The sequence below is a fragment of the Gymnoscopelus microlampas genome (assembly GCF_963454915.1).
Source record: "Gymnoscopelus microlampas genome assembly, chromosome: 6".
In the NCBI taxonomy this organism is placed as follows: Eukaryota; Metazoa; Chordata; class Actinopteri; order Myctophiformes; family Myctophidae; genus Gymnoscopelus; species Gymnoscopelus microlampas.
Window position 1 is genome coordinate 29,394,044 of NC_139943.1, and position 128,687 is coordinate 29,522,730.

General features: G+C 41.9%; 2 protein-coding genes across 7 annotated transcripts; both read left to right on the top strand.

Annotated features, from left to right (window-relative positions):
- The first annotated feature begins 8,723 nt into the window (after positions 1-8,723).
- On the top strand, positions 8,724-78,891 carry LOC311046641 (kinesin-like protein KIF21A). Of its 4 annotated transcripts, XM_084059096.1 has the most exons (35): positions 8,724-9,134; positions 35,536-35,758; positions 40,263-40,445; positions 43,712-43,852; positions 44,950-45,081; positions 45,989-46,159; positions 47,573-47,688; positions 48,263-48,458; positions 49,192-49,381; positions 50,488-50,554; positions 51,115-51,312; positions 54,610-54,685; positions 55,283-55,397; positions 58,041-58,229; positions 58,825-59,024; positions 59,753-59,860; positions 60,169-60,237; positions 60,765-60,910; positions 61,088-61,232; positions 61,925-62,128; positions 62,623-62,724; positions 64,127-64,292; positions 65,197-65,217; positions 66,364-66,421; positions 66,663-66,717; positions 67,287-67,465; positions 68,184-68,324; positions 69,884-70,009; positions 71,800-71,936; positions 72,266-72,440; positions 72,545-72,709; positions 73,040-73,157; positions 74,875-75,045; positions 75,838-76,037; positions 76,758-78,891. In XM_084059096.1, exons 1-35 carry the CDS (start codon positions 9,094-9,096, stop codon positions 76,846-76,848), a joined length of 4,815 nt encoding a protein of 1,604 aa, XP_083915222.1. In that variant the 5' UTR covers positions 8,724-9,093; the 3' UTR covers positions 76,849-78,891. The 4 variants fall into 4 exon arrangements, with proteins under 4 accessions (XP_083915222.1, XP_083915224.1, XP_083915223.1 ...); XM_084059098.1 differs by lacking the exon at positions 69,884-70,009; XM_084059097.1 differs by lacking the exon at positions 65,197-65,217.
- Positions 78,892-82,150: 3,259 nt separating this feature from the next.
- Positions 82,151-121,234, top strand: cpt1ab (carnitine palmitoyltransferase 1Ab (liver)). 3 transcript variants are annotated; one of them, XM_084060132.1, is made up of 19 exons: positions 82,151-82,304; positions 90,677-90,841; positions 92,347-92,489; positions 94,095-94,266; positions 95,929-96,030; positions 97,230-97,367; positions 97,849-97,926; positions 99,753-99,860; positions 102,234-102,321; positions 106,352-106,547; positions 107,608-107,796; positions 108,256-108,361; positions 109,546-109,662; positions 110,692-110,856; positions 112,335-112,466; positions 113,366-113,518; positions 115,951-116,064; positions 116,766-116,858; positions 117,698-121,234. In XM_084060132.1, the coding sequence occupies exons 2-19, from the start codon at positions 90,701-90,703 to the stop codon at positions 117,782-117,784; spliced, it is 2,322 nt and encodes a 773-aa protein (XP_083916258.1). In that variant the 5' UTR covers positions 82,151-82,304; positions 90,677-90,700; the 3' UTR covers positions 117,785-121,234. The 3 variants fall into 3 exon arrangements, with proteins under 3 accessions (XP_083916258.1, XP_083916259.1, XP_083916260.1); XM_084060133.1 differs by lacking the exon at positions 102,234-102,321 and adding an exon at positions 102,882-102,966; XM_084060134.1 differs by lacking the exons at positions 82,151-82,304; positions 90,677-90,841 and adding an exon at positions 91,571-92,188.
- The last annotated feature ends 7,453 nt before the right edge of the window (positions 121,235-128,687 follow it).

A 128,687-nucleotide genomic window follows, 5' to 3' on the forward strand; every position in this document is an offset into this window, starting at 1 on the left:
CTTGCAATGAAATTGTTGTTATTTTGTACAGAACAGTCTGTATGGTCCAGGTCAGACTTTGCATTTTAATGCATCCTGGGTGTCTTGCGTCAGGCCTTGTTCACCATTTGCATCACAAGTGGACATGTCTTCATACAGGTGAAAATGCCCTCAAAGAGGACAATCACCTCCCCCTTTGGAGGGGAAACGAGGATGAACATGATGTCTGACACCTCTTTGTCTGAACTGATCAAAGCTGTGTGTATTGAATGATGAAGAGTCAGATTATTGTTGAGTATTGGCATACTCATTATGCAGAACTTTTCACACGTTTTTTAAGTTTTCAACATTTGTCCAAATCTTTCTTGTAGATCAGCTATTTTTTAATATACCAAGTATAAGATAAGGCTTAATTGGTTAATGCTTGTTGTACACTGATGTTAACAGTGCATATCATTATTCATGAGTGATTAGAAATGTTTTAATGTAAAAAGGGGTATCATGTAAAAAGTTTAATGTAAAAAGGGGTATCATGTCAGTGACTAGAAATTGCTTCTACATTTTTAAATGTGCATGCACGCACACACACACACACACACACACACACACACACACACACACACACACACACACACACACACACACACACACACACACACACACACACACACACACACACACACACACACACACACTCTAAATCGCTCTGGATTAAGTGCTAAATTGTAAATTGTAAATTGTAAATTGTTCATAAAGGAATGAATCATACGGAATATAACAATGCAAGAAAATGTGCTTTGTAAATCATAATTTTGAATACTTGCGTATACTTTAACTCAAGAGCTACTGAGTAATATTTGACCAGGAGTATATACTTTGACTCAAGTACTGGGTACTTTGGTATTTAAATCTGACCAGGATATGTTCTGGTCAGTTGATATGTTCAATTTTAGGCTAAATGCAGTGGGTCCTACAATGAAGTAACTCAGAATCACAAATTGCAGCATAATGAATGAATGTGTTGTTAAAAATTACAAATTAATCACTCACCAATTTAACCTGGTTGATACCTTCTTGTTCAATGCACTTCTGGTGGCAGTGTTTCAGATCACTGTCTGCATTCCAAGTGAGAGAGAAGAAATTATCCTCCATTTTCGTAATTATGCAGTAGTGAGTTGTAAGCATGCATGGTTGAAATAAAACACATTACCTTGAAATATAGGCTTCATTGGGTAATAACACCCTAATCACATTATGGTATGAATATTTTTGTTATAGACCTACTATGTCTGTGTTTCTTCCTGTGTTTGAAAACGTATTCGTCTGTAAACCAGAGGAATCATGCACCCAGTGGTTTACTTAAGTAAAAGTATCATACTGCAATGTAGAAACACAAGTACACAAGTTACAAGTAAAAGTCCGGAATTAAAAATGTACTTGAGTAAAAGTACAAAAGCATTCGCATTAAAATATACTTAAGTACTGAAAGTAAAAGTACTAATTTTGCCCATTTCACAAGTTTCCAAATGTATAAAAAATGCTTTGAAAAAGATCTACAAGCTCACAACAAGTCGCAAAGCGATGCCTTGTGAGCTTGTAGATTTTGTAATATATAAAAATCTACAAAGTAACTAGTGACTAAAGTTTTCAAATAATAGTAGTGGAGTAAAAAGTACGATATTTGCCTCTGAGATGTAGTGGAGTAGAAGTAAAAGTACAGAAAATTGGAAATACTCCAGTAAAGTAAAAAATACCTCAAATGTACTTAAGGAGCCTGCAGTACTATAAATGTACTTAGTTTACTTAACACCACTGCATGCACCAGAGCGAATTCATTTCTCAGTTGTGTTGTGTATTAGGCTAGTCTGGCCACGTCGTCAGGCCAGAAACTCTGCAGGCTGAAAGGTCTCCGCCCATCCATAATGTGATGGTCAAAATTGACACTTATTAGCCAGCGGACCCCTATTTGAAAAGATATGCCAAGGACCCCAATATTAGATGATTTTTACAGCTCTAGCAGTGATTCTCAAACATTTTAATTTCAAGGACCCCCAGTTTGACATGCATTCGGCTACGGACCCCCATTTAATGGCATTTCTACCTGGGACCCCAATTTATATAATATCAATGTTAAATTAACTCTGAGAGTGTACAAATGGACCCGGTGGTTCCATTTGCACACTCTCAGAGTTACAGACCCATAAGGGTCCATTTGGTTCCTAACTATCTATCATTTAGCTGGGGACCCCTGGAACTCCCTCAAGGACCCCAAGGGGTCCCCGGACCCCACTTTGAGAACCACTGATCCAGGCAAATTAACATTCTGGGCAACCATTAGCAACTTTGATCGCTGCATTTAAATTGTCTTGTCAATCATGAGACATCATCATTAGCCTAGGGCTAGACTATGTGCATTTCAACCAGGTGAAAGAATGCGGTGCCGTTTGCATTCAAATACATTGAAAGAAAGCACAATCACAACTAAACTCATTTCACACCTGAGCTCAGAGACCTGGTGTTCTGGAGGAACAACAGCACAGTACATTTACTTGAGTAGGCCTACTGTAGGCCTACTTATACAGGTTTGAGGTACAAATTTGGAAATACAGTAAAGACTGGAGTATTTCCAATTTTTTATACTTTTACTTTTACTACATCTCAGAGTCCAATATTGTAATTTTTAATGCACTACAATTATTAGAAACTTTAGTTACTTTGTAGAATTAACCACTTCAGCCCTATTTAAACTTTGTCTATTTTAAAATAGCCGATCTATGAGCTTGTGCTATTTTCAAAATATGTTTATACATGTGCAATGGGACATTTGCATAATGAGTACTTTTACTTTTGGTGCAATAAGTATATTTTGAAGTCAATACTTATGTACTTTTACTCAAGACATTTTTGAATTCAAAACTTTTACTTGTAACAGAGTATTTCTACATTGCAGTATTAATACTTTTATTTAAGTAGGCTACCTTTACCACCACTGAGACTGTTAGATTACTCATTGTTTGTCAAAAATGCAATCTAATTTAATTAACAATAATAAAAATATATTGCTCTAGTAGTCTATAGTTTTTTTTTTTTTTTTTTTTTTTTTTTTACATTTAATTGATTGATTTTAGTGTAATTCCTCACACGTGGAATAAATCTTCAAAGATGACATTTAGTAATATAAACTGTAGAATAAACCTGTCTATCTTCTTTTCGCAGATGAGTGAGGCTGGGACCGAGGTTAGTCTATCTGTGTGCAAAGGCGCCAGGTGTAATACAGATAATCAGTGTGTTGCCAGATTTTTCAAGAGAAACAAGCGGCCAGGTCTATGAAAACAAGCCCCCCCAAAACTAAGTTTTACCAGCTATTTGAAAATAGCAGATCTACAGGCTAACAACACGTCACATCGAGACATGTTGTGAGCTTGTAGATCTGCTATTTTCAAGAAAAATCTTGTATGGGGTCCCTGGCACAAAATATTTTCAGATGGGAGTCCGCGAACAAATACATATAAATCTGGGGGTCCTTGAAATGAAAAAAAATGTGGGAACCACTAGTTTAAAAAGACATTATAGGAAGCAAGCCAAAATAAGCAACTACAAGAATCAAGCCCAAAGCAGACATGGCAACAACCCCCCCCCCCCCCCCCTTATTTATGCCCCTATTCCCCTACCTACTTCCTGGGCGTGCCAGGAATAAGGTAAATAGCTGTGTGTCTAGAAGCTTGATGTGTAGCTTCTAGGCTGGCTACTTACCATAACAATAGACAATCACCAGCTTTGCACAAAGACCACTTGCGCCTCAAGAAGACACAGTAGGCCTATATAAACCCCAGAGAATAGAGCAGGTTACTACAGTAGGGCAGGCTACAGTCAGCTAACGAAAATGAGTGAGCCACCGACCAAAAAGAAGTTTGTCCAAAGCAGACTTATTAGTTTCGTGCTGGGGACGCCTAGACCTACACCAACATCCCAGCCAGTGGACGCTCTGTTTTCAGATGAGGAGGAGAAACCAACAGGCCTAACACCAACACTGAAAGAGAGAGATGAGTCCCACTCTCAGCAGCAGACCCCTGCTGCTCCTCCTGGGCGTCAGTTTGCACCCCCGGTGTGTGTGGATACCTGCTGCCGGGAAACTGGGGCCCGCGCCCCGGCTCAGCCAGTTGTTCTTAAGAAGGACACTGGCAGGACCTATGGAAGCAACACTGAGCGCTATTGTAACCCAGAGTGGTACACCACACGAGGCTGGCTTGTGCTGTGCAGCACTCGAAAGAGACTCATATGCCACATTTGCCGTTTTGCCGCATCCCGCAACCACATCTCAAACTGCGGAGAGGACTGCTTCTCAACTACGGGTGTTAACAACTGGAAAAAATGCCCCCAGATCCTGAACAACCACGAGAAAACTCAGAAACACCAGGACGCCGTGTTGAAGTGGCTTTCCTACCAACGGCAGCAGACATCCGCTGATGTCCAGCAGCTCCAGCTAGTAAATCATCAACACGCTGCTGACCAGAGCCAGAGGCGAGATGGCATCCTGCAGATACTCGGGATTCTGCGTTTTCTTGTGAGGCAGGGGCACGCTATCAGGGCAAACGAGGACAAGGAGTCAAACTTCCACCAGCTGGCTACCAGGATGGCAACAGAAGAAAACAAAGCGCTGAAAAGTTTCATGGACACGGGTAAATACTTCTCCCACGATATCCTGAACGAGCTGTTACAACACATGTATCGCATCTCGTTCAATGCTCTTCTGACCTATATCAGAGGTGCTAGACATTATGCCGTAATAGTGGATGAGATCCGGGACATAAGCGGCAAAGAGCAGCTGTCCATTTCCATTCGATGGGTGTCAAAAGACTATACCGTGCACGAGGACTTTATCGGGATACACGATTGTCCTGAAACTGACGGACAGTCCATAACGCGCACTGTCGAGGACATTCTGTGCCGGTGCGGTCTAGATATAATGGATATGCGGGGCCAGACATATGACGGTGCATGCGTGCTGCAGGGCAAAATGTCAGTCGTAGCCAAAGGAATTAAGGATAAAAATCCCAAAGCGCTTTCCAGTCACTGCATGAATCACAGCCTCAACCTGATTCTCCAAGAGGTCGCATCCAGGTGTCCATTCATTCAGGGGGCCCTACATCTCGTTGGCGAGATTCACGAGATGATCGCCTCCTCGCCAGAGAGGATGGATATCTTTGGGAAAATGCGCGCCTCTCTCTCTTCCAATCAGCCTGTCAACAGGGGAGGTTTGAAACCCACCTGCCCGACTCGTTGGGCCTGCAGAACGTCAACTGTGAAATTCCTTCTGGATAACTACGAGGCAGTGTACGATGATGTGGATGATCTAGCAAATGCACGCTGTTCCAGCAAGGCAGCCAGTAAAGCCATTGGGGTGGAGGCACTGATGACCCAGTTTGAATCTCACCTGGGCTTGAAGGTTTTCCTCCACCTGTTCTCAACTGTTGAGGAGGTAGCACGAGTCCTCCAGACTAAGGACATAAGCGCAGAAGCGGTGCATTCCAGTGTCAACATGCTCAATGCGCACTATCGGGGAATGAGATCGGAGGCATTCTTTCATGGAATATATGAAAGTGCAAAAAACGAACTGACCCAAGCTCCTGCTCTGCCTCGAACTCGACGATGCACTGGTGTGGCGCCACGTGCCTGGAGAAGCCCAGAAGAGTTCTACAGGAGCCAGTTCTTTGAGGTGCTTGACCTGCTGACGTCTGAGCTGACCAGTAGGTTTGACCAGCCCACCCTGGAGATCCTGTCTCACATCGAAAAGGTCCTGCTCGGTGCTGTCAACAGGTGTGTTATCTATTCATGACTTTGAGAGAAAATGAGTAAAAAAAAAATCAGTAGTGTATATAAAGTTAAGAAAGGCTTAGATCTTATTGTTTTATAACATTATTATTTGTTGTTATATATCATCGTAATAATAATGTATTATTCGTGTTTTAACAGGTCAGGTGGTCATGGGGCAATTGAAATCCCTCACGAATGGATGGCAGACGTGGACACGGACAGGCTCTCCACACAGCTGTCAATGCTCCCGTGTCTTTTCACAGTCCACAACGATAGCGCGAAGAACGCACGCGTCGCAAAGGTAACCAGCATAGCTACGCTGGTCGAGGTGCTGGCAGCAGCGGGACAGACAGCAAGAGCTTTTAGCGAGGTCGACAAGCTACTGCGGCTCTACCTAACTGTGCCTATGACCAGTCCTACTGCTGAGACGAGACCCTCGGGCCTCCGTCAACTGAAGACCTGCTCCTCGTCGATGACCGAAAAACGCCTCAACCACCTGCTTTTCATGAACGTCCACAAACAGCAGACCGATGAGTTGGACCTGAACGAGGTGTTGAGAGACTTTTGTTTTGGGAACGAAAGGCGAACGGAGTACTTTGGGAAATAAACCGCGGCAGCTGTCCATGGTGCTGACTGACTGGTTCTTGTTTATTGTTTTTTTGTGCTTTTTTTCCAGTGGTGGAAGAAGTAGGCCTACTCACATTTTTTACTACGATAAAAGTTTTAATAATACCACAATTACAAGTACAAGTCTGGTATTCAGAGTTTACTTTAGTAAAAGTACAAAAGTATTGGCGCCACATCAAAACATATTTAAAGTAGCCTACCAAAAGTAAAAGTAGCCTACTACTACTCATTATGCAGAATGTCCCATTTCAAGTTTTCAAAAATGTATACAAAATATTTTGAAAAATCTGCATATGTGGGCTTGTGCGCACAATGTGAGCTTGTACGAAATATAGAGCTTAAGTGGTTAATGTATATCTAGTCATACAAATCTAAATCTAAAAAGTAAGTAGGCCTAGTTACTGGCCTACTACAAATAATTGTAGTGGAGTAAAAGTACAATATTTTCCTCAGAGATGTAGGCCTAAGCCTATAGTGGAGTAGAAGTAAAAGTAGGCCTATTGGAAATACGCCACTAACATATAAAAAATACCTCCAAATTCAACTTTCAACTCAACTAGACACATACTATTTTAAAATTGTTGTTTTTCTGTATGGCTCGTTTTAACGCGAATACTGTTGTGTTCTGTCATTTCTTGAAAGCCAATAAAATTGTTCAAATTCACATCTCGTTGCACTATTTCTTAATCATGTCGTATTTATAAACATTCATAAGTGCATTATTTTAGCAGAAATATGTGAAGGGATAGATATGTCACCGTAGGCCATAGCAACAAGTTTGACAATGCAGTTGCATTAAACGGTCAAATAATGTTCAGCAATGCATGCGCTCTTTTATGTGATGCTGAAACATCAAGTTCAAAGCGGAGTAAATTTGTGTAATTCTTTATATTAGGCTACACTTTAAAAGTAGGCCTGCATTCAAAAGTTATATTGTGTCAGCAATATGGTAGTATGGCAGTATATCACAATGATCCATGGTCAGTGCTTAGATTGTTCCTTTTGTATTATACATTTATTATACCCATGTCTTTTTTTTGTCACGATTTATCGTATACCAATTAATTCCTCATATGGCTTTCCACTGCGGTTGTAACCTAGAACATATGAATTACCATGATGGGATTTCACAATCATCATGGTACACTGAGGTAATTAATATCGGTAGTACCATGATATCTAATGTAGGCTACCATGGTAATATAGTAGCCTACCTTGTAGCATATCATAGTGAGGCTACTATACCATGGTAATAGCATTATAGTCAGTACAAGAGTAGGCTATAGTTCATGTTAGCTTCTTCTTCCACATCTCCCTCACTTTTTTATCATTGAATGTGAAGCACATTGAGATACTAATTCGTTCCCTGTCTATTGATTTGATACAGTGCTGGGTATTTTTTAGACATTGTCAGAGCTCACATTAGGGTACATTACATAAAGTACTGCTGCTATATGATGTCCCTAAGGTGACAAGTGACCCACAAAACTTCTCAGTGCTTGTCAAGCTGTCCATAAATTGACGCTTCATAGACACCAGATGGCGCTAAAGGAATGTATGATTGTATAGCGTATGCATTTTTGTTCATTTTTGCATCAATCAAGCAATCAAAATCTGCAAACTTGCCATATTTTTTTTTTGTGGTTGACCCCCCTGCCCCTAAATAGTTGGCAACTTAACATTGGTACACTCTCAGAGTCAAGTGAATCCTCAGGACTTTACTGTGTAACATTCCTGTCTTTTGGTGTGGGAGGAAAATACTGTGTGTGTGTGTGTGTGTGTGTGTGTGTGTGTGTGTGTGTGTGTGTGTGTGTGTGTGTGTGTGTGTGTGTGCGTGCGTGCGTGCGTGCGTGCGTGCGTGCGTGCGTGCGTGAGTGAGTGAGTGAGTGTGTGTGTGTGTGTGTGTGTGTGTGTGTGTGTGTGTGTGTGTGTGTGTGTGTGTGTGTGTGTGTGTGTGTGTGTGTGGAGTTCATTCATGGGGGATATTATAGCATACTGTACAAGTGTACAGCACCATACAAAACAAATAATGTAGGCCATACAAAGACTGCAACAATTTATACATTTAATAAAATGGGTAACAATGTGTATAACAATGTTAGGTTATATTTTGGATCATGTGTGGAAAAGCCTTCATAATGACGTCAGCTCGCAGGGCGTGGTTTGATGACGCATTGCGGATCGAGAGAGAGAGAGAGAGAGAGAGAGAGAGAGAGAGAGAGAGAGAGAGAGAGAGAGAGAGAGAGAGAGAGAGAGAGAGAGAGAGAGAGAGAGAGAGAGAGAGAGAGAGAGAGAGAGAGAGACTCGTGCATGTGTCCCTGTGTGTGTGTGCTACTGTGTGAATGTACAGTGTTGTTTGTTAGAAAGCAAAGCGGGGGGACAGAATGCACGCAACATGAGGGCGCACATTGTTGCCTCTTCTGTTAGCCGGTTGTTATGGTGATTATTACAGCTTCTACAACTATTATTAATAGATATGGCGGTGTTGAAGTCGAGCTGAGGTGCTCCGCTGCACCACGTTCAACTCGCACAGCCAGTTTGTGGTTTGCGCTGTAGTTTTTCGCCACAAGTGAATCCAATGAAAATAATTTAACCTCCAACGCCACATTTGGGATTCATTTCGGCTTCCTTCCATTCCTCTCACGAAGAAAAAACAACATTAGTGGAGGAGCCATGACAACACAGGATGAGAGCTCTGTCCGAGTGGCTCTGAGGTAAGAGACTCACACTGACTGGCTGCACCTTGCATGCAAGTTCACTACACAATGTGTATTGTTGTTTTGAGTGCTGCGGTATGTTATTGATATTGATTGATATTATAGGTTAATTCATTGCACCTGTCACTCGATGATGCAGCATCTGTTGATGATGATGATGATGATAGGCCAGCAGATTAATACAGTCCCATCTAATGTTTTTAGGCTGCAGCACATTGACCCATTTCCAGTCAGCCGGCAATAATGAGGATTTATTATTTTCCTACCTATTCTTGTCATTCTGTGAGCCTCCATGACGCGTTTTGTCTTGAGGAACTGAACTGTGCTGCTGTTTATTTCTCATGACGCAGCAGTAGCATACAGTTACGGCCGCCCCGGTAGCGATGCAAGGTGCATAGGAGCCATCCATCTATCTATGGGCCGTTTGCCCGTTTTTTTACAGGACAGGATCAGGTCAGCCCTTGTTGACATAAAGACGATGATATCATCTTTTGTAACGGCTGAAGCTCTCGCCCAAAAAAATAACGGACCTACAAAGCTATCGCGACGCGTTTATAGCTTGTAGATCTGTTCTTTTTTTGTGGGGGGGGGGGGGGGGGGGGGGTGATAGCCTTGGATAGCCCAAGACTATCATAGATGTATTTTTTGTCATTTATTTTGACATTTTGCACAGATACGTAAGTTAAAAGTCAGACTCGATCAAATACATCTACGATTGTCTTTCTTGATCCAAGGCTATGGAAGTGACACCGTCATACGGTTTATAATATAAATGAGGTTTGGGAGTTTGTCAGAGGGAGGGGGAGGAGGGTTGTACAGTAGCCGTCCTCAAGGCCTCCTCACCGGCCTCTCTCCTCCGTGTGGGCAGCCATATCCATCCATCCAGCCATCCATCCATCCATGCGTCCGTCCTCTCAAAGACTCGACTGTCTGTTTGTTGAGCGACGGTTAATCGATGAAAGAAAGTGCTTCATAGACGGCTAACTGTCCAAAGGAAAGACAACCGTTGAGAGATTTGTTGCACTGTTAAATGTAGTTCTTTGTGTTTGCAAACGAGCTACTCAGTCGGTTACTCACTAATGCGAGGTTGTTGATTGAGTCTTTTTTTGTGTGACTTTGAGGTGCCCACAATGTTTAGATGCCCACTCTTCCTGTACCCCTCATTGTCAGCAAACTAACCAGAATAAGGTCCATCATCTCAGTTCATGTGTGTTATTGATATGCCACTGTATTGAAATGGGCCGCTCCCACCCAGCTGGTGATGTGGCACAGTGACAGGCAGGATGGGCAAGACAGCTGGCATCACCATGGTCTGTTTGTCTCTTTCTGTCTGTTCCTCTGTCACCCTTTCTGTGTCTCTGTCTGTCTTTTGACTGTCTCTTGCTCTCTCTTGTTTTATGCAAAATGCAAGCATGCACATCAGGTTTTACTCAAAGCACATGAGTTTTGCATCTATTGAAGATGATAATTGGTCATTATAATGTCGCAGGGTTTTGAATTCCCATTGTGTGGGTTTGGGTGTGTACTCTCTGCTTCCCATCCTGTGTGTTTTACCATAATCGTCATGAGCTCACGTGTTTCCAATGCTTACTGCCGAGTGCATTTCTATAAGTGGGTAATGTACACACACTTTCTACATGTGTATTTCGGAACCTGTCTGATTTGACATATTAATATAGACATTTCACAAATTTGCTTATCCAGTGTGACTGATAATAGATTAACTCTTAACACTAACTGTGCGTGTGTACTGCTAAAGGACACACTGGCTAGCTACTAATGAGGGGATTGAACCTACAACAGGGACTAGATTTCCAATCAGTAGTTAGTAGACAACCTCTCACCATGTCCTGTACATTTGCTATTGTTGCAGCAGTACCATTAGTAAATGGCCCTTAAGAGTCTAGAAGGTGTTCCTTGTGTACCCATCTGCTACATTCCTTCTTTATGTGACCCTACAATCTACCTGCACACCCAAAATGAGTGTGCTAAAAGCAACCAACACAAAAGAAGATTTCTGCACTCTTCCATCATTTTGCATAAAAGTATCTATTGGGCATTTGGTGGCCTTCATCAGCTCTGATGAAGGTCAACTGACTGAAATAGAAGACCACTAAGCCCAATTTCCGTGTGCAATTAATGAAAGCTAGTATGCAGGTAATTACTCTGCAATGTTTCAAGTTACAGAAAAGTATTCCCTACTAAAAATCAACTTTGTGATGATATTGAGTTCACGTTTTGTGTCAGTTGTTTGGTATATCAATCAACCACTATTGGTTCCAGACCCTGTCTACACCAGTGGTGTGTTCTACCGTCAGATGCTGTGTACGGCGTATACCTTGAGATTTTTTTTCGTCGTTACCGTATACCTTCAAAAACTGTCTCATCCATTGAAAACGCGAGAGCGTATACCCACGACCACGCGCATCGTATCGTAGCGTATACCTTCAGAAAAAAACTAGAACACAACACTGGTCTACACAGTAAAATCCTCAATGTTAATTTCACTCTGAGAGTATACAAATGTAACTACAAGGACCCTTATGGTCATTTCATTTGTGAACTCTCTGAGTTATTAATGGATAAACACAGAGGATTGTACTGTGTACTGCAGCTGCTCACAGATGATAATGTAGTCCTCTCCTCACTCCTTTAGGGTATTTTTTGTCACTCTACAATTTGCACATTCTTGAAATTTCTTAGAGGTTAAATGTCTTGCTCAGGGACACAGGCCAGGGCTGGTGGGTGAACCGGGGACCTTTCGATTCCCAGAAGGCATCATCTCGATCCATTCAGTTATGGCCGCCCTTGAACCTTGGCTAAACTGCTCAAGGTAGCCTAACAGTCATTTCCAATAATGTTAGGTTCATTGCTGAGGTTCTCACATAACTGTAAAACCTTAAACCTTATATACTTATAGTAGTTGACTGGGATGAGAGGGGAAAATGTAAAAATATATATATATTTTTTTTACTTTTTACAAAAAAATGCAGATACACAAGCTCACAACTTGTCACATCAGCTAATTAAAAATGATAATACAAATCTTAAAAACAAAACAAAAACAAAAACATTTTCAAAACAAATGTAAAATATGGCTCAAGGGCTCATTCTGGAGCAAGGCAGTGAATCCCTAGCAAACGAAGGGAGGTGTTCTGTTGCTTGGACCTAAACATGGAGGCTGGCAATGTTTCCCTTGAGGGAGGGATTCCATACCAAGTTTAAAAAGATTCAGAGCTGGATGGAAACGGTACTCTTCATGTTGCACCATGACAGCAAAAACACTAAACGACTCAGAAGAGGAAATGGGAAATTGAAACAACCTAAATGCCCCTGTTTATCTCAGAGACGTTTAGTCCTGAGGTTTAAAATACATGCTTTTATTATGGTTAAGTCAATTGGTTTGAGCAGCTCACCGAGAGCTGTCTCAGAACTGTAAAGGGACTAAATAAGGACAGATGTGGAGGAGGCCAAGTTAGAATTACAACCAAAGCACCACCAAGACACAAGATTACAGAGGAACCACTTAGGACTCAGGAGTCGGACAGAGCTAAGTGTTACATCCTCTAGCCAACACAAGGTCTGTGAGCAAGCAGCGCTGCAGTGTAAACAAGCATGATGCTGCGTCACAGTTGTTCCAGTGTTGACTACAATGACAGGGTTGAACAACAGATTAAATGGTGCTGTTGAAATTACCTCCGATGAATGAATTACAAAGAGAGATAGAATAGACGTTAATGGTAGCTTGAGGTTCAACTGGAATATCAAGTGTCCATTTGAAGTTTACGGCACATCCCAGCAATCGTAATTTTAGTTGTAGAATCAACCATGAGAGCAGGTACGCTGGGTAGTCAGTTTGTGCTGTTAGTGTCTGTGGGTCCGTGGCTGACTCCTGACCCAGGCTGCTTGGTTCGGCGGAGCTGAACAAAGCAGAGGTTCTGGGGAGGCTTTAGTCTCTGTCAGGCCTTTTGTGTTTGACCACTGCTGCCATGGGTGACAGGCACACATCTGAGCTCCTCCTCTCATCCATATTAAGTATGTATTACATTCAGAATCAGTGAGCACTGTTTGGTATTGAATCTAAAAATGTATAAGTCTTTGGCAAAGGGTCTAATGACAACATGATCAAACTATATAAATAATGTTCCATTTTCTAGATTGTCAACATTACAAGTAACCAGTATTATAGAGCCCAAGGGTCAGACAATAGATGTGACAAATAGTCCTGTATTTCTACCATGTACTACGCATGTTCTTTGAATAGTCTGCCTTGGTCTTTATATAGCTGCTTTTTCCAAAGTGCTTACTTTCCCCCACAAACCAATGACACAGATTGACAGCCAAGAGCCAAGGCCCAAACTTGCTGGTCGTTGGGTGCAAACAGGGGTTCAGTGTCTTCCTGAGCCCCAAAGTCAGATGCCTGGGCTAGGGCTCAGTGGTACTGTAGGTCAGCAAAGATACATTACATGACCACGCTGAAACAATCAACAGATGAACAGTATAGCGATGGATGGATGTGAAGAAACAAAGCAGACAAAAAACTATTGTTTCTTGTGAACTTATTATGGTCATTAATTAATCACAGGAATTTGGACTGTTTTATCTGAGAGTCTTATACTTCCACCAATTGAGGCTTAAGAACAGACTAGCTACATGCTTTAACCATTTTAACCCCATCAACCCCATTTTGGGAGGAACATTTGGCCAAAATAGCTGATCTAAAAGCTCACAACGTGTTGCGGCGCGTTGGGCTTGTAGATCGGCTATTTTTGGCGAAGAGATTTGGTGTAGCGTACCAAGTACAATTGCAACTCGGTTCCGTTTTAATAAGTATAGAGGGTTTACGTATGCATGCAAGTTAATACTTAACCACTTGAACCCTAGCGTCCCTATTCTGAAGGTGAACAACATTCGGTAGAAAAAGCTGATTTTCAAGCTCGGCTGCAATAGGTTGTGAACTTGGGCCTAGTATAGAGCCCTGGGGGACTCCAGTCAACTAAGTATAGGGTTTAACTTAAGCGGTTAAGTGATGTAGTGACTCATTTCTTTCCATTAGCATCAATATTATGCCCTTTAACTGTACAGAAACATCAGCGTGACATTATTAGTAAGCAGGAAGAACACACCACCTGCTTTGAAACAACTTGGATGTGGCCAACGTGTACCCTACAACTACAGGTTTTAATTTGAAGCTAAACAATCATGTCACTGGTAATTGCAAAATTACTTCCATGGAGTTGTGGCAGTTAGAAAATCACAGGATCTGACACGCCCTCTATATTTGATCCACACGGCTTGTCTGTCGTCAGCTCGTCACCTAGAACGTCAAGCAGAAGCGCTGGCATACAGTACAACTGGTCAGCCTTGTTGGCATTATAGAACAAGAGAGAGCAGACGAATACTCCTAGTTGGTAGTGTAGATATTCACAAACCATAATAATCCCCTCCCCTGCCGCTTTGATCCTTAAAGCTTGTCTGCCATCAACCAGAACATCAATTATACCTGCCTGAAATAATAACCTCATCAGGCTGGTTCAACCAGAACTGTTACAGAACCACCCTTCCCTTCAGTGTTGACCTAACCCTCAATAACAAACAATGGTGGCACATTGCACTACGCAAATAAAACGTCCCTCCAAAAACTACAATATATTGTAGTCAGGAATGTATCCATGCTGTGATGCTTTCAATGCAGTGTCTGTGCAGCTTGCACATTATGTAAACATAAACTATGGCCGGGCTAATGCACATGCAGGGAGCAAAATGTCCTGAGTGTTGTGTACCTTCTTTTGACAGAGTTTGGAAGAACAGGTCGACTTCTGTTGAACTAAGCTGGGGGAGGTTAAAGGGATTGCTCAATCCCCAGGCAAAAACCTCAAGCTCCTTAACCCAAACCTATTACACACAACAACATTGCAACTCAAGGTTGAATGAGAGAAATGCGTATATTAAAGGGAAATAATCAAGAAACAGTGGCATAACAAGACCGCCAAGGTGAATATTGTTGCTGTCGGGCAGAAACCTTGTATCTTGTATCGTAATTTTCGCAAAAAAATGCCCTACTTTGTCATACTACAGTGTCACTCAAAAGTAGGAAAATAAACATTTTTTAAGTGAAAGTGGTTAAATCTGTTTTATGAATATTGAACCAATTAAAAGTATTGTGACTTCACTTTGTGAGCCTAAACTTGTGAGCTTGTGACAATAATATAACTAGTTAACTACATGTATCCAATTTGGAACACAGTTTCTTTTTTCTATTTCCAGAAAAGTTACGCTTTTGGACATACAAGGCTTCCACCTGAGAGTGACGACATTGTTCATATTTTAGTTTGCTTACAGTACTGAGTGCAACATAAGAAGATATAGATAGACAAATACATTTGGGCCTATTGCTTCCAACTATTCAGCCCACTGTGGAGCTAGGAGGGCTCTGAACATGTCAACAGAATGCAGAGGGAGTGGGTAGGAACTGTCTCATCCAATTAGAACTCAGTGCACACACAGTGCTCATTTTCTATCTACTATCTGGTTAAACATTTTCATTGGAAGTGGTCATGTAATTGATGAAGACCAAAAACATGAACCCTAGTGTCCCTATTTGGCAAACATTCCACGAAAATAGTAGATCTACAAGCTCACAGTACTGGTTGGCTATTTTTGGCGAAGAGGTTTGGTGTAGAGGGAAAAAAGAGTGGGGTGCCAGGGGGTTAAAGTGGTTAAGCAGGAAATATGTGTGACATGAACTCTGGATCAACTAGGCCATAGGCTGTTGCTCTATAGTACTGAATATTGTAACTGGTCTTTGAGTAGGGTTAGAGAAATTCCTAGAGGAAAGAATTGTGTTTATTATGCCTTTTCTGCTCATATCAGGGCTGTTCAGAGTGATAAAGTGTTAGGTCTGTGGCGCCTTGGCCACAGACCCCCATGTGAAAAGATTTTGTGCAAGATTTGTGTTGTTAAAATTGTATTCCTTATTATGTATATTCCTCTTTTATTTTCTTAAAGATCTTTTGAAAATAGCGGATCTACAAGCTTGTACATTGGCTTGTAGATTGGTTACTTATGTATATAGGGTTAAAGTGGTTAAACGGATATTGTCTCATTTGGGTGGGGACCCCCTGGAACCCCCTCAAGTACCCCTGGGGGTCCCCAGACCCCACTTTGAGAACCAGTGAGCTACGTTATCCAGATGGACGCTATGAATATATTTACCTACTTTGCCTTGAGCGCTAAATAGAAGGATTGTGTGGATCTCAACCAATGGTCACCTTTGAATAGACTTGGCTCAAAGCTGATTAGACTTGAATAGCTCACAACATAACTGACCATACTTGGTGTTGTGATGGGTACTTGGCATTGGCACTACTTTACCTTGGTGTCATATCGACGGTTCAAATAATGGAAGCGTTTTTCCTGAATTCACGATTTTTTGGGCGCACCCCAAAGGAGGTTTTAGCTACAACCCTGAAGGAAAATTACCAGCACTGAAATGTTAAATGATAATAATTGAGAATAAAATATATGTATCCTTGGTGCTCAAGTAAGATGAGCTGTTACACATCAATCACTAGGGTTGTAGTCTATCACCTGCCACTTCAAATGGCTCATGGAATTCCACTCCCCTCAAACTCACTCCCCAACCCCCTTCCAGTGTTCTAATATAGTTATTGTTCTTTACACCATTTTGTTAATTGGGGTGGGAAGCAAAAATGGATGTTGATCATATGGTCAGAAATAGGAAATGCATAGATTTACTCAGGTAACAGACTCATTGCCTTTACTGCTGTGTGTAATTGTGACGCAGACAGATCATGCTTTACTGTCTAAGTCCCCAAAGGCCCACTTCTGCGCCAGGAAAAACCCTGAATGGTAAAGGCCTTTGTCAGAAGAACCCTGTAATGCAGTCGTCTAAAAGAGTGAGACGTGGTTCTCAAGAGCTTTCGCTCTTTAGCAGCCACACTCCTCTTCCTAGACTGATGAGTGTTGTGTTCCAAGACACCGCTAAGCATAGCCTACACTTAAACTGAACTCGCCACCGAAATAGACGCGGAGCGACCACAGCGTCACTGGAAGTCATCAGTTATCTATATATCATGACCTCTGTGTGAGGAGTCAGCAAATATCTGACAGACGCATCCGCACCAACGCAGAAGCCATGCACCCCCCCCACTGGCCACCACGTGTAGACATGTTTATGACATGGAATGGAGGCTATACGTCTCCTACCGTTGTGGGACGTTGTGTTTACTGTTTACAATTCGATCTGATATACTTCCTCAGTAGAAGACTGTGGCTTTACTGGACCTCCCGTAAGGCCTATGCATGTTTTAGAAAAAGATAAGATAATATGCATAACATACAGTGGTTTTCAAGCTTTCTGTGCCCATGGCACACCGAAGGGCAGGTCAAAATCTCAAGGCACACCTGTTGTATTTATATCAATGCTAAATAACCTCTATACACTCTTATCACTCTAAATGTTTATTTAATTTAGTATGCCAAATAAAAAGTTTAACCGCTTAAGCTCTATTTCATACTTTCACACATTTTGTGTTAGGACTAGGAGGATGCGTTGTGATATGCTATTACCGCTATTTCTGAAAACGGGCACGGGCACAGAAAGCAGGCAAGCTGACACGCAGGATAATTTGGTTGTAATTGCATAGTACAGTTACTACAGTAACTCACTTTCACTCCACGCGCATGAAAGCAAGTCACTCGTTCTGTTCTTGGCTTTGTCTTTTCATGCTGCACTGCACTTCCCCCCTCTCTCTTAATTGTTTTCTCTGTCTCTTATTTTCCTGTTCCCTCTGTTCCCTTTTATTTCAGTGCCGTACAATGTTCTTTATCTTTACGGTGTTACCCTTTTCCTCAAAATACCGATCAACTTGCCTGCTACGGGCCCTTCTGAAGTGGATGAGGTTTGCACCTCATCTATATGTGGTGGCCATACTACAAATAGGCTATGGATGTAACTTAACTTCCACCGTCATCAAACTGCCAAGAACAGCATCATAAATAGATGTCAGACAGTCACAAATAGCACGGTTTGCTTGTTTTAGTGAGCTGTCACCTTGTTATTTATTGCTCGCAGTCTATATCTGCTAATGACTAGCAAAGGATGTGTTTCCAAGAACAGTAAGGAAGCATGTTGCTGTGAACTACGGGTAACTTATTATTATTCAGTGCTGTTTAGCTTTCACACCATCGGGCAGGCTAGAACGTCTGAGGCTGTGCTGAGCCTGTGTCTCTTGACTAAAATGTAGGCTACGTTTAGACAGTGTAGAAAGCAGTGTATGCAAATGAACCCCCTTCCACCTGCTGTTATCGTGCCCACGGCTGTCTGGTTTTGCATATTCATGAAGTGTTAGCAGTTCGTGTATTTGCATCAGGTGTGAGGAAGGATCCACCAGACAGTGTTATTACCTCGCTCTGCCAACCAAGTAATGGGCTGTAGCTAGAGAGAGACAACTGCATCAGAACACTGTGGCAGGTACCCGACCATGAAACTGTGAAATTGTTTAGGTTAATCCCACAAGCACCTGAATTAATCACATCACTGTTACACAATGCTCACTGGCAAAAGATAGCAGTACAGTTCTAGGGCTGGAAAATTAAGTGAAAATATATTCAAAACCGACATTTAGAACCACTTACCGACTTAATCTTGCTCATACAGGTTAATTGAAAAATCTAGATGTAGCCGTTTTATGACATTTTTTATTTCGTATATATAAACAAGAAAAAAACTAAATATATTTTTATAATCGACTAAATCAACTAGTCTGATTAATCACTTAAGCCCTGTATTATACTTTGTACGTTGTACATTGGTGGCATACAAAAACAGTGAGCCTGTAATATCTACAGTGCAGACCTTGTGAGAACTATGAGGGTACTGAAAAACAAGTGTATTATACGGTAATTGTTCATTCATTGTAATCGAGGCAAAAGTGATCGTGATATTGATTTGAAGTCATATCTCCCAGCCCTAAGTTCTTCAGTAAATCCTCCCAACTGGACAGAAATGCAAAATGTTTAACCACAGACATGCGTTAACATTGTCGTGACCTCTACTACTGGCACATATAACCCGTGGTGGAAGAAGTAGTCTTTCTTTACTTACTTAGTACTACTTACAGTAAGTAAAAGTAGCAGTACCTCAATATAGACATGCTCTGTTACAAGTAAAAGGCCAACATTCAACATTTTACTTGAGTAAAAGTACAATAAAAGCTGCATCTATCCTAACCTAAATATCTCCCGTCCCATTATCTCTGTTATCTTGTTTCCTTAAAAGCTGTTAGCCAGCTATGTTTTCGGGGCTAGCCTTTGTGTCCCTCCGTCCCCGGACCACTGGCCCGTTGTTGACACAGACAGAGATGGTACCCTGTGTCAACAGGACATGGCTGAGAGCTGGTGGAAGAGAGAGAGCAAAAACACCATGCATGTGCATTTGTGCATGGATTAAAGTCGTCAGTCGCCACGACTGATTTTCATAAGTTTAAAGAGTATTAGAATGGGTCAGAGTAGCCATAGAATACATGTTCTGTTCTGTTGCTTAAAATTAAATTCATATTCAGAGGCATCTTCCATAAAACTGGTAAAAATGGTCTCGGATATTTCATAAGAGCAAAGGCTAATTCCTAAATCTGTGCTTTCTTTAACTGGGTGGCCGTATGTAGAACAGCAGGAACATAGGTTTTAGAATGTTTACAATCCTCCTATAATTCCCCAAACCTCTCACCAAAAGCTGTCACCAAAAGCTGTCTCCGAAACCTGTCACCAAAACCTGTCACTTTATGCCCAGTTCTCTTCAGTGGCTGGAGCAATTGATCTGCATTTGCACATGGCCATTGACCATTAGCATGTGCACGGAATAGTGGCGCCCGTTTTTCACTTTCCCAAAATGGAAGCTGTTTATTAGCGTTTTTATGTAACGGAATTCAGGCTATGGGAGCTATCGTCGCCATGGTCACAGCCATCGCCATGGTCACGGCCCCCAAGCTATGGGAGGAAGGGGTCCTCCTTGGGGCCAAAAAGGTTTGGGTCTATTACTGTACAGCACAGCACATAACCCAAAGTCTGTTAATACTTTAGCTGTACACATCCCCTGGTATGGACTACTACTAGTATTGTTTAGGAAACAAAGCACTAGTGTGGAGGACTGCTTTCACGCTGCTTCACAAATCACAGACTGGGAAAATGTTCAGTTGTGAGATTAGTTTTCGCTTTAATCCATGCATGTGACACTGTGTCTCACTTTGCTACTTTATTTCTTCTGTTGGATGCTTATTGCCACTTGCACTCCACACCTATTCTTTAGTTGTTGTTGTTGTGTGCTTTGTGGACACAACTGTGTGTGGAGACTAAATTGTGTAGACAGAGTAGCAGACTACATTTAGGGGCGCAAATGGCAATCAAGCCTATACCGAAATCTTCAAGGCTTTATGCTTTGTCTGTTTGTTTTGACTTTTTTTCTTTTTGATTCAGTACACTTCAATTATGTCATCTGGCATAATGACCAGGAAGCATTTTGAGTTGTTTTAGGAATGATCTCTGCCGTGTCATTACGTTGGCGCACACCTCTGGATAGCTGCCTACACTTTACAGTTGAGCATCCGGCCGCATGAATTTAATTGCGTGTCATTTTAACCTGTTTCACCCATGGGGAGCTGTAGGAAATACTGTAAACCTTGTGCATTGCCAGATGTTTTTCTGCATACAGTTGTCAAGTGAGGCTAAGTTGTACGGGTGTGTACATGTGTAGGTGTGTGAATGCGTGTGTCTGTGGTGTCAGCAATATGGATATGCGAGGAGGGAAGGGTCTTGTTTCTGTCCCCTCTCTATGTTGACAGCTAGAGATCATCCCTTCCTGACACATCCTGTCCTCCCCTCCAACACGCACGCGCACACACACACACACACACACACACACACACACACACACACACACACACACACACAGACACAGACACAGACACAGACAGACACGTTTTTATTACTATACTTCAGAGGACAACAATATTTTGGGACGGCATTGACATTGGTGCATTCATTTTCCTTAGATCAATTTCTTTTGTGTGTGACATCGCTGCATAACTATAGTATAAAATATGGCAAACTCTAACCCCAAACCCTAAACCTAACCTCTAAATATCTAAACTAACCCCATCCTGAATCTCTTCTTAATTGTAATTCTAACTTTAAAAAATCATATATAACCTTAAAACATAAAAAGACTTATCACATTAAACATATAATGACTTATCAAATTCTACTATACTTGTGGGGACATTTTGGCCCTCACAAGTATAGTAAAAGTGCGCACACACCCACACCTCTGATAATGAGGGGGGCGGTCTGCTTGGCGACCTCCTGACCCCACAGGAAGCAGTAAAGCCATTATCAACGTGCCACAGAGGGTTACACGGCCTTGTTTGTTTTGGTGTGTGTGTGTGTGTGTGTGTGTGTGTGTGTGTGTGTGTGTGTGTGTGTGTGTGTGTGTGTGTGTGTGTGTGTGTGTGTGTGTGTGTGTGTGTGTGTGTGTGTGTGTGTGTGTGTGTGTGTGTGTGTGTGTGTGTGTGTGTGTGTGTGTGTGTGTGTGTGTGTGCGTGCGTGCGTGCGTGCGTGCGTGCGTGCGTGCGTGCGCGTGCGTGCATCAGATCTCAAATCAGCTTCACTTCTGGACATAGCACAGCAGCCGTGATTGTCAAGTGGATGATATGCTGCTGTGCTCGGATCAGTGTTTTAGAAGAGTCCTTCTTTAGCCAGAGGAGGTATCTTTTTGTGTTGCAGGTAAAAAACACCCAGCACTGTGCAACCAAATACATACGTACAGTACTGTACACAATTTAGACAACATTCTGTGTCCAGAACAGGGATGCTTGGGTTCATTCATGTGGATAAACTGGACATCTAGACCAGTGGTTTTCAAACTTTTCATGTCAAGGACCCCCAGATAGATACATATTTGGCCGCGGAGTCGTGGACCCTATCTGAAAATGTTTTCTGAAAAAAAAAAAATCTAAATCTTCCAAACATTTTCATTATACAAAATAAAAAAATAAACAAATAGCAGATATATACAAACTCGCAGCACGGCACGAAGTGACGCACTGTGAGCTTGTACATCTGCTATTTTTGAATATCCAAAGTATAAAAGGTAAAAGTGGTTAAAATGATTGTGATGCTATATTTACTACTTTTGCTGGGGACCCCCCGGAACCCCCCCAAGGACACCTGGGGCTCCCCGGACCCCACTTTGAGAACCAATGATCTAGACGGTTACTAGACAGTTAATGTAATCGCAACAAGGCCACCCGGCTACTGACGTGCTTTATCTTTATTTGTAGTCAGGGCAACATTACGTCCTCACAGACATGTTCCATATCCAAGGTCTGGCTTCAATTTCAGGCTGTTAAGTCCAATAATAAGGTCTCAGATAAGGGTTAGGTGGGGCTGATGCATGCAGGCCTGTGGTTACAGTGTCTCTCTCCCTCCCTAGAGGTTGTTAAAATGTCAAAAGAAAACTTACATGTGGGTCCTCCTCGGTCCGCATCTATGGCAACTGAGCAAACGGCAACAGACCCCCATGAATTATCCAAGGGGAAGTAATGGGTTGTATGGCCTCTTGATATCAGACACACCATGCACCCATCTCATTTTTAGCACTTTTCCCTTGTGTGCTTTTCAGGAGCTGTCATTTGGGAGTCTGCTATTAATAGTGTTTCAGCCCAAGATCCAGTTCACCCTAATGCCATGTTTCTCTTTGGAAACTAGTTGTTTTTTTCTGCTCTGGTCTGTTTTTTTTTTTCAAAGGAAGGATTTTGTGGAACTGGAGGAGACAGGGGGTTTAGGTACTTTTTGAGGTACTAGCACTGGTTAAAACTCGTTATCCTAGGTAGAGTTGTACTGATAACAGTATTGGAAATCAATGCTCCAATATTGCCTATAATGATGATATTTGGGAGTACGTCTATACAGGATCCTATATTTGTTTGGTTTTTAAGTTGATGTTGTATTATGTTTTATACTGTACTGCACTTAAATGTCTTGTTTCACTAAATTATGGCTGCACAGTTTATTAAAGAAATGTATGCACTGTATCAGATCGGTATTTTATTTATTAAAGACAAAATACCGTCAATTTATTTATACAGGTGAAAATCTCATTGAGATCAAGATCTCTCTTTTTCAGGGTAGCAGCAGTACAAATTTGCAACGCACACAACATAAAACACAACCTGCAACATAAAACCCGATTCTTGCAAGTTCAAGTATCGGAAAAAATGGCATCAGCACATCTCTAATCCTAGACCTAGGTCTTACAATAGAACTCTTGAGTTATAGCTATATAATAAGCCAAGAAGTAATAAGCTGTCTACCTTTTCCTTTGTGTACTCCTGAGTTCAGTGCATATGGATGCCTGCTAATAACAGTATTTCTTCCAGGCTCTAATCCATCATTGTGACATTTTCTTGTGTAGAAACCAGTCCAATTAATTCCTACCCCTTTTTGTTTCTTTGCACAGGAAGATTTTAGGCAGCACGAGCAGAGGTTTGGGTTTGGTTTCCTGACACTGTTAGCGTCTCCCTGGAGAGGGACATGCTTTTACCTGTTAGACTAGGATTAGACTGAGCCTTCCCATTAGGTTTTTTTTTTTTTGCAATCAGTTGCCAAAACAGCTTTTGTTGATATTGGAACGGTTGAGATAAGGAGACAGATTTAGATGTGATTGGTTAGACCCTATGTGTACATGGGGTTTGGGGGAAACCCCCCTTTAAGCGTCATCATGTATATTTGGTCGTACAATGGTGTCGCGCATTGAAAGTATCTGATCTACATCTGACTGCGAACCTCCATCTGTCTGCGGACCCCCGTCTGGAAATATTCTGTGCCAGGGACTCCCATACACGTTTTGTTTAAAAAACTTTTCCGGCGCGGCTATTTTCAAATAGCTGATGTATATAGGGTTAAGGTAGTTGTGTTTTTTGATGGTATATTAACCAATTTGGCTGGGGACCCCCTGGAAATTCCACAAGGACCCCTGGGGGCCCCCGGACCCCACTTTGAGAACCACTGATATAGACAGTGTGGTGACATCTTACAAAGCTGGCAAGTTACACATTGTTTGGAGAAATCTTCAAAGGACACCAAACAATAAAGTGACTGGCTACATTTACCTCAGCGTAACCTTTGTGTCTGGACCCAGTTTTGTAAAAGTCACTATATATATATCCTCATTGTCAAATGCGGTTACATTACATCACTGGTAATCACATTCTGCTCTGACAAATGCTTTCCTCCCAAAGCAATGCCAAGAACAGGACCCAGTGTCTCAGAATACATGTTTCCAAAATGACTTGTGTTGATGTTAGGAGTGGTCGAGGTACAGGAGACAATGAAAGACTGTGAGTTGTGTTTTCTCTGGGACAGGGACCACTCCAAAGGAAGAGGGCACTTTTAAGTCATAGCGATGCATAGAAAAGGCATACATATTGTTTATCTCATACTGATTTGGCTGTTGCATGGCTTGCACTGCTAGAGATGTACTGTATTTATACATTCCACTATCATTATGCCCTGATGAAGACCAGCTGTGTGGTCAAAACATGTTGGCATCTTTTTTTTTAACTATACAATAAAAGCTTTTAAATTTATTTGTTTTTTTGGGTGTAATTGAGGTCATAAAACCCCCCAATTCTTTTTTTAAAGTGAAAATTAATGTCATAGAACCTTTAAAGTGGGCTAGCCTGTTGTACTTTAACCACTGGTATAGTTTGGCAGGGGGTATAGTTTGGGCTGTTACACAGGCCTTGTGCTTAACAAGAACAAGGCCAATATCTGTAATGTAAAAGACATTTGCCTGATGTGGAAGGGGTGGGAAGATAAAGAGACAAATAATTTTCTGACATAAATCTTAACAATTCTACTCTACTACACACTTAAAAATTGCATTTATTTATTTGTCCTTCACTTCCCCTAACCCTGCCTTGTTGGCATGGTTGGCATGGTTGGCATTCCTCAATGTAGCAAGGAGACTCAGGCTCAGGGGTAGGGCTGTCAAGATTACAAATTTAAGTTTATGATTAATTGTCATAGAAATAATTGCAATTAACGATTCAATTGTGTTTTTGGCATTTAACATTGGAACATGATACAATTTCTGTTAGTTTTTTAGGCTTCATAATCACAAATTGCACAGGGCAGATATATGACAAATAACTTAAACATTAAACTAAAAAACTAAAATAAAACAAATTACTGACACATTTATTATATTTTTATACAAAAAAAAACATATATAGCGGAAATAGCTGATCTACAAGCTTGTAGATCTGCTATTTCTGCTATTTTTGGAAAATCTTTACTACTGTACACTCACTGTATATAATTTGGTGACATTTAGATGGGTTATCAGCGGAGGATAGATTGGTAGGTAGATGCACATGGATGGACAGTAATTAGTCATTGTAATTAGCCTCCGGGCTAATGATATTACATACTTTGTTGTGCGTCACAACAGTGAATTATCCTCTTCATGGAGTCAGTGGGTTCCAGTCATGTCTGTCTCTTAATGTGGTTCACAGAAAGCCTCGTCACACTGATATCCTGCTGCCGAGATCGGATTATTAATTCCCTCTTCCATTACCGTCCCCATGGCAACCCTCTTTCCTCATTTCCTCATACCGTCATAAAGAGAGACCCTTTTATTTTCATTAAAGAACATGGTGAACATCCATGGATATGAATTTGTATATCGTTGCTGTCTGGCAGAAACCTCTTATCTCCATATTTTAAATGCCCTACTTGATCATACTACGGCGTCACACACAAATAGTAGCAGATCTACAAGCTGGTTTTGAGCTTGTAGATCTGCTACTTTTGATAATTTTTCATTTGAATCCTGAAAAGTAACAGTTTTGGATATACTGTATGAGGGTTCCACCCGACAGACGATATTCTTGTACAGATGCCATGTTTTACTGTCTGACTACTGTTAACAGTAGGTACTACTGAGGAGTTAGGAGCCTCACAATGCACATTCACCACAAGTCTTAACAGCTACTTTGCGCAAAACCCCAGATAGCATTTCAGTTTCCACAGAGTAAATTCTTCCACTTTAGGGTGATAAGCTCTCTCTACCACCTTCAACCACAATCCAATCTATAATCCCTGCAGTGCAGAGGCTGTAGCTCGCACACTACCGGTATATTATCCTGTAGCTGCAGTACTTGCACAGAGATGGCTTTTTGCTACGCTACAGGAGGTATAAATGTATATCAGTCTAGTAGTGAATGATTGTCTCAATGGTCACTATTCTCATATCATGGTCACTATTAGACTAGACTCTAGTCTAATAGTGACCCGTAAGTGTCCATTTGGTTCCATTTGTGCTCTCTCTGAGTTATAAAGTAGTATAGATCATGTGATGAATGTCGGTGACTGCCTCAACATGTTAGTGTTTGCACGTTACACGTCACTTTATTGTCTTTTTGCTTTTTTTGTAATGTTCTCCGTGCGTTCTGTAATGCTCATTTCCAGGGTGATCCTGGATGGGATGGGGATGTGTTTTTTCATCCAGCAAAATGAGATCTACAAGCTCAATACGCAACGTATCGTGACACGTTGTATGTTGGCAAATGTTGCCAATTCTACTCTTGGGGGTCCCAGGCACAAAATCTTTTCACATCTGGGTCCATGGCCTAATACATATCATTTTGGGGGTCCTTGATATGAAAATCAGATAATCAAGTATTCAGAAGTCAACCTAGTATACCTTTCTAAAAGTGTGGTTATGCTTAATTACTCCATCGTATGACCAGGCTGCTTGTCTAGCCATCTACAAGCTTACAACGCGTTGCATACAAGCCTGTAGATCGACCATTTTCTGCATGGAACACTGTTGTGTGATGAAATATACTAGTCATTGCACTGCATTAGCGCTCTCCCAGTTCTAAACTACACTGACAAACACGACAAACCCCCCTGACTGCTTCACAGAGCAGGTTAAAACAAATGCTAAAATGTATTTGCAGACACTTTTTTGCCCCAGGCCTAGACTCCTATAGTGTCTGTATAGTGAGCGAGGCTGATTGCCTCTAAGCACCAGTTCTTTATGCCCAGTGTGTCTCAGCCTCACTATGGCTACAGAAACACAAGCAATCATGCACACATGAATCCCAACCTGGCACTCAGCCAAGTACATGTGTGTTTATGTGTAAGCATGCACACACTTAAACTTCAAGTTTATTGTCACAAAAGAGTGCGTTAAATTCTATTTTGTACTAGCACGCACGCAGTCACGCACGCAGTCACGCACGCACACACGCACCTCTTTCTCTGTCTTTCTCTGCCTTTTTCAACCTCTTGTTCTCGATTTTCCATCTCTCTTTCTGTTTCTTTCCGTTTGTCTCTTTCACCTTCCTCTGCCCCCCTCCCTCTCCCCCCCTCTCCCTCTCTCTCCTCTATGAAGGACAGTCATTGTGCTTTAACTTCAGTAGAGAGCCCAGTGGCAGATGACATCATCAAAGGGAGCCACACTGCTTGTCTCAGCAAATCTAGACATGAGCACCTACTGTGTGTGTGTGTGTGTGTGTGTGTGTGTGTGTGTGTGCGCGTGTGCGTGTGCGCGTGCCCGTGCGACCACCACAATCTTGCATTTAGCTTTTTGCACGGCTTTGACTTTTAGAGATTGATTGTGCTGGACCCAACATTAATGTATTGTATAGTCTGTGTGTGTGTTTTTTTTTATGTCACGTGAACAGCAGCTAGCTTCCTCTGCAGTGGATTGGGTAAAAAAAAACAGTTGTCATGCACCATACAGTATGCATGCATGCACATACGCACAGAGGTGAATCAAGGGTATCACACACACACACACACACACACACACACACACACACACACACACACACACACACACACACACACACACACACACACACACACACACACACACACACAGAGTAGTCTACAAACATTTGTGTTTGTCTTATTAGGTGAACCAAGTACGCATTGTGTGCACTTGTGCATGCATGACTCTTTCATACACGCCCACACACCCACCCACACCCACTCACACCCACCCACACACACACACACGCACCCCTGTCCACCTCTGCCTTGTGGCCGTGTGTGCAGCTCCCTTAATGATTTATGGAGTGAGCGTGGCTAAAGGGAGCAGGCAGCACTAACAAAGTTATTATTACATTTTTCTTTTCGTTTTGACGTTTTTGTTTGCAATTTCAGTTTAGTTTGTATTGCTTTTTAAAACTAACTGTGTTTACGTAACAAAACAATACATTTATTTTTTACCCCTCATTTCCCCCTAGTTATCAGCCACTGGAGTAGTGTGGTGGTGAAACAAATTGGGCCCGATTCTCTAAGCTGTTTACGCCCATATTTTGATTGTAAAGGAATTTACGAAACTTCCCACATTCCGAGTGTGATTCATCAATGCATTTTTGTCAGTGATTTTTTACGGAGGCACACTCTTTCTCACGTCTGCTTGCAGGCAGACTTACATGGGGACCAAAGCTGTGTCCAGAACAGATCCATTCCCCATTCCAGTGATATATTAATCCAAAGACGAATTTCCCCTCAGTAATAATAAGCTCTGGTCCATAATCTATCGGATAGCAGCGTGCCAGTGTGCCCTGCTGGATTATGTACAGCATCATCTTTTTACTTCGGTAAAGGTGAGCATTGAGCAATGTTCAGTAGAAAAGGCTTATATAATATCCTTTCCCTGTTTATTAGCTTATTATTTGGTGGTGGGGTTAAACTGTGTAAACTTCTTATTCTCATTACACATGAGAGCATTACGTTCAGCTGTTTGTGCAATCGAGGGACTCGCTTCCAGACAGAACAGATGTAGGCTACAAGTTGTCAAGGCGATGCGACGCCGGCGAGATTTGTATTTTTTGACGAGAGACGAAGTTGAACATCTTCAGCACGGTGAAGTTGAAGTTGGATATTTCCTGTTGCCTTTTATGGTGTGAAATGGGGCATGGAACAATGCAAATGAACTTCTCGGGAACGCGCTTGTGATTTTACGATCAGCTGGCAGCCGTCCGGATTCATCAAGACACACACATGTGATCCGCACATTTCAGGGATTTACACACCCTTTCGTGAATTGGACGTCCGATTTTGCTCAGAGAAATTCCTCACGTCTTTATTCACTTTATTTACACATTATTTAGAACCAGCTTATTGAATCAGGCCCAATGACCTCTCGCTGTGTTTAGGTGTTTTCACTGTTTGTTTTGTTTGCCCAAAAACGTCCCCATTCACCACACTACTCTACTCTCAGTGGCTGATAACTGCTGGTATAGCGCCATTGTCATATATATACCCATCATATTTATATGATGGGTAAAAATATATATTTATTGTTTTGTTATGTAAACACAGGGAAAAGTTACATACTATGCCTTTAAAGTGGGTTTGCAAGTTTCGTGTTAGTTTTAGTTATTTTTATTTTTTGTAATATGGATTAGTCTGGGCTAGATTGAAAATGTGCAAAAATGGCAGATCTACAAGCTCACAACACCGTTGTGAGCTTGTACATCAGCTATTTTTTGATAGCTTTCAAGATGTTTTACAAAGACTAAAACAAAGGACATTTCCTCTGTGACTTTAGTTAGTGTTAGTTAGTTTTGTAAACACTTTATATTTATTTCAGGTAACTAAATTATAATTAAGTTATCAGTTTTTCAATTCTAGTTTTTGTTATTTGGTTAGTTTGAGTTAACTATAATAAGAGAGGGGCGGGGCAGCAGCAGAAGCGGTGGTGGTGGGCTGGGGTGCAGCAGTAACAGGTTTAGGCGTGTTTGATTCTCATATTGGCTCCATAGTGTGTTTGGTTTAGGAAAGAACCCCCCCCCCCCCCCCCCCCCCCACCCACCATCGTCTGCGGAGCTTAACACCCAAGGATCAGACACTAACACATAGGGGGATAAGTGTTAAATTGTGCAGATAAAACAGGGGTTTTTGCTCGCCGCAGGTTCTTTTGTTTTGGATCTTGTGGAAAATGCACGGAACAAATCATGGTTATTATCCACCGTGGCGGTAAGTCTTGGCAGCGTGACTGAACGATTAGTGATTTATTCACAAGCGATGAGGCATTGACTGCAAGTCATTCCGCAGGGGTCAGTCCCGAGTACATAAACGTATTGATTGACATGTAACAGCACTCTTTCTGTATCCAATACAACTATTCTACTACACTATGGGTTTTAGGGATAGAACTCACATTGTGTATTTGAAGTGGCTACAAACTCGTATGTTAAATGCACAGACTAATAGACTGGAATAAGTACTGTATGTCTAGCCACTGTAAAATAAAATGTTTTGTCTCAAATTGGCTTCATGGTGCTATTCAAAACCACTTTCATGAACAAAACAAGGAGCTGTTAAAGACCAACGTTACATTTGTTAATGTTTCGTGTGCAACATTGAATACCTGCTCATGCCATTTTGGATGTTGCACTTCCATTGAACATATCAAGTCCCAATGGGTAGATGACCACTAGATAATTCAATGGAAGTGCAATATCCAAAATAGAAGGTGGCATGAACATTTCTTATTGCAGGTCAGTTTGTGTCCGTGTGTCTAGAGCGGTCGGTGTCTAAATGTCAGGTTTTTTTCTTCCATGTTGGACCACACGTGTCAGTGTCTGGATGGGTCGGTGTCTAAGTGAAGGCGACAGCAGGCCTCTGCAGCACCTTTAACCCTTACCCTCCGCTCAACTCTTAACATGACCTTGGCTCCACTCTCCCCTTACACAAAATCAAGCACAACCACAGACTAATATGTTTCCTTATGGTGCTCGCCATTTGATAACATTAGATTTAGGTTCCATTTCACAGATTGGGTGAAATGTTACTGTCATTCAAGGATATTTTTATCAGAGTGTAAAAAACAAACAAAACAAAAATACGCTATTCAATCCTAAATTCACAGTCCATTGTAGCCTTCTATGCTAACTGAGAATGTCAGTATGTGCCTCTGTAGGCTACAGTTAATGGGAAAAGGGCTAATGCAGTGCGTTGTAGGAAAGAACATGAAACCCCCAAGACAGGATTACACAGCCCATTATAATAGACTAAAGACAAAGGAAAAGGATTAGTTCTGTTACAGTCTTACAATCACTGGATGTGCAAGTGGTGTAAAGGGGATTCTTGGATATTATGATTTTTACACAGCAGATAATAGATTTTTCCCCTCCTATTATTGTAGCCAATCATTTTTTACCCCTTTTTCTCTCCCAAAAGGGGGTTATGCCAATTCATTCCTCCCTACACACTACTGTGTGTTGTTACTGCTGTTGTATCCTACTGGCTCACCTACCAGTGAGGCGGAGCCCCCACTTAATCCTCCTCTTTGTCCTTCCTCTTTCAGCTGCATCTTCAGCATCTCCGTACATGTCCAAACTGTAAATAAGCACATTTTCATAATATCTCAAGACTGCTTTTGGGCCAGAAATTAATTTCATGGACCACTACTGTCGGTCTGCCGGCCGTCGGTTGCCAGCTTCTACCCTGGAGGCATTCTCTCAATAAAGTTTAAGTTTTGTATTGCTGTGCACACTCTCTGGTCATTTTGCTGATGCGCCGCTGGATTGACTTAAGAGCAGAAGCTGGCGAAGTAGCTGACAATGCAGTCAGTGCAAACAAGCAGCAGTAAGATGCACATGTAGCATATTCTAATTCTAAAAGCTACACGGAGGACTCGGGGGGGGGGGGCGGTGGTGATGGAGGGGATTTATGCATTGTTTGCATCAGGGGTTGGCTCACATTCATATACGAGATTGACATTTTACTGTCAACATGGCACTTTTCCATCTGATTTGATGTGTAGGTCAGTGGTTCTCAAACTGGAGTTCGGGGACCCTCCAGATGTCCTTGAGGTTTGGTTCCAGCCTGGGGGTCCCCAGCAAAGCTGGTTAATATAGCGTCAAAATCAGTTTAACCACTTTAACCCGTATATGCATCCTTTATTAAGACTGGGAAAGCATATACTGTACGTTGTTATACTTTTAAAACTGGGCTCATATCGCTCATATCTTTTTTATTTTTGTATTAACTACACACATCTGGTTATTTTGGGGGTCCTTGACGTTTGAGAACTGCTGTAGGGAACTGTAGGGAACTGCTGTAGGGAACCATGCATTGCTCCATCTTTACAACTAAATCCGATGTTTTTCACACAGAACAGCAGAGCCATGCTCAGCATTACTCCCACTTGAACTGTACAGCAATCTTCAGCTGCTTCTTACGACAAAGGCCAGAGGAAATGTGACACTGCAACAGTTTATGATGATCTTGAAGTTCATATATTTAAGCCTAGAACATCCACACACCTGGACGGCCGCTAGGCCTAGCCTGCTAGAACATCCACAAGCTGTACCACTAGCAACTGAGCAGCTGTACTGGAGCAGTTATTTCTGCTTTATACTTAGTTGTGTGCCGGTGTCTCGCACCAAGCTTTAGCTGTGAAGTGGCTTCTCAAGGTCACTTTGATAATAGTTAATGAGGGAGGAGTGCCACGGTTATTCCTCATTCACTTAACTTGTTGTCAGACTGTCTTGCATTGCCGTCCCTCGTGGCTAAAGCGCCGTTCAGACCAAGCACAATAATGATATACATATAAATATGTCGTTTTAAAAATCATTCTAACTCGTGTATGGCAGCCTGGGGTCCTTGAGGGGGTTCCAGGGGGTCTCAAGCAAATTTAGTTGATCGGCTATTTTCAAAAAATCTTGATCAAATGTGAAAACATGTTAAAAACACAAATATTGTATGGGGGGGTCCCTGGCACAATTATTTTCAGACGGGGGTCCGCGGCCAAATACATATTAATTTGGGGGTCCTTGATATGAAAAAGTTTTGAGAACCAATGGGTTAATGTACCAGTTCCCATCACATTAGCCGTCATCACGGACGTTGCTCTCCTCCCCTCCATCTTTCATCCTTCCATCCTTCATCCCTCCATCCCGGAGCGGGAGCCTATACAGTACAGTAGGTTGGTGGGATCCAGTGTCACACAGACAGACACAATGGCTGCACTGTACTCCCTCTCACAGCATTGTTCTGCCCCCTGCACCCCGACGCACAATACAGCCCTTATTATCCACTCTGGAAAAGACACACACACACACACACACACACACACACACACACACACACACACACACACACACACACACACACACACACACACACACACACACACACACACACACACACGCGCGCACACAGACAAACCTGCAGAAAGTAAGACGCACAGGCAAAGAGGCAGGGTCCTCCCGGTATGTAGTAGCAGGCAGACAGACAGGGAGGACGATATGCATCAGGCAGGCAGGCAGGCAGGCAGGCAGGCAGGCAGGCAGGCAGGCAGGCAGGAAGGATGGTATGCTGCATCAGACAGACAGGCAGGCAGGGAGGATGGTATGAATCAGACAGACAGGGAGGCAGGCAGGGAGGATGGTATGAATCAGCTGATTTTCAGCATTTCTAACGAGATTTCAACGTTCATCCGTTTTCTTTTTCATCAGCAAGACGGCTTGCTTCTAGGGATGGAACAATATTGTCGTTATGATGTTATCGACGAAAATTCTGTTGTTTTGCTTGAACACCTGCAGAGTAATGAGAGTGAAACCGCCTGTCTCTACTTTGTAGTGACTCGCTGATTGCTTGGTTATTAATATTTAGCTAAAATTCTAACCTGTTGTTGTTGGCTGAGCAACATAGCCTTGTCATTTAGCTTAGCAGCTAACTGAGCTTTAATCAAACAGTGCTGCCAGCTCTGTACCAACAGACTCAAAGTAAAGTGGCACAAAGCTTCAAACAAGCAGTGCATCACATTAATCACATGAACCATAGCATCCCTGTTCGGAGCATATCATGATAAGGAATATGGAGCATAATTGTATTTATTTTAAATATGGTGATAAATATCGTATTGTGGATTTGGTATCATGATATTACGTATCATGGGCTTTTGGTATCGTTGCATCCCTACTTGCTTCTCATTCATTTTTCCTTCTTTTCCGTCTCAGCTTACATACTCCATCATTTCATCCCAGTCATACAGTCTTTGTTTTCCTGTAACCACAGTGATTCTGGCACTCATATCCACATCGGATGTATTTCGGTGTATATGGTCAGATTTCATCTGGTCAGCAACACAGGACATTATAGACATATACAGCATCATGGCTCTGTCCCATTCTCTCTCACACACACACACACACACACACACACACACACACACACACACACACACACACACACACACACACACACACACACACACACACACACACACACACACACACACACACACACACACACAGAGAGAGAAATTCACAGATGCATTATACACATACAGAGATACAAACATTTAATCCTGCAGATTCTCTCTCACACACACACACACACACACACACACACACACACACACACACACACACACACACACACACACACACACACACACACACACACACACACACACACACACACAGACATTTACAGATGCAGTATACACAAGGGTACAAACATTTAATCCTGTAGATTCACACACACACACACACACACACACACACACACACACACACACACACACACACACACACACACACACACACACACACACACACACACACACACACACACATAGATACACGTGAACATAGACACAAATTCATAAATAACACACTTACATCATGCACATAGCCATTCTCAACTCCACACGTAAACTCACGCAGCAGAGGTTTTTAATAGGACACAGTATTAGGTCAGAGAGCCAGGGGAGGGAGAGCACTCCCACTGCCGGGCTTAAAGGGAAAAATCCACAATGAAGTTGAATTCACTAAAGATTCCAATGAGACAGTGCAGTTACCACTTTGGAGGGGGACTGATAGATTCATCTGCCCCAAGAGGAATTAGAATAGACTTGGTCTGTCTTTTGTGCTGGTAGTTTAAGTAATTCCAATCCTAACCCCTAAACCTAATCTCTAAATACCTAATCCTAACTAACTAGCTTACCCCAACCTAAATCCCCTCCTAGTTTTAAACCTAAAAACTCTCAATTTTAACCATTAAATAACTCTCTGGTGAGGACCAGGAAAATTGTCCTCCAAGTGGCTATTATTCAAATTCTACTATACTTGTGGGGACATTTGGCCCTCAGAAGTATAGTAATACACACACACACACACACGCACACGCACACGCACACGCACACACACGGATGCTAAGGGGAATTGAACCGGGGACCTTTAGATCACACACACGCTCCTGTACACCTCTGCCCCAAATACTGTGTGTGTATAGACACGGCCTCTAACCCTGCCATGTGTGTGTTTTTGAACCCATGCAGGATCCGTCCTCAGCTGGCCAGGGAGAAGATAGAGGGATGTCACATCTGTACGTATGTGATGCCCGGGGAGGCCCAGGTCGTCCTGGGGAAGGACAAGGCCTTCACCTACGACTATGTGTTCGACATGGACTCCCAGCAGGACGCCATCTACACCCACTGCACCGAGAAGCTGATCGACGGCTGCTTCGAGGGTTACAACGCCACCATATTCGCCTACGGACAGGCAAGATTATGTTGCTTTTTTCATTAAAGTGTTACATTCTGTTCTCAATGTCAAAAGTGGAATACTATCCAAGGTTAGATGTGTATGTGTGTGTGTGTGTAATTGTGCATGTGGATAAGCCTCTTTTATTTGGCCATCTGTGTGCACATCACACACATGCACGTCCACATACTCATAGCATCATACTACATGACATGCTCTGTGTGTGGATGTGTGTGGGTGTGTGTGTGACTGAGGTATAGAAAGTGGAGAGTGTTGACATTTGGGTAAGATGCCCAGTAGCAGAGATTTCAGTAGCGGAAACTCGACCCCTGTGACCTGTAGGGTTTATCCCGGAATAGATGTATTGCTGCACATGGTACTTATTCATGCACGGTGTATATGTTGTTGACGTGTCTCATGCTTTGACATACTGTCGTACTGGCGAGTGCAGCGGTGTTGTAGGTGCTAAAGCAATAAGTCCGATCATGAGTTTCACCACGGGTCTTGTTTTGCAGTAATCCCACGCAGTTCTTATGGGGCCCACAGAAAGTATTGTCCCAAGAACTTCACCACTTGTTTTGTCTTCATGGCAAAGAAATCATGGCAGTCGGGCAGAAACCATATATTGTTTTTGTACAATAATGCCCTACTTTGTCGTCCAACAGTGCCATGTGAAAATAGCCGATCTACAAGCTCACAATGTGTTGCGATGCGTTGTGAGCTTGTAGATCTGTTATTTTCGCTTTAAAAACTGAAAATGGTTAAGTCAAGTGTGTGTGCGGGTTTTATAAATATTATATAATGAAAAGCATTAACAAGAGCTTGTGGCTAAATAATAACTACATTGGATCCATTGGAATACAGGTTATTTTTTTTTCATTTCCTGAAAAATGTCTTGGACTACCCGACAGCGACGTCGCTCCCCTGCCTTTATAAAATGTTGAAGGATATTCCCAAGGTGTGAGTTTGTGGTCATTCTGCTCTTGAACTCAAGTATATATTTTGACAGAGCAACTTTCACTTGCAGTTCACTAATATTTGACCAGGAGTATCTAATACTTTGACTCAAGCACTGGGGTTGAGTACTTTGTTCACCACTTCTCTCTACCACGTGGGAATTACATTGAAGTTTGCCTCCCCCCCCCCCTCCAAAAAAAGAAAGAAAAACACACACATACACACATTGCCTTCTAGGTTTCCTTGACAACAGAGCTGCTTTCCGCCTGGCACTCACAGGAGGCACGGTTCATAGAACTCTCTGTGTAAAGAAAATAGAGGCTTTCTGGGGGGGAGACTTAAACACACACCACACTAACAAACTATTTAGATAGCTGTACATTTTTAATGCCACGTTGACCCATATCTCTTCAAAAACGTCGCGTATCAGCACTGGCCTCAACGCTGGCCTAGTCTGTAGGACGCACGCACTGGTAGTAGTTGGCTGGTTTGCCCCAGTCTGCTGAACCTTGGCCTGGATCAGACCTGTATACCTGTGTGGTTTACAGGCACTATTATAAATACAGTATACTGTAGACCCAAACATTTTTATGGGTTGCAGGTAAATATGCCTTTTTTCGTTCTGTCTTCATTCTTACTATTTTAGATGGATGGTTGCAGCCCTAACAGATAGAGCAGATGTGTTGTTGTTATAAAGAAGAGCAGGCAGTCTTCTTCCCCTGAGAGTCTTGTCTTTGTATTGGGATTGTGGAATAAACACAACTATTGATTATCTTTTTTGCGATTATTCTATCGATTACATTTGTGAACTAGAAAAAATGCTCCTAGGAGCACAGGTCTCCGCCAGGTCAGGTAGGTTATTGTGGGGTAGCAATGTTGATGGAATATGAAGAATCAGACAGATACGTCTTGAATGATCACATGCCTATAGAGATAATGTGTACCGATTGGCGTGATGTTTGGACAAAATCTGTAGGAGTAATATAAAATTTTTTTTTTTGCAAAAATCGGCCTCCTGGTGGCGCTATAAAAGACAGAAAAATGCAATTGAAAGGTTTTTCCTTGGCCTCTAGGGAGTGTGCATACAAAGTTTTATGCAGATCGGTGCAGTCATAGGTAAAAACGCGAATCGGCTTGTTATAGCGCCACCATGAGACTGATTTGAAAATGTCTTAGCTAATGAGGATGGAATATCAAAAATCTGTTTAATTTAATGACTTTAGAGATACTATGTACCAATTTGCATGATGCTTGGTCAAAATCTGTAGGAGTAATACGAAAAAATATTTGTGCAAAAATGTACCTCCTGGTGGCGCTATAACAGGCCGATGTGAAAAATTGGGGGCAAAGGTTCTGTTCTGGCATCCAGTGAGTGTGTGTGCACAGTGTCGCTGCGATCTGCCCAATGGTGCCGGAGATTAGCTGCTCACAGACAGACACACACACACACACACACACACACACACACACACACACACACACACACACACACACACACACACACACACACACACACACACACACACACACACACACACACACTCACAGACGTTCAGGGTGCAACGCATAGTCTCTGCCACGCCTTCGGCCTGGCGGAGACAATAATCGAGAGGCGTGGGTTTTTTTTATAATAAAAAAATATGGTAACACTTGCTATACATCCCTTATCTTATAATGCATTATAAACTTCTTATAACACTGTATAATTCATAAATACTCATAATGCTATAACAATAATCATTATAAAGCCTTGTAGATCTGCTATTTTTGTTATTTTGGAAAATCAGTAAAATTATTTATATGATGATTAAATCAATTAGTTTGATTAACTGTTGCACCCCTAGGAAAGAGAGACAGAACCTGTCAGGAAACGTTGTAGTGATTTTCCTTTCAAGTCCAGCAGGAGTTCATGTGCTTCGTTAACTTCACTGTCAAGGAACCAACACTTCTGTTCTACCATGGGCTCTTTCCTCTACATAGTCCTCCTTTGCTCCTTATCATCTTACATTTACAATTTAGGCATTTAGCAGACGCTCTTAATCCAGAGTGATTTACTGTCAGCAAGAACGACATGAGGTAATGCATCCAATGCATAGAAATAATAACCTGGGATAAGAACCTATCATCAGTCTAAACAGTATAATATAAAAATAAAAATAAATCTGTACATTGAAACTATGCAAACCCCTTGAGATGAACCATCACATTTTCAAGGGGGTCCACAAAATAATAATAATAAACCAGACAATTCAAACTACATCAACCAAGGGAGCAAAACAAAACATACAACAGTAACTCAACAACAACACACAGAGCACATATATGAATCATTGCGTCATAGATCTGTTATAATGATAATTAGTGAAAACATGAACAGGGAATCTCAAAGTGAGACTATAGGATGCCAGGCCTACAAATGACCTAGCATCTGTCTACATAACATGCTATCTAAATGACATTTTAGCCTTTGCATAAGCCTGCAAGGTCGTCAAGGCTCGGGCAAGTGCTACGGCAAGTGCTACAGGCTTATCATCTTGTCCTTGCCTTATCACACATTCTAGCTTCCTCTGTATTATCTTTGACCATTACCTTTATTTTTCCTTTCCCACCTACCTTATCTTAATGCATCCTAGTCCTCTCCTCCCTCCATCTGACACCACCTCTGTATCATCCCTCTTTCCATCTGTCCCCCCCCTGGCTTCAATGTCTGCAACCCCTCCCTCTCTCCTGTACATTGAGATTGGCCATCTGGTTCTATTTTGGTTTACTTTAAGCTGACTTCTGTAGATTGGATTCTGACAAAGCTATTGCTGTTTTTCACGGTTTATGGGCAAAAGTATCTAAATAATGACTGACACATTTTGTGTGTGTGTGTGTGTGTGTGTGTGTGTGTGTGTGTGTGTGTGTGTGTGTGTGTGTGTGTGTGTGTGTGTGTGTGTGTGTGTGTGTGTGTGTGTGTGTGTGTGTGTGTGTGTGTGTGTGTGTGTGAGACCTCTCCAGATATAGTCAAATAATTCTTAGGCACTCTGTCTTCTCTCAAGTCCTCCTAAACAGCATTTTGACTCATTGCAAACATAAAGGGAGCCGAGTCACAATGCGTGTGAGGACTGCGGATGAAAACTAGCATCTTTGCTAAATCCGGTGTATTTACGTCGTTGTGATGTCCATTAATAACGATTGTCCTGTCCAAATAAACAAATAAAGTAAAGTAAAGTTGTGTGATATTTAAATCCTTGTATAAACCAAGATTTTGTGCAATATTTATTCTATCAAGAAGTAATAGAGTTTTAGTGCAATCTGTTTATGTGCAATTAACTACAGTACATTGCATCATTCTGTAATTGCAACGTAATGGCTGAAATTATGTATTGTGCAGCCCTACACCGTATGAAGTAAAGCAGGGGTTCTCAACCTTTTGTGGATCAAGGCCCACTTGAACATTTTGAAAGCGTTCGTGGCCCACCCATTTGAGCACTATTGGCAGATGGGTGGGCGTATTTTCAGAACATGTTTATTTTATTAAAAATTTGACGTGCCAGTCTTCCCTCCCCCCCTCGGCATGCAGACGGGATCGGGGAAGACCTACACCATGGGAACGGGTTTCGACGTCAACAACGTAGAGGAGGAGCTGGGTATCATCCCCAGAGCCGTCCACCACCTCTACAAAGGCATCGAGGAGCGCCGGCAGGCCGCCCAGGAACAGGGACGCCCCGTACCAGAGTTCAAGATCAACGCCCAGTTCCTTGAGGTACCCAACCACCTAACCTACTCACCTACTGTAGTTACCTACCAGGGTGGGAGTCTAGCCAGAAGGCAAATGCATGCAGACATGCTGTGAGTTTTTTATATTGGCTATTTTCACTATTAATACAGGACAGGTGTATCTAAATTGTTTTTGTTATGCCAATTAATTCCTCCACACACATTTTTGGGTGTGTTGTCAGAACTGTCACTGCTGTTGTATCCGATTTCAAATTTCTTTCTATATCCGGTTGATATCCGGTCCGAAATGCAAACGGAAATGAATGCTATTGGCTGAAACCGCAGCAAGGGCGGGTCCTCACTCGGTAGAGCCAGTAGAAACCCTACTTTATAGTTAATTCTTAAATAAAAGGGACCATAATTTACCAAAACTCATATCATGGTGATTGAAAGAAGACTTTAAAGTAGCGACTGGAAGCATATAGTATTTATTACAATGTTTAATTAAGGTAATAAGATCAAGTGTAGAGGGGTAGCAGGGGTGAAACAGACTACAGGCCATTCATATGAAACTGTCATACTTCCTCAATTTACAAGCCGGATGCTAGCCCCTTGGTGCCGACCCAGCCCGTAGGAGTACATGCAGTGACAAATATCACCCTCCCCGCCCGCCTTTCCTCCCCCAAATACGGGCCAATAGTGTTCGTATACACTCGACAAAGCCGGATACACCACCGCGTTGTATTCGAACCCCCAGCTTTATCACTGCACCACCCGGTACCTTGACTTACCCAAAACTACTGCCTGTCTGCTGGTCATTTTGGCAGGTAGTCAGCCACTATTCAAATATCCAGTCCTGTTTTTAAAAGTTTTATTTAGCTTGTAAAATGTTTCTGAATCCATCAGTCAGTATGACCGAAAAGTAGGTTTCTTGCACTGTTCTAGGCACTGAGAAGTATACAGGAGGGGATAGGGGGGTGTTATGCTCTTCTTGAACTTCAAATGACAGCTCTGCTCTGCTCAAAGCATCGTTTTTTATATCGCCATCCGTAGGGACCACGGGCGTTTACAACCAGCGTGCAGGTCAGACTTGCGTGTCGTTGACACCGTTTATTTAACAAGCTTCTAACATTGGCTCTCCATCAAGCAGAACATGCCTCCACTGACAATTGAAGTGCAGCAGCTGTCATCGTCGGAGGGGGGGGGGGTTAGGAAGTGTCGAGTCAGGGTCTGGGAGTGGACGGGTTAAAGGGGATGGGATGCACACACAGACAGCTGCATGGCCTGGGGGCTGTCAATGCTGACAGCGGCGGAGCCATGAGACCCTCAATGAGAGGTGTGGGAATCGCACAGACCAAGGCTGTGTGCCCACCAAAGAGCTTCTTCCCGGCTGAAAACGGCAGGTGCTCGCCTAAAAAAACCTGCTTCCAAACGCCCAAGTTGACAATTTTTCAGCTCTGTAAGTATAAGCCTTGCCAAGCCATGTGGCCCATAGGGCAGGAGTCTATCTCCTGTTTCTGTAGCGTAAGGCGGCTTGATGTACATCCCCCAGCCATGATTGTTATAGCCTTTGGTATGACCTGGCCTGGGAATCGACCCCAACCTCCCAATCTCAGGGCAAGCAGATAAAAAAAGCTGACAGTGTACAAATGGAACCAAATGGACCTTTTATGGGTCCATTTGGTTCCATTTGTGCACTGTCAGAGTTGAATTAACACAGATGATTTTACTGTGTAACCGTTCAGATTAAACGGGTTGGATTATCACTTTTAATCCCATGCCATTTTTTGTTTCAAAATCCACGTAATGTTGAGTTTAACATCCTAATCTCAGTTGCTGTTTAAAATATTGGTTTTGCACATGGGAATTAAACTCTGCATCTCGTGACAACTGGTGATATGAGTGTGAAAGTAGATAAAGTCTTAAGTTATGTCACACTGATAGTATTATAAAGACTTTTCTTGGCCTATAGTTTAGACATTAAGGTTATGTATGCATGCAGACTTCCAATGTGTGAGCACTCAGGTAGGAGTTCAGTGTTCTCTTTCTGAATGACAGATTTTGACAGATACATGGGCTGTTGATCGACACATGGGCTAGGAATTGAACCTGTCAACTTTTAGATACAGGCTGATGAGGCCGTCCTGTCAGCCACAGAAACCTCTGGACATTTACACAATAAAAATGTTATACATATTCTTATGTAATATGTTTGTTTCAGTAGCCAAAGTAGATACAGCAGCCATATACTTGTTTCCAAATACAGTAAACATAAAGTAAACAAATCAATCTCATTTATCACGGAAGTATTTTGTACTTTCCATCAAATGACTTTTTTGTGTTATCCTTATAGCTTTAATGTCTTTCTGAGTAATAAAATATTCAAACTTGTATTCAGGCCTTGAAATGCAATAATGTAAAACACAAAATACTCTTAGCAGTAAAGATTATGGTGCATGAGAAGGCTTTGCATTTTTATCCATCTTCATGTTATTTACATGTTTTATTTCTCTAGCTCCTGTAGCTTAGAACAATAGAAATGGTCTACTCAGTTTGACAAATGACAACCGAATTTTTGTCATTTTAAAAGCACAGAGCTATTAGACCTTATTGCTATAGCATTAAAGGAGCACTTCAGCACTGGTGAAGTGACTGCCCAGTCATTGCTGGTGGTATATAGAAATAAACGTGAAAAAAGTACTTCTCATCCACAATGGCTTGTCATTTCTTACAATTGAATGTTCAGCTTACAAATTCAGCTTATTATGAATGATAACTAGGTCTGCAAGAGTTAATCAAACTAGTCAATGTAATCAATTCATTGATGTAAATTTGTATTTTATCAAAACAAATTAAGTATAACTGATAGAATAATTGCCAAGAAAGTAATTGATTGTAGCCCTTATGATTACAATAAAGATATCAGAAAGAATTAAGCACTGGAGCATCTCAGATGATTAATTGCCTTTTTAGTTACAAGGTGCTAATGTTTCAATGCCTTGTGCATCTTCATCAGTCAGAATCATGACTCTAATGAAGATGTACTAGGCATCGAAACGTTAGTCACTGTTCATACTTAGCAGTAAAAAGGCAATTAATCGTATTTCTGTCTGCTGTTGTGCCCCGTTTCTGTGATGCACCAGACCTCTCGTTAACCTCTAGACCTCTCGTTTTGATGGGCGTTGGTACTCCATTTCTTCTCAACAGTGTGTGTGTGTGTGTGTGTGTGTGTGTGTGTGTGTGTGTGTGTGTGTGTGTGTGTGTGTGTGTGTGTGTGTGTGTGTGTGTGTGTGTGTGTGTGTGTGTCTGTAGCTGTACAACGAGGAGGTGCTGGATCTATTTGACTCGACGAGAGATAAGGGGGAGAAATCTCACATCAAGATCCACGAGGATGCCTCTGGAGGCATCTACACTGTGGGTGTGACCACGCGCACCGTGTCCACCGAGGCAGAGGTAGGTGTGAGCATCTACACTGTGTGAGCATCTACACTGTGGGTGTGGCCAAACACACCGTGTTCTCCAAGGCAGAGGTAGGTGTGAGCATCTATTCCACACTATGGGTGTGTGTGTGACCACACGCACTGTGTCCTCCAAGGCAGAGATAGTAGGTGTGTCACGCATCTGTGTGTGTCACTGTGAAAACAAGAATGTACACAAAGAAACACAAAAAGCTGAATGTCCGGGTAGCGAAGGGGGAAAGTACCTGTTGGAAACCTCGGAAAATGTTGTGACTATTACAGGTTGTTCAGCAGGGATCGGAACTGGGAGGTATAGCTTGTTCCTCCTTCTGGGTGAAACTCCTTACTGTCAAGTGAAAAGAAGCGGCTGGTGACTAGTGATGTGTCGTTCATGATCTATTCGTTCAAAAGAACTAGTTCATTTGCCATGAACGTGAACAAGCTCGTTCACTTTCTGAAACTGTTACGTTCACTCGCGACGTAAAAAAACACTCCCGCGATGGTGTTTTACACACATTATAAAACATACATTAACCACTTTAGCCCTATACATAGGCTATTTGAAAATAGCAGATCTACAAGCTCATGACACGTTGTGAGCTTGTTGATCAGCTATTTTCAAATATGTTAGTACTTTTACTTTTGGTACTTTAAGTGTATATTTTGATGCCAATACTTTTGTTCTTTTACTCGAGTACATTTTGAACACTAGAAAATAGCGTTACTGAACGAGAACGTGAACGAATCATTTGAACAAATCATTGCCGTGAACGAAATCGTCCGTTCACTGAAATGAACCTTTTTTCCCACCACTACTGGTGGCTGCATGTGTATCAGAGGACACATGTGTTTGTCTACACCCTACCAAGACCAACAGTAGCGGTTGACAGTGACAGGGACTATGTACATGGGGGGGAATTGGCAAGGACAAAAATTGAGGAAAACAGCTACAACTAAAAAATATAGATACGTATGTGTGTGTGAGTAATTCAGTGAAACATTTCAGGAACAGAATGGACTGATAGTTACATAGATTCAGATTTACAGTACATTATGCTGTAGGTGACGGAGCACCTTGTGTTGACGTTTCAGATGATCCAGTGCCTGAAGCTGGGGGCTCTGTCCCGCACCACAGCCAGCACCCAGATGAATGTGCAGAGCTCTCGCTCCCACGCCATCTTCACCATCCACCTGTGCCAAGTCCGCGTCTGTGCCTCTGACAATGTACGTCTGTCCACCTGTGTGACCTGTCGTTTTGCCACGCTTTGTGGTCGACCGTTATAAAGCTAGGGCTGGGCGACGTGACTTCAAATCACTATCACGATTCAAACCTTTTCCTCGATCACGATTAATGAACGATTATGGGAAAATTGTGAAAATAGCAGATTCAAAACTCACTCGCTGTTTTTGTATGCCAACATTTTACAACGAAGTTGTGTTTATTCTTTGATATGAGAAAAACGTATTTTAAAAAAATCTTGCTTCTTGATTATTCGGTTTTAAGTCGGTCTAAATATCGGTTTCGATGTATTTTTGGTTAACTGCCCAGCCCTAGACAGAGCTATAAATTAATTGAAGTGTTCAGTTATGTAGCATGTACAGTATGGGATGTGTACCCATCCTGTGTGTCTATATACTGTTACTTTTAACTCTTGAGAGTGTGCAAATGGAACCAAATGGACCCTTACGGGACCAGTCTCGGAGTTACAAATGGATAAATGAACAATAAAGATGTTACTGTGTACATTTGTGAAAGTAGGATATTGATTATCTGAGAATATCTCACATAAAAAATATAGGTGATGGAATTGTTTGGTCTATTTAGGGTTAGCACTACCTTTTATACTCTCAGGATTCCAATTTCAAGTTTTCAATATTTGGCTACCAGTCCTTTTCTTGGACTATAGAGTAGGCCAAGGTGTCATATTTCATAAATGGAAGTTATCTCGTTTAATTAATTAATAAGCAAAAGAGAGAATATCTTAGTGTGTGATATATGTGCTGTAAAGGTGCAATTATGTTTAATGCTATGGCTACATCAATGTATTACAGTAGAATGAACAATGTTTAAATGCCTATAAATTACAGTATGCTTCTAAAAGACATTTGCCTTTGTCTTTCCCATACCCAGCAAGACGATGAGACTGTTGAGAAGGTGTCCAACGGAAACTCTGAAATGGACGAGTTTGAGACACTGACGGCTAAGTTCCACTTCGTGGACCTGGCCGGATCCGAGAGGTTGAAGAGGACGGGAGCGACGGGCGAACGAGCCAAAGAAGGCATCTCCATCAACTGTGGACTGGTGAGCTACTCTACTCTCCCTTTCAGCCTGAAGCTGCTTGTAGTCGAACTAACAAGCTCAGTGGTTCTCAAACTTAATTTCAACCAAAGTGCTATACAGATCTAAACAACAAGGCAATAGAATAGACAACCGAGTACAATACAAAACGAAAAGAGGGTAAGGGTGTAGTGTGCCAGGCTCAACTGTACCGGTAATCAAAGGTCAGAGAAAAGAAATCGTTTTTTAATAGAGATTTAAAAATGTCTATGACTGGGCAGCTCTGCTATGGCGTGGCAGGCTGCTCCAGAGCCTGGGGGGGGGCGGCCGCCGCAAACGCTCGTTCACCTCCAGTTTTTAACTTAGTCTTAAGCGCCATTCACACTGAGCACGATAAGTATAACGATAATTATGTGAGCATCCACACTGATGTACGACACCTTCCGTAAACAGTGGCACAAAACACACAATGTAAACACATCTCTTTGTTTACGTCTACCACAATGGTTAAGCCCTTTATACTTTGTCGTACAACGGCAATAGCTGTGAGCTTGTAGATTGCCTATTTCTTCTGTTTTTGACATTTCTGACGTTGTTTACGACAATATCATGACTATAAAATAGGGCTGCCAGGTTGAAAGTAATTCAACCGTGAGTGAAGTGAGTGAAGTAAGATCGACTGAAGTAAGTACAGTGTCAGTGAAGTAAAATCGACTCCTTACACAATCGGGCCATCTAGTGGCTGGCTAATGTACCTGCAATGACAATAGACTAATGGCACGAAAAGGTACACATTGTCAATTTTAGACATTAGAATTTGTTTATCCAATCTGTTTATCAGACTCTCTTGTTCTACGTGAAGTACAGAAAACATTAAAAAGCTTTTTCACATGCTATGTTCAACTCCACCTGACAAGTAAACAGATTCTTTTGTCCAGAATCGGTGAAGTGCTCTGCTATGTTCCTCTGGAGTGAGGGGCTGTCAAATTGACAGTCCCACTGATGACATCATTGGTGGATACGTTTTTGAGCTGTGCCTCTGAGACACAGCAAGTAGACAGAAATGGTACCATCCCATAATCAGCACTAGTGACGACCCAGATACATTATGGAGATTTGGTTTTAACCCATTAAGACCTGAGGCCGATTCCAAACAGTTTTCTGAAAAACTTATGTTGCTATCAGTGGTGCTCAAACCTTTTCATGTCACGAACCCCCAAAATGATATGAATGTGGCTGCCGACTCCATCTCAAAATATTTTGTTCCAGGGACCCCCAGAAGCAAAGATTTGATTTAAAAAAAATCTAAAATGACACAGATGCTTTCCCGGTTTTAATGCGTTAAAACGTCAAAGTGCTCCTTTAGTATGCAATGCCTCAATTTGTGTGTTTTTGCTGAAACCCATTTTCTTTCTCTCCTGCATCATGTGTGTGCAGCTTGCTCTGGGGAATGTAATCAGTGCGTTGGGTGACAGGAGCAAGCGATCCTCCCATGTGCCTTACAGAGATTCCAAACTCACCCGCCTGCTGCAGGACTCTTTGGGTGGAAACAGGTATGTGGACTGAGGTTCCTGCCCGACAGCAACAAAATACTTTTCCCCCCCCTAAGATATTACCCATTTTAGGGGCTGTCACGATTATGACATTTTACTTGACAATTAATTGTCACACAAATAATTTGCGATTGTGTTTTTTGTCATTGAACATGAAAAGAAATATTATATTTCTGTTTTGCTTTTAGGCTTCGTAGACAAACATTTCACAGGACAGATGTTAAAAGTCTCATTTCTTTGTATATTATAGTTATTTGTCATAATTTTAATACTTTCGGTTGTATCGGCTGTGTATCGGCTATTTCCGAAAAAAATATGTAACTTGATACTCCAGCATCCTGTAAGCAGTCTCTAGAGCGATGCCAGTGAAAGTCAATCAGGAAAGACTTAGGTTTTCAATCAATAGGCTTCTAGGAATCCATTTAACTATTTCAGTCTTTCCTAATTCTAGTTTCAGTATAGCAATTTTCAACCATATTTAAAATATTCGCAAAAAGCAGCAGTTAATGTCAAATATGTGTCTCTCTCTCCCGTCTCTTTCTCTGTCTCACTTCTCTTGCTTTCTTCCCGTCAGCCAAACCGTGATGATCGCCTGCATCAGCCCGTCGGACCGCGACTTCATGGAGACGCTGAACACGCTGAAGTACGCGAACCGGGCCAGGAACATCAAGAACAAGGTGGTGGTGAACCAGGACAAAGCCAGCCAGCAGATCAGCGTTCTCAGGACCGAGATTGCACGACTACAGATAGAACTGATGGAGTACAAGACGGTGAGAGAGAGACAGAGAAAGAGGGAGAGAGAGAGATGGAGAAATGGCAGGAGGAATGCTCCGACTTATGTATGTCTGAGTCATTTACAGACCAGATCCGACCTACAAGCTGGCTTGTTGAGAGCTTGTAGGTCGGATCTTGTCGACAAGTCATACATTTATGATGCGTTCACACTGGCAGCGACTGTACACGAGATACAAAGCGATGCAGAATATTTGTCCCTGAGCGATGCCAGTGTTGAAGTGTTGATCAACACACTCGGGGACATCAAGCATGCGTCCGATGAGCAAGAAAAGTATAAATGAAAATATAAAGCCTGGGGTTAAAAAGAACACAGAACTGGTTGACGGAAATTGTTAGTTTCCCACCATTATGAGCAGTAATTGTGTGAAGAGAGAAGTTTAGTGGAAATGGTTTAACAACACTTGGTCGTTTTGGAGCTACAGTTGAAGCCAGCTCAACTTGGATTTGTAGCTTTGTAGCAGCTATGAATGTTGTGTGTCGCTTTGTATCTTCTTGGAGCTGGCTTCCACTGAAAATGAATGGTAGACTGTAGCTTTGTGAAGAATAAAAGGGTCTCCGCACACTCGTAGCTGCCAATGCCAGTACTTTATTAAGGACACAGAGACTTTAAAAACACACCAATGTTTTGTACAGACGGAGCTGCCTTCTTCAGGGGGACTGTAGCTTTGTAGCTAGCAGCATTCAGAGTTGCCATCATTGTCCCTGCAGGGTAAACGCATGGTGGGAGAGGACGGCATGGAGAGCTTCAGTGACATGTTCCATGAGGTCTCCATGCTGCAGACAGAGAACAGCAACCTCAGGGTCCGGGTGAAGGCCATGCAGGAGACCATCGACCACCAGAGAGCCAGACTCACCCAGCTGCTCAGTGACCAGGCCAACCAGGCCCTGGCCAGGGCAGGTACAGTGGGGTGATAGGGGGAAATGGGGGTGTCCAGGGCAGGGGATTATAGTTAACTAGAACAAATGAAATAATGGAAAGTAAGTCCAGTGCAGGTACAGTAGGGTGTGGGAGGGAGGGATGGGATCCAAGGCAGGTAGGACAGCAGGGTGACGGTGGGACAGCATGTCTGCTGTACGTCCTGTAAGTCATACAAATCTTCAATTGTGTTGACATTCCTCATTGTTAATTTAACTGTGAGAAGAGTGTGCAAATGTGACCAAAGGACCTGTAAGGGCCCGAGCTACAAATGGATAGATATCATGAGTATATTACTGTGTAGGCAGGCCTTAAAGGCTTAAATTCCATTATACATCATATATCATACGTCTTGAATTCAGCCTGAGAGTTACAACAAAACCCAGCAGCTGTGTTTTTGTGCTCAAACTTGCAGTTGTGTTCAACCTTGCAGAAACTTGCAGTCCCCCTGTGAAATGAAAATTTGTTCAAATAAGATCAGAGAGAATATGATATGAGAGAAGGTAAAATGAGACTGGAAAAGATTAACTTTATTGATCCGCAAGGTGAAATATTGGGTTAGTGCTGCAGGGGATAATAAAGTGTGGATACAATTATGATGAGAGCCAATGAAAGAAAAATATATCATAAGATCAGATCATAGTCAATTCAAACTTTATTGAATTTAAAACTTTAAAAGTCTAACCCCAAAATGCCTTTATTCATCTCTGGTAGAGATGACATTGGGTCATCACTGCATACATTCATATTCATATTACCTATGCAATTTTAACTATGTTACCACAAAATTGATTGAAATAAACTAAACTAAACTAAACTGTGGATGAGTTGAGATGTGATAGGATAGAATCACATGAACTTTATTGATTTCATACATTTTCTTTTATTTTTTTGCTTTTCCGAAATAAAGAAAAGTTGAATAAATTGTATTGGAGCATATGAGTGTGCAGGTTCTATTCTTTTTTTTCTCCATGATTATTTTGAACCCAGTACCCCAAGAAGTGATGTGCGTATTTCATTATCTTTTGAATAACACGTTTGAAATCTAATCTAATCTTCTAATGAACTCTGATTGCTTCATCCCCCAGGTGAAGGAGGGAATGAGGAGATTGGCAACATGATACAGAGTTACATCAAAGAGATAGAAGAACTCAGGTAAATAACTAAGTACAGTACCTCTCTCTCTCTCTCCGTCTGTCAATCTGTTTAATTTCTATTTGGTGGGGGTAGGGTTGCCACGATCATGACATTTTAGTTGACTATTAATTGTCGTACAAATAATTCTGTTTAACGATTTAATTGTGTTTTGGGCATTGAACATTGGAACTGTTTGTCTTTTAGGCTTTGTAAACACAAATTGCAAAAGGGCAGATATGACAAATGACTCAAATTTACATCGAAATTACGGACAATGACCAGTCCCAATTAAATTCAAAGAAATAAATGTACTATTGCCCAAATAGGCCACGCATCTAAATATTTTATACTTTCTAAAAATCGGAAACAGCTGATCTAGAAGCTCACAGCACGTCGCATCATGATGCGTTGTGAGCTTGTAGATTGGTCATTTCCACAGATTAATTCCTACAGATGAATAGGAACAAGTCTGATGATTACGTAAAATTATTTAACAGTTATTTATTATTGTGATCGGGCGATTATATAATAATTGTGACCCATGTGGCACCTGTTTGTGTCCCCCTTCCCTCTTCCAGGGCCAAGCTCCTGGAGAGCGAGGCCATCAGCGAGAACCTGAGGAAGAACCTTTCCCGTGCCTCCAACCGACAGTCTTTCTACGGAGGGCCAGGCTCGTTCTCCACCATGGCCCCCGAGAAGGAGACCTCGGACATCATCGAACTGGCCAAAAAAGACCTGCTGAAGCTCAAAAAGAGGGAGAAGAAGAAGAAGAAAAGGTACGGTCGTTAGGGTCTGAAGCAACGTTTAATAATTCAATTCAATTCAAAGGGGCTTTACTGGCATGAGAAAACATACATCTGCATTGCCAAAGCAAAGATTAAACCAATCAAACCAAAATCAAGACTAAGAAATGTTTGTACAATTAAAAGGGAATAAAGAGATGTGTAGACAGAGACGTGTCACATTGCATTAGAAATAAACAAATCTTACACAACCAGAAGAATTGTGCATTTGCCGTTAGATGCTATTAGATAATAATAGATAATCTATGGTGAAAAACATGTAGGATAGCCAAGGGGTAAGTTATTGTATTGTAACATTTTATTTGGTAATCTGTTTATACAGCTCTGTTTATGTTAAGTTTGAGCTTCAAAGTGAATGACTATTTTACCATCCTTGCATGGTAATGTTTGCTGCTGGAAATATTTTTGCCTTTTCACACATTTGGTTAGATGGTATGGTGCATATAGACACGGACACTCAGTAGAGGTTCTGTCGATTGTCCTAGCTAAGGTTCAAATACGGTGAGAAGCAGTGTTGTTCCTACAGTATGTAGCTCATGAGCAGAGCCTGACCCCAACTGCGTCTAGGATTGTGACTCCCACTTGGGCCACTTACACTACAAATATACAGTAGTTAGTCGTGGTGCTTTGGTTAAGGCCCCCTTTGGATAAAAGCATCTATCAAATATCGTTGCTGTCGGGCAGAAACCTTGTACCTCCATATTTCAAGCCTTTATTTTTTGGGGGGGTAAATGAATGCTGACGAAGTAGGGCACAAAAAGTTGCAAAACTAGCAGAGCTTGTAGATCTGCTATCCATCAGAACACAGGTTATTTTCCCCCCGAATTTTCTGAAGTAACAGTTTTGGACATACAAGGTTTCCACCCGACCGCGGCCAAATTATCATAGATGCTATGGATTATGTCTGCATTTTACCCTCTGACCTTTCTTCCTTCCATTTCCCCATCCCTCCTTTCCACATCCCTTGTGTACCTTCAACCTCTCCCCCCATGAAGACTCCAGCAGCTGCTGGAAGAGAGACAGATGGAGGAGGGGGAGGTGGGGGAGGTGGAGGTTGAGGAGGAGGTTGAGGTCGCCAGGTTTGTCTTCGCCCCAAAACGCGCCCCCTTGTCTTCACCCAAAAACTTCCCCACATTCCTTTGCTTCTAACCTCCATGTGGAGTTTGTTTTTGTTTTGTTTTGTTTTGACAGGTAGTTGCCACACCTGGAGAAAAACCTGCTACTTTAGCAGCACATAATTTCCTCACCAAAGACTTTAACATTCACTAAGCCTTAATGTTTCCTGTAGATGCTCTGTAGTGGCTACCGAGGTCCCATCAACCACTGACTCATAATCCCCCTTCACACTATTTCCCTAATAATTAGTGCTTTCCTCATGGCCTGTCAAGACAAGCTTGGGACTGGAAAGATGTCCAGCCTGGGAGCACACTCGTCAACATTCCCGATTTTCCATCGAGAAATTCCACAATTCGCATGTTCCCCTCCAGGCATTCTCCTGGGATCGATCTCTTCCCGCTTTTCCCATATTTGGAGCAAACATGTCAGCTTGGACAGACACAAACTCTAAGATCTATGGTTCCTACCCCTGCTGTTTCTAGTTTCAGGTTATACACCAAACGTGATACAAAATAAAATAAAATATGGAAGTATTCCTTTTGAGAGTGGTGGTCACAATTCTGTCTCTTACCACACTCTTACCACTACTGTATGTGTCAAAGTGTAACTAACCAAGACACTTAACCCCTAACTGGTCCCCGGGTGCCGTATTAATATCACCCGGGTCCTAATAATTGATCCTAATAATAATTGGGATGGGTAACTGCAGAGGACAAATTTCATGTAATAGCAAAAGTGCTATGACAGACAATACAGTTTCCCAAATTAAGTATCTGTTACTACTATTGATTTGGCTGATTCACAGCTTTAATTCATGTACAGAAGTCATTTTAATTTCTCAGACAACTCCCCCACTGAAAGCCCAAACTGGATGAAGGAATAAATGGCCAGTGTCTCCGTTTTGGTTGATAGGACGACAGAATAATCCATATTTCCATTGTGGATGTTGGAATCTTTCCAAGTCTGAGTTGTTTTGAGAAGGTCTTTGAAGTTGATCGCATCGACCAAATGTGATATCTTACATTTTTATTTATATGTGTAACTTGACGTGGTATGGTAACTACCTATTTTTCCTTTCCCTGTGTTAATCTTTCTTTTTCCTCGTTTATTCAGCCTGTCTGGATGATGTTGTGCATACCACCACCTAAGGCCTGCTAACTCAAAGGATTGGATAAAGCATTATCCAACAGAACTGAGTTCTCAGATTTCTGTTGTGCTACTTATTCCTGTCATGCTTTTTTGGCTTTGGGTTTTTATGCAGAATCTTATGACATGTTTGAAAAGCATCCCATTTCTGTGTTAAAGGAATACTGTCACTTTTTGGCTGATAAGTTCGACATCAACGGAACTATTTGGGCCACAAGAAGATGTATTGTTTAATCTCTGTGCGTTAACACTTTAGCACTCTTCTATTTTTCTAGCTGGTGGTACAAGCTAGCTTTGCATTAGGGCTGCAACTGTTGATTATCTTCTTAGCGATTCTTCTATCGATTACTGTTTCAATTAATCGAATAATCAAAAAGCAAATTTTTTGAATATTTTAAACCAAAAAATATACATCAACAAATCAATGAGGGTTATTTTATACTTCATCGCATAACGGTGTCATGCAAAAATAGTGAAGACAGCCAGTCTACGAGCTTGTAGACTGGCTGTCGTCACTATTTATGTTTATGAAATTTGTAAAACATTTAACCTATCAATTATTTTTTATAATCGATTATTTCGATTAACTGTTGCACCCCAATTTGCATCATGTCAAAAGTCATAGTGGTGCACTAAACTGAACACAGAGGTAAATGCTAATGCATTTCTTGCACTGCAATGTTCAGCTTATCTCCAAAGTCTACTGTATTCCTTTGACTGCAACAGTGTGAGGCTGTTCTGTATTACACACACATGGATTGCTGTGAGCCACATACAGTGATGGACGTATTCATTGCTCATGTATGAATTATGAAGTCTTTGTACGCTTTTTGTGGTCATGTAACGGTACAGAGTGCCTTTGGAAGTACACTGCACATTGAAGCCCATTGAGATTGCCTTGTATTGAGATTGCCTTGTGTTGTGCTTGCAGAATATGAATGAGCGTCTGTATTGCATTGTAATGTGCACTGCAAGTTGATGGATAATGTTCTTGTTTAACTGTTTCAGTGCTGTCAAAGAGGAGGTCCCTGACAATGACCAGGAGAAGGAGATTATAGAGAGAGCGAGTGAGGAGGCTGAGATGGTAATTCATGTAATCAATTATAAGAAGTAATCCATTTTATTAAAATAATACTTTTTTAGGGGGGAAACAGACTTATATATTTTTCCTTGTCATTATATATATCAGAAACGGGGCTTAAGTGGTTAATGAGTAATTGATTGTCATTCATTGACATGCTCCTCGATTATTATATCAATAGAATAATCACTAAGAAATGTTTTGAATTTTTGTAGATTGTCCTCATAACCACAAGAGCCAGCAGAGTGAACTAAATGGTCAGACATCTATTCACTAGTTTCTTGTGGTTCTAATGTGTGGAAGGCAGTAATGTTGAAGTTGTTGAAGTTGCACTGTGTGTCGCTGCCTTTTAGATCTGTGGTTCTCAAAGTGGGGTTCGGGGACCCCCAGGGGTCCTTGAGGGTGTTCCAGAGGGTCCCCAGCTAAATTAGTTAATATGCTATAAAGATCAGTTTAACCCTATATACATCAGCTATATATAAAAATAAAGAAAATCTTGAACAAATGTGAACAATTTTAAATATTTGAAACACAACACAAATCTCGTTTTGTTGAGAAGTAGTAGTACTATTTAAGATGATTTGTCAATTTATGTGGCAGGAGGTCCAGGAAGGCAGCGACCACGAGGATGCAGATGAGGAAGAAGACGAGGATGAGGAGGAGATGGACGTTGAGGAGAGCTCTGATGATTCTGACTCTGAACAGGATGAGAAAGGTAACAAGTTCCTCCACTCAGCCTTAATGCAATAGGACACTTTGGTTTGGGTTGTGTACTTACCTTGTCATGATGTAACTAGTCCAGTTAGTGACATATATCGCAGTAGTTGACTTGAAATTACTTATCCAAAAATAGCTCCTCATTTACGTCCAATGTACTGTGAAACAACTCTCAAAGACTCTTTTATCACATAAATGAAAGCAAACAAAGCTGATTCTGACTATACATAACATCACAAAGCCCAGAATGAAGAGAAGAAGAAGAAGAATGTAAACTTCCATGTTGATTTAGCCCTTTTCTGTGGAAGAAGAGTTCACACACAACTATAACAAAGACACCGTGGAACGATATAGTTACAGTTATCGTTATAGTTTATAGTGCTTGGCTGTGAACGGCCCTCTAACCCATTTAATCCGGGAACGCATCTGCGTCATTGTAGATTTGAGCTGTAACCATTATTTTATACTTTGCCTATTCAAAAATAGCAGATATACAAGCTCATTGCGCGGCACCGAGTGCCGCGCTATGAGCTTGTAGATCTGCTATTTTTGGGGCGGTGTAGCCGCCCCCTATAAGTGAGTTTTGGACAACGACCAAAAAATCTGTGTACCCCCTAACCCATCCATTGTTAATGCAAATCGATACTTTTTTCATATCAGCCAATCACATTACAGCTAGTGTCATCACCACTAACTGTAATGTGATTGGCTGACTTTGCAAATTCAGGCCTCTGTCCTGGGCATAACTATCCGATGGCACAGGTGGGCCTTCCAGGCACCTGCAAGAAAATTCCCGGAGGCAGGAAGGCAGGCGCCCACCTCCTCGAGGGCCCTGGACTGAGAACCAGGATTTTGGGCCTCGCTGAACCATCGCTACCCCAGGACGAGGCCTCTTCCTGGGGTAGCGATGGGTTCAGCGAGGGCCAAAATCATGGTTCTCCCAAAAAAATCTAAAATGTTTCTAAGTGTCTGCATGGGCTCCAGAAGTGCCCGGGGACCCCCTGGAGGACCCCCGGCCGAAAATCTCAACTTTTTTGAGAACCATGATTTTGGGCCTCGCTGAACCCATCGCTACCCCAGGAAGAGGCCTCTGTCCTGGGCATAACTATCCGATGGCACAGGTGGGCCTTCCAGGCACCTGCAAGAAAATTCCCGGAGGCAGGAAGGCAGGCGCCCACCTCCTCGAGGGCCTTGGACACTTAGAAAATGTTTTGATTTTTTTTTGAGAACCAGGATTTTGGGCCTCGCTGAACCATCGCTACCCCAGGACAAGGCCTCTTCCTGGGGTAGCGATGGGTTCAGCGAGGGCCAAAATCATGGTTCTCCCAAAAAAATCTAAAATGTTTCTAAGTGTCTGCATGGGCTCCAGAGGTCCCCAGGGACGCCCTGGAGGACCCCCGACCAAAAACCTCAACTTTTTTGAGAACCAGGATTTTGGGCCTCGCTGAACCCATCGCTACCCCAGGAAGAGGCCTCTGTCCTGGGCATAACTATCCGATGGCACAGGTGGGCCTTCCAGGCACCTGCAAGAAAATTCCCGGAGGCAGGAAGGCAGGCGCCCACCTCCTCGAGGGCCTTGGACACTTAGAAATATTTTTGATTTTTTTTTTGAGAACCAGGATTTTGGGTCTCACTGAACCATCGCTACCCCAGGACGAGGCCTCTTCCTGGGGTAGCGATGGGTTCAGCGAGGGCCAAAATCATGGTTCTCCAAAAAAAATCTAAAATGTTTCTAAGTTTCTGCATGGGCTCCAGAGGTTCCCGGGGACCCCCTGGGGGACCCCAGGCCGAAAATCTCAACTTTTTTGAGAACCAGGATTTTGGGCCTTGCTGAACTCATCGCTACCCCAGGAAGAGGCCTCTGTCTTGGGCATAACTATCCGATGGCCCAGGTGGGCCTTCCAGGCACCTGCAAGAAAATTCCCGGAGGCAGGAAGGCAGGCGCCCACCTCCTCGAGGGCCCTGGACACTTAGAAAGATTTTTGGGCGGTGTAACCGCCCCCTATATGTGAGGTTGGGACATTGACATTTGCTGCACTGTGATTGGCCACCCATTGTACCCCCCTAACCCTGCACTGTGATTGGCCACCCATTGTACACCCCTAACCCCTACACATTCAATGCAAATCTATATTTTTCTTTAAATGAGCTTCCATCACTGTGATGACCACTTGCTGCACTGTGATTGGCTAGCGAGACACATGACACATGTGCATAGTCCTATACATTTTTATGCACTTAAAAAAAACACATTTATGTTTTTTTTAAGTGAGTCATGGGTCTGTGATGACCACACCACCCACTTCACACTGGGTGTGATTTTTTTTTAATCGTGAACATTTGTGCAAATCTTTGAATATATATATTTTTTGAAACAACATTTTTAACTCAAATCTTTGCTTCTGGAGTTCCCTGGAACAAAATAATGTACAAATGTTTGTTTAAAAAAATATATATTCAAAGATTTGCACACATCTTCACGATAAAAGAAATGTGCAGATCTACAAGCTCGTAGCGCGGCACTGGGAGCTTGTATATCTGCTATTTTTTGAATAGCCAAAGAAATAAAAAAATGACACGGATGCGTTCCCGGATTGAATGGGTTAAATCATGTGCGTTTCATCTCGTCTCCACTTTTAAGAGAACTTCCAGGCAGACCTGGCCAACATCACCTGTGAGATCGCCATCAAGCAGAAGCTGATCGACGAGCTGGAGAACAGCCAGCGGCGTCTCCACACCCTCAAGCAGCAGTACGAGCAGAAGCTCATGATGCTGCAGTGTAAGATCAGAGACACGCAGCTGGAGCGCGACCGTGTGCTGCAGAACATGGGTAAGAACCAGAGGCGGACACAGAGTAAACTCAACCCCTGTTACTTGAGTATTAGACACTTGTTGTGGCGAAATCCTATGTAAAACTAGAGGCCTTTCCAGGCCTCTAAAACCTATGTGTCTTTCTCTAGTTTTACATATTATTTCGCCACCACTACACACCCCTGGTCAAATGTTACTCAACCACGAGTGAAAGTTAGTCATGCACCAGCTGTTATATCGTCGCTGTCGGGCAGAAACCTCCTATCTCCATAGTTTAACTTTTTGTGTTTTTCTCTGTAAATGAATGTCCTACAGTACTTGATCATACTACAGCGTCACACAAAAGTAGCAGAAGTAACAGATCTGCAAGCTCGAAACGCGATGCGAAGCAACGCATTTTGAGCTTGTTGATCTGCCTACATTTTCAAAAAGTAGCACATCTAGATTTTTTAATGACTTAATCTCCCACTTCAGGGGTGTTTCTGGTTATAGTGGAAACGTAAACAAAAAAACATCACAGAACTTCATAGGTTCTGGAAGGTTTGGTTTCAGGTGGTGGAATGTTCAGGGTTACCCATCGCAGTGGAAAAGAGCCATTTGTGTCCCTGTTCCAGGGTCAGTGGAGACCGGCCAGGATGACAAGGCTCGCAAGATCAAGCTGGAATACGAGAAGAAGCTGAGCGTGATGAACAAGGAGATGCAGAAGCTCCAGTCGGCTCAGAAGGAACACGCCCGCCTGCTGAAGAACCAGTCGCAGTACGAGAAGCAGCTGAAGAAGCTCCAGCTGGACGTCACGGAAATGAAGAAAACTAAGGTGGGATGGTTGTGTCATAGCAGTGTACTGTACCGTATTTTCCGCACTATAAGGCGCATCTGAGTATAAGGCGCACCTTCAATAAATGTATTATTTTCATATATAGGGCGCACCGCATTATAAGGCGCATCCGCACTATAAGGCGCACTGACGGTGCGCCCTATAGTGCGGAAACCAAGGGAACCAATATTGATACATATATAAGGCGCATCGGATTATAAGGCGCATCCGCACTATAAGGCGCACTGACGGTGCGCCTTATAGTGCGGAAAATACGGTATATGAAAATGTTGTACAGTTTTGGACCCTCGATTAGTTCAACAAGAAAAAGTGCCCTTGGGGCCGTTTGGCCCCATCCTGCCTAAAAGAACCTCCATACCCACACCCCATACCACAACAATCACCCAGCCCCCCACCCCCATACCACAACAACCCCAACCCTCACCCCACCCATCACCTACCCCATACCGCCATAACCTCCCCACCCCATCACCCACCTCCCCCCACCTAGATACCGCCATAATCTCCCCACCCCCCCAACATTCAACCCCCCCACCTTCATATCGCCATAGCGCCAATTATAGTATTATAAGAATATAAGAAGATAAAGATTAACTGTTACACCCCTACAAGTAACAACATTTTACTGTTCTCCTGAGACGGCGTTGGCTTTGCAGACACCTGTAATAAACTGTAACATCATTGAATGTTTACTATGTTGGGACCAGGTCCGTCTGATGAAGCAAATGAAGGAACAGCAGGAGAAGAACCGCATGAATGAGTCTCGCAGGAACAGAGAGATCGCTACCCTGAAGAAGGACCAACGCAAGCAGGAGGTTAGCAACAAGCCTCTTTTATTAGTTTCTCATTATGTCCCTCCATGACCATCAGTCTTAACTGCTGCATATAGATAAATGCTAGTTATTGTTGGTGTCGGACAGGAACCTTGTATCTCCATGTTTTATCCTCATAAATTAATGTCCTATACTTTGCCGTATAACAGTGTTGCACAAAAGTATGGAAAATATATTGGAAAGTGACAGTAGTTTTGTTGGTATATGTTGGGAGATTTGAAATGAGCAAATCCTAACCAACCCACTCATTAAATGTTTGTATTCACACTGTGACGTTGGCGTGTCTTTAGCACCAGCTGAGGTTACTAGAGGCTCAGAAGAGGCAACAGGAGTTGATTCTGAGGAGAAAGACAGAAGAGGTGAGTCACCATATGACACATCACTACATAATAATGTCTGCAATTTGCAGCTGGTCCTAGATAAGTGTCCTAAGCTTGACACCAGAAATGACCCCCCCCCCCCCCATTGTTTTCTGTACATATACGTTTATTGCTACTAGTGTTGATGATTTCTTGTATATTTGTCTTTAAATGTTTTCATGAATTGAATACATAGGACCACAATGGAAACAATTCCTTAGGGCTTTTTGTGTTATCCTTTTAGCATCATTGTATAATCGTACCCCTGTACTATTTGTATACTGTTAATAAAGTATTCAATCAATCAATCAATGTATGTACTTCCATTTAGACAAGTATACGTATACTCTGAGCTCTCAAACAGTTCAGCAAGTCACTGGCAATGTTACTGGTCTCTTGTTATGCCTGCCAGACATCATAACAATGTCCATTTTTAAAAACCCTTTTTGTCCCTTTTATGTTCTTATTTCTTTAATTGAATTGCTTTTACATTTCTTCTTGTCTGTGCGTGCGTGCATGGGCTTTAGGTGACATCTCTGAGGAGGCAGGCCAGACCCACCTCAGGGAAGGTCGTTAGGAAGTCCAACTTTACGGATTCCCTCCAGGACTCCGCACACAGACCCCCCTCTGGACGCATGTACGCACCTGGAAACACCGCCCCCAATGGTACCAGGTCAGTAAGTGTGTGTGTGTGTCTGTGTGTGCTCACAAACACATATTTGTGCAGATTTATTTAAGTGTGTTCCGACGTATTTTGCACTTGTGTACTGCATGTATCCTGTATGAAACTGACAATGAACGGGCTCATTCAACTGATGACATCATTAACTTCAACTACGTTCGTACCCAGGATGTCGTACAGACGCTCCGCGGGGGTGTACTCCACCCGGGTGGCGAGGGGGAAATGGCAGTCTCTGGAGCGCCGCGTCACTGACGTCATCATGCAGAGGATGACCATCGCCAACATGGAGGCGGACATGAACCGCCTGCTGAAGGTAAACAACATTACGGGTGCAAATAAAACTAAACTAAACAATTTAATCGATAAAACGATAAAATACATAAAAAAAAACTCTTTGACTGCCATGGACGAGCTCATTCGTCCGATGGTACTTTGTCCACAGTGCAATGGACAAGTTAGACGAGTTGGGGATTTTCAGTGGTTTTCCACCAGATGGCACTGTTGGCTATCTTATGAATGATGCTTTCACTGCCAGATGACGTCAGACCCGGAAGTAAAAAAAACGGCTTGTTTACTTCCTGTTTATTTCCTGTGGAAAAATGCCTATATCGCCGTTCCTCTTGCTTTACGGCCAAAACAAGGCACATTGAACTGGCCACAGCTTGGCAATGGATTAGTGCGAGCGGATAAATTAATACAAAAATAAGACTCCCGAGATCCGCATGTGTGTAATGAGGCGATCTTCATGCGGAAAGGGATCACGGAAAATATTCCATGATTTTTTAAAGGTTTGTAAAAACACTCGTTTTCGCTAGCACTGGGTGTTTAGTGTAATAGTGTCACACTATTACACTTTTACTCTGGCAGTTAAAGAGTTAATGCAAAATCAAAGTTTCTATCAGACAAAGATTTGGCGGACTCCCTGTTGAAGACCCTTGCTGTAGACGGTTCCATCCATGATGTTCGCCATGCATGAAGTCTTGTGTCCTGTGCCTATCTTCCTAGCAACGGGAGGAGCTGACCAAGCGCAAAGAGAAGGTTATCAGGAAGCGGGACCGGCTGTCGGCCGCGTCGGGGGAGGGGCCAGAAGCAGAGAAGGCGGCGCTTCACCTAAACGAGGAGATTGACACGCTGACGGCCAACATCGACTACATCAACGACAGCATCGCAGACTGTCAGGCCAACATCATGCAGATGGAGGAACACAAGGTGACATTTAGTTAACCCATTAAGACTTGAGGCCGATTCTACAAGCTGGGGACTCCTGGGGGGTCTCCTGGGGGGTCCCCGAACCCCACTTTGAGAACCACTGCCATACTGAACCCTACCCATTAATTATGGAATATGAATTTCTGCCCAATCACACTCAGTGTTTCCATTGGTGTTATCTAAAGTGATATCGGCTAGGCAGACAATCCTGGAGGTTAAAATGAAGAAAAGCGTTCCTTAGTTTTCTCCACAACCACATCCTTTTTTTCCCCCTTCCCGACAGCAACGATATACCATGTGTATATAGCAGTAAAATACTATAGTTCTACAAGGCAGTTCCATGGAGTAGATATGTGGAAGTGTATGAATATAAGGCATGCTTGTACCAAGCATCCCAAATCAGATCATAAAATTATTTTTTCTGGTATGATGCTGAGTGTTTGCCTAAATTAAAGTGAACTAACTGACACTGAAATCATCTTGTGCGTTTTCAGGAGGAGGGAGACACGGTGGACATCTCCGCTGTGATTGGCTCCTGTACGCTGACAGAATCCCGTTTTCTCCTCGACAATTTCATGTCTATGGCCGTCAACAAGGTACTACTGTATTTTCGGCTTTCTCTCTCTCTCTCTGCTTATTCTTTTATATATTTGTGTTTTTATTTAGAAAAAACAAAGCTGTACTGGCCGTGTGGCCACCAACGCGTTTTTCTTTCCCAGCTGAAAGCGCACAGTTCTCTCATCATAAAGCGACTGAGAGCAGAGTCAAGAGTCAACCATATTTCAAATCTGGACAACCAGCTAAAAATGCCAGAGGCAAAGTACAGAAAAATTATCAGGAAAAAAAACGCCTTTTAGTCCAGGGGCCAATACTGACAAATTGCTACCGCCCAAGGTGACCATTTTATTTAGAATGTTTTGTCTTCCAACATGCCTCTAGTTTATATTTGGCTATGATAGCCCTGCCAATCTTGTAGCTTATTGACCATTACCACTCTCTAAACAAACCTACCTCCATATGAAACCGTGATGTGTGTGTATATCATTTATATATGACCTATAGACAATTCTTTTTGGAAACCTATGGTCTTACAAACCCAGTAGAATCCCACCGTAGGTCCATCGTAGGCAGACCACTTTTGGATAGAATGTCCTCTCCATCATGGGAAGCCTGCAATGGAATAGCCTCCCAGTCACTCTAAAGCCCCACCTTGTGTACTAAAACAATGGTTAAAAATAGCTCAGAAACATGTGACCATTGATACTTTTTAAATCTTAGATAATTCAAATTAGGCTTTAGATATTCTATTGTTTAGGTATTAGACTTTGGTAGTCAAGTCATTTGGGATTTTAGTTGGGTTTAAACTAGGTATGGTGTTCTTAAAATTAGTTTTTAGGCAGTATGTTCTCTCTGTTTTTGTCATGTTGTTGCTGTGGTCTATTTGTATGTGGGACTATGGATGGACATTAGCGTACTGTATATCTAAATCTGGCATATTTACCTATCATGTTTATTGATTGAAATGTGTATTAACCCATTAAGACCTGGAACTGTCATGTTTAGATTTGAGCGAAAAAGCATTATTTTACACTTTGGCTATTCAAAAATAGCAGATATACAAGCTCATAGCGCGGCACCGAGTGCCGCGCTTCGAGCTTGTAGATCTGCTATTTTTGAAAAACCGTGAAAATGTGTGCAAATCTTTGAATATATATATTTTTAAAGCGAACATTTTTAACTGAAATCTTTGCTTCTGGGGGTTTCTGGAACAACATATTTTGATGGGGGTCCGCGGCCAAATACATATAATTTTGGGGGTCCTTGACATGAAAAAGATTGAGCACCACTGATATAGAAACATAGGGTTTTCAGAATACTGTTGAGATTTAGGAGACATGTAGAATCGGCTTCAGGTCTCAATGGGTTGATGTGCACTATCCCGAAAATAAATAAATCAAATATGTAAATAACGGCCGCTTGTGCTCTTTCCTCATGCAGGGCCTTCAGGCAGCTCAGAAGGAATCCCAGGTGAAGGTGATGGAGGGCAGGTTGAAGCAGACGGAGATCACCAGTGCCACGCAGAACCAGCTGCTCTTCCATATGCTGAAGGAGAAGGCTGAGTTCAACCCTGAGCTGGATGCCTTGCTGGGGAACGCTCTGCAAGGTAAACGGTCACCCTGCACCTCCTGGAACTCGCATCACACTGGACATGTAGCTGTGTTTTTCTCTGAGTTGGAGTAGCTAATAAACCAGGCTCAAAAAACCCTTGGCTCTGCCCTGCTCCTGGAAGTGGCCTCCTGGACTTTGTGGGATTCATGATATTGATATTGTAGAGCTGCGTTCCCCAAACATTGGGTTTTGGGACCAGTTTTGTATGGGTTGTGACAAAAATAAATAAAAAAATATAATAATTGTTATTTCAAAACTTTTTCAATAATTAACTAAACTAAACCGAACTAAAATAATAATACTAAAATAATTGAATCCTGAAAAGTAGTAGTTTTGGACATGAGGTTTCCACCCGACAGAGTCGAGATATGATGGAAGACCTTAAGTGGACCACCCAGAAACACCCGTTTACAATACTGAGCAGACAACATAGAACAGAAATTCATGTGACACCTCCTCCATTCATGTCTCACGCTCATCTATCAGGAATTTGACTGATATTAATTAAACGACAGTTGACATGTATCAGAAGTCCCATCCAAGAATTTGGGCTTCCAGAACCAGGGCTGTGTGGCTAGTTTGGTTTAGTGCATGACTGGGCCTATTTAGCTGCCCTTTGCCTGTTGCCTGTCACTGAACAGATGCTGGTATTAAAAGTCCCACTAAATTTGTATTTGTGTTGGTATGGAACTAATATTCAACCTATGAACCTTAAATAATTCGACTGTCCCTTGAAAGCTGAGGAATTTGAATTTGTATCCATTTATTATGCTGATATATTCTATTTTGGGGAATTTTATGCCAGCCTCTGTCCAGTTAAAGTTTTTACTCTGGGGGAATGTGTTTTTGATTTTGTGTTTGTTTCCCCCATGTGGCCTTGATTTTTTTCTTTTTTCCAGAGCTAGGTAACATCCCAGCTGGTAAGTGGAAAATACATTAGACTCCTTATCTATATGTTTACCAATGCATGGTGGCCTCCCCCCCCCCCCTCTCTCTCCCCACACTGTGGAACTAACTGAACAACATAACATATGCAGGTGCATGAGGTGCGATGCAACCAGGCTTCCCTCCATTTGTCTGCTGACCCCGTCCCCACCCCTTTACCCCACCTCTTCAGCCTGATTTATACTTTGCTGTACGGCCGTGTCACGCGCCGAAATAGCCAGTCTAGTCGATAGGCTATTTCCGGCGTGTGACAGCGCCGTACAACTGAGCAGAAATTAGGCATTCTTCTTTTTCTTCTTCTCCTCTCCCGTTTTCTCCACACATTCTTCTAGCTCACCATGTGCTACAGTCACCATGCTTTAGCACTTCCCTTCCCAGCTAACTCAAGAACCTCCGGAACCTTCCTGCAGGAACTCTAAAACACAGTTTTTGTTTTATTCCTCTCAGAACTCCGGGGAGCAACGGGCTAATAATCCCTTTGACCCTTCTTCATCTTGTATGATATCATATTGGGTTTATTCCTACTCCCACACACACGCATACTCATCTTTATAACCCGTTCCCCAACTGACCTGTCTGTTAGACCTGTGACCTCCAATTCTCTCCTGTTTTGGTCCATCGTTGAAAGCAGTGAGTGGACGAAGGACCGTGCTTTTCTCGTTTTATGGTTAAAAAAGGCATGGCTCTAAGCTGACATTGTTTCACCATTTGCTTCTGTCGTTCATCTTTACCCACATTCATGTTAGAACAACTATAACTAATGCCGCTTTTTCCATAAATGGACATTCATTGATGAAAAGCTCATATAGCCTTTTAGTGCATCGGTTCTCGAACTTCTTTTATTTCAAGCACCACCCATAACTGTGAGAGTGTACAAATGTGGACAAAAGTTTGGTTCCATTTGTACACTCTCAGAGTTACAGACCTGGTAGGGTCCATTTAGAACCCTCTAAAGGAACCCTGTGGGTCTCTGGAACCCACTTGCTTTAATGCATCTAAAGTGAAGTTAATTGGTCATTTGAGGAGTTGAGTATCAGTTCAGAGCATTATCATTTCAGTCGCTTCACACCCAAGGAATGATCTTCAATAGCTTTAATGTTTTTTCCATTCTGGTTTGTCAGAAAATGGAGACGACAGCAGCAGTGATGAGTCTGCCCAGAGCCCGTCTGCTGATGGAAAGTAAGTACACAGCGCCATCTAATGGTTGCATTATATTGTAGCCAAGTTACTTTCTAGCACATATTTGTTGGCTAAGGACTCTTATTTATTGCCTGACCACTTACCTGGTTGGTTGACCAGGGTTCATGTCTCTTACTCTGTTGCTCTACATTGTTGCGCTGCTGAAGTTCATCTGCTAAATGCCTATGTATTGTACAGTATTGCAGTAGTATTAATTTATCAAATGTTCTATTTTATCCAGTACATTGGCATCAGACCTCATGAAACTCTGCGGAGAGACCAAATCGAGGAGTAAGGTACGCCAGTTTTGGAATGGTCTTGCTTGTATCATGTCATGTTTTCTGACGCAGGTCTGCAAGCTGCAATGCGTCACATTGCGACGCATTGTGAGCTTGTAGATCTGCAGTTTTTGTCCACATTGTTTTTAAGTGAAAGTGGTTGTGTCTGTAGACATTGAACCAATGAAAACTATTAGCAAAGAGCTTGTGACAAACTACATTGGATCCATTGGAACACAGGTTTCCATTTTCTGAAAAGTATCAGTTTCGCACATGAGTTTTCCACCCGACAGAGACTATTTATGACTTCTCTCTCAGTCACACTTGTATTCCTGTCTTGATTGAATGCTAGTGAATGACCAATATATCAAATCAAATCAAATCAAGCTTTATTTATATAGCACATTTACAAACAGGCAAGCTGAACCAAAGGGCTGTACAGGCAAATTCAAATACATCAATGCAAGATATATGGCTACTATGCAGAAATGTCTTGGTCACTCACGCTTGTTTGCTTATTGCAAGTCGCTCTGGATAAGAGCATCTGCTAAATGCCTAAATTGTAATTGAATTGTATTCCGCTACAGGCCCGTAGAAGGACCACCACCCAGATGGAGTTGCTTTATGCTAACAGCGACTCGGCCCCTGACACCCCCACCACTGACTTCTCCAGCCCCATGTTGCCACTGGCTGAAACACCTGAAGGATGTGCAGACAGGGACTTCACTGCTCACTCCCCCGGCTTTTCCTCTAAAATGGGCAGCATGTAAGTCCAGGCCTGACGCTTCGCTCACTCTGCAAGCTGCTGTTGCTGCCGCTTCTGTCGTTCCTGCATGTTGAAATGGCATTTTTTATGTTATTTTTTATATTTTATATCACGTACAAGTTTGCCTGACATTGTCCTTTAGCCCTCCTGTATATTAAATAATTTCCTAACCAAGACAACTGAAATTAGTCTTAGTCATTTAGGCATGTTGTAGGAAATAACAATTACATTACATTACTTAAACGCAAAATGATTTCCCCCTCTTTTCACTGCAGTAGCGTGCAACTTATTCCTTCTTTCATTTTATTAATTGCATTGTTTTCATTCATATGCACTAAAAGCTCAACTTCTTACCAATTATGGCTTTAAAATAACATGCAGAAGGCCGCACTTCAGAATGTAAACTGCTTTAATTGTTTGCAAGAGTAACTTGGCTGACAGTAAAACTAGGCAGTGATTTTGGGTGGACACTGTGTAGCGTGAACGCTGCACACTGTCCAACGGTAATAAAATTAATCCATTTGGCGAAAGAAGAGCCACTGTTTTGGGGACTATATTAAATGTCAGGTAATGTTGTTTCTATGTTTACTGCATGCTGCTCATTATTGCATCATTATTTTCTTTTTGGCTTCACATCATTCTTATGTTATGTATGTTTTTGGTGTCCTTGTGTCGTTCGTTCCGTGGCTAACGCTAATGAACTTGCGAAACACGGCAGTTCCGCTTCCAGAACTTCATCAGCAGGTTCCGAAAAGCGGGTTCCGGAACCTTCTCCGCTCTCTCGCAGGAAGACCTATGAGAAGACCTATGAGAAGGCGCAAACGGTGTCTGACCGCTCCAAGGTCAAGGAGATGAAACAGTAAGGAGACAATTTGTCCCACATTGTGAGGCTGGAGAAACCAACGAGTCGCATACTGTTAACTGTTACTGTATCCTTCTTCCAACTCCACTAATAACTCTTCCTCTGGGTTTACCTGCTTCAGAAAAGCATGGTGTGTGTGTGTGTGTGTGTCAACTAAATCAGTAATTCAGCTGTGCCTGGTGTGTCTGTCAAGTTCTACACTGAATTTAAAGTAATTGTTCTTGTGGCTATACATACTGTACAATATATAGATAAGTGGGTCTCAAACCTTTTATTTTCAACCAAACCTATTATTTTAAACAAAATGGATCGTGGTCCATTTGGTTTGGTTAACCACATTTGGTTAATGTGGTTTATTAATGGTTAATTAACCATGTGGTTAATCAACCATGTTTTTAATTAACATAGTCAAGCAACTGATTTAAGTACACAGTGCATACGGGCTCTAAAAAAAACACATCAGAGTTTCCCGTAGGAGTGAATGGACTTCTGGTTGCATACATTCACAAAACGAGTGGAAACGAGTTGTAAGGTATGATTTGTTTACACTACAGTTTGCTCCCTAAAAAGTACTGTCTTTGGACAATATTCCTCATGGGTGGTTTAGAATGTCTTGCTTCAGCCTGATTATTGAGATAAGTTGGGAGATAATTCCAGAGAGCCTGTTTTATTTGTGGTATTTTAAGGCATAAATTCAGTGTTGAACTTGTTATTTAACTACTCAGTCAATAATATAAACAATATAAGGTCTTACCTGTATATTGAAGACATTGCTATCTTTACACTTCCTGAGAAATGTGGTACTAATTTTCTGTGATTGCCAAAAATCCTGAGTGAGCTGCTCTCCACTGCTTGGGAATTAATTCTTTGTCTGCTAAGGCTATTAAACACAAAGACCTCTAGTATGTGGGCGAGAACGCGTGTTATAAATTAGTTTTGACATTTTCATTAGTTTTAGATTTTATTCAGTTTTTCACTTTGGCGTTTGATTTCAGTTTAGTTTTAAATTGATTTAGTAAATTGACTGGCTTTTTAGCTTTTATTTAGTTTGTCAGGTATTATGACTTGATTTAAGCTGCAAGATTGAAGAATGCATGACATCAGATGATGGAGGAAAAACTATTTTAGAAAATAGCCGGTCTACAAGCTCACAACATGTCAAAACGCTTGAAGATCTGTTATTTTTTCAACTTTTGCGTGACACTGTAGCATGACTAAGTGGAGCGTTAATTTGCGAAAAAAAAACATAAAAGGTTAATATCGTCTCTGTCGGGTGGAAACCTCCTTATGTCCAAAACTTACTTTTCAGTATTCAGATTAAAAAATAGCAAAAGTAGCAGATCTACAACAGATCTACTTGCAGATCTGCTATTTTTGTATTGTTGTTTGTATTGTTGTTTATACTTTTGTGTGACGCTGTAGTATGATCAAGTAGGCCGGGCATTCATTTACGAAAAAACACAAAAAGTTAGAATATAAGCTGTTTCTGCCCGACAGCAACGAGTGGGTTTGCAACCAGCATAAATGGAGGATTACTGTCTACTGCACCTTTTCAGTCTGTCCCCTGTAGATGCCAAGACCTGCCCGCTCTACCCCCCGTCCTCTAGCACCCGTCCCTATAAACACCCCAACGTGTTTATCCGTCTGTATCTGGGCTGCACTGCGGACACTCTGCAGCATGAGTAAGGAGTAGAGAGAGAAGTGAGATTGATGTTAGGCTGGCACAGACTTGAGACTACAGTTTTCAGTCTAGTTCTACATGCAGTGCAGTACATTGCAACTGACAAGATCTGTCAAGACTGTGCAGGCAGCTTGTCCAAAATGAATCAGGATATTATGTCACAGACCCTGAATGTCTGATGCAATGTGGCTGTACTGGTTAAGAGTAAGTGACAATAAGCTAGATGTCAGAAGAGCTGCATAATAGCTGAGAGGTATATGCTTAATAAGTTAGTTGTGACAGCATGATTTATCATTTATACATACTGTCGATAAATGACATGGTACATTAATAGCTTAATGAAAAGAGAGATAAGAACTACATTAAGCTGCATATCTATTGCATGCGTTATTACAATAAATAAATGAAAGATAAGGAAAGGGTTGCAGAAAGAGATAGTGAATGATAGCTACAATCATTCTATGTGACAAACTAAAGAATGCGGGACACTTTGTTCCCCCTCCAGGATGAACGGACGCCTCCACCACTTCCTCTGCTCCGTTCCCTCCTCCATCCCCAAGTATACATTTGTTGTTTAACCGTGTGGCACAAACTGGAGGTGATTGTGGAGAGCGTATTCACAAGGTGTGGTTTCCCAACTCTCATCACAACCTACAGTATTGCGCCTCAAAGTGAATTGAGAGTCATTTTCAACCTTCTTAAGTCTATTACTACTGACTTTCCCCTTACAGAGACACTTAAAAGGACTATACCGGCACTTCGGCATGTTTAGTCTAGTCTAATCTTAGTCAATGGGCTAGACATTACTACCGACCGGGGTTATTATAGTTAATTAAAACTAACTAAATAACGAAACTTGAATGAACACACATTTACAAGAAAACAAACTGAAATTGTATTGTCTGTTTACAAAACTAACTCTAAACTAATTAAAACCATAGAGAAAATGTCCTTAGTTTTAGTCTTTGTCAATACTTCATACATTTAGGTGTAAAACATCTTCAAAAACAGTTGACATTGAGAAACAGTGGACTAGACATCGATTGACGCTGGCATGGTCCTTTTAACCCTCATCTTCCCGCACCTCACCGATGATTATATTGACAATGACTTAAGGACAACCAGGCCTTCCCGGCAACAGTCAATACCCATGTCTTCATTACTGTACATACAGTTCAATGACACCACGAGCCAATGTGCTGACAACATCAGTCAGTCTTTTTATAGATCCAGCTGCCTTTGACGGTATCGAACGAGTGTTCCCACTCCCAGTCGGTCACTAGTTTCCAATGAACATGTCTGTTTCGACTGTCTTGACTCTTTTCTCCTTGGGTTGTCTTAATCTATTGTAGGCTGGATGAGCGAGGCTCCTCAGAGCTCGAGGTACAAATGGGGGTTGGTTCTGTGTGTCTGGGTTTGTCTTTCATCGGGGGGTGGCTTTGTTCACATCCGTCGTACCCTTCTCTTCTGTGCACTGTTTGAGTCATCACTTTCTCCTATAATTTGCTGCATGCTGCTACCTGGCCAAGTGGGATGCATGTGATTTTTTTGCATGACTGTGAAAGTGTGCTGTTGATTTATGTGGTGTTAACTCTTGTTCTCCCAAGGTTATTAACCTTCAAAAAATGTTCATGACTATTCATTCACTGTGTGTGTGTGTGTGTGTGTGTGTGTGTGTGTGTGTGTGTGTGTGTGTGTGTGTGTGTGTGTGTGTGTGTGTGTGTGTGTGTGTGTGTGTGTGTGTGTGTGTGTGTGTGTGTGTGTGTGTGTGTGTGTGTGTGTGTGTGTCAGAGGTGTAATCAACCCAGTGCCATCCTCTAAGAGCAGTCGATCGGGGACATTGCAGTGTGTCCATGTAGCAGAGGGCCACAGCAAGGCTGTCCTCTGTGTGGACTGTACAGATGACCTCCTCTTCACTGGATCCAAAGGTCAGAGCCAGCATTCCCTCCATCTTTCAATCAGTGTTAATTTTGTTAATTTTGTAATTTTGTCGACTACATAGCTTCTATTGGCCATTACCACATTTTTGACAAACAGTTTCAGTTAGTTATTGTTTTTTTGTAAAGCCTTGTTTTAATTTAACTAAAACGTTTTTTTCCCCCAATTCTACTTTTAGTTATTTCATTAGCTTTAGTTAACTATTATAACCCTGCTAACCACAAGGCCACTGAGCTGGTCTGATCAAATATTCCTTCCAATAAAAATGTATTCTGTTGATTACCAATTTTGTCATTATTTATCTCCCGGCTCCCTGCAGATCGTACATGTAAGGTGTGGAACTTGGTGACGGGACAGGAGATCATGTCTCTGGGAGGTCATCCCAACAACGTGGTGTCCGTCCGCTACAGCTCCAGCCTGGTCTTCACCGTCTCCACCTCCTACATCAAAGTCTGGGACATCAGAGACTCTGCCAAGTGCATCCGCACCCTGACGTGAGTGTGGTGTATATCGTTGCTGTTGGGCAGAACAGACCTACAAGCTTCTCTTCTTGTCATGGTGTGTGGATAGTTTTGTTGATGTTCTGTATGTTCCCCAGGTCCTCCGGTCAGGTCACATTGGGAGACGTGTGTGCGTCCAACACCAACCGGACGGTCACCATTCCTGCAGGGGAGAACCAGATCTACCAGATAGCCCTCAACCCCAGCGGGACGGTCCTGTATGCTGCCGCGGGCAACTCTGTCCGGGTCTGGGACCTTCGGAGGTACAGTGTGTTCGAAATAATGTCATTAATCGGTAGCTGTCACATGGTGGTAATATCCAAGGTTTCAGAGAATGGATTTTCCTTTTTCTTTGCTTTGGGAGTCAAATTTGATTGAGGGTAAATTGACATGTTATAAGGAGTAGTTGTCAGTGATATGGAAACTCCTGTAAAGGAATCCACCCCCCAGAAAACGTAAACCCTTGACAAATCACAACCATGTCAAAAATAACTTGCCTTTACAAACCACCTTATTTTAACATTACCATTAGATTGCAAAATTGCGGTTGAAGGCGGTTAAACATGGATTTCCTCTCCCTATGTTGTCAACAGGTTTGCTTCCACAGGGAAGCTGACGGGTCACATTGGTCCCGTCATGTGTCTGACTGTCGACCAGACAGGAAATGGCCAAGACCTGGTCATCACTGGCTCCAAGGACCACTACATCAAGGTAGATGTTCCAATGTCTACTACAAGTCTAACCACTGGTGTACACATAGTACTGGAGGTGTGGGTATGTTATCAGGGTTACATTCCTAGTGTTTCATTGATTCAGGGTCATTGATTGATTGATTGATTGCAATTTTTATTAAGCAAAAAAATGTAAAACAACACAGTTACATTTATAATACTTTTGTCTAAAAGGTCCGACCAAAAAACTCCTTGCGGACTCGTTTCTGTTTGGGTCCTTGAATTAATTTCATAGACATATATAGTAGCAACCAAACAGTTCAAAAATCAACATAAAAATACAGAGAAAAAATACCACTATGTACAAAAAGAAAAAGCATGAAAAATAAAAAATATATACAAAAAAAAGGGGAGGGGGGAGGTCGTCTGTCTACAGGGAAACTGGTACTAGCTCCTCTTTTGGCCTCCAGAAAGATGAGTTTTTAGGGCTGTTTTGAATGAGCCCAGCGAACTGCATTTTTTGAGGGATGGGGTTAGACTATTCCATACCTTGGTGGCTGTGCTGTAGAAGGAGAATTTGCCCATGTTTGTTTTATGGGTGGGTGGTACCAGATTGTTGTTTACGCTCCCTCTAGTTTCGTGACTGTGGGTGTCACTAACTTTTTCGAGGTATGTATACAGATATGCGGGTATAGGGGGCATTTCGGGCAAATCTGCATTTACAATTTTGAAGACCAGTCCCATTTTTAGTTGTTTAACCCTGTCTTCCACCCTGAGCCAGCCTAGGCTGGCAAAGTGAGTGGGAGAGAGGTGGGTCATGGGCCCCAGTCCGAGAAGTAGTCGAATCAGTTTGTTTTGGGAGGTTTGAAGCTTTGTCTTCAGTGACACTGAGGTGTTGGAGTACCAAGAGGAGCAAGCATAGTCAAAAAGGGGCTGAATCAGGGCCCCTGAGAGGATGCTGAGGGCCTGAGGGTTGACAAAAGAGGAAGCTCTGCTCATAAATCTGGTTCTCTGGTTTACTCTTTTGACCACCTTTGTTGCCATGCTTTCACCTGTCAGGTATTTGTCAAGAATACATCCCAAGTAGGTAATCTCTTCTTTGCTAGTGATGATTGTGTCATCGACTTTGACCTTGAAGTCATTTACCTTCATTTTACTGAGGGAATGTTTGGTCCCAAAGAGAGTGGATTCAGTTTTCCCAAGGTGTAGTGACAGTTTGTTATCGGTAAGCCAGGTACGGATTTTTGAGAGTTAAGAGCTGAGAGCTTCCTCAACTTGCAACTTGTCCTCACCCGAGATCAGGAGTGCCGAGTCATCAGCGAACAGGAACAGTTTGCAGTTACACAGTCATGACATATTCAGAATTCAAATCAATTCAAATAAAGATAAAAACAATCAAACAAACATATTGTACACATGTCCCCACATACGCAAAAACTTATATATGCACAAAAGTGGAATAAATAAGATGAGATTAAAAAGCCAGGGACAGATCTGAATTGAGAATTGAGACAAACATGTTTATTAAGTGCGTACAGTCAAAGAAGGGAGCAAAAGGGTACAGAGCACAAAACCTTTCCTAAATAAAAGCATTAGATATGCTAAGACATTCTGGGACATTTGCTGAGCTGGGTTTTGGACAACCAACTGAAATGCTAAAATAATAAAAGTGGGCGGATTATAAGCAGTGAAAAGGGCATTGCACGCTGGTTGAAAGACTGCCTGCGAGAGTTTGACACCTGATTTGTCTGTTGCAGCTGTTTGACGTGAGTGAAGGTTCTCTGGGCAGCGTCGTCCCCACACACAACTTTGAGCCTCCCCATTACGACGGCATCGAGTCCCTGGTGGTCCAGGGAGACGTCCTGTTCAGCGGCTCCAGAGACAATGGCATCAAGAAATGGGACCTGGCCCGCAAAGACCTGCTGCAGGTAGACCACACAGAGAATGGACTTTAATCATGTTTGAGTTAATGCTGTACTATATACTGTACTTCAGTGAATAGTTACAGTGTTAATTTGTCCAATCTGTATGGTAGCGCATGTTAATATAATGCAGGTCAAAATTCAATGTCTCCAAGCAAGCAGGCAGTCTCTATTAGCTCAGTGGTAAAAAAAAAAGTGTGGTAAATTTTGGTATGGAAAATGATTATTTCCAAGTCAAGAAAACTCAGGGAATTAAACAATACTGTTGATGTGGAGCTATGGAGACGTGTGATGGTAAATGTAACTACTTATACACTGTTAACTTTAGAATGTAAAGCTTCAAACCTGCGGCGCCCCGGTGGAGTAAGGCTCAAGTCCTTCCTGTCACTTCTAATTCGATCAGAGGCTCTTTACTGCAGTGGTTCTCAAAGTGGGGTCCGTGGACCCCCAGGGTTCCTTGAGGGGGTTCCAGGGGGTCCCCAGCTAAATTTGTTATTATATCATCAAAATCAGTTTAACCACTTCTATTTAATAGCCAATTCATTTACAAGCTCAACACCATTGTGAGCTTGTAGATCTGCTATTTGATTATTTATTTTTTTATGCTTTTGAAAAATGTTAGCAACACAAATATTTTGTGGGGGGCCCTGGCACAAAATATTTCCTGATGGGGGTCCGCAACCAAATAGATTTGGGCGTCCTGGACATGAAACTGTGCATGAAGCTGCACTGTTTTACTGCATGCCCCCATAATAAAATAGAAAAAGTTTCAAAACTTGAATATCCCCTGTGCAACAGCAAGTGCCCAACGCCCACCGTGACTGGGTGTGTGCCCTGGGGGTGGTGCCCGGCTCTCCGGCTCTGCTGAGTGGTTGCAGGGGAGGGGTTCTCAAGCTGTGGCACACGGACACGCTGGGGACACTAGGGGAGCTGAAGGGCCACGAGAGTCCCATCAACAGCATCTCCACCAATAGCAGCCATATATTCACCGCCTCTGAGTGAGTCAATGCACACACACATGCATACACACAAACACGTACACACGTACACGCAAGCCCAAGTTTGGGCTTAATTCTTTAGCCACTTAAGCCCTGATTTATTCTTTCATTGCACAACGATGTTGCACAGCGAAAATGGCTGATCTGTTGGTTGTATTGTACCGTTTTCCCACCTTGCTATTTCTGTCATCCAAACCCTAAGACATTTTTGTCAGATATTTAGTTTTGAGGTCAGTCATTATCATAATAATAATAGACTGTATTAACGTCAGATTCATATAAAACGTAGAATAAATAGAAGAATGTTATTATAATATAAACTTATTATGTTTTTTTTTATTAAATACAGCTGGTTTCTGCATTGAATCATCTTTCCCGTGTTTTTTGTTGGTGAATCTCTAGACTCAAGCCAAGTGATATTGTGTATTATACAGTATGTACATGTTTTTAACCCATTAAAACCGGGAAAGCGTCTGTGTCATTTTAGATTTTAGCTGCTAAGCCAAGCGATATTGTGTATTAGATGTATTCGATTTTAGCGTTGGCTATTGAAAATATAGCAGATATACAAGCTCAGTGCGCCACTTCGTGCCACACTGCAAGCTTGCACATCTGCTATTTTTGAACATTTTTGAAAAATCTTGAAAGTGTGAGAACTACTGATTTTTAGAAGGCAGAATCAGGTCTCAGGTCTTAATGGGTTTAATATGTATTTTCCAGCGACCGGACGGTGAAGATCTGGCGAGCTCGCGGTGGACTGGACAGCACCTTAGACAGCACCGACAATGCAGAGGAGGTGGCCAGCAACTGAGCGCTGGCACCCTCCTGCCGGTCACAACTGGAAGGACACTCTTGACGGCGGCTTGTGATGCAGCTGCCCTGGCCTGCACTTTGCCCCCCTCCCCACCACACCTTTAAACTACTACACCCTTCTGATCCTAACTCGATGGCCGAGCGCACAGGAAAACACTAAAAGGGGGAATCTCTCCTAACTTTAGCATAAGGTAAAACAAGCCTGGTTTTCCTCTATAAGGGGAGATGTTACTATCCATGACTTTTTGGAGATAAACCCCTCATTGCCACGTTTGTTGCTTAGTACAAATGTTTGTGCCATGGGTCACTGAATCCAAACAAAGCCACACACACGTGCATATCCTGCACTCACAAGACTTATTGCTGACAATATAGGATAAGGCTAATGCACCCACTCACTCACTCACTCACTCACTCACTCACTCACTCACTCACTCACTCACTCACTCACACACACACACACACACATACACACACACACACACACTTTAACATAATTAAGCTATCTTTGCTGCTCAGCTTATTCTGTGCTAGCATATAGCTTAACACGTGCCGATATACCCATACTACTTCAAACGATAATTGTGATGTTTTTTGGAGGAATCAGCACATATGATTGAATGAGAAAATGAGAAGGCAGAGAAATGAATAGTTGAACATGTTTTTTTTGCAGAGATAGTGGGGTTAGTAGCTGGCCTCTACAGCCCCAATCTCCTGGGAACGGAGACGATTGTTTTCTCTGCACTGTAAACAGAACCTATGTACCCCGGCCATTTCCCCTTCAAATATCAAAAGTGGCTTTATTTATGTAGAAAGAAAAAGAAGAGAAATTACCCTTCCCCCTTAAAGAAATGTCCTCTCGCTTAGTGTTTTCTTCTTCAAGTTCAAGCGGCTGCTTAAAATCGGCGACCAAAATTGTGACACATTGTCTTTAACTTGTACTGGCACTGTACTTGTGAATCAAATACATCACTATTAGCCACTCACACTTTAGCACTTGTAAAAAAAAGAAAAAGAATGATGCCTACACTACTATTACTACTACTTGTATTGTTGTTCCTTACACATTCTCTGTATGTGCAAGTACAGTGTTTAAGTGAGGATAACCACTATTTGTCATTGTGTCATTATGTGTAGCGATGTACTGTTCACTCTCACATGTACCCCCCAAACCACACAACTGGACTCAGAGCTAACACCCCAATGCTGCTAAGTTGTGTGCTCACCTCAGACTCCGACGATGAGGGCTTCTCAACGGACTCCAGGTGAGGTCCACCTGGTTATCGTAGCGATGTACTGTATATAATTGTATCTTCTTTTCTGAGAAGAGGGGCCTTTGAACTCTGCCTGTGCTGTAAGCCTAACCGTGTAGACTGACAGTCTTCCCTGGGCAAGAAATGTAACTTCATAACTCACTTTCGCTCTTATACTGTACGTACATGCCAAATTTCTTTTCAGAATAAGAAAAGAGACTGGGTTTGGCCATAGTCAAAGTCATCAGCCACCGCTGCCAAAATTTGAGTGGTATGTGGTTGGTATTCATTTCTTCTCCCTGGTCTGTCTCCCATTTCTGGTGGGACCCCCCTCCTGTGTGAATTACTAGTGGTCTCCCTCTCTTCAGCTGGTCTATTTGTGAAGATTGTGTGACGTCGCTTTTGAATGTTCAGTAGAACAGCAACCGGAGGAGGCATTAATTACAGTATGTACTGTATGTATTCAACAAACGTTGAAAAAGTGTAATGTAACTGAATGTTTTACGGGACCACCAACGCTAGAGGCAGTCTGGCAGGAGAAGCCAGAGGTCCGGAGACAGAGACGGATGCATTTGAATGGAGCCTGGCCTACATGAGGCAGCAGGTGATGTTTCAATGGCCTACTACTTGTCCTTTTGATCGTTGAGGTGTACTTAATTCAACATGTTCTGGATGAACCCTCCCCTCTTTTCCCACTGGAGTTTTAGCAGCTATTCCAAAATGGTTGACTGTAGCGATTCTAATGTCAGATGCCTGGTGAGAATAAATGTCATCTGTCAAAAACATAATTTCCTGTGTCGTCTCTCGTCTTGGTTCTGTCAGTTATTTACAGAAGTAAATGGGATGGGATACAACTATATTTTAAGCCTCGACAGTAAATTCTGGTGTTGCAGAATCGCAATTTCTGGATTTTGTACCAATTTGAAATGTTCATTTCAATTAATTTTCAAATCCTAGTTACATGGAAGCCAGTTTAATAAATGTTCTTCTATTCTGTGTTCATCCCTGCTTCACTCCCTTACATAAAACAACTCACTTTGAAGTTGATACAGAGTGTTTCAAGTAATTCCAGTACAGGAGATCCAGAGTACTCTTTGTTTTCATTCTAGACAAATCATAATCTAACCGCAGTTACCACTTGGTATACTTGAAAATCAACAGTAGTATCGAATCACTATGACTGGCAAATGAGAACCACTGTTTTCAAGTGGCATCCATCCTATTCTAACAGTGCAGAGAGTGTAAGTGACCACAAGATGGCAGTGGTACTATATTACGTATAGGGCTACCATGAATGGAATTTGCAATAATATGTAACTGAGTACTTAAATAGGCATTTCACTTTAAAAACACTTCTGGGGCCATTTTAACGTCTACTCTGGCTATTGTGTGCACCCCAGACAGTTTTTAAGTTGCTTGATTCAATATTGTATTTAGGTATTTGACATTCATTGTATCCAACAAGCCCTCTTCGTACACACCCATTGTAACTTCAAACTCCATTTTAACTCAAGTTAGATTCGTTGAAAACACCTGTCCTTGCTTCTGGTGAATGACAAGTCCAGGATGATAAGATTCATGACTATTTGTCATTTTTCTCAAATTAAATAGGAATATTCCTCATAGCCTATTTCTATATTGTCCTTTGTCTCTTGATTGTCAGGAAGGTCACACAGGTAAAACTTTAAAACCCTGTAGACAAGGGATAATACATTCAGTGAGTGATTCATGTGTTAGAAATATGATAATATTACGTTCATTAATTTCAGGCAGAAGAGGCCAGACCTGGTGGAAGATAATTTCTAACTATAGACTTTTTGGAATGTAACCATCCTTAAGTGTCCATGTCTTTTTTTAACTGCAGAATTCCTGCACACTGGAAGACAGGCAAAATGCTTAGGATAGGCTACACCTTGTCACCATGTATACAATGCACTGTATGATACCATAAATTAAGCTTAACAATAGCCCATCTTAATAACACACCAACGTGTTGACAGAAGAATAGATTATTTCATTATTACACTGTTACAACTAAATAATTGTGAATTATTTAGTTGTATTTAGTCAAGTTGTATTTAGTTAATCGTGGAGATGATGTGTATTATATACTGTATAATCTTTACTCATTTCCATGGTAACTACAGCAGGTTAGGGTATAGGTAACTCAGCTGGTCTAAATAACCCTACACTTTCATTTGTTCACTCTGCTCCTCCTGTAAGGACCATTTTCTGGAGCAGGGCCCACTTGAAAATCTTGAAACCGATCAACACTTAAATGTATCTTCAGAGCAAGTTTATTTTAATGATTGATCAATCGATTGTGTTCCGGCTTGGATCAATGGAACCACAACGTTGTAAGTAAAACTTCTTAATGTCAGTATCAAAATGAATTTTTCAAGTTTTTAAAGACAAAAAAATGTCATTTTTATTTATTTTGTACATTTTCCTATCATCTCTGTTAAGTGGAAACCTCATATGTCCAAAACTGTTACTTTTCAGGATTCAAATTAAAAAATAGCAAAAGTAGCAGATCGACAAGCTCTAAGCGCGTCGCTTCCATACTTTTGTGTGACGCTGTAGTATGATCATCAAGTAGGGTATTCATTTATGAAAAAACACAAAAGGTTAAAATATGGAGATAAGAGGTTTCTGCCCGACAGCAGCGATATTAATGTTATATTATCAGTAGTATCATCACTATTATCTTAGTATTTTGTTTGTTATTTGGGGGGCCACTTGCTATACCCTTGCGACCCACCAGTGGACCCCGGGCCACAGGTTGAGAACCACTGGGCTAAACCACAAGGCTTTCAATTATCACATGACTATGCAGGTCTAATATTGATTAGGATCTCCTTTTAGCTAAACATCATCATCATTCATTAGGCTAGTAGGCTACTGATAAACACAACAACCCTTAAATAGCTTTTTTTTGGCAGGAGTGTATAAAGGAAATATTGTTTAGTAGGGAAATGCCAATATATTATTTTGTCATGTGATATTATGCATAAGGGTGGGTGGTGCACTGGTGCAGAAAACATGTCCTCGTACAACCTTGCCGTAGCGCCATAATCCTCAGTGGGGCGCTGTATCTCCAGACATTCACTGAGAGTGCTTTAACGAAAATGTATAGACAAACTCAATGAACCTTGTCTTGACCATATATCTATAGGCGCTATGAAATCACATGGTGTCAAAACTTAACTTAAAGTGACGTGTACATGCATGTCGACAACAAGCTGCACTTGCATTATTTTGTAAAACACATACAATGCATAGATATGCCTATTGGCACAGTAGTCATGTTTTCATAGGAGTATTAGCATAGTCATGTTGATTCATGACACGTGGATAGCTAGAGGCTACGTAGCTTACAAATATAATATGTATAGTAATATATAATAATGTATAAAGTGAATAGGCCTAGATGTAGGCTAGTTTACGTAGGCCTATATGTGTTGGTGTATAAATAGCCTGCTATAATGTGATAAGGACATAATTATAGCTATAGGTAGGCTAGGCTATATGTAATTATAATGAGTATAGCAGTCTGTGTTCATGTGTATAATATAATTGTGTGTGTGTGTGTGTGTGTGTGTGTGTGTGTGTGTGTGTGTGTGTGTGTGTGTGTGTGTGTGTGTGTGTGTGTGTGTGTGTGTGTGTACACAAGCAAAAAAGCAAGTGTGTGTGTGTGTGTGTGTGTACACACAAGCAAAAAAGCATGTGTGTGTGTGTGTGTGTGTGTGTGTGTGTGTGTGTGTGTGTGTGTGTGTGTGTGTGTGTGTCAACAATTTTCAAATAGCTGAGGGTTAAAGTGGTTAAACTGATTTCTGATGCTATACAAACACATTTTGCGAGGGACCCCCTGGAACAAACCCATGCAAGGAGGACCCCTGGGCTGGGGCGGTCCCCGGACCCAGCTTTGAGAACCACTGAGTGAATGATAGAATACATAGACCGACATAGAGCTGAGCATTGAGGTGACGTTTGAAGCGGGGGGGCGGTCTATGTACAAGTGTTCAGTCGGGCTCTGCTTCTCATTCATGCAGGGCTCGTATCATAGCGCACACACACACACACACACACACACACACCCTCAGTCACAACAGATCAGCCTCATCGACCGTCTCAAACACACACACACGTCCATCCAGTCCCATTTGTAGATCTGCGAGGCCAGCACTAAGTGGACGGCTTGGTGAGTAACGTAACGTTCTTAATAACTTCTCCTTTTTGATCCTTTCCTTTCCTTCCGCGTCTCTGTGCTGCTGTGCTAGGTGCAGTGTTGCCACGTCCGCTTATTATAAGCGACGTTGGGCTTATTTTTCTGTAAAGTTGCTTGTAAAATATTGATAGTTTTGCGGGTTGCGTTTTTTTTGGGCTTCATGTTTCTTATTTTGGGGTTTGCTTCCTAAATGTTGTTTAAAACAGTGTTTTTTCAAACTTCTCTTGTCCAAGGACACCCAAATTAATGTATTTGTCCACGGACCCTCGCCCTCCCCCATATCAATAAGTATTTTGTGACCCCTGTCATGTCCCAGACCCAGATTACTGTTAAAATGTAAAACATAAAAAAAAGTATTCAAAATGTTTAACTTTTTTTCCCCCAAGATTTTTTTTAAAATAGCAGATCTCTTGTAGATCGGCTATTTTCAAATATCCGCCGCTCATGGCCTATAAGGTAGCCTTTTTGGGCTTGTTTTCATAGACCTAGTTGCTTATTACTCTCGCAATATCTGGCAACACTGCTCTGTGGTGCCGAAGCTACGCATATCATCATGGCTGCAGGGGTCGAAAGAAGGTCTAAAAAACATAGACATACGGTGTAATAACAACATTCATCTACGTTCAGACAGGCATTCACAGTGTTTACGTTGATAACTGTCTCACATCATGTGTGATTAGTGTGAATAACGTCCTCGTATGGCCTAGTATAGCTATAGTTGGTAATCCAGGGCAATGGGGGGGGAAACAAAGTTTATTTATGTGCAGAATGATCAACAATGTCCCTTATTGTTTATGATGAAAGCAGCACCACAGTGTTAACATGTGACATTCCTCTGTTTTCACATGCACTTGGTTGGTTTACGTGGCCCTTATTATGTTTTTAAAAGGCCTATAATTACATAGACTGTTGCTGAAAAAGCATTTAACTTAGTGCTCTAATGCATGTTGATATGATACGGCAAACTTAACTATAACAATACAATATAGCCTACATTTGTGGGCAAAAGTCCCAAGTTAAGGTCATTTACTCACAAACCCTTTGTGGTTAGGGCCATGAAGTTATTGGGTCAAAGCAGGGGGGCACGTTCCACCTGTTTTTACTGTCTGCTACCTGAGGTGACAGTAACAACGCCCCAGGGGTGACACCTCTTCAGAATCACCTCAGTGAAGGTTAGTGGATGGATGGAAGCCCATTCGTCCATGGAGTCCTGTGCAGGAGGAGCATCATAAAGTGACCTGCCACTTGTCTTGCGTAGGCTATTTATGAGATTATGGAAATGATGATTTGTTGAGTCAGGGTCAGGGAGGTCGTGCAAACCCAAACACGGACCACGACCAATAGGTTTGGCATATACTGCATAACTGGAAATCTATTGTATAGTTCATATTCCAATGCTGGAATAAGTTGTATTACATATTTATATGAAGGCTACTAACAATCATGCTGCTGATCAGAAAATGAACTGATATTAAAACCTTGGTGTAGGCTGGTTGGAGGAGCTTTACCGAGGTTAGAAGACGTGGTGGGGGTGTCTGACACATTTCCCCCCGTCGTTCTGGTCTTAAACCAGTTTTAGTACACGTCGGTCCAGAAGTAAAGAAACAAACCGGTTAAAGGGGTAGTTCACCCAATAAATTACTTATTTTCTGTCAATTACACACCCCATGAAGCATTGAATTCTCGAATTCATGCTCCCTACATTTTTTGGGTGAACTACTCCTTTAAATGGCATACTCTGATCTTACAAAAAAAACACCTCCCATATAAACACTATGTTGTGTGAAACCGCCATGGGGCATCATTGCGACACCAGTTGTTTATTTGGTGAATGAATCAGAATGCATCGTCGCCGGTAGATCAGAGTTTTTTGCCCCGGCACACCGCTGCGACCTTTCCCCTAGTTTCCAGCAGCACAGGCGGATCATGTGATGCTATGGAACCGGCTGCATGGGGGAAGGGAATAGGGAAAGGCACCGGCTGCCTGCTGAAAAGGCACCTCAATGCCCTCGCTGCTCATTTAACTCTGCAGAGGGTAGCGGTAGCCTACCAATTAAACGGAACCAAATGGACCAGGGGGGGTCATCGCCATGCTGGCTTGTGGTGGACTTTTTTTTTGCCATGGACATACAAAATGAGTAGACAAACACATACAATGACCATTACAGATCTGTAACTTATGGGAATCCTTGAAAAGAGGACTCATAATGTGCCGTACATAGTGTCATAGTAAATAAGTGTCATACATATTGAAGAAAACCTGGAGACTGATATTCAGTAATTGGGTGTTATGGTCAAAATAAGAACATTATAATGGTGTGTAAGAAACAAAAAAAATCTAAAATCTGCCACGGACACATTTGTCCATGTACGGACTACGGACATATAGACGACCCCTGAAATGGACCCGTCAAGCCTTATGGGTCCATTTGGTTCAATTTGGTACCATCAGAGTTACATGCTGATGATGGGGCGAAACCATTGCAGAGAGATGCTGTATTGACCTAAAGGAGAATGCACATCCAAGTGGTAATACTGAGTAATTGCTGAGTAATTACTCTCTATGGTTGAGGTGGAGGAGAAGCATGCAGGCCAGGGTCAGGAGAGTGCATTGGGTTAGTGTGACCAGTGTGTGTGGGATTGCAAATAGACATACAACAGCTTTGTTGGATATTTATCTGTGTCTTCTGTTTATCATCTACAGAGTAATAATATGGGCATATAGGGGGGAAAGCCCATAGCACTGCACTGGCCTATAGTGGCACATACATAAGTAGAAAACCTCCTAAAATACTATAGATCTTTCTCTCTGTCTGTTGAGTTGACCTCTGCTATCTCAGGCCTTGGGCAATATCAGAAGAACCTTCGACTTAAAGGCATAGTATGTAACTTTGCCCAGTGTTTACATACCAAAACAATAACTCATTGTTTTACCTCTATTCCAGCAGGCATCAGCCACTGGAGTAGTGTGGTGGTGTTTACCTGCAGAAACACACTGCCGCCTCGCTGTATTTTGATGTTTTCATTGTTCATTGTTTCATTGTTGTTTATGGGGGTGTTTTTTTGGTTTACCAAAACAAAATACAAAAAACATATATTCATTGTGTTGTGTTTACTGTTAACACAGCTAAGCTTGTAAATCTGCCATTTTCACTCTTTTTTTCTTTTTTAATAAGCGGTCTTTAATCGTAATCGAGGCAAAGGTTTGAAATCATTGGGATAGTGTGTGTGTGTGTGTGTGTGTGTGTGTGTGTGTGTGTGTGTGTGTGTGTGTGTGTGTGTGTGTGTGTGTGTGTGTGTGTGTGTGTGTGTGTGTGTGTGTGTGTGTGTGTGTGTGTGTGTGTGTGTGTGTGTGTGTGTGTGTGTTTGTTTGCCTGCGTGTGTGTGCCTGTACTGTATAGCATTTTACAAACTAAGAATAATCAAAACAGAACATTGTAGGAAGGCCTGAATGGTTAGCATAATTGTACCCTGACCAGGCATGTAGCCTGGTCAGTTCAGATATACAGTCTATGGTTCAGATATGGCATATACACACGCACACGCACGCACGCACGCACACACGCAAGCGCACGCACGCACATACAGTCGAGTTGACGGAAATACTAGCGGACCTAGTATGGAGCTCTGGGGGACCCCGGTCAACTAGTCTTATTGGGTTTAAGTGGTGAATTAGATGTTGAATTATTCAGACATGGACATCATAAAGTACTGTGGTGGACAGAATTCATATAAGAGTCATTGCGGTATTGATTATATTTAACCCATTAAGACAAGGAAAAGCATCTGTGTCATTTCTTTGGCTATTAAAACAAGACCAGGAGACCTGGTTCTGCCAGACCCAGAATAACCGACGTCCCTTTTATGCCCATGTATGGACGAAACGGGGACGAAATTCTGTGTCTTTTATGCCCATGTATGGACGAAATGGACCGAGGTCCCTTTTATGCCCATGTATAGACGAAAGAGGGACAAAGCCTCATGTAGGCCGACCCCTTGGGTCTGGCAAAAATACCAGATATACAAGCTCATAGCGTAGCACTCCGAGCTTGTAGATCTGCTATTTTTGAAAAATTCTCAAAATATTTTGTTCCAGGAATCCCCCAGAAGCAAAGATTTGAGTAATCTTAAAGTCTTAATGGCTTAATGTACTTGTCAATTCTAAGTTGGGTAGTGAAGATGCAGATTGCCACCCTCTCTCCAGGGGAGTGAGATCATCACCTGTTCTTCCGTATGTGGCAGTACACAAACCCCTAAAAAAGGTTACAGCAGCTGATTCACACCACCTACTGTATTTCTATGTATACTGTATACTTGTATAGCTAGTAAAACAACCCTGTCAGGAGGAGGAGGAGGACTGGCCAGCTGTTCTTGTCTGACTCTGAGAACACAGTTCTCTGTGTATAACATTTGTATTGGGAATCTCTCGGCCAAGAGGTCTCTCTATATCTGAGATGAAGTTTGAAAAGATAGAGATCAATTACTGACATGCAGAACTTCTTAGTAACTTTTGAGACTTCGATTTAGAGTATCGGGCATCTTTTAAAAAAAAATCAAGAAAACACAAAATTCCAGATGGTTTTATTTTCATTTGCCAAGTTCATTATTTACCTGGTATCCTATAATCTGAGTTCCCTGTATAGTTTTGTGCAGATTGTTATTCGATAGCGTATTGTTTAGACTCATGCCAGGTTCATTGTTTACCTGGTATCCTATAGTTTCACTGTGTAGATTTTCTTCTTCTTTTTTGGTGCGGCAAACTACACAGTAGCCTACATAGGCATGACCCCTTTAGACTTTGCCCTTGACTAACACCTGTAGACTGAATGAGGGGCTTTCCAGAGGTATGTGCTAAACCAGTGGTTCTCGACCTGTGGGTTGGGACCCCAGGCGGGTCCCCACATGATTTCTGGGGGGTCCCCAGATGACAATGAAGTGACAATTGACTTTTAAGACCTTTTTAACATCTCGAAAAAGAAAAGACCATTACTGCATCAAAATTAATCAACAGACTTACTATACAAACTGGCCAAACATTGGCCAAATTGTCAAATAATATAAGATATAAAATAGAATTGAAAATAGCCGAACTACAAGCTCACAACGCGAGCTTGTAGATCTGCTATTTTCACAGTATTTATCTGTGGAACCGAGTCAAACTAAATGTAATGCCTCAACTCAAAGATGATTATTTTGGAGGGTCCCCAGTTCAAATAAGATTATTTTGAGGGGTCGCGGGCTGAAAAGGTTGAGAACCACTGAGCTAAACGACTATTTCCTATCAGTCTCACACACCCACAGTGAAAAGAAAGTTATACGTTGTAGGCTCTGGAACACACATCTATTGTTTCTATTTTAGTGTAAGTACACAATAAGCTAGATTCAGCTAATTGACTAGAGATGTTTACCCGTGTCAATTACGGGTAGTAGGACATAAGGCTGGGCAATACATCGATATTATATGATCGATATCATGATATGAGACTACATATTGTCTGTGATTTTGGATATCATAATATTGTGATATGGCATAAGTGCTACAATAAAGTCAGAACATTTTCAGAACTTACCTGACTGTTCAATCTCTATTATTTGCCTTTACCCTCTTAGTTATTATATAGGCATATTGATTATTATTTATTTAAAAGAGGTAATTGTGTAAATATTTTATGAAAGCACCCCCACGATATAATCACAATATTGATATCTAGGTATTTGATCAAAAATATTGTGATATTAGATTTTTTCCATATTGACCAGCCCTAGTAAGATGCGCATCCTGATACATACACACAGTACAGTACATACAGTCATATGTTGATACCGCGTTGGCCATTGGGATCGTAGGTCAACATCGCTGCCATATATTGGTAGCCATAACTGCAAGAAATGTGCCTGTGTCATCAAGGAGACATTTTATAAACATTACTGTCACTATCTAAGATGGTATTTTGGTATGAAAACCCTATTTTTTAAATCTAACCAAGTTGATCATTCATAGCATAACTACATGTGTCTTGCATTTGTAACAAACCAAGACGCTTGAAAATCGGTTGGGAATTCAGCCAGTTATGGTGATTTTAATTGTGGACTCGGAGAGACCTTCCGATTCAATAGACATACTGTACTTGGGGCATAGCATGCATTAGGAGGTGCGGCTTCCCATATATGGTGGCTGCGTCATTGACACAGTTCAACAGCAGTGACACAGTAATTATATACACAGTCTCCACGTGTATCTGTGGGCCCTGGAATAGACCTAATAGTGTCTGAGACGATGGCCTTTTGGCCTTTTAACTCCTTGTAGTGTTGTAACCCTCCTGCTTTCAAATCCAATCACATTATTGCTCGCTCAGATGCTCAGCCCTAGATTACATCATGGAATTGAGTTAGCTGTCGTTGTAGTTGTTGAATCCTAGCGGCTTTGATTTCGAGGAACAGGAGCTGAGAGATGGATATGAGTGTTCTGCCCATGTACAATTCATTTGTCATTTCTCATATTCCCACAGCTCGCCTACATACTCTGTGTGACCTGCACTCGCAATGGCAGCGATCATTCGTGAGAGAAAAAGTCACCGGATGTCGTTCATTTCCAAAGAGCACGGCAACGAGGAGACAGAGGGTGAAATTTCGCCTTTGACTTTTTGCAAACAAGCAGCGACACTGGTGGCTAATCAGAGGGTAGATGTGCTCATATGGCGTTCTGCTGCTGCTGCAAAAAATATTTCACTGTCAGTCACAAAATAGAGGGCAATCCATCTACAGTATATGTTATGTTTGTCAACCATATGGAGGAAACATGGGGACAATGAACCTTTCCCGTCTTATTTGACATGTCCGTCCATTTACAGGGAAATAAATAAAGGGAATGAGACAGAATTCAGAGTTTGTTGAACCCCCTGAGAAGTTTAATTTAATAAATTAATGTAGCTGTTAATCGCTGTTTGAAAGTTTCTTCCGGGTTGAATGGTAATGGACAGACAACAACGTTCACAGGCAAAGAGTTAAACGTTTCATCATGCATACGAGAGAGACAAGTTACTCAGCGACTTGGTGACATACAAAGTCTTGGGGGCGGCCATAGCTTGGTAATCAGAAGGTCACCTGGTCTATGTGTTGTTGTAAGTGTCCCTGAGTAGGACACTTACATCCCTAACTGCTCCAATGAGGAGACAGAACTCACACAGGATACAGGATAAACAAGTGAAATTGGAAGTGATGACACAAAGAAATGAGCAGACACAATTGGAACTGGTACACTATAAAACTGAAGCTGATAAATGGGTACTCTCTCCTGATTGGATGCAGTTGGCAACCCACCTGAAAACGTATTCCCCCCACCTCGAGCTCTCATCATAAACCATCTGATTAGCTGATGTAAGTGCAGGGTAACACAGAAACACATGGCATCCTGACATCAGGAAGGGAAATCCAAATGATTTGACCTGGCTGTGTTAACTCTATCTCCTGAATTTGACAATCGTGAACGTTGCACAGCAAGAGCTGCATGTTTGCTGGGTACAATGGTACATGTGAGGCATTGAATAGATGAGTTGGTAGTAGGATGGAAGCTTATGTTGTTAATTCATCATTTGTACTTTTTATTAACCACATTAATGGTATTATGTTTTTATTAAAAAAAAAGAAATGAGAAGAAAGAAAAATATTATTGAAATGCAAACATCTCATCTATTGGGGGATCTATACTTGATCCCCTCCATTTCCCCCTCTACACCAAATATCTTCGGCAAAAATTGCAGATTTACAAGCTCACTGGTATTTTTTGCTATTCATCGTATGAGGAAGTATACTGGCAGTGGTTCTCTAAATGCGGTCCGGAGATTAATTGTTATCTTGTGATCCGGTACCAACCACGATGCACCTGTCAATGTGTGTGTCCCATCCATAGCCTATATACGTTCATTGAAGTTGACATGTTTTTCAAAAATACTTTATTCATAACTAAAATACAAGGACACAGCCTGAGTCTGACTCGAGTTTTAGGGTCACAATCATTCCATCTCCAGGAGACTGTAGTTTAGAATATATCCTATAGCCCGAAGGGACAGCCATGGGTTTTATTGGTTGTTGTTGGTTGTCAGGGCGATATCACAACTAATCGATGGACGGGCTCTGCCTGGCCTCGTCCACAGCAGGTTGTGGTGACAGCGTGGTGTGTCAATATAATATGAAAACAAATCAATTGACCAAAACCCAAACACTATTTTTAGAAGTGAGGGGAACGCCGCTCCCCATCCACTTACACCCCTGGTTAGTCACCAGCCTGTATACTGTACTGTACTTTGCTCCGCTAACGTCCATGTGTTTCGTGCCCCCTCCCCCAGTGACCCAGTGCAGCAGCAGCCACCATGGCAGAAGCTCACCAGGCGGTGGCTTTCCAGTTCTCCGTCACCCCCGATGGCATCGACGTACAGCTGTGCCACGAGGCCCTGCGGCAGATCTACCTCTCCGGTCTCCACTCCTGGAAAAAGAGGTTCATTCGCTTCAAGGTGAGAAGAAGAGCCACTAGGCGTGAGAGTGAAGACCTCAGAGCTTTGCTGCAACAACAGACTTCTCACTTAAAGCACAATTTAAACCGTGGGAGAGGGTTTGGGTTGTGTAGTTACCTTGCCATGATGTAACTCCAAATATTGGCGAGATAACATCAGCAGTTGCTCCGTAGATTAAAAATGGATGATTCAGTATTCTCCCCATTGAGTTACATTGCACGGTGAAACAGTTGTCAAAGTCACACATAGTAGTATAAATGAACACAAATAACCATTAATTTCCCCCTGTACTGTTTACAATTAGTAGTAAGTAAGATGTTTTACATGCATCTTATATTGTCTCTGTCGGTATGTCCAAAACTGGTTACTTCGCGCCGCGTTGCGAGCTTGCAGATCTGCTACTTTTGATGCTTTCGTGTGACGCTGTAGTATGAGATAAGAGGTTTCTGACCGATAGCGACGATATGTTTCTTACATGCTCAATAACAAACATTCTCGGTCAAGGAAGCATACTGTACCTTTGGGATCTTCTTCCTAATTAAAATTGTAAAATCAAAGTTAAAAAATGTTTCCACAACAAACACTGAACTGGGTTAGTAACTGCATACATTGGCAGAATCCAGTTTGTTCGCATTCATTTGTGTGCTAGAATTGGGCCTTTCAGATCTGTTTCATCATGGCAAGGGACTGATGGGTTTCTCAATGCTGTTGAGAAATGTGTTTCTTTCTTTATTGACTGGGGTCATGATGTGGAGATACAGTACGTTATGTCTGCCTGTTTGGATCAAATAAATCCATCAACTGCCACACAGAGGAAGCTCAGGCATCTAGTGAACGCACACCCACATGACATGACTCACGCGCGACGCGACGGTAACCTTCCTGTCTGTTCTTTGTGTTCTAGCCTTTGGCCTATTTATCTCATCTGTTTACACACACACACAGACACGCTGAATCATCCCGACCCTCTGACATGCTAACGTTTTCACATACAACGACCCTGTGGCTGTTTATCTGATTGATAACCCCTGACTCACAGGTAGCAGCATTATGATCCACAAAACTGCTTTTATCGTCGCTGTCGGGTGGGAACATTGTACGTGCATTACGTATTATGTTATGAAAATATATTATTGTTAATTTATAAATTGATTATTTTGATAACCCTTTATACTTGAGTGAAACAGACCTGAGTTGGCTCTGTATTTGGTCTGCTCTTGTTTTCTCCCATACCAAATCTCAGAAATAGCCGATCTACAAGCTCGTATCAGCTAATTCTGGGCGAATCATCTCCCCAGAAACACAGAGTAAAATGACCACAAACAAGTTTGAAAGTGAAATGTTGAGGTACTTTTACTTTACATGAGCATTTCCATTTTTCGATAATTCATACTTGTACTCAACTACCATCTCAGGGGCTAATATTGTACTTTTTACTTGTTGGGGGTTCAAGTGGTTAACTGTTGCACGACCCCTAAACCATGTGTTGTTTTTCTGTTCCACAGAATGGGGTAATGACTGGCGTTTACCCGGGCAGCCCTGGCGGGTTCATGGTGGTGGTGGTGTCCTACATGTCCTACAATAAATATAACCTGCTGGATCCCTCTCTGGGAATGTTTGCCAAGCTGGGCCGACACATACCTGTTGGGTAAGGCTGCTGATAAGACAAGCCCGGCACTGGTGACCCGGTTGCCACTATACATTCTGTTTTGTCTGTGCTAATAAGGTAGGGGTCTGGATCAGTAAAAGGCCCCTAGTTAAGTGGTTCTCTAATTTGGGTCCGGGGTCCTTGAGTGGGTAACAGGGAGTCCCCAACAAAATTCTTTAATATAGCATCCAAAATCAGTTTTAAGACACAGTCGCAATGTTTTTGCGACAGTGGCAACGAAAAACTCCTTAACTGGAAGAAACGTCAGGCATACCCAGTATCTAGGGTATGCCGCCATCTGCCTCGACCGTGGAGGGGGAAAGACAGATAAGAGAGAGATACTATACAAGCAGTAGCAACAATAGCAGCAACAACAATAACACTTTCACAGCAATAACAGTAAGTAGTAGCAACAGCAGTACTAAGAGCTATCACAGCAATAACAATAATAGCAGGTATAAAAGTAGTATACGGTAATATAATTCTGGCTTCTTATAAGGCACAATGAGCTCTTTAAGATACACTGGAGCTTTCTAGGTGAGGAGAATTTAAAATTCTATTCTGTATATAACCTGGAGCCAGTGCAGAGAGGCTAATGAAGGAGAGATGTGATCTCTTTTTCTAGTTCCTGCAGTACACGCATAGCAGCATTCTGGACCAGCTGGACAGTCTTTAGAGACTTATCAGGCCAGCCTGATAATAACGAGTTACAATAATCCAGCCTACAGTCGATGTAACGAATGTATCTTTTGGGGCTCAAGCTGGAAAAGCTTGGGGGAAACCCTGCTTCTTTACTCTTTGCTGGTTCATTTTGTTTATGTTAATATTGTATAATGTTTTCACTTGTACTGTACACGCGTACTGTACATGATTTCTGTGTTTCTTATCAGTGGTGTAGTGTATAATCCTTTAGGTCAAGGGCACTGTTTATGAAAGCATTGTTATGAATATACACCCTCAGGCATTTCATTGTAGTTAACGTTGTGAGGTCAATGTTCCACCTGATAGTATTTTGGTTTGGCTTTAGAGATTAGTTTATTGCTGCGTGTCAGGCCTATAAAACACATCACCAAGGCTTGCGTGGGCACACAGAGTATCATAAGTTTGATTAGTCATTACTTAACATCAAAAAGGAGTTTATTCCACTCTAGATAAATCACTATCTTTGTGACATAATTATTATATGATTACTTCCTCCTCTTTGAACTGCAAGATAGACACACACACACACACACACACACACACACACACACACACACACACACACACACACACACACACACACACACACACACAGATTGTGCTTGGACTGACCAAGTTTTCTTTTAACGCAATGCTATTTTTGAAAAAGGGTTTAAGTGAAAGTGGTTAAGTGGGTTTTACGAATATTTAACCAATGCAAAGTATTACCAGGAGTGACTAAATAACTACAATAGAGCACATTTCAATTTTCTGAAAAGTAACAGTTTTGGACATACAAGGTTTGCACCTGACATTGATGATAAGTGGGCTTAAGTGGTTATAAGCAATGTTTGCGAACTCCGACCCTGTCCATGACATTTTTCTCCTTCCCTCTTTTCTCCATCCATCTTCTGTCGACTCCAGGCGCTACATGTCCACAGACACCCAGAAGATAGTGGGTGGGGTGCTGGTGGGCACTGGTCTGTGGGTCACCATCATCTTCATCATGAGGAACGCCCTCAAGTCCCTGCTGTCGTGGCACGGCTGGATGTACGCCCGCCACGGCTCTGTGTCCTTTTCCACAAAACTCTGGATGGTGAGACAAGGACCTGGGGAGTACGCGGGTTAGACCTGGGGTTTTTCAAACCGTTTCATGTCACAGACCCCCAAATGGAATTCCATTAGACCATGGACCCTCCCCATTTCAATTGTTTCTGTCCTAGCGACCATTGAAATGGAAACAATATTATTTTTGGCAAATCTGTGTTATGTTGTTCTGTCTAACATTGATCTTGTGAAGCACAATTCTTGTTAATGGCTTAGTATTTTTAAAAGATTGCTACTTTCATTTGTCGGCACACTAGGATATGCACACAAGTTGCCAGTCTGTATAGGGCGACTTCACCACTGAGCACTTTACTACTGATTTGCCTGACTGTGTTCATAAACTGCACACATATACTTACTATTGATAGCTAAAGATGAGGCCACACAGCTTTTACACTCTGTCTTGATTTGGAGTGTAGCCTAAAGGTTGTTACACACCGGGGCGATTTTTTCGTGCGAATAATGCGTTTTTTTTTAAAACCTTATAAAGTCAATGGCTCCGTACATGGAGCGAAAAAGCGAAAAAGCGAAGCGAAAAAGCGTCTTTTAATTATTCGGAACGAGTCCGAATTTTGCGTATATTCGCTATTTTCGCCGGTTCGCCCCGGTGTGTAACAACCTTAATCATTCCAGATGAAATTAATTATACTGTAATTAAACTACTCATCATTTGGCTGGGGGTAACTGGACCCCACTTTGAAAACCTCTGGCTTAGACCATTATCAGTGAAGCATTTATGCCCACTAGAATAGCATTTATAGCATCGTAGCATCACGTCATACAGTCTCTGGCCCCACCAATATTTCAGTTATTGGGCACGATACTCTCCCAATGGAGCATAATTCACTTTCGAATCCAGTGAAGGCACAACCTATGGGAGCCATTGTCAGAGCATCTGAGAGCCTGGTGTACATTATCTTTTGAAGCATATTAGGCCATTGTTCATGTATCTGTTCTTGTGACTTGGAGAGGATGTATAAGATTATCTTGTTGCAGGGATGCCTTAATCACTTTATTTTGTTAACACATAACACCCATGATAATCTAAATCAGAGTTTACAAGGTGTTCCTTCAAGTCATGCAGAAGACCAGCAAAAGTACTCGACACATAGCTTATAGTGTTTTTTTGTGTGATTACATTTTGTATCCGTGTTAGCCTATCTAAGGATACAACTGATTCTTTGTGTGTGCCACTGTGTATGTCTCCAAGGAAGGACTATGTCCCGAGCTAGTGGTCTTGTTCATTTTAACCCCCTGGTTAACAATTTACAGTTTAGGCATATAGCAAACTCTCATATCCGGAGTGAATTACAAGTGCAACCCTATATATTTAAGCTTTATATCCTTCAGGGTAGTAGTTCTAAAAGTAGGGGTCCGGGGACTCGCAGGGGTCCTTGAGGGGGTTCCAGGGGGCCCCCAGCATCATATAAAGCATCAAAATCAGTCTAACCACTTTAACCCTATTTGACAACTCTTGAATGTTTTGGGGATAATCTGGAATATTTTTTGAAACATTTTAATAACACAAATATTGTGTCGGTCCACTGCAAAATACATGTTGTCAAATACAGGTTGTTATGCGAAGGCTAATTTAACCCCTCCATTCATTTTTCTCTCTCCTTGTCTCCCCCTCCCTGCTATGCTCTTTCAGGTGTTGGTGAAATTGTTCTCTGGCAGGAAGCCCATGCTGTACAGCTTCCAGAACTCCCTGCCTCGACTGCCTGTCCCTCCTGTCAAGGACACCTGCAGAAGAGTGAGTTCCACCTGTACTGTCACCTAAAGGCAATAGTGGACAAAGTATTCAACCGACCCCAGTACTTGAGTCAAAGTATAAATACTCCTGGTCAATTATTACTCGAGTACAAGTGAACGTTGCTCTGTCAAATTTGTACTTAAAACGTTAAAGTGCTTGAGTACTTGATTTAAAAAAAAATACTTAAGTGTTCAAAGGTACACACTTTAAAAAATACTTAAGTATTCAAAAGTAAAAGTTATAATATCAATGCATTGCTGTATTGAAACTTTGACAAGATTTTCCAGACATTTTCGAAAGATATTGGTGCGTTGTGAGCTTATAAATCTGCTATTTTCATTATAGGGTTTAAGAAGTTTATTCGTAATGTATTATTAGAAATTATTAGAAATGTAGTGGAGTCAAAAGTACAATATTTATATTTGAGATTGTTTGAGAAGTATCCAAAACTGCAAATACTCAAGTTAAGTACATATACAAAATGTATTGTACTTAAGTACAGTACTCAAGTAAAAGTACTTTGTTACTGTCCACCACTGCCTGCAAGGAGAGGATAGCATGTGAGCCATGCTTGGAAAAGAGCCTAGTCATCATATTGATTTAACTCATCTTTTGTCCTTTCTGCACTCTGTATCCCTTTGTAGTTGTAAAAATGACAAATCATTTTGTCACGAGTAGGGTAATAATAGCCCATGTGGCGTCATCAATCAAAAAGGGTATTATTCTGTTTTTATTGGAAGATGTTGTGGAATTCAGTCTTGTGTTTTTCATGGCAGCCCTTTTTTCCCGCTAAAGATGGACCTGAGTAATCCGATCACTTGTGTAGTGCCAAAGCTCTTATTTAAAGAAACCAAACACCACTCTCTACTTGAGAATATCCAGAGTCACAGCTCAACAGACATGAACAAGGTTCATGTTGAGTTTTTCAAACCCAAGCATGTGATTAAACCATGCGAGATAAACTCAGGGTAGGCTTTCAATTAGAAACCCAGGGGGGAGGGATAGAAGGATATTGTTGCCTAGGGTATTAACAACTAAACACAAATCCGTCCACTGATTATTATCTGCCAAGAAAACAAAGCCGAGACATGGCCAGTTTTTCTGGCCGATCTGCTCATCTGTCATTAAACCGGTTGAGTTGAGCTCTTTGTGTTCAGCTCATTGTCTTCACTAAACTAATTGAACACGTTTTTTTGCAGTACCTGGAGTCAGCCCGCCCTCTGATGGATGATGACCAGTATGCTCGCATGGAGGGCCTGGCTAAGGACTTTGAGAAGACCCTGGGACCCAGACTACAGTGGTACCTCAAACTCAAGTCCTGGTGGGCGTCCAACTACGTAAGTTTGGAAGTTTCTTTTCTTCGCTTCTAAATGACGCTGTTGCTCATACTTTGCTCACAGATTAGCGTAGAATATTGTTGCTGTCAGGCAGAAACCTTGTAACTCCATAATTTCAACGTTTTTTTGGGGGGTAAATGAATGCCCTACTTCGTCATACTACAGTGTCACACTAAAGTAGCAAAAATGTCTCACAACGCACCACATCTATTTTTGCTATTCTTGAAAATAAAGTGAAAGTGACAGTTTAGTCTGATCGTGGGTTTTATAAATATTAAACCAATGAAAAGTATTAATAAGAGCTTGTGACTAATTACTAACTACATTAGGATCTATTGGAACACAGGTAAAAAATAATCCATTTCTTGAAAAGTAACTGTTTTGGACATGAGAGGTTTCTGACCGACGGCGACGGTATGAAAACAACAAATCCCCCATGTGACTGATGGGGTCATGTTTCTCTTCTTGTTGTGGCTCTCAGGTCAGTGACTGGTGGGAAGAGTACATCTACCTGCGTGGCCGTGGGCCCATCATGGTTAACAGCAACTATTATGCCATGGTAAGACTTCTCACCCTATATGTATGGCTGTTTTCGCTGCATGAAGTCTGTGTCTGGGTCATTATTACATTATTACTATACACTGTTCATTTGGTGAAGTTGGCTGCCTTATTTGTTTTCATTTTTTTGCAGGGGGGGTGGCTTTTCTGCCTTTATTGATAGTACACAGTGGAGATAGACATTAAACAGGGAGAGAGAGACAGAGTGACACGCAGCAAAGGTCGTCGGCATTACAGCCTACATGTGGTATGCGCCTGGACCGCTAGGCCAGTGGGTGCTCCCGGCTGCCTTATTTCTTTCTCATGCTCTGTTCACTGTCAGCTACAAAAGATACAAAGTGACGCAGCATATATCGCCGAGTCGCTGTTGAGGTGTTGATCAACACGCTTTGTGGCGTCGACATGCGTCGAGATGAGTGAGTCTGGCTTCCATTGAAAATGAATGGTAGCCTGTAGCTTTGTATCTTCATGTTGCCGGCTTCCATTGAAAAATGAATGGTAGCCTGTAGCTTTGTAGCTGTCAGTGTGAACAGAGCACTATTCTGCCTTATTCATTATCCACTTCACTATAGTATGTCAGGAATGGGGCTGCAGTACCATCACCAGAGTCCCCCTGGAGGGCTCATTATAACTGAAAACCTACTAGCATGGGAATTGCTCATCACCTGTGTTGGCGTGTTTACAGTTGCAGCGTTTTTCCACCTTGACTTTTAATTTGTGCAATAAGAAGAGCTATGTTTGTTGACCCAGAGAAGCCACCCACCCACCCATATCCATAGCAACTGTCTTGCATTGAGAGCACTCTATTATTATGTCATCTGATGTGAGACTTTGGTTCTCTGTCTGAATGAGGCAGACAGTAGACTGCACTGTTAACAGTAGCACACCAGGCATGGGTCATTGTTCACAGAGACACACAGACGCTTGTGGGCGTGCGTGCGTGTGTGCGTGCGTGCGGGCGTGCGTGCGTAGGCATTCATGCTAGTCATTGTTTTTTGGTTTTTCATTTCTGACCAAGTCTGCATCTGCCTGCTCAGTGACTGTAGCAAGGTTGAACACAACGTTAGATTAGCGCTCAGACTGGCAGTCCTTTTAAGAGGCAGCTGTCAGTTCAGGTGGACAACGTGAGTGTGGAGGTCAGTGGAACAACTCCTCACATGGTTGGAATAGCAGGACACATTGCAGGCCATGGTTTATGCATGTATGCACGTATGCTACTGATCTAAATTAAGAGCTAGGGCTGTCCTTCCCTCATACTGTAGTTGATTAATCGGTCAGTTTGATCTTAGTCGACCAAGACTTTGTTAGGTGGTTTACCTTTTTGTTGTTGCCAGACCCAAGGGGTCGGGCTTACATGAGGCTTTGTACCTGTTTCGTCCATACATACTTTGTCCTCCGGCCCCAGCCAAAAAAAAGTCTGTCCCCAAAAAAAGTCTGTCCATACATGGGCATAGAAGGGACACATGTCATGCAAAGCCTGGCCATTCAGATTTCAACCACTAGGGGTCTGGCAGTACCAGTTTTCTTTTGCTATCTCTTGTAAACTCTACTAGATATGACACTTTAATTTTTCTTGTCTATAACTAACTAGCCAATGGTCATTGTGAAATCACCATTAGAATGTTAAGCTCTCAACCTCACTCACCTGAAAAGGCTAGTCTTTGTATGACTGTATGCAACAAACACCATTTTTAAGATGTGTTGATGAAACAACTAATTGATTAGTCACCTAATTCCTGACAATTAGTTGACTAAGAATTTCTTTGGTTGAAAGAGTTATGGGTTTTGCTTGAAATTAGAAGCCTCTCCTTTATGTTTTTTTTGCAGGACTTCCTGTATGTGTTCCCCACGTCCATCCAGGCTGCCAGAGCAGGTAATGCCATCCACGCCATTATGCTCTATAGAAGGAAGCTGGACAGAGCCCAGATCAAACCAGTGAGTACAGTGTCTCTCCGTATCTCTCTCTCTCTCTCACTCTTTCTACATCTCTATCTCTCCCATTCATTTGATTAAAAGGGCTAGGCAATTAACTGACAATATATTAAAACGGAAATTGTAATCTTTATCTTGCTCATGCAGGTTAAACGATTCATCGAGAAGCAGATTTTCTCTCTCTCTATTTTTTTAAAGTTTGAAATAATGGTGATACTGATTTGAAGTCGTATCGCCCAGCCCTAGCTCTATCTGTCACATTCATTTGACTAGTATGAACGGCATCATTGTGCATGCCCTGTTATAAAAGTGTATTCAGTTGGACCACATCGGGTCCTGTGGAAATGTTTTATCGCTCACGTAGGAATGTGTTGTGACGTCTGTGAAAGTTATTTCCCACAGTTTGTCTATCGCTGTCGGGCAGAAACCTCTTATCTCCGTATTTTAACCTTTCGTTTTCTTTCGTAAATTCACGCCCTACTTGATCATACTACAGCGTCACACAAAAGCAGCAGATCCACAGGCTCTTGTCGATCTGCTGCTTTTGCTATTTTTGTATTTGAATCCTGAAAAGTCACAGTTTTGGACATACGAGGTTTCCACCCGACAGAGACGATGTGTTGTGACGTCAGTGAAATGCATTTTTCTCATTGCCATTATCTCCCATGTTTTTAAGTTCTCCCATGTTTTTAAGTTCTCTTTCCCACAGTTTGTATATCTGTCCATTTGGTATACAAGGAGAGCGGTTATGTCCCCTGTATGCTCGCTTTTTTCTGTTGCTTCAGTGTGTGTTCTATGTTAACCGTTTTTGCGCGTTGTGATTGTGACGTTTGCGTCATTTGAAGGCACATTGCATGAGCGCTTTGTGCATGAAGGACTATGGTCATGAGATCATGGATAGTTCTGTGCATGTTGAATAGGATATTTTCCTCTGCCATGCTGTTACACACCCCTCTACTTCATAACCCTTCTCCTCCACTTCTTCCTTTGCTTGATGCTTAAATTAATGGACTGTAGATTCTGCACACACACACACACACACACACACACACACACACACACACACACACACACAGACAGACACAGACACACATGCACCGCCGATGCAAATTCTTCAATATCTGTCGTGCATACTTAATCACTTTCACCCTGGCGTTCCTATTTTTCATAGGTGAAAATTTTCAAAAGTAGTCCACATTTTGTCAGAATGTTTCCAAATGTAAAAAAAAAATCACACCTGTATGAAGGTAGCGGCGCCTTTGATATATTTTGTCATAGATATGTGTTTCTACTAGAGAAACAATATTACATCTCTGTACATTTATTTCAAGGCTTCCAGTGGCACTAAATAGTACTCATTGTTTATTTAGTCATTGTTTATATAGACATCTAATTCTATATTCATGACATCATAGTGATGTCATGAATAGTAACATAGTGATGTCATGAATAGTGACCAATCAGAACGTTGGCGGACTTGACCAATCAGAACGTTGACGGACCTGACCAATCAGAACCTTGGCGAGCCTGACCAATCAGAACGTTGACGGACCTGACCAATCAGAACCTTGGCGAGCCTGACCAATCAGAACGTTGACGGACCTGACCAATCAGAACCTTGGCGAGCCTGACCAGTCAGAACCTTGGCGAGCCTGACCAATCAGAACGTTGACGCAAAAGCCAGGTATAGAGGGCTAATATCCGCTCTATACCTAAAGGTATAGAGCGGCTAGCGCCGCTAAAAATCACACCCTGTGTGAAGAGAGTGGTGCCTTTGATGAGCCCCGTATTGATGTTGTCATCAATGTTTGTTTATTGGACATACATACATACGGACGGACACACAGACAAAGTCAGATATAGGAGTGGTTGGCACTCAAAAATCATACATACAGTAAACTTTTGTATACATACAAACATACAGTACGCACAGTAAAATCATCATGGTTCTGATGCATACTGTACATACATGCAATGCATACATGCATGCATACATACATATACATACATATGCATACATACATGCATACATGCATACATACATACATACATACATACATACATACATACATACATACATACATACATACATACATACATACATACATACATACATACATACATACATACATACATGCATACATACATACATACATACATACATACATACATACATACATACATACATACATACATACATACATACATACATGCATGCATGCATGCATGCATGCATACGTACGTACGTACGTACGTACGTACGTACGTACGTACGTACGTACGTACGTACATACATACATACATACACCCACTGTGCACTGGGTAAACATTGTCTCTTGTTTTACTGTTTTGTTTCTTGGCTGGACGCTGCGTTAGATATACTTGCTGGCCAACAAGGTTCCTCTGTGCTCGGCTCAGTGGGAGCGGATGTTTAACACCTCCCGCGTCCCTGGTTTGGAAACAGGTAAGAGGAGGGTCCACGCCCAGCGGTGACCCCATGACACCCGCCCTGTGTCCCCCAGACATCCAGCCAAATGGAAACCCTGACCCCTAGGACTCGGTGTCAACCAGCACGGCCGTGAATAGAACCCACCTGTTTTGGGGGACTAACCCCTCCTCCCTCCCAGCCAAAAATGTGACGAGCAATTCTGCTTTTGTTTGCAGAAGCAAAATTAGGCGCTTAATTTCACAAAACAAATGGAAGGTTAATTTGAATGCTCTGCCTGCTCTCAGGGCTCTGCTGTTGGCATCGAGGTGGGTTTCTGGACCCCATCCTCCTCCTCCTCCACTCACATCGCCCATCCTGGCAGTTTTCCTGAGGCCTTCCCTCCCCACCCTTTAGGGCTGCTTGTCAACCCAATCTTCAACCTTCTCCTCCTCCTCTTCCTTCACCCGCGCCGCTGTCCCTCTTTTTCTAGGTGTGTGTGTCCTGTCCTCCGCTGCTCTCCTGGTGGGTGGGGTGGTTTTTAGTTTTTAGTTGTCATCTTCTCTTGTGTTTGACTCCTCTCCCCTTTTGCCTTTCAGCTCATGCTCCTAAACACAATCCCCATGTGCTCATCCCAATACGAGCGTATGTTCAACACCAGTCGCACCCCAGGTGTAGACACAGGTAGCAACACCACCGCCTCATTCCTACCCTCCACCACTTCCTGTCGCCCAATCCCCACCACCTTTTTGCACGTTTCGATTCTAAAATTGAGATTGATCTGATCTCTCTGAATGAAAATTATAATAGTAGTATTAATAATGATGCATGCATGCTGGTCCATATGGACGTGGCAAGTACTGATCTTTGTATGTGAATGAAACATAGCCGTTTAGTGCAGGAACACAAATGTCAGATTTTACACGTAATTGCGCGCTGTGTCACATGCCGAAAATAGCAATCTACAAGCTCAAGGTCGGTGATGAGTAAATAACTCACTATTCTAGTACAGACCATCCAGTTACCTCAAAATGTTACTAAATCATCTTGGGTTCATGGTAGCGCTTAGCAATTAGTGTTTTCGAGTTCGGTATTGGATAGATATTTTTTGTAATTAAAAGAAATTAACATTTTCCCAATTTAGAAAAGGAAGCAGAAAGTAGCATGGGTATATATTCACATGAGTTATACAAAGAGAAAGGAACTATACATACAGAGAGGATTCATTACCTCTAGACTCATCTAAAGATACATTTTGATTCTTAACTTAAGCTTTGACATGAAAATTGACCCCCATATACTGTATTGGAAAGTAATTTTTGATTTGGATGTTTCTTTCCCCCTCTATGTTGAATATGACCAGTGAAATTGTATTTTTACAACATTAGTATTTAGTATTTTTATCATGGATTATGTTTTTTGGAACTGTGTGTGTTGAATATTTTGAAACCACAAAGTTTAATATAATTCCTACATGTTAGACACTGGAAGATGTATTGCTGCCCTCTGCAGTCAATAGTATGCACTGCATGTCATAATCCATAGGTTTTGTGACAGTCACACTGAGCTCTGAGAAAAGAGAGAAGAGCATATTAACCCGTTTTCAATGTTTTTTAGTTTTTTTAAAACCTAGAAGATAAACCATAATTCCAGTTAATTGCTCAGCACTACTTTATGGATCAAATGATACAGAAGGATGATAGGCATAACATCTGCAGTCTAAGGAATCTGAAAGGTGTTAAACATTTACCATCAATCTTAACTTTCTCAGTCATATCTGGCTTTTTATTATAGTTGAGACATATTTTATCATTTAGATTGACCCATATTCGAATGTATTGATTTATATTGTGTCAAGAAACAAGGAGTCCAAGTACAAAGTTGAGCAAACACTTCATATGTTAGTCCTCTGTAAGGACCTAACCTAACATTGAGCATGATCTGCCAGTCTGTTAAGGACTCATGTTGCATGATCTAACTACACACTGGTTCTCAACATCGTTCCGTTTGTACACTCTCAGAGTTACAGACGGCTTAACGTACAGGCTTTAGGGGCTGCAGCCCTGGGCACCAAGCTCTGGAGGGCACCAAACGGAAGGCAAAAAATAAAAAAAAACACTAGAAAGAGAATTACAAGTAACTGCTGCTGAAGTCGCGTTAAAATGGTGTTATGGAAAAATATAAACTCTATGTTAGTATAAAAGAAATAATTCCAGCAGAGGGTAGAGTGGAATGAATCAACATATTTATTATACTATACGAGAGCTCTCGGAGACTGCCTCATGCAGCCTCCTCATTGTCAGTTCTGTGTCTCCTTTATACACAAGAAGAGAACACAAATAGCTGGAGGTGTGGTTAGGGACAGAGTCATACAAGGCTCTATTTAGAAATAGTTACTCTGACAAGATACCAACAGGTGAGACCATGGTTTTGTCTACTACTGAAAAGTTTGTAAATAGACCTACAAAGTGAGCAAATGTTCTAACTATAATCACAGGGGAAACAGCAGAGTGTGCAAATGTCCTTTCAGTAGAAGGCTCATATAAGTTACAACTACAATCATACAGGCAACAGTGTAGTATTCATATAAATCTATTATAATGGTGCTGAAATGGCCTGAGCCGTGGCATGGCGGTCCAGGCACCCTTGGCTGCAATGCCAGCCTGATAGCGTGTCGCGGGTTTGAATCCCTATCCCAACGACCTTTGCTGTGTGTCACTCCACATCTCTCTCCCCATTTCCTGTCAGTCTACTGTCCTATCGTTAAAGGCATAAAAGCCCAAATGCAAATCTTTAAAATAAATAAAAACGGTGCCGAAACGCGTGGGCAGCAGTATAGACCTCACACCGCTGGTTAAGTGGAAAACCTTTCGCAACTTTTTTCCCCAGTTACTTTTGTATGATTTAAAAAAAATGTCTACACTCAGCCCCCCTGACTTGCATTCCAGGTGAAACTACATTGGCGACTGGGCCTTTACAGTAAGATGTTCAGTATTACAGGCTAAACATTAACCTGGGTGAGGTGTGATCTCGTTACATTAACCTGGGTGCGAGGCTGCGAGCTCGTTACATTAACCTGGGTGCGAGCTCGTTGTGCTCTTGGGGCCAAACTGTTCCTATTAACATAGACACTCTTTTCCTGTCATACCTGTAACAGGGCAAATGGTTGTTTGAATGCTTGGGGCATCGAAAAAATGATTATGTTTTGGAGGGTTTCAAAGCAAACAAACAAAGAACAAAAAAAACGTGTAATTATTCTGTTTCTATGGTTATGAATGATGCTCCTCAAACAATTATTTGTACCACCAACCCATTGTATTCCAAAACCCATTTCCCAAATCGCTCTCCCTCCCATCCATCCATCACCCTCCACCCTACCCATTTTAAGATGCTTTGCATTCATTGTGGGTTGGTATAATCGTCACTTACTGTTATTTAGTTACTTTTTATGTTTTTTGTTTTTTTGTTTTCAAATGAATATCAGTAAAAAGAAAAATGACGTAACACTTCATGAAAAATGGTAATATCACAATGAGTCATTTCGGTTCTATCTCCAAATTTGATGATCAAAGTATTCAGTACCAAAATCTTGTTCACGGACTGTGGTATGCAATCCTGTGCTGTGACATCGGTATATCGTCGTTGTCGGACATAAACCTCATATCTCCATATTTCTACTTCTTAGGTTTTTCGTAAATTAATGCCCTATGCTTTTTGGTGATACTATACTACAGTGTCACAAAAAAGTAGTCTGTGGGTTTTTATGAATATTGAACTAATGAAAAGTTTTATTTCGTCCATATCCTGAAAAGTAACAGTTTTGGGCATGGGGTTTCCACACGACAGCGACGATATCCTCTGAGGTCCTGCCACCTACAGTACCTTCTGAATTATTCATTCTTCGGGTCCTTTTAGCGTTATGTTTATTAAGCTTCATTCACAGATTGTATTTAGTTATAGGCGAGTAGGGGCGGAAGAAAAAAAATAACAAAGTGTATTCACAGTCGTACATCTTTACCCCTCCACACGCCATGTCTTCCTCCACCTACTGTTGTCTTTCTGTCACCAGATGAGATTCAGCACGTGAACGAGAGCAAGCACATCGCCGTGTACCACAAGGGACGCTACTTCAAGGTGTGGATGTTCTACGACGGCCGCCTACTCCTGCCAAGGGAGATCGAACAGCAGATGGCCAGGATACTGGCGGACGAGTCGGAGCCCCAGGAAGGCGAGGAGAAGCTGGCCGCGCTCACTGCTGGAGAAAGGTGGGGCCCTTACAGTGGTGGACAGTAATAAGTACATTTACTTTTAAGTGCTGTATTTAAGTACTTAAGCTTGTTTTCTTGTAATGTCGTTAAACTTGCCATCAGTGGTGGACAGTAACAAAGTTCTTGTAGTAATTGTAGAGCATAGTTGTAGAACTAACAACTTTCTAGTAGGCGTGGCCTAGACCGGATCACACTGGTCAGTTCGGAATGAAAACCAGGCCTCCTCCTGGAAAGACTGGTGACATGAGGTTAACGGGGGGTATTTGTTAAGACCCCCCCCCTGTTCAGAGTCCACACACAGATGCTTTATTCAAATATTCATATGAGTTCTGCATTGTGCTGTTGGGTCTGTACTTTTGGTAACCTCGCTGAACCAACAGTGATATTGATTGATATTGATTAATGATAGATTCATCTTCCCCAAGGGGAAACACAAAAGTCTTACAGTCTTTTGTGTTGTGTTTCCCCTTGGGAGCCATTAACTATGTAGATGGATAATGAGGCACATGATGGTCACTCGGCTAATTAACAACTGTTCATTACAGTGAGGACATCTGACACGCTTACTGTGTGTTCTCTTTTTTTTTTGAATGTCCTTCATTATGCATGCACTGTTAAGAGTGTGTATAGTGTATATTGTTCATTAATTGATGGTGTTTCTTTTAGTGTGATGTATTTTACCCTGCTGTATCTACAGTACTTTTCTTGTCCTGTAACTAGCTTAACTGCTGGGCTTTCTTTGGTGACTGAATCTCCCCCAACAGGATAAATAAAAGTCTATTTTCCCTATTTTTGCCGGTGTCTTACCCATTATCCCTAAACTTCTTTGCCATTTTTCACTATTTTTAAAAACATTTTCAAATAGTTCAACTAGCCAATCGACACGTTGTGAGCTTGTAGATTGGCTATTTGAACTATTTTAAAATGTGTTTAAAAATAGTAAAAAAAAAATGGCAAAGACGTTTAAGGACAATGGGTTTGGCACCGGCGAAAATATGGCCCTTCATCTGATTGCTGGTTGGTTTACTTGTCGGTGTTCTCTGTTAACGCCTTGCAGAACTCCATGGGCCAAGGCTCGTGACGACTACTTCATCCGCGGTAAGAATAAGCAGTCTTTGGACACCATTGAGAAGGCGGCCTTCTTCGTAACCCTGGACGACACCGAGCAGCGCTTTGAGGCAGACAACCCCGTCAAGTCACTGGACTGCTATGCCAAGTCTCTGCTTCATGGAAAGTGCTATGACAGGTACGTCTGTGGTCACGATCAACTGGATTTGATTTGTCCTTTTTTTCCCTCAAAAGCATACAGCAGTGGTTCTCAAAGTGTGGTTCGGGGACCCCCAGGCGTCCTTGAGGGGGTCCCCAGCTAAATGTATTAATGTAGCATCAAAATCAATTCAACCCTATTTTATACTTTGGCTATTCGAAAACAGCTAATCTACAAGCTCACAACACGTCATATCGCGATGCATTGTGAGCTTGTAGATCAGCTATTTTTGAAACATTTTGAACATTTATAATAACAATTAATATTTTTTTTAATGTTTAACAACACAAATCTTCTCTTATGGGTAACTCTGGAACAAAATCTTTTCAGATTGTTCCGCGGTCAAATACATTAGATTTGCGGGTCCTTCACATGAAAATGTGTGAGTACCCTTGGCATACAGTATATGGTTCAAAATGTACTCTTTTCTACTTTCAGATGGTTTGATAAGTCCTTCAACCTCATCGTGTTCAAGAACGGTACCATGGGACTGAACGCAGAGCACTCGTGGGCAGATGCTCCAATCATTGGACATCTCTGGGAGGTATGTGGCAGTGCCTTTTGTCTAGTAAACTAGTCCGTAGTATTTTCATGTAGCACCTGTCATTATCGTATTACTGTTCGCCATCAGCAGGTGTAAAGCAGGTGTTGGGTAAACTCCAGCTTGTTCAGAATGCTGCTGGCAGAGTTTTAACTGAAACCCCCAAAACAACCCTATTTTGTTTTTAAATCTACCAATTGCTCAGCTCCATCCTATGTTTCTGACATGTTCACGCCATGCGCAACAAGGAGCCATGTCCGCCAAGATGTTTTTCCCTGAGCGCAGCTTTCTTTTTTTTTCTTCTTAAATTTACAGTAGCCAATTGTTTTTACACACTTTTTTCTCCCCAATTTAGTCGTTATGCCAATTGATTCCTCCCCACACACATTTCTGTGTTGTCACTGCTGTTGTATCCCACTGACTCACCTGCCAGTGAGGAACCCCCACCGGGAGTACGTGGTAGAGCCTTTGTGGATTACGTATAGTGACAAATATCACCCTCCCCGCCCGGCTTCCCTCCCCCAACACAGGCCAATTGTGGACACTGTGCCTAAATCAGGTTATGGTGCTTTCAGTCACTATGGTTCCACTCTATGGAATTCTATACCAGGTGCTCATTTGATCTATATCAGTCTGCTACAACAGTGTCCTCTTTTAAAAGCAGACTAAAACTATTTTCACAAGCTTTTAGCTAGGTTTGAAGTGTGCCGTTATCTTACTTTTTTTTATTGCAGTGTGAATATTATTATTTTTTGTAACTGTGAATGTATTTAGTCTTGACCGTTTTGACCATTTTCTGTTTTTATTTTGAAGCGCATTGAGTCTGTGCTTGTCGTATTTGATTGATTGAATGCTTTATTAACATGACAGCAATTCCTTTAGTTTTGAGTTTGGGTAGGGAGTCGAGAACCTTTGTCTTTTGGTAGGCCATTCGACATTTTGGTGGCAACATAGTGGAATGCAATTTTACCCATGTTTGAGCCGAATTTCGGGGGAACGAGGTCAGACGGTCTTCTTCTGGTGTTATGCCCATGGACATCACTTAGAGAAGGAGTTTAACACAGCACTGATCCTCTGAGTATCTTAAAGACCAGACCCATTAAGAGATGCTTTGTATGAAATAAATGTGCTATATAAACAACTCGACTATCAGGGCAATCATATAAACACACCTTCGTGTGTTTCAGCATGTGCTTTCCATGGACCCCATCAAACTGGGATACACTGAGGAGGGTCACTGCCACGGGGAAGCCCACCCCAACCTGCCTGGTCCCCAGAGGCTCCAGTGGGACATCCCTGCTGAGGTAGGAAACTGCTACAACACACTGTACTTAGTTACTGGTGCAGTAACTAAGTACCTTTATACTCAAGTACTGTACTATACTAAGTATGTACAATTTTGAGGTATTTGCATTTTTCCAATTCTTTATACTTCTAACTCCACCACATCTCAGAGGCAAATATTGTACTTTTTATTCCACTACAATTATTTGACAGCTTTAGTTACTTTGTAATTATTATTGAAAACATACATTATCCAATTAAGCCCTATTTTATACTTCTATCTACAATTGTTTGCTTGCAGTGCTATTTCTGAAAAAGTTTGACACATTTTGAAAAATCTTAATAGCACTTTTACTTTAGTACTTTTAAGTATATTTTGATGCCAACACTTTTGTACTTTTACAGTGCATTATTCTAAATACAGGCCACAATACAAGTAAAAAATGTGAGTACTTATTACTGGAAACCGTTATGTGGACCTTGGCTGTCCTCTGCTGGTAGGTTTAGCCATGTGCATGACGGTTGTCAAGTTGTCAGTAAAAGTCCTACAGTATGTAAGTGAGTCTTACTCTTACATAATTAGTCAAGTAATTTACAGCAGTGGTTCTCAAAATGGGGTTCGGGGACCCCAAGGGGTCCTTGAGGGGATTCCAGTGGGTCCCCAGCAAAAGTTGTTAATATAGCATCAAAATCAGTTTAACCACACACATAGCCGATCTACAATCTAAAGCTCACAACATGTCACAATGCAAGGCTTTGTGAGTTTGTAGATCTAGTTTCACTATTATTGATATTTGTTGAAAAGTTCAGGAAAACCTTTACATTTTTGGGGAAAATGTCAATACAAGCAATGCATTAATATCAGAAATCAAAATGCTGTTTCTTCTACACTGAATCTCTTCGGCAGAAAATAGCAGCTCTACAAGCTCACAACGCTGCTATTTCTGGCGAACATTCCCCCCCCTCAGAATGGGGGGGGGGGGGGGGGGGCGTTGGGGTTCACGTGGTTAACGCTCTCCCATGCCACCCTACACCTCTCCCCTCCACAGTGCCAGGAGGTGATTCAGAGCTCTCTGACCTTGGCCAGGAATCTGGCAGACGACGTGGACTCTCACATCTTCCCCTTTAACGACTTTGGCAAGGGCCTGATCAAGAAGTGCCGCACCAGCCCCGACGCCTTCATCCAGCTCGCCCTGCAGCTCGCCCACTTCAGGGTGTGTATGGAACTACAGTCATTTCACTCAACAACACACACACACACACACACACACACACACACTGCTTCACACTGCTTCTACGTCTTGTTATTAGCTCGTTATTAAACAGATGCCATTTGTAGACCTGGCATCATATAGTTTGTATACTGTAGCTTAAATGGACAGATGATCCTTTTTTTTTAAATATTATACTGTTTAGACTGATGATAGATTATTGGTTTACCTATGATCCTAGATTATTATCTCTATGCATTTGATGTATTACCTTGTGTTCCCCTTGTTTACTGTAAATCACTCTGGATTAAGAGTGTCTGCTAAATGCCTAAATTGTAAATTGTACTATAATTGTTGCAAATTGATGCAGATTTGACCAAATTCACTACAACAAACTTTAACTTTATACTATGTTGGATTACCCATCTCAAGCACGTTTAAAGTCTCTGCAAGAGGTCCAGTATGGTAACTTTGGTAACTTTTTGCTACCATACTGACTTGGGTGGACCGATGTGGAAATTCAATAATTTGGCTGATAACCGATAGCAATATATGTTTGCTTTTGTTATATATTCCCCCCTTTTGGGAAAACTGTTACTTTTCAGGATTAAAATTAGCAAAAGTAGCAAAAGTAGCAGATCGACAAGCTTGAACTTGCAGATCTGCTACTTTTGATGCTTTTGTGTGACGCTGTAGAATGATCACGTAGTAGGGCATTAATAAAAAATATATATATATATATATTTTTTAGCGGCGCTAGCCGCTCTATACCTTTAGGTATAGAGCGGATATTAGCCCTCTATACCTGGCTTTTGCGTCAACGTTCTGATTGGTCAGGCTCGCCAAGGTTCTGATTGGTCAGGTCCGTCAACGTTCTGATTGGTCAGGCTCGCCAAGGTTCTGATTGGTCAGGTCCGTCAACGTTCTGATTGGTCAGGCTCGCCAAGGTTCTGATTGGTCAGGTCCGTCAACGTTCTGATTGGTCAGGCCCGTCAACGTTCTGATTGGTCAGGCAAGGGAACTATTCATGACATCAATATTATATCATGAATACAAAATTAGATGGTTTATATAAACTGTAAAAGTCCGGAACATAAACACTCTGGGTACGGCTTATAAATTGTATAGATTATTTCATAACACATACATATCTTTCTGGTACCACATTTATACACACGCACACACAAAGTTTATTTTTTAGGTACCCACTCTATCAGCTATGACAGATCAGTTTTTGCCACTTGCCTTGGAATGCATTTGGTGATTCGCTTCCAATGGCACTATTCAGTGCCACTGGAAGCCTTGAAATAAATTTACAGAGATTTAATATTGTTTCTCTAGTAGAAACACATATCTATGACAAAATATATCAAAGGCGCCGCTACCTTCACACAGGTGTGATTTTTAAATATGGAGATAATAGGTTTCTGCCCGATAGCAACGATATCATGGGTTTATAACTGGGGGTTGTCTTGCTACAGGACAAGGGGAAGTTCTGCCTGACGTACGAGGCCTCCATGACCCGTCTGTTCAGAGAGGGACGCACAGAGACGGTGCGCTCCTGCACCATGGAGACGTGTGCCTTCGTCCGCGCCATGCTCAGAGACGAGACGGTAAGCCTCTCCCAGGAGCATCACCACATCTCCCCTGTACAGTAGCAGCCGTTGGACCCATTCATTCTTCGCACGACGGTGTCGCTCATCGGAAATAGCCGCCTTAGAAGCCCACGACGCGACGCGTCATGGGCTTGCAGGTTGGCTATTTTCGGGGAAATTCATTGTCACGCAATGAAGCATAAATTAGGGTTCGGGGAAAGGTTGTTATAGTTTTGCATTTGTCATTATTATTATTATTTTTGTTTTTTATTTATTTTTTAGATAGTATAGTGGCTTAGTTTTAGTATAATTTGTTTTAGTATTAGTTTTTTATTGTAATTCGGTGTATTTGACAGATGACGTTCAAAAAGTTCAGATTTCTTTTTGAAAATTGCCAAACATGAAAAATGAAACGACTACAACCTTTTTAGTTTGTTTGCAAAACTAACACATTTTGTAAGCACACATTGTAGTTTCAGTTAGTTCTCGTTTTTTTGTAAAGCTTAGTGTTAATTGCTCTATCTGGATGAAGCCCTTTTCAAAGCTTACTCCAGGCAATTTGGAGACTTGTTGGAGGGTTGGGTCAGCATTCTGGAGACGACAGACAGAATTTATGTGATTGGTCAGCTGACAAAAAAATATTCTCAACTTGTGAGAGCTCTCCGCTCAACCGTCATTTTGTTATTTTAAAGGTGACAGAATTTTGCGTTGCAGTCGCCTTTTGTGTCATTTCTCCTGTATTTTTCATTCTCGTGGTTTTTATGTGAAAAGGCATTGCCAAGCATAGTGCAGAAGTAGAACGCAGAATGGCTTCACAGCTGGAGAGGAGGATTCAAACGAGTCACGACAACCTTCCTCTTTGCTATCACACCACCATCATCCTCTCTCACCTGTTGTGTTTTTGTGTGAATCTCCAGAAAGAAGAGTGCATGAAGCTGCTGAAGGAAGCAGCAGAGAAGCACCAGAACTTGTACCGTCTGGCCATGACGGGGATGGGCATCGACCGCCACCTCTTTTGCCTCTACGTGATCTCCAAGTACCTGGGAGAGGACTCTGCCTTCCTGAAGGAGGTACAGTACACTACTACTATATACTGGCTGCTGCTGTTGCTACTCATCTGGAATATATATACAAAATGGAATATACATACAATAACTACGGTGGCTTGAGCAATTGATCCCGACTTGCACATGGGCATTGACCATTAGCATATGCACACCGAGAGGAAGCCTGTCTTTCACTTCCCCAAAAGTTACGCTGTTTAATAGCGCACCAGAGATTTGGAGCTCGGTCTATGAGATCTGTCGTCATGGTTACAGCCCCGCAGCTATGGGATCTCTCTAGAGAGCCACTGGCTACACTTGGCATACACACACACACACACACACACACACACACACACACTAATAACGTTAGCGTGTGTACATTGTTAATTCATTGATACAACGGAGCAGAGCGTCGGAAAGCGCTGCTGCTTCGACATTCCTGCGTGTTATGTGCGATCTCACCGCAGGTCAGAAAGTACATTATTTCAAGTATCTTCAAGTTGAGAAATGACACGAGCCGGCTGCGGAGAAAGACTTCTCTCTCTCTCACAGTGCATAACCCAAAGTGTGCAAATACCTTGAGTGCTCACATCCCCAGGTATGGACTAGTTCCTCATAGAATGATGAGACTGGTTGCACTTGAAGTAATTTCTATTTCCTACATTAGGTTTCCTAGATGATGTAAGATAATGATGTGAAGTGACATTGAAATTTGTCATTTTGCGGCTCAACTGTGAACACCTGTAGGTTGTCCTTGTTTTGCTTGTTAACGTGTCTGCCGGTTAATTAACTTAATTAATTAATTAATATAATGTGACCATCCCTTCTGTGCATATTTTGTATAGTTTTCCTGTCCACAGAAGGAGAAAATATTATGACCACTTTTGGGACACAAAACAGCTGCAACTCGAAAAATTCATGATTTGAGGCATTTTGTTAAAAACATTTGTTTTGCTAAATTAGACCTGCTGGTGGCGCTATAACAGGCCAATGTTAAAAGGGTGGCATTTGTTCCTCAACATAGTGTGAATGTGCGTGCAAAGTTTGAGCGCAATTGGACGGTGCGTTCATGATTTGCGGAATTTTGTTCAAAACAAGCCAATAATGCAAACTTTAGATGTCAATCTTAGCCAATCAGTATGGAATATGAAAAATCAAACACATCCGTCGTGATCACATGACTATAGAGATCATGTGTACCGATTTGCGTGAAATTTGGATAAAATTGGAAGGAGTTGTATAAATAATGTGTTTTACATAAGTCGGCCTCCTGGTGGCGCTATAAAAGGCAGATGTGAAAAAGGCAGGGCAAAGGTTTTTCCTTGACCTCTAGGGAGTGTGCATACAAAGTTTGACACAGATCGGTGCAATTATAGGTAAAAACACGAATCGGCCTGTTATAGCGCCACCATGAGGCTTATTTGAAAAATGTCAAATGGTAGTTCTTCCTCGGCTTAATGGGAATGAGCGTGCAAAATTTCACGGAAATTTCATGTTGTGTTCATGATTTGAGGCATTTTGTTCAAAACGAAGCACTCCTGCAAACTTTGGAAGACATTTTTTGCCAATCAGGATGGAATATGAGAAATCTGAAAGACCCGTTTCGTTTAATGACTATAGAGATACTGTGTACCGATTTGCGTGATTTTTGGACAAAATCTGAAGGAGTAATGTCAAAAAATATGTTTTGCACAAATCGACCTCCTGGTGGCGCTATAAAAGGCCCATGTGAAAAATTTGGGGCAGAAGTTCTGAATTGGCATCCAGGGAGTGTGTGTGCACAGTGGCGCTGCGATCAAGCCAACGGTGGCGGAGATTAGCTGGTCACAGACGGACGGACGGACACACGGACACACACGGACACACGGACGGACGGACGGACGGGGTGGAAAACATACTCTCTCGCCATGCCTTTCGGCCTGGCGGAGACAATAACTGAAACCTTTTTGTGCTGCTGTACTGTTACACTGTAGTGCAGTGTGCTCTAGCGCCTTCCAGGGGACAGCATCTAGAACTGCAGGCCAGGGTAGCCATACGGAATTGGAAGAATTGTGGGGATTTTAACAACACAAATCTTTCGGGGGTCCCTGGCCCGAAAATTCAAGATGGGGGGTCCATGACCAAATACATATCTTCTCTGTCGGGTGGAAACCAGAATGTACAGAACTGTTACTTTTCAGGATTCAAATGAAAAAGAAGATCGACACGCTCAAAACACATCGCTTCACACCGCGTTTTGAGCTTGTAGATCGGCTACTTTCGATGCTGTTGTGTGACACTGTAGTATGATCAAGTAGGGCGGCCGTTCATTTAAGAAAAAGACACAAAAAGTTAAAATATGGAGATGATATCAATTTGGGGGTCCTTGACATGAAAATGTTTTCAAAGCTGTGCCTAAAGGCCTGTGTGTGTGTGTGTGTGTGTGTGTGTGTGTGTGTGTGTGTGTGTGTGTGTAGGTGCTGTCAGAGCCGTGGAGGCTGTCTACCAGTCAGACTCCTCTGCAGCAGGTGGAGCTGTTTGACCTGGTCAAGTACCCAAACTACGTGTCCTCTGGAGGCGGCTTCGGTCCGGTGAGTTTTACCTGAACACACCTCCTGTCCCTTCACATCATCATCACATGGATTCAAGTTCTCAGTCGCCATGACTGATTTCAGTCATTTGGATTCTATAGAAAACAATAACTGAAAATAGTCTATCTACAAGCTCTCAATGCGTAGATAGCCTATTTGTGGTTATTGTTTTAAGATTAGAGCATTTGAAGTGGTCAAACTAGCAATATGTTCAAAGGCATCTTCTTGGAGCATGGTCTCAGATATTTCATAAAAGCAAATAAAGCCTCAATCTGTGATTTCTTCACCTGTAGAACAGCAGGAACAATATTACCAAAACATCATAATTTTTACATATTGTTTTAATTGTTTATGCAACCGCGCTAGTGTGTGTGGGGGGGGGCTCCTTTCACATTGTTTCATTGTCATGAGATTGTATTTTTCTTTAATCCATGTCGTCATCATAACCATCATCTGTTTACAGTCCTCTTTTTTTTAAATGCATGTACTCGTGTACTTTAACACAAAGGAATGTTTGACCAGGAGCAGTGGTGTAATGGTGGCTTTTCTTTCGCCGGTACGGCGGTGGCGTGCACGCGCGTGCCACTGACAAGGAGAATCTATACTTTTGACTCAATAACTTGGGTGCGTGGGTACTTTGTCCACCACTGTCCTCCAACTCAACCTTCCAACCCTCTTCCTGTCTTCCTCATATCCACCAGGTGGCTGATGACGGCTACGGTGTCTCCTACATCATTGTTGGCGAGAACCTCATCAACTTCCACATCTCCAGCAAGCACTCGAGCCCAGAAACTGTAAGTGTACCTGTTTTATTTCCCCTCATGCCTGCTCTTTATGCCACGGTTTTGCAGGAGGCTAGCCGTATAACAGTAGTTCTCAAAGTGGGGGTCCTTGAGGGCGTTCCAGGGGGTCCCCAACAAAATTAATTCATATAGCATAAAAATCGGTTTAACAACTGTAACCCTATATTCGATACATCGGCCACAAGCTCACTCTGTGAAAAGTGGATCTCTCGTATGTGATCTCATATGTGACATGAAGTCAGAGATCCACAATGGATCCATGCCATTCCCATATGCTGCTGTCGGGCAGAAACCTTCAATCTCCATATTTCATCATTTTCTGTTCTTTCGTAAATTAATGGCCTAGGCCTGCTTTAGCAAAAACAGAAGATCTACTATTTCTGCTATTTTTAAAGTGGTTAAGTGTGTGGTTTTATATATATTGAACCAATGAAAAGTATGTAACAGCTTGTGAGTAAATAATAACTACATTGGATCCATTGGGGCATACGATGTTTGCGCCCGACAGCAACGATATGTACAGCAATGGTTCTCAAACTTTTTCGTGCCAAGGACCCCCAAATTATAATGTATTTGGCCGCGGACCTGTGCCAGGAGAGAAGATTTATGTTAAGAAAAAGCAGCTGTACAAGCTTGTAGAGCTGCTATTTTTGAATAGCCAACGTATGAATGGATAAAGTGGATAAAATGATTGTGATGCTACATTAACTAATTTCCTGGGGACCCCCTGGAACCCCCCGGACTCCACTTTGAGAACCAATGGATTCAGTTCAGTTTCCCCTCTAGTCCATTGTTTCAGCTTTCAAATTATGTTTCTCTCTCTGTCTCAGGACTCCCATCGTTTTGGTGCCAACATCAAACAGGCCATGCTGGATATTTTGGATCTCTTCCAGCTCAACAACAAAGCCATCAAGTGATAGACCTGCCGTGAGAGAAAGAGAAAAAAACACGTATAGAAAAAGGAAAAAAAAACATTAGAAATTGCTTTTAACAAAAAAGGCATATTCCTCCTGAAGTTTGTACAGAGAAGCATAAATGTTGGGCTTTATTCCTAAGTTAATTAATGGTTTAAGAGACGGTGACGATTTAAGAGGAAAACAGAGGTGTTTTTTAACACATTACTGTCACTGTTTTATTTTTGTGAGGGCTTTATGTGCGTGCGTGTGTATATATTATGGGCTAGTAGGGGGGATTCGGTACGGGTAGTGCACAGATCAAAATGTTTTCTCTGCATGACTGTAAGCACCGGTGCCTTGATAACCCACTAATGTGCTAGAAGGGCAGAAAGGGAGGAGAGACTGAGTGCCATGTTTGTGCTCTGCAAGGCTGAGATCACGTCCTTTTGACCTGAGCTATTGAAGGACCACGTCACCCATTTTCAACCTTATCTTCATTATAATTGGTCCTTACTAATGCTCATTATAAGACAGCACCGTGTCTGTCCATATTCGGTCTGTGTCTCAGACGAGTGCCGTGGACAGTTCAGAAACCTGCCTACTACAGTAGTGACATCATCGGTAGGCATGGTTTGGTCTTTTCAAACACGTTTTCAATGTTTTTTACTGGGTGGCTTGAAAAGCCAGCCTGTCAACAAACAGACCGGTGCAAACACACACACACACACACAAAGTTTTTTTTCTCTCTCTTTAATTTATTTATGCAAGAACAATGGCTTCTATTTGAGCATGCTAACTTCCCATCAATGATGTCATTGGTAGGCAGGTTTCTGAGCTGTCCACAGCCCACCAATGAGACACAGGGAGAGTAGATGCAGTAAAATGTGCCATTTTATAATGAACAATGGTAAGGACCAATTATATGAAGATTAGGTTGAAAATGGGTGAAGTGCTCCTTTTAAGACCAATTGAAGTTTTAGCAGTCTGACATCATTCAACTTAACAATGTAAGCCCTATATACTTTGTTTCACGACAAATAACACAAATAGTCGATCTTCAAGCTCACAACATGTCGCATTGCAACGCAACGGGTTGTGAGCTTGTAGATCTGTTATTTTAGCTATTTTGGAAAATTGTTGTTTTGAAAGTTTTTGACATGTTTTTAAACATTTCGCCTATAATGACATGCCCACAAGAGGTTCAATGTTCAAGGTTCTTAAATGTTACGTCTTGTGTACAGGTACATAAGAGTAAAAAAAAAAGTGTGTTCGGCTTCACAGTGGTTAATGGATTGAAATTTACATCTGGGTAGGGGACACATAGTTTGTCCAGAAATTAGTCCGTCCTGTCATTGGATTTTGACTCCCCACAGAGCCTTTCTTGATGAGAGCTTGGAGTTGAATTATTTCAACATACTGGTAGATCTTATTGACCATATTCACACATGGGCCATTTTGTTCTCATGTCAGAGGGAGGTGGGGTTCCCCACCCCCGAACAACATGACAGGAGAACAAAATGTCACTGCTTGTACATGTGTGAGTGATTGAGTGACAACCCTATTGATCCTTGATTCAAAATGGCCACCATGTGAATATGGTCAATAGTACACGCAAGAGCCCTGCGGGACCCAATGCAAATTTCATGGAAGCGGACGCTTTTTAAGTTGCTGCGGGCGGGAGTGTAAGTAAGTAAGTTTGGAGGCTTATTGTCGGTATCAGCCAAGAACGCAGGATTCTATCCCCGTTTCAATAAGTTGTCATCTTCCTACATGCTCAGAACATTTCTGATGCATAATCGTGAAGCCTCGCAGAGTGGAAGCAGAATCTAGAATCATCTTTACTCGTGTACATATTTAATGTAAAGTGACTCTAGATCAGCACAACTCTTGACTAGAAAGCAGGCTGGACAGCGACCCAGTAGACCTGAGGACCGTTCCTCGTGGTCCAGTCTTGGTCCAGAATGGATCTCAGTTGCCTTTCTTGACTCTCACAATGTTCAGCCAGTTTGTTTTTGTTCTTTTTAGCTGCTACAGTAATGTTTTTATGACTTAGTGATAAAGGCAGATCATTTGTGTGTGTGTGTGTGTTATTGTTTTTGTTATTTCCATACTCAGGTTTTATTAACTTGGCCTAGTATCGTAGAGTTAACTGGCTGAAAGCATTGGAAAGCCGTGAGCTTAAGTTGGCGTGTACCTGTGTTAATGGTACATAAACCTTTTCGAGATGCAATAGAAAACGCCATGTGAGTGACGCCGGTGAGCGGTTTTCACCGCTTCAGGCGGGGCTCATTTCATTCGTATGATGGGCTGAATTTGACTTGACGGTAGCATTGGCCAGTGTATTTATTTGGCGTGTCGAAGGGGTTTGGGTCACTGTGCTTGTGGCTAAGGCTGTTGTTCACTCCAAAAAACTGGTCCTTCAAGCTCAATCTAACAGACTCCAGACGCCTTGATAGTGCTTTCTTTGCCTTGCCGTCAGACCAGTGCGATCTGGACGGTCCGGGCATTATGTCAGACCCATAAAAGGGAACTCGTAAACTTTTATGGGTTCACTGTCAAGATGTCATTTTCGAGTGCATTTGTTTTTGTTTTTTTCAGCATCGCTGAATTTGCAGTTATTGTCGTTGCCTAGTCTGATGAAAGGCTTGATTGGTCGGTCAGTTGTTACGTTTCCTCCAGCAGGAAGTTGCTGTTTTTCTCCTGGATCTTTCTGTATTTTTTAGACCAGTGGTTCTCAAACCTCCGTGAGGATATTGCAAGTGGGCTCCCAAATAATTGGCCCAAACACTTAAGATTTGAATGATAATGTAACATTGATTCAGTCGCAATCGACTGACCGATCATAAAAATAAACCGCAAAGACTTTTGAGATTTCCAAGTGGGCCCTGATCCAGAAAAAGGGTTGAGAACCACTGGTATTAGACAACATGTAACATTTCGATGTCTGTGTGAAACCAGACCAATCCCGGTGTACAGTGAGCGATGCATAGGATTTAAGATTACGTTTCAGTTCTCATGCATAGGAAATGCACTTCTGTTCTCTGTATATGTTGTTCTGTCTCCATCATTATTTATTTATTTTTCCTCCATGTTGTTAACCTCTGTATTCACACAACTGTACTAGACATGGCGTATGTATGTATGTACCAGCTGAGTGCGGCTTACCATGAATTGCGCCGAATTTCAAAAAGTGTTTAAAAAAAGAAAGAAAAGTGAAACAGGCAAAAAAAAACATTTTATGATTCCTTTTAATTTTGATATTGCAGACTTTGACAATGAACACGTAGTATGACTATCTCAGTAGACCTCATGTTTAAATGCTGCTGCATGGTTTTCAACATGATGATGATGACGATGATGGTGTAATGTTTGCCTTTTAATTTAAAAGATGTTTAAACAGAAAACAAGACAAGCAGCTGATAAACCAAAACCAGATTTAACACAATAAAAGTGAATGTCAGACAAGATCAATGAGCTGGTTGCCTTATTACTGTATCTTATATTCTCTTTTTTTTTCAATGTATGCATTTCTTAAAGCTGCAATATTTGCTTCATAACTGTGTGAAACTTTGCACACACACACACTCCCAAGAGGCCAAGAAAGAACCCTTGCCCCACATTTTTCAAATCGGCCTGTTATAGTGCCACCAGGTGGCCAATTTTTACTAAATAATGTTTTTTTTATAGGCCTATTACTCCTACAGATTTTGTCCAAACCTCATGCAAATCGGTATACATTATCTCTCGTGATCAAGTTGTTTTGACCACTCTCCATCTAAATTCTACAAGGTTAAGTGTTTCGTTCTCACTTGCAACTTTCCATGCTTCTGTGGCACGAGAGCTGTGATGTGTTAGCACAAGTTTAGGGCTTCAAGACCACCATTAGACACATTTCCACTCTCCATCTAACTTCTACAAGGTAAAGTATTTCAATCTCACATCGTCCATGCTTCTGTGGCACGAGAGTTGTGTCAGTGGTTTGTAAGTGCTAGTGGTGGAAAGTAACTAAGTACATTTACTCAAGTATGCTACTGTACTTTAATTTTGAGGAATTTTTACTCTACTGGAGTATCTCCAATTTTCAGTACTTTTACTTCTACTCCACTACATCTCAGAGGCAAATATTATACTTTTACTCCACTACAATTATTTGAAAACTTTTGTTACTAGTTATAGATTTTGATTATTATTACAAAACATACATTATCCACTTTAGCCTATATACATTTTGGCCATTTGAAAATAGCCGATCTACAAGCTCACAATATTTTTATTTATTTATTTATTTATAATTTTTATCCCGCGATTTTTGTAACCCATTTTTTTCACCCTGTGCCAATTTCCTAAGTGATCCTGGGCGCTACACCAGCCCTACACCAGCGCTACACCAGTCCCCCACAGCCTGGGGAGGCCAGGGCCGAGCTCATGCTTCCTTCAGTGCATGAGAGCCAACTGACCTTCTTGTCACCTGACATGGGGGAGTTTCCCTGGTAGGACGTAGCGCGTGGAAGGAACACGTTATTCCAACCAGTTCCCTTCCCCTCCATCAGGCGCCCCGGCTGTCATGGGGGAGGCGGTATAGTGACCAGGATTACTACATGTTTTTGTGAGGGTATTACTACCCTGGGAGACACGGGGAGAACATGCAAACTCCACACAGAAAGCTCACAATATTTAAAAAAAATGTTTATACATTTGAAAACATTTGGGATATTCTACATAATGAGAACTTTCTACTTTTGGTACTTTAAGTAAATTTTGAATTCTGGAATTTTACTTGTAACAGAAAAGTAAAACATTGGAGTACTTCCTACTTTTGGTACTTTAAGTAAATTTTGAATTCTGGACTTATACTTGTAACAGATAAGTAAAACAAAATTAGTACTTTTTCCACCACAAGCGCCGTTTGGGGTTCAAGACCACTATTAGACACATTTGCACTCTCCTCTAAATTCTACAAGGTTAAGTATTTAATTTGCACTTGCATCATCCATGCCAGCGTGGCACAAGCAATAAGGTCAGTGGTTTGAGTGGTTAATTGTGGTACCCACTACCATGAAGTAGTTATGTTATGCACGCTACCATTTATCTTGGTGCAGCAGACCCAATCTGTGAAGCCGATGGGTTAGGTGGGCCAATCAGGGAAGCCGATGCCTGTGCATTAAAGCAGTGGTTCCGTCAAAAGGTATTTGGCCGCATAGGCCCCTAATTTGAAAAGGTTTTGTGACAGCGGGGACCCCCATAAGAGAATCAGAACACAACTAGCTTGTAACTATATTTCACTTTAAAAATTGATTAAAAAAATCTATATTTTTGAAATTCTTCAAAAATAGAAGATCTGTGAGCTTGCAGGTCAGCTATTTTTGAATAGCTAAAGTATAAAATAGGATTAAAGTGGTTAAGCTAAAATGTTTGATTCTATATGAACAAATGTTGCTGCATGGGGACCCTCTGGAACCTCTTCCAGGACCCCAGGCGTAGGCTCCAGTAGATATACAGTTCACATACAGTAGATCATCATCCTTCAATCCTGACTCACTGAAAACCTCTTGAAATGAGTCTCGTGTGAAAATGCGATCCTTCCTGCCTCAGGCTTAGTGTTTACTCCTCGAGGGGGAAATCTGGCTCCTGGTCTGGTCCGCCATGCCGCCAGGTGGCCGGGCTCAAGTGGACCACACCGCGCCGCTGAGCCAGGCAGCGGTATAAATAAGTCCTTCCTAAGGTGTTCAGTTATGAACTCATGGCTGTCAGGTGGAAACCTTGTATGTCCAAAACCTTTCCTTTTTTATTATTATTTTAAAAACAGCCGATGTGACGCTTTGTGAGCTTGTAGATCTGCTGTTTTCACTGCTTTTGTGTGACACTCTTGTATGATGAAGTAGGCCTAGGGCATTCATTTATGAAAAGCATAAAAAGTTGAAATATGGAGATATGAGGTTTCCGACCAACAATGACAAAGCTCTTCTTAATGCATTTCAAAGGTTCAAAATGTATAGAACAGACACTTTATTATTTTCACTTTCACTATAAAATGTTTTCAAAAATGGCAGATCTACAAGCTTGTGAGCTTGTAGCTATTTTTGCTACTTTTGTGTGACACTAGTATGGCAATGTAGGTCATCCATTTACAAAACAAAAAACATAAAACGTTGAAATATGGAGATACAAGGTTTCTGTCCGACAGCAATGACATTAAAGAGAAGATGTCCTAAGCCACTGCGAGGTGACAAGATTTCCCAGGAGTCCAGAGTCAGGAAGTGATTACATTTGACAGCTTCCCTTTTAGTTCCTCTCCAGTACACGTGTACATACACACACACACACACACACACACACACACACACACACACACACACACACACACACACACACACACACACACACACACACACACACACACACACACACACACACACACACACACACACACACACAGGTCACACGCACACATGCACGCACGCACGCACACAATGGTGCATGTAACCCGGCCTAGAGCTTCCATTGGTGTGCTAACATTTCAAGGCTGCGTTCCTGAGGTCTGCTTGCCCCTCGTGAACTTGTTTGGCTGCTTGAGGGAGAGAAGGATTACAGCTCTTTCCATATCTTTATTTATATACTTATTTTCTCTTTTTTGAAATTGTGAAGTGTTCTGGCTTCTTTCTGAACAATGGGGAAGGATTTGGATTTGGACTGATAGAATGTGGTAGATTGCTCGAAATATAATATTGACTGACACACACACACACACACACACACACACACACACACACACACACACACACACGCAAACGCATGCACGTGCACACTCGCGCACGCATGCACACACTCCAAGTCCATCCAGCACACAGACTTTTCAACCAGCTGGCCCATGGACAACAGGGCCTTTAAATTGTACATCTAATTGGCAAAGCTGGAAAACCCATTCAGTCAGGAGCAGACGCTGAAACATAAAACCTTGACTTGCACTTTCTAAAGTTAGACTGTGGGAGAGGTCTCCGGCCTCCGCTTGTCACCAGTTTAATTCATCTCCCACTTGGACTCCACAACACCCCCCGAAAAAACACAGTGGGGGACAAATGTTGGCCGTCAGTTTTTATAAGGTTAAAAAAAAAAAGAGTCAAGGCCCCCTAAAAACATTCTGTGCCAGGGACCATCAAACAAGATTTGTGTTGTTACATGTAAAATGTTGGAAAAGTAGTATTGAAAAAAGGAGCGTACCTATTATCGAGCCCTGTGGGACACCGGCCAACTAAGTATATAGGGTTTTAAGTGGTTAAATGATAAAATGTGTATTGTGATGTCTTATGACGGTTATAGACCACATCAGAATGTTTGTAAACAAACGTGTAGGTTGGTATGTCTATGGACATTTACACAATATAAAATAATGTGTCCAGGACATTAGCTATGTTTGTCAACCTGTGGACATTTAGAGCAAAATAATCATACCGCTGCCAAGTGCCGGCGTAATACATTTTTGGTTGTCATGATGATTTGGTCTATTAAACCACTTAAATCCCAGCATCCATATTCTGGGAAAGCGTTCGCAGGATACGGATATTTCAGCTATTTTCATCAAAGATATTTAGTGTACAGAGCGATAACAGAAAAGTCACTAGTATAGGTAGATAGATGTCCTTTCTCGGGTCAATGCATATATACATCCAAGACAAGACAACCAATGAATAAATATACACCACAACTAAAACACCCAGCAACCGACAATAAAGACAAGAAGTACTTAGTACTTGTGTGAAAGTGAGAATGTTGGGTGTGTGTGTGTGTGTGTGTGTGTGTGTGTGTGTGTGTGTGTGTGTGTGTGTGTGTGTGTGTGTGTGTGTGTGTGTGTGTGTGTGTGTGTGTGTGTGTGTGTGTGTGTGTGTGTGTGTGTGTGTGTGTGTGTGTGTGTGTGTGTGTGTGTGTGTGTGTGTGAACACGCCCGATCTCGTCCGATCTTGGAAGCTAAGCAGGGTCGGGCCTGGTTAGTACTTGGATGGGAGACCGCCTGGGAATACCAGGTGCTGTAAGCTTTGAGTCCTGGGCATGACGTTAAACTGCCCCGTTGTAACTACCATCGTCAATGTAGTAGGTGCAGTGGATGCATTTTTTTAACTACTGTGGACTATGTAGCTTGCACACAAGAAGGCACTACTCACCGGTGGAATCTACCAACGGCCGAAGCTACCTGACGGCCAGGTGAGACTTCCAGGCCCATGAGAACAACTACAGAGAGCGCTTTAACACCAAGCAGCAGTGCAAGACTAAGAACTTTGTTTCCTCTGGTGATCCAGTCTAGGACATACCCACAGACTGGTTGTTGGAGGGTTTCAACAACTTGGGATGCCCAAAGACGAGACAGAAAGGCTGGCACAATTGTGGTGTCTCTGCGGCCATGTTGGCAGCGGGGCCGCTACTTGTGCCGTGAGTGACATGCTTGTTGTATCATGAGGACATATATCCATGAGTTTGTGAATGTAACCTCTACTGCACCTAACATATTTGTGTATTTTCTGTATGCTTTCCCTGTGTGTGGACATAAATAAATTGTTAAACTGTGTGTGTGTGTGTGTGTGTGTGTGTGTGTGTGTGTGTGTGTGTGTGTGTGTGTGTGTGTGTGTGTGTGTGTGTGTGTGTGTGTGTGCGTGCGCGCGTGGGTGTGCGTATGCGTGCGTGCGTGCGTGCGTGCGTGTTGGTGCATGTATGTATGTCCATGGGGGGCATTAGCACAACAAGTCCCTGAGGGACTTTGGTCAACCAAGTAAAGGGTTTAGTTATAAGGATCCATCCTTGAAATACTGGCGCCGTTACAGTACTGTATCTACCTGGAAATACATTTGTGGTAGTGGTGATGCCATGATGATGATTGGGTCTATTCATGGATCCATCCTTGAAATGACCCTTTCTGCTGAGTTTCACAGCCTGCCTATAAAGCAGGATGAACAACATCATCACCTCACAAACCCTTGGTGCCACACTGGAATGTCTGGTCAAGTGTTTCTGGCTGAGAACCAGTGGTGGAAAGTAACTAAGTACATTTACTCAAGTACTATAATTGAGTGCAATTTTGATGTACTTTTACTTTATTTGAGTACTTCTTTTTGATACTTGAAACTTCTACTCCATTATATCTCGGAGGAAAATATTGTACTTTTTACTCCACTACAATTATTTGAAAACGTTACTTAGCTGATTTAGGTTATTATTACAAAAAGTACATTAACCACCTGTTTCGTTACCTATTTTATACTACGGCTATATGAAAATGGCCGCTCTAGTTCTGCTATTTTCGCAAGATTTTGATACTTTTTCAAAATGTTTGGAAAATCTCCATAATGACTACCTTCGCTTTTGGTACTTTAGGTATATTTTGATGCCAATACTTTTGTACATTTAACTCAAGTAATCTCAGGGCCTGCATTTCTTCATTGTTGTATTGCTATTTTTACTTACTCACTTAAATCACACAGCGAAAGCTTTCCCCACGGCAACAGAAAACCAAAAAGACCCTAGTATAGAGCCCTAAGGGACCCCAGTCAACGATAGGGTATAAGTGGTAGTAAAACAATCTGAGTACTTCTTCCACCACTGCAGAGAAACTACATCCACACAAAAACAAAGTGTGATATGAATTGAAGTGGATTTGGCATGCATGTAAAAGGAGAGGGTGAGCAGAGTGGTTGGTGCTACGGTCTCCGCGTCTCCCGTTGCACCTGTCTGGCTGCTCTTACAGACGGAGGGACCTCGGGGCCCCAACGTGGCCCTCAGCCAAAGGGCGTCAAGGTATGGGAGAGAGGGGAGGAAGGAGTAGGGGGGCTTGGGTGGTGAATGCGATTCCCCTGAGAATCTGGCCGTCCGCACGCTCACAGAAGCTATAAATACCTTTTATATGGTTTAAGAGGAATTAGTGGAGACGTTAGTCGTCAACATGCTTACACGGATGTTACGGTCAGGGGCTTTTCTGTGAGCCAAAACCTTCCTCCCAACTAAACAAGGACACAAACTGAGATGATTCGCCTTTGGTGCAAAAGGAGAAAGGTTGAGAGCTGGTGCACATCTGGATTCTATTTCTTTGAAGCAATGACACCAGATCCAGGTTATTATAGTTAAACTAACAAACTAACAAAAACTAGAATTGACAAAACATTTGAGTAACTGAAATGAAAATAAAAACGAGGCTTTACACAAAAAAAAAGATAACTAACTGAAACTGCAATTTGTGTTTCGATAACTTTAATGAACTAACATCATAGAGAAATTGTCATCAGTCTTTGTCAATATTAGACTTAGGCCCTGTCCGAAATCGCATACTAACAGTATGCCAAATTACTTTTTAGTATATCCAAAAGCATAGTAAATAGTATGTGAGATTCATACTACATTCTGGCCCTGTCCAAAATCACATGCAAACATACTATTTAGTACATGCCAAATAACTTGTTAGTATGTCTGAGCTTATATGTGACTTGCATACTAAATTCAGGCAATTTTGTAGTATTCAACAGTGGACACTATGTACAGTATATGTACTGTATGTTCGAAGTGAGGAGCCTACTGCTTAGTACATACGAAACAGTAGGCTGAAAATAGCATACTGTGTAATACTAGTTAGTTAGTATGTACATTAGTATGTGGTTACGGACGCCTTGCTACTATTTATCTTTTTATATTAATATTATATTATCAATAAAACCCTGTCCCGTCCACTCCCATGTTATAGGAAAAACCGGACCGGAACTTTCGGTTTTTAACTTAACATTGGAGTGGACGGGGCTAGCGTCACGTAGCGTAGCGTTTCACGTCAGCGTACGCTCATGTGTGGATGTACCCACACACTGTATTCACCTGTTTCCTAGGCTGTGTGTTTTCCACTTCCTGTCGGTTTTCATTGGATATCATTAGTCATCTGACCAGTTTCATTGGATTT

Coding starts and splice junctions, on each gene's coding strand:
- cpt1ab (XM_084060132.1), top strand. CDS start 90,701: ATGGCAGAAGCTCACCAGGCGGTGGCTTTCCAGTTCTCCGTCACCCCC. Junction 106,548..107,607: donor GCGCTCACTGCTGGAGAAAG/GTGGGGCCCTTA, acceptor AACGCCTTGCAG/AACTCCATGGGCCAAGGCTC. Junction 110,857..112,334: donor TGCAGCTCGCCCACTTCAGG/GTGTGTATGGAA, acceptor GTCTTGCTACAG/GACAAGGGGAAGTTCTGCCT.
- LOC311046641 (XM_084059096.1), top strand. CDS start 9,094: ATGACAACACAGGATGAGAGCTCTGTCCGAGTGGCTCTGAG. Junction 54,686..55,282: donor CGAGTGAGGAGGCTGAGATG/GTAATTCATGTA, acceptor TTTATGTGGCAG/GAGGTCCAGGAAGGCAGCGA. Junction 65,218..66,363: donor GCTAGGTAACATCCCAGCTG/GTAAGTGGAAAA, acceptor CTGGTTTGTCAG/AAAATGGAGACGACAGCAGC.